The sequence below is a fragment of the Miniopterus natalensis genome, chromosome 15, assembly GCF_054644295.1.
Source record: "Miniopterus natalensis isolate mMinNat1 chromosome 15, mMinNat1.hap1, whole genome shotgun sequence".
NCBI classification, from domain to species: domain Eukaryota; kingdom Metazoa; phylum Chordata; class Mammalia; order Chiroptera; family Miniopteridae; genus Miniopterus; species Miniopterus natalensis.
The window spans coordinates 10,867,752-11,011,033 of record NC_142095.1 but is presented as its reverse complement, the minus strand read 5'-3'; the positions used below and the strand labels follow the sequence as shown (position 1 = coordinate 11,011,033).

The 143,282-nt window shown below is 46.8% G+C and overlaps 5 protein-coding genes across 5 annotated transcripts; 2 read left to right on the top strand and 3 right to left on the bottom strand.

The window, feature by feature from the left end:
- The first annotated feature begins 12,637 nt into the window (after positions 1-12,637).
- CCR4 (C-C motif chemokine receptor 4) lies at positions 12,638-16,001 on the top strand. Its single transcript, XM_016198879.2, has 2 exons — positions 12,638-12,731; positions 14,870-16,001. Exon 2 carries the CDS (start codon positions 14,919-14,921, stop codon positions 15,999-16,001), a length of 1,083 nt encoding a protein of 360 aa, XP_016054365.2. The 5' UTR covers positions 12,638-12,731; positions 14,870-14,918.
- Positions 16,002-32,254: 16,253 nt separating this feature from the next.
- Positions 32,255-91,521, bottom strand: GLB1 (galactosidase beta 1). Its single transcript, XM_087824894.1, has 16 exons — positions 91,427-91,521; positions 75,654-75,823; positions 73,543-73,693; positions 72,935-72,995; positions 71,729-71,823; positions 68,089-68,269; positions 65,900-65,958; positions 64,519-64,640; positions 64,393-64,433; positions 60,035-60,147; positions 54,095-54,169; positions 51,912-52,001; positions 48,960-49,073; positions 44,749-44,880; positions 42,351-42,602; positions 32,255-32,829 (listed from the first exon to the last, which is right to left on the bottom strand). Exons 1-16 carry the CDS (start codon positions 91,496-91,498, stop codon positions 32,575-32,577), a joined length of 1,983 nt encoding a protein of 660 aa, XP_087681020.1. The 5' UTR covers positions 91,499-91,521; the 3' UTR covers positions 32,255-32,574.
- TMPPE (transmembrane protein with metallophosphoesterase domain) lies at positions 87,307-91,514 on the bottom strand. The gene is made up of 2 exons (XM_087824893.1): positions 91,427-91,514; positions 87,307-89,401 (listed from the first exon to the last, which is right to left on the bottom strand). The coding sequence occupies exon 2, from the start codon at positions 89,290-89,292 to the stop codon at positions 87,943-87,945; it is 1,350 nt and encodes a 449-aa protein (XP_087681019.1). The 5' UTR covers positions 89,293-89,401; positions 91,427-91,514; the 3' UTR covers positions 87,307-87,942.
- A 4,836-nt stretch (positions 91,522-96,357) lies between the features above and the next one.
- Positions 96,358-108,817, top strand: CRTAP (cartilage associated protein). The gene is made up of 7 exons (XM_087824892.1): positions 96,358-96,828; positions 100,365-100,514; positions 101,981-102,152; positions 102,665-102,793; positions 104,263-104,408; positions 105,274-105,357; positions 106,772-108,817. The coding sequence occupies exons 1-7, from the start codon at positions 96,358-96,360 to the stop codon at positions 106,823-106,825; spliced, it is 1,206 nt and encodes a 401-aa protein (XP_087681018.1). The 3' UTR covers positions 106,826-108,817.
- Positions 108,818-111,911: 3,094 nt separating this feature from the next.
- SUSD5 (sushi domain containing 5) lies at positions 111,912-143,066 on the bottom strand. Its single transcript, XM_087824891.1, has 5 exons — positions 142,958-143,066; positions 139,781-139,958; positions 135,631-135,749; positions 129,150-129,338; positions 111,912-115,257 (listed from the first exon to the last, which is right to left on the bottom strand). Exons 1-5 carry the CDS (start codon positions 143,046-143,048, stop codon positions 113,957-113,959), a joined length of 1,878 nt encoding a protein of 625 aa, XP_087681017.1. The 5' UTR covers positions 143,049-143,066; the 3' UTR covers positions 111,912-113,956.
- Positions 143,067-143,282: the final 216 nt, after the last annotated feature.

Sequence of the window (143,282 nt, the reverse complement as noted above, 5' to 3'; positions counted from 1 at the left end):
TCATGTGTCCTGACTGGCCATCAAACCAGCAACTTTTTGGTGTCCAGGATGATGCCCAACCAACTGAGCCACACTGGCCAGGGCTAGAAGTAATTTTTTTTTTAAGTAAAAGGCAAAATATTCTAGAAGTAATTTTTTAAAAATATATTTTCTTGATTTAAAAGGACCATCAAGTAAAATTACCTTTCTTCAAGCTTCATTTTGTGTGTTCATTGAATTACTACTTCCCAGAGGCCGCCTCTGGGCAGCGTCCAGAAAGACCTCCTCAGTAGTTCTGCCTTATATAAAAAAATACTCTTGTCCTTTTGTATGTAAATTTATGTACTTTATTTTCTAATTATTATAGCCTGCAACCAGGCTATAATTTTCAATATTCTTTCATAGTGCCCTCTCAACACCTACACTTGATCCACTCAGAGTGAGGAGTGAATGTTAGTTGGTGTGGGAAGTGAACTATGTTCATGGATATCAGCAAAGTTATTTGGGGACTAAATTCATGGCTGACCTCACGCAATTCCACATGCAAACTGGGGCCATGTTCCCATCTGCGAATGGATTTGGGGTATGTTAGCTCATTCCTTCTAATAAATCATATTCGGGGAATGATTGTTTAGTTAGACATTTTCTAGGATGACTTAAAACCAATCATAGCCTTCTCAGTTAACTCATTTCCAGTGTTGATCTTCACCCTCCATGCCCAGCCTGCTGCCAGAACGTTGACAGTTCTGAAAGCAATGAGGAGGTTGGGAAGGTAGGTCTTTGGTGGGGAGGAAGGATATGTATGATGTTTGGAGTGGGGTTTGGGAGAGACTACTTCCTGCAACATCAACAGATGTGAATATGACCTTTTTAGTTCAGAGTCCTACACATGGTTTTGGCTGGACAGTCACACACTCTTGCCTGGGAGGTTCTGTGATATTAATGTATTTTCTGTTCAACCAAACTCTTTGGGATCTGCTAGGACAGGTTGCCAGACCACAACTTTGGTTTCTTGGGTGGGGTAATTTCTTGGTGTTTTATTCAAAAGATGACAACGTTGATTTTAGCAATTGAGGTTTATCTCCGCAAATTTTGCAGTCTATCATCCCAACATGTTTTAAAATGTATTTCTTGTCCGGCCAGCGTGGTTCAGTGGTTGAGCATCAACCTATGATCCAGGAGATTTGGTTTGATTCCCAGTCAGGGCACATGCCCGGGTTGTGGGCTCAACCCCCAGTGGGGGTCATGTGGGAGGCAGCCAATCATCACTGATGTTTCTCCCTCTCCCTCTCTCTACAATCAATAAAGATATATTTTTAAAATTTTTAAATAAAATAAAGGAGCTATTTTATATATAAGATCTAGTGTTCTATTTCTAGGAATATGTTCTATCCTTGCTACAAAAGGCCAAAGAGTATTTTCTCTGGACTAGCATTGAATCTGAACTTTTAACTTTTTACACTGGGTGGAGAGAGACCCTACAGCATGCAGAGATTTCAGCCTCAGCCTGGGTCACCCTCTGCCTGATGAATCTGTCACTGGTTATCTGAAGGGATGGCGGAGATGAGTGCTTAGTAAGAATGGGGTAGGGTGGGGCAGTGACTGGAATATGGCCTCTTAAGCCGCCCTGAGAGATTGTCTCATTACATTTGAGGGCTCAGGTTAGGAATGTGCCCACACTGTAAGGCCTGTGATGGAAATGAGAAGAGAAAGGGTGAGGGATCCACCCAGAACACACCGTCCCACGGCCTCATGCGAGGAGGGCTGGGCAGGTACCAGCACGTCGAGGTTCCCAGCCAATTCCAGCACAGCCTCAGAAACAGGCTCTGTCGTGATTCCAGCACCGCTCACTATTGCTACACCTTCCACGTAACAACATAACCTCTCCTGAGGAGATCTCCCTCCAGGACATTTTTTCCTAAATCAAGGCAGACCAAGAATCAGGCAGAAGCCCACCTCGGACGAGGAGGAGGTGGCGTTGGACGCAGACGGATGGCGCAGGGTGTGCCTTCTGTGGGTGGGGCGCAGCACCCTCCGCTTTTGGAGAGCCACTCCTTACTCATGTGGGTTCTTTTCTGCTTTAAATATTTTCATTCTTGATCACACCACGTCTGCGAGTATGTGTGTGCATGACTCTGAACGTGCAAGTTCATTTTTCATATTTGTCAGTTCTCCAGGAACCTCTGCCACCACCAGACTTAACCTGCTGGGAAACCGAATCCGTCTCCTCTCTCCCTCGCCGCCCGGCTTCCCTTAGCAGCCCCTTCCTCCTGCCGGCCTGGGCTACTTCCATTGTTACGCTCAGTCCAGAGGCTTTGGCGGTGCCATTTTATTTGTTCATTAGCTCATTCAATAGTCAAATATTTGTTGACTATTTCTCTCTTGTTTCCTTTCTCATTTTTATTTTATTTATTTTAATTATTTTAATCCTTAACCGAGGATATTTTTTCCATTGCTTTTCAGAGAGAGTAGAAGGGAGAGAGAGAGAGAAACATCGATGTGAGAGAGACACGTAGATTGGTTGCCTCCCGCTCTAGCCTCAACTGGGGCCGGGGATCGAGCCTGCAACTGAAGTACATGCCCTTGGCTGGAATCGAACCCAGACCCTTCAGTCCGAGGGTCGAGGCTCTAACCACTGAGCCAAACCGGACTGGGCCCTTTCTCATTTTTTATTAGCACTTCTCACTAGCTTAAGGTACCTTGTTTATTGATTAATTTGTTATTTTTATCGCCTCCCCCTCTGTTGAGCTCATTCACTGCTGTATTCCCAGTGTCTAAACAGTGTCCCACATGTCCCACACTCGAAACATAGTAGGAAAAAAATGAACAAATCTACGTAAGGTATTTAGACTTTTGTAAGCAATATAAATTTCAACTAATTATGCCTTTGGTTTAATCAGCCATCACTTCACTCTGCGTCGTCTGCCCTAGAGCGAGTATTTCTTGAAGGCCTAGATGAGCCGGGGCACTGGCCAAGATAACTGGGACCCCGCAGTGAACCACACGGACAAAACTCCCTGCCCTCATGGAGCCACATACTGTGGCCTCTGTTTCCAGGCTCGGACCAGGTCATGTGCTTTCTCGAAACGATCCTGCTCCCCATCTCCACTCTCACTGTGTGCTCCCCTTACGGGGCGATTGCCACACCTTCTTTGCTCTCTGCCGCCTCTGGTCCCCTGGCCTCACCTTCCCAGGCCCGTGGACTCCTGTGTTCCATCACCGCACTGCAGGCGTGGGCTCGAATCCCGGTTGTGTCGGTCACTAGCTGAGGGCATTCACTGGGCAAGTGACATGGAGCTGTCTGCTGCTTCCTCTGTGGAATCGGGATCTGTCCTGAGACCCCCTTCCATTTCCTGGCGTAGCTGGTGCATGTCACCTCCCAACAGCCCGCACCAGTGTCTCTTGTTTGGCGCTTCCTGAGCTTAGCCTTGTTGTTTGGTCACCTACTGTGCCCTGACCCTCTGCTGTCCCTGTATGCCCTTGTCCTCAGCAGCCTGCCAGGGCGATATCACAAGCCCGGAGCAGACCATGAATGAGAAATTCTCTGAAAGCGTTTAATCCGGAATTGTTCCCCCCAAATTGACAGGGGATTAGAGACACAGGAAGGGAAAGAGGCCAAGCAAGGGTGGGATATTAAGAAAAGTGCCACGATGTCCGGCCAGCATGGCTCAGCGGTTGAGCGTTGACCTAGGATCCAGGAGGTCACGGTTCGATTCCCCGTTAGGGCACAGGCCCGGGCTTCGGGCTCAGTCCCCAGCAGGGGGCGTGCAGGAGGCAGCGGATCAATGACTCTCTCATCATTGATGTTTCTCTCTCTTCCTCTCCCTCCCTCTCTCTAAAATCAATCAAAAATATATATTAAAAAAAAATACCACGGGATAATTTTGATTTAATCCCACCAAGGAGAGCCCTGAAGATAGTGTAGGACACACTCAGACTTGTCCTAAGTAGGAGAGAGGACACGGGTGTATTTATAGCCTGTGCTAGTCTGTCATTGGTTAAGGAAGCTGTAAATTCCAGGCACTCTGGTTCTCTGTGCTTCGTGACCAAGTGACTTCTTTCTCTACCAGTGAAGACCTGGTCATCATGAGACTTAAGGACCTTGCAAATATTTTCTTGTTTAAGTATCAAAACAACCAAAAAAGCAATAATGTGGTCATTTCCCAGGTGAGGAATCAGTAGTAAAGGAACCTGCTTAGGGACACCGAGTTAATAAGTGACAGAGCCAGAATTCTGCCTTAGCTCCCGCTGAAGCCAAACATTCTGAGGTTTCCATGTCACCAAACAAACCAAATTCCTACTTGGGGGTGGCAAGCAGTCCAGAGTACAGGAGAGAGGTGGGGTTATCTGGAAGTCATCTTTCAAGGAGGGAAAGTTTGCTGTTCTGTGAGTTTCTGGAAGAAGTTTATATAAGAGTAAATATCAATATGACACCTTAAATTGTATCATACCTTTTAAAAGGTAGCTTTTGTATAATTTTCTCATTTTTTAAAATGTTTTTATCTATGTCACAGAGAGGAAGGGAAAGGGAGAGAGAGATGGAAACATCAATGATGAGAGTCACTGATGTCCTGCCCCCTACATGCCCTCTACTGGGGATGGAGCCTAAAACCCGGGCATGTGCCCTCACTCAGAATCCACAGGGGACCTTGAATCGAACCGTGACCTCCTGGTTCATAGGTCGATGCTCAACCACTGGGCCACATGGGCTGGACTCATTTTTCTTTTTACACCCCCCTTTCAAGATAAGCTGCCATAGCTCACCAAAGGTAGAGAGAATCCAAGCCCAGGACCGTGACCCAAGGCTATGGCTGCAGAGATAGGGCTCTGGATTGCGTGAGATTCTGGAAGGGGTGGTGCAGTTTATGGAAAGAATGGTGTGTGATGAGCTCATTTCTGGGGCAGATGTAGGTGGAGAGGAACTCAGCTTCTTGTGGGCCAAATTCCTGCGGGACACATGGGTTCTGAGAGGGGAGCTCAGCTGGGTGGTTTGACTTCAGTGGGTGGGATGTTAGGGAGCAGGGATGGGTTGAGAGTTGGGAGACTGCTTCTATGGCAGGCGCAGAAGGCCCTGGAGGAAAAGCAGGAGAGAGGCCCAGAGGGGAGACTGGGAATAAGTGAGAAGAGCTCAAGGTACGACAGCCTGAGGGAAACAGCGGGGACCAGGTGGAATTGGGCTCACGTTTCTCATCTACTCCTTGCTCGGACACTGGACTAAGGAAGATATGCAGATGGCAAGTAAGCATACGACAATGTGCTCAACAGCATATATATTAGGGAAATGCAAATTAAAACAGCAATGAGATACTGCTACATACCTAGTAGAATGACTAAAATCCAAAACACTGACCATGTCAAATGCTGCCAAGGATGTGGAACAAAAGCCACCTTGGAAGACAGCTTCGCCGTTTCTTACAAAACTAAGCATCCTCTCACTATTCAATCCAGCAATCATGCTCCTTGATATTTACCCAGAGGAGTTAAAAACGTATGTCCACAGAGAAACCTGCATTCGAATGTTTGCAGCAGCCTTTTGGAAAACTGCCAAAACTTGGAAGCAACCAACATGTCCTTCTAATAGGTGAATAATTCACAAACTGGGGTACAAGGGCATATTACTCAGCAATAAAAAGAAATGAGCTATGGAGCTACAAAAACAGATGGAGAAGCCTTAAATGCATATATGTTGAGTGAAAGAAGCCAATCTGAGAAAGCTACATACTGTGTGATTCCAATTGGAAGTCAGTGTTGGACCTAGATTTGTGGTCTGAAGCTTACCAATTTGAGGATCTTTTCTAAGAAAGAAAATGCAAAATTACAAATACAAAATTAGGTTAAAAAGAAATATTTCTTTAGCATGAATTGAACTGCAGTCTCCTGGATCATAGGCTGATGCTCAACCCCTGAGCCATGCCAGCAGGGCTGCTATGCCATTCTTAATTTCCTTCATAATTTCCATATCTTTTCTCATGCTGTTGAGCATCCTTACAATCATTATTCTGAACTCTGTCTGGTAAATTTCTTATCTCCATTTCATTTAGCTCTTCTTCTGGAGAATTCTCTCGTTCTTTCACTTGGGGCTTCTTTTTTTGTCTCCCCATTTTGGCTGCCTGTTTGGGTTTGTTTCTATGTATTAGGTAGGTCAGCTACGACTCCCAGGCCCTTTGGAGAGGGTCTTTGGTGCAGAACAATGTCAGATGCTGTTTGTGATTGGCCTTGAGTACCCTGTTTGGAGCTATCTGAGAACCACAGCCTGTGGCTCCCTCTGCTGGGGCTGGGTGCATTTAGAAAGGACCAAGATGTGCTTTTCCTAGCCCCAGGTCCAGAAGTAGGTCAGACTCAAAGCATCCAGAGATCCACCTTTGCCTGCAGGCTGATTGTTATTCTCAGTCTTTTAATAGGACTTAGGCTGTAGACCACAGGGTGGGGTAAGAGGTTTTACAACAGGGTGGGGCAATTGCTTCTCTGCCTATGGGGGAAATGACTTAACACAGAAATCCCATCTCCCCAAATCCCGCAACCCTGGATTCTCCTCACCCAGTTCTGCCTTCCCTCTGCCGGAGCCTAAAGTGAGTGGCTGCACCCAAAATCTTGTGGGCACATTTCTCAGTTGTGTCGCTTTGGGCTGGGGAGCACAGCTTGGGGTTTAGACCCCAGAGTTCTCAGTAGGAAGCCCCCATGGCTGAGATGTCCCTGCGGACCTTCGCCTGCCGCCTGTGGGATCCTGGCCAGCCTGCTCTTGCCTCTGCACTTCCTACCGGTCTCTGTGTGGTCTCCATTTTACATCCTTGGTTATGAGGGTGCTCTCCAGCTGGTCTTCAGTTGATTATTCAGGATGGTTTTTCTATATTTTAGTTGTAATTTCCGTTTGGTCCTGGGAGAGTGTCAGTGTAGCTTCCACTTAATTCACCTCTGTCTTTGAATCTGTCTACAATATCTTTATAAAGAAGTTCCCCATGTTTTCTGCGATTCCTTCTTCATGTAACATTTTTAAAATGTTTTCTATAGAGAGAATTAAAATGGCAATTCAATCTTCCTCTAGCATGGTTGATCAAAACTTACTTTATTATGGAGCCATTCTTCATTCCAACAAACCAGAGCCAGGTGCGATTTCTGTTTTGATACAGAATTGTGCTCAAGTCTCACTTATTCGATATCATGCTTTATAAAATCTATTTTACTATGTAATTCTGTTCAAATCGGATTTTACATGTTATACTCTATTATAACTGTCTCCTCACATCTTTGTCTCCTCCACTGGACTATGCCCAGAAACATGGACGCTTCATCTTGAATCTCCATTGTCCAGTATATAAATGTTCTGGAAATCTTGTTGAATCATTGAATGAATTTTCACGTAGGAGAACAGGTCATAGCCTAAATTCCTTGGAAGAAATCTCTTGGTCAAAGGATATGAAGGATTTAAATTTGAAACATAGACTGTCAAATTGTCCTGCTGAAGCATTATTCCAATTTATGTTCCAAAACAGAACTTTTTGGGGGCTGCATAATGTCCCTAATTTAATTTACATTGTTGTGAACATAGAGTTATCCCTTGCATGCTTTTGTTACATTTGATATGTGACCATTTTTATTTACCACTACATAGTCTTCATAAACAATTTTCATGCCTATGTAAATTGTTCCCATAGTGTTTCAGTATGCTTAGCCGTTCCCATATTGTGGAATTACATTTGTTATCATTCTTTCTGCATTGCACATAAATGAACCAGTGATCACCTTTACATATAAAGGGGTTTTTGTGTGTATGTATGTGTGTGTGTTTTTTAGGAAGAACAAACCAAATGTGGCTATAGCTGATCAGTTTATGACTCTTGACACATGTCATTAGTGTGATTTTTTTAAATTGCCTCTTAAAATATTTGTGAATATAATGGGGTAAGATGGTATCTCAGGTTAGTTTTTGCTTTTTGTTGTTGTTGGTTATTAGAAAGATTAAACATTATTTCATTATCATTTGTTATTCACTATTTTCTATTCGGTGAAGTGTAATTTTCATACCTTTTACCCACTAATGAAGTCTTAAGTGTCTTTGTTATTTCATCTAAGTAATTTGTGTAAGAGATTCAGCAAATAATTCTGAGCATTTCCCGTGTGTGTGATGCTTTGGATGCTGAGATGTAGTAGTTAACAAAGAAACAAAAGTCCTTGCACTCCTGCAATTAAAATTCTAATGTTTGAGACAGAAAAAAAATATGAAATAGAACATTCAGTCTTCTAGGTAGTGACAACCACTTTTGAATTGAGATACTTTTTTTCTTTGTCTGATTTTCTTCTATTTAAAAATTATATTCTATCCTTTGAGTTTTCTCTTAAATTTTAAGCTACAAAATTAACTAATAATGTCTTCATATAAGACTTTAATGCGGAACACTTCAGTTCTGACCATGCTCCTGCTTGCTTTACATTTTATCATTGAACAGTATTTTAACTCTACCACATATTTTCTTGCTTTCCAAATTATACAGTCTTGTTTTATTTGGTTGGTTTTAGTTCAGAAATCCACGTTTACTAATATTTTGCTCCATTGTGGCATCTCATACCTTACAGAATCACTCATGATATTCATCATGAAAATGTGATGTTTTATAAATAAAATTCAAAACCTTTTCTCTGTGGGGAAAAAAATGCATTAACTGAGAAACTCTAAGACAATATACAGAAGCTGAGTTCCAATGGACGGGAATATTCCTTGTTGAGCTAGTCCTTCGTGCCCTGATAGACTTAATAAAGAAAAAGGAAAGAGTGACCTTTAACTTTTTTTAAAAAGTGAGCTTTATTAAACTTTAGACCTAATTCCTTATATATCATTTCAATGTTAAGTAATTGCAGTTTGCATAACATTTAAAGCTTGTTTGGTTTAATAACATAACAGGGTATCAGGGCTATTTACTGTTCTTGATATTCTGGGTGATAAAATGAGAGAAGGCCCAGAGCACTCCAAAATATGATGGTTATTTTAAGAAAAAGTTCTTGGCCCTGGCCGGTGACTCAGTTGCACGAGTGTCGTCCCGGTTCGCCAAGGTTGCGGGGTCGATCCCCGGTCAGGGCACGTACAAGAAGCAACCGGTGATGCATCAGCCAGTGGACAGCAAAATCGATGTTTCCCTCCCTCCTTCCTCTTGCTCTCTAAAATCAGTAAGTAAAAAAAAAAATTTTTAAAGAAAATTTTCATGTATAATTGTTTGAGTTGTGAGCTGGAATTCTCTTGTCCATTTTTAAATAAGAAATGTTATCATTGAGATGAATTTATCATGAAGCGACTAGCATTTCCCAGATCATGGCCAACGCAAATTGGAAAGTGCCGCTGTGCCTGCTGCCATCTGCTGGCAGGTTTCATTTCCTGAAGACAGAGATTCTCCAAGTTGGTCCTTGGACCCCTGGGGGTGAGAAAGAGGAGGTTCCCGTGACCCTTTCCCCGGATCACTTTGTCGGTCCACCTATTTATGCATTTATTGGTCGCTCCTAGTATGTGCCCTGACCGGGGATCGAACCCACAGCCTTGGTGGATCAGGACGACACTAACCAACTAAGCTATCCGACCAGGGCATTTATGTTCTTAATGTCTAAGGTTGTTTTTCTTTTTTTAAAACTTATTTTTAATTATAGTTGGCATACGATTTTATATTAGTTTCAGATGCACAACCTACTGATTACACATTTATGTACTTTATGAAGTGATCACCGAGGTAAGTCTAGTAACCGTCTTAATACAACATTATTGCTTTTCTTACTCGATGCTTTCGAGTGGCTTTTCTCTTTTATTCTGCTGTCATGATTTGCATGAATAGATTCTCTAAAAGTAAACCAACTGTGCATTTCTGAAATGATCTAACTTGGCCAGTATGTATTCTTTCAACTTTAGTGACTTTGGTTTGTTACTATTTTATATAGGATATTTGCATTAATATAGTCATGAGTGAAACTTAGTAATTTTATTTTTTCATTCTGTCTGGTTATCAAGATTATGTTAACTTCTTAAAATGAGTACAGGAGTGTTTTTATTTTTTTGTAATTCTGGGTAAAAAAATATGCATGAAATTAGAATTATATGCACCTTGAATGTTTTATAGAATTTGTCTGTAAAACCATCTGCCCTAAGGTTATTTTTTTTAACTTTGTTTTTGTGAAAAGCATTTAAACTATTAATTCAACTTTTAAAAATAGTATAGCCCAGAGGGCGTGGCTCAGCGGTTGAGCATCGACCTGGGATCCAGGGGATCAGGGTTCGATTCTGGTCAAGGCACATGCCTGGGTGGCAGGCTCGATCCCCAGTAGGGGGCGTGCAGGAGGCAGCCGATCAATGACTCTCTCATCATTGATGTTTCTATCTCTCTCTCCCTCCCTCTCCTTTCCTCTCTATGAAATCAATAAAGATACATATTTTTTAAAAAATACTACAAGTCAAGGTTTATATTTCCTTTTGAGCCAATTTTGATAAGATATATTTTCTAGGAATTTATCCATTTCATCAAAATTTTCAAATTTGTTGTGATAAAATCATTCTTAATAGTTCTTATTAGTTTTAAAAATATGTGCCCTTTATCTATATTTCCCTTCACATTTCTAACATTATATTTCCTGTCTTTTTCTTTACCTATTTATCAATTTTGTTAGTGTTTTCGAATACTTTAATGGGTCTGTTTACTTTCAACTGCTGTTTAATTTTTGCTCTTTTATTTCTTTTGTTCTGATACTTTTTAAGGGACTCCACTGTTGCTTTTTCCACAGCTTCTTTTTCTAGTTCAACAGTTCTCATTAACTTTTAGCCTTTTTTCTCTTCTGGTATAAACATTTAAGTTCTAAACGATCCTCTCAAGGTCACTTAAGCTGCCCAGCACAATTTTGGATAAGAGATACTTTATCATTCAGTTATAAGTTTTTTAATATTTTCCACTATGATATTTCTTTTGACATTTAGTTTACATGAAAATATGCTTTCTAATTTTCAGAAGTGCAGGGATTTTTAGTTGTCTTTAAAAAAATCAACTTGTAATTTGTTTGCAATCTTCTACTTTCTTACCCAAATTTTATCTGCTTATTTAGACCTCCCCTGTAATATAGTTTGCTTAAATGCTGTTGTGACTCAGTTTTGAAGAGATCGGTCAATTCTTCCACACACACCCCCAATTGATTTTTAGAGAGAGTGGAAGGGAAGGAGGGAGGAGAGAGAGAGAGAGAGATGTGAGATTGGTTGTCTCCCGCAAGTGAGCCCACTGGGCCCAGAATGAACCTGCAACCCAGGGTGCATGCCCTTAACTGGGAATCAAACCTGCAACCCTTCCGTGCGTGGGCCGACGCTCTACCACTGAGCCACACCGGCCAGGGCAGTTCCTCTCTTTGAGCAGCTAGGTCCACACCACAGTCACTTCCTATAATAGCTTCTCATTTTCTGGGGCATCTGTGCACCAGCCCCTCTGCTCCAAGCCCATAAAATTACTCACATTAGCCAATCAACAGAGAACCCACGAAAACTAACTAACCCCATCCTGCTCGCCATACATAAGCCGTTGTCTAGAGTGCCAGCTTGCTGTAACCCAGTGCTAGCCGGCCCCAGGGTACAACCCACTGTGGGCCCCCGCCTGGCAGCCTTCTCTCATTTTAAGCTGTGACAGGTCTGACACCACATCTTCGAAGCTTTCCCACCACTGCCATGGAGCTGAGTCCCTGAGCTCCTGAAGTTGATGGCTTGCAGTGTCAGGTCTATTCTGGTCGCTGCGGACTGGTCTGGTGACGTGCGGCCCGGGGGATGTGCTTTGATGTCTTCGGTGTTAACACAAGGCTTGGTAACACCAGGAGGTGCTGTAACCTCAGGTTGCTGCTTTCCCTCCGGGATGCTTGTGCTGTGCTGCCTGCCACCTTGGTTTGGGGGAGGGTTGCCCTGGGATATTTTTTGTTGGCCTGCTCCTGTTTAGTTAGATTTAAGAAACCCGGCCCAGTGGACCATGTTGTCCATGAAAATGTCAGGAGTGTAGGTGTTAGTCCTGACTGTGTCCCTGGCTGTGTTGCCTTGAGCACAGCACCTCCCCTCTCTAGGTTCTTACTTCCCCAGCTACGAAATAGGCATTTCTAAAAACTTGATTCTTTTTAGGGGGTGGGGGTGCAGGGTATTGTTTAGTTTTGAACAATACTGGAGATAAAACCTATTTAGTGTTTCTCCAGGACAGTAACTTTATTACTTTGCAAACCTGAACACTGACCTCGGCAACTCGGAAACCTGAGACCTGCTTTTAACCTGAACACTGACTCAGAAATCGAATGTGGCCCACTGAGTCCAAGTCCAGACATTTCCTGGACTCCTAGTTCTGGCTAAGGGAAACATGACAGGGAAATAACGAACAGCACCCTGATCCAGACTATAAAGATCATTTCTATGGCAGCCAGGCAGCTAAAAGGAAAGTTTTTACATTAGAAATGCAGCAAATAAATTATTTTTTACAAGTTTCTCTTTTTAAAAATTTACTTCATTTTTCTCCTTAATCTAGCAGAGAGTAAACCTTTCTAAGCTTTCAAGTTTTGGGAAATGAGTGACTAAGAGTCATTAAGAGTCATTTTGTGCTCCTTCTATAAAAAAGAAAAACCCCACTTGAACTCAGCACAGAGGGGTGAGACGTAGTTGGTGTTCACAGGAAGACACATGTCCCTCAAAGGCACCTGTCTGAGCACTGCTGCTTCAGCGAGCCTGGCACTGCTTCGCAGACCTTCCTGGGAGCCACCGTCAGAAGAGCAAGGTAAGAGGGGACGGTTGGGGCCTTGCAGGGCTTCAGGCCGTACGCTGATCTCTGCCCAGGCGCGGGGACTTGGAAGCCCTGGGGGCTGCCAGCCACTCGCCCAGTTCCGTCACTCGGGCATCTCAGTCAGTCTGGTGCTCACTCTTGGCCCGCGTCTTGGAGGTCACACATGATGCGCCTGGACCCACACCCCGAGCTCTCATCGGAGGAGCCCTCATTTACGCACGCATCTGGCCTACATCCCCGCGCTCGGGATGCATGGACAATTTCCATGAGACGTACAGACTTCCCTGCTGCTTGCTTCTGTGAAGACTCCCAGGTCAAGAAAGACCACACAAGTCAGACTCCAGAATAATTCCAGTTACCGGCTGCGCTGACTTTTGTATGTTCTCCTGATAATTTCCTAACTCCTCGCCTCTCTGCTCTCTTTAATTTTCACCTGTAACATGGTGCCGACTAGAAGTGCTCTTCGCTTAAATAGAGTTGCTATTCATTTAGTACGTTTTGTGTGTTTTTCTGAGACCCTGAGATGCACCAGGGCTCCAGTTTGCAGGAGTAAACTGAAATCTTTTTCTCTCGAAACACAGAGTTTAGGTGTTTGGGTGTGTGGTGGTGACGGTGACGGTGACGGTGGGAGGGAGTAGCTGTGAATTACTGAACAGTGTGAAGGGTTTTAACAAGGAACCTCAGGGTGCCATTAAGGAGGCCACCGATGGATGCGGCCCTCTCACATCAATGTTTCTCTCTCTCCCCTGTCCCCTCTTTCTAAAATCAATGGAAACATACCCTTGGGTGAAGATTACAAAAGAAAGTAAGAGGAATGTAGTCAATAATACTGTAAATTACTATGTATGGGGCCAGACGGGTGCTTGAAATATCGGGAACCACTCTGTAAAGCATGTGGTTGTCTAACCGCGATGCTGTGCAACTGAAACTGATTCATATAATGCTGAGTGGAAACTGTACTTGAAGGAAAAAAGGAAGGAATCCAGGGGACTTGACCGGCCTTGAGTCAGGAAGCCCTCAGCCCTGGAGTGCTCGGGTTTACATGTGAACATGTATGTAAAACTTTAAGAAGGTTTTAACCCTTCATCTGCCGATTTAGATAGGAAGTGAGGCTGGTTGTGGAGGTTTTATCTCTGGCTCTGATGTGCCTTTTCTAGATTTGTCAGACTGATTCCCACTCTGGTAGGATTCAGTGAGCAGGACTGATTTTCATACATGGTTTTTATCAAAAGACCAAAAATGTCCCTCAGTGTACCCAGAAATCTATAGAGGGCAAAGCATGCAGGAGGAATTAGGATTTTTATGTGGCCCTGGCCAGTGTGGCTCATTTGATTGGACTGTCATCCTGTACACCGAAGGGCTGCGGGTTTGATTCCTGGTCTGGGCACATACCTAGGTTGTGAGTTTGAACCCCGGTTGTGACTCTATCATCTATCTATCTGTCTATCTGTCTATCTATCTATCTATCTATCTATCTATCTATCTATCTATCTATCATCTATCTATCATCATCATCTCTCTGTCTCTCCCTCTTCCCCTCTCTGAAGACCAATCAATATGACCACAGGTAAGGATTACAAAAATGAATTTTTATATCAAGGCAAATGGCCAACCTAGTTTGTGTTTAGCTTAATGATCACCTAAGCAAATACTGAATTTGGGGAGTTACCATCTAAAGCAGTGACATGGGTGGGTTTTTAAATCTTTTTTTCCTTTCTGTTTTTCCATCGGAAAGGCCCTCAGTGCAGTGCTGTTGGGGATAGCAGCTGGTCTTTTCCTTCCTGCAGGAGATTTCCATAGCCCCAGACTATCTTTTAGAAATACATCCTTGAAAAATACCTCCTTGAAAAGGAGGTTGTGCTCTCCACACCTTACATATGCGAGAACTGAGGCTCCCAGCAGAGGGGTAAGAACAGCGGCAGAGCTGGCATCTGGAATCTGCCTGACCCCAAAGGGCAGGGTTATTTCATTGGGCTGCACTGCCCTCCGGGGAATGGAGCCCTTCAACTCGGGAAGGTTGGAAAGGAAGTAGCACGATCTGGGGCAAAATACTAGGCAGCTGTTCTCCGCGTTCAACACGGTTTCCATTTGGTTTTGTTCTTGCAGGAGCCCTGTTTGCTTTTCACATTCGCTTTTCCTGGCTGGCCCCAGACCTGCCCTGAGGAGCCCGTAGGTTTGAAAATGAACGCCACCGTCACAGCAGACACCACCGTGGATGAAAACATCTACAACAGTTACTATCAGGATGAAAACTTCCCCGCGCCTTGCAACAAACAAGGCGTCAAGGCATTTAAGGGGCTCGTCCTGCCTCCCCTCTACTTCTTGGTCTTTCTGTTTGGCCTGCTTGGAAACTCCGTGGTGGTTCTGGTCCTGTTCAAGTACAAGCGGCTCAGGTCCATGACCGACGTGTACCTGCTCAACCTTGCCATCTCGGACCTGCTCTTCGTGTTCTCCCTCCCTTTCTGGGCCTACTACTCGGCAGACCAGTGGGTTTTTGGACTAGGTCTCTGCAAGATTATCTCCTGGATATACCTGGTGGGCTTTTACAGCGGCATATTCTTCATCATGCTCATGAGCATAGATAGATACCTGGCGATCGTGCACGCGGTGCTTTCCTTGAGAGCGAGGACCGTGACTTACGGGGTCATCACCAGCGTGGTCACGTGGCTGGTGGCCGTCTTTGTCTCCCTCCCAGGCCTTATATTCAGCACTTGTTTCACAGAGGACAACCACATCTACTGCAAAACCAAGTACTCGTTGAACTTCAGACAGTGGAAGGTTCTGAGCTCCCTGGAGATCAACATCCTGGGCTTGGTGATCCCCTTGGGCATCATGCTGTTTTGCTACTCCATGATCATCAGGACCCTGCAGCACTGTAAAAACGAGAAGAAGAGCAAGGCAGTGAAGATGATCCTCGCCGTGGTGGTCCTCTTCCTGGGGTTCTGGACCCCGTACAACGTAGTGCTCTTCCTGGAGACCCTGGTGGAGCTGGAGGTCCTCCAGGACTGCACCTTTGAAAGACACCTGGACTATGCCATTCAGACCACAGAGGCCCTGGCTTTTGTTCACTGCTGCCTCAATCCAGTCATCTACTTCTTCCTGGGGGAGAAATTTCGCAAGTACATCATCCACCTCTTCAAAACCTGCAAAGTCTCTTTTGTGCTCTGCCAATACTGCAGGCTCCTCCAGATTTACTCCCCCGACACCCCCAGCTCATCTTACACGCAGTCCACAGTGGACCACGAGCTCCACGACGCTCTGTGAAAAACAGAAATGCAGAAAAGCCAGAGTTAATAAACTGCCCGAGTTAAGAGCTCCCCTAAAGTTGTATGATAGTAAGAGCTCCCCGAGCAAGTGTCAGGGAGATGGACGTCCACTGCAGAAGGTGGAGCTTCTCACCCTGTGGTCAGCTTTCCCCTCGCCACGTACAAGTTCAATGCCTGGTCTCCCGTCCTCGCACCAGGCTGGCCTGCGCCATAAGTAAGCCCGAGGAGGATTCTGAGCAGTGTTTCAGAGGTTAGAGGTCATGTTGGGAGACCATCCCCTTCTCACCTGAACAGACGGGGTTCTCCTGCGGGAACTGAAGGGAGCTGACTGGTGGAGAAATCGCTCTTTCCTGCGGTGGAAGATGGGCCCTTTAATTAACTTCTAGCTTTTGCGGGACAATATAGAAAACTTTGATGGGCTGTGCCAGTGTTTTCTCTGTATCTGAAGCCAGGTGTGTGCGGAAATGAACAGTGAAGTAATGATTCTTGGAATGTAAAGGATTATTTGTTAGTGGAAACCAAACTTTTTATGCTGATTGCAAGTAGAAGGACATTAAGGCATTAGCGTGGTCTGATTTCCAAACATGAGATTCAAGGCATTAAAAAATGCATACATACTTGGGGAAATTCAAATGCTTTGTTTTAATTGTAACAGATGAATATTCAGATTTAAAAAATAATACATAGTCCCTGATACATTTATTTGCGGTCTTTTATTTGTTAAAGAGTGCCTTCTAAACTAAACTAAACAACTAAACTAAACTAAACTAAAAACTAACCTAAACTAAACAGCGCTTACCACCAAAGGAGGCAAGAATAAGCAACTAAAAGTTACTGATGTGACCTAAAAATGACTGTCAAAAACTTATGAAATTGTCAAGTATCATCCCCTCTTTTAAAATAGTGGCCCTGGTCTTTAAATTTCACATGACTCAAAGGTTCAGTCTTTTCTTATGTCATTTTAATCATGTAATTAATCATTTCACACCATGGAGAGAAATCTCTGTTCTTATAATCTTAATTAACCGCAATTTTGTAAAGACTTGAAAGAAGCCTGTGCATCCCAGTCAGGGAGGGATATTCAGCCCCTCCAAAAACAAAAGCCTGTCTTGCAAACCACGAGTCCCAACTGCTTGCGTCAGTCTATACCTTATCGCACTCTCCACGTGTAGAAAGAACGCGTTTCCAGAAAACTGATTTTCCGAAAAGTGATTTGAAAATGGTACGTTGATGTTGCCTTAATAGAAAAAACAAAAATAAACGTGTATATAGTCCCACAGAGCCTTTTTTCCTGGTCATGTTCGTGTTTGATCTGATGCGAGGGGAGGCCGAGGTGCTGAGGTCCCCGTTGCCCCACATCAGCTACGTGCTGCAGATGACAGGGACGTACCCAAGGGGGGATCGAGGGGTGGCTGTGGAGCTCTCCACTTGGGGTGCGGAATGGAGTTGCCATGGTTCAGGGCACTTGGAGGCCAGAGTGGATAAGAAGCGAGGGATGGGACAGGCTCCCAGGCAGTGTCCTTAGGAAACCTCTGCGCGGCGCGCTAGGACCTGCCAGACCCCGGCCTTGCGTTCCCCGGGGAGCCTGAGCGCCGTCCTCTCCTCCCTTAGCCTCCGTTTCCCCTGATCTCCGCAGCAGAACACCGTCAGAAGGACTGAAAGACAGACAGAAGACGGTTAATGCGAAGCACCTGTGCTCCCAGGTCGTGGCTAAAGGTGGCCTTAGGTTAGCCCTGCCAGGGGCCGCCTCCCCTTTCCCGGTAGAGCTCGTGACTTTATCCATTTAATCGCAGAGATTTCAGGACGCCAAAAGGCAAAGACTGGACAAAGGGGTTTTACTGGCCCTTCACTCCCATCACACACAGCGCTAAGCAGGGGTCAGGTGCGGACCACGCAGTTCCTAGCCCTCCACCTGGGGTGGGGCCATGCATCACCTCAAGGCCCTCAGGGCTTCCCTTCTTCCAAAGCTGGGGGATATGTCCTCAGGATGGGACTGTAGGACCTCTAGTGACACCCGAACAGGACCCTCTCGGAACACTGAAAAGGAAGTTCCTTCCCATTCAGTAATGGAAACATGGGAAAGCCAGCCAGCGTGATTTCTACACAAAGGTGGGTTAAACTATTAATTTTTCGGAGGTTAGATCCATTCCTTTCTTGTTGCAACATACCTCGCTTCTGGAAGACCAGGTATAATTGGTTTAAGGACAATAGAAACAGGTTGGCTTTGGGGTGATGTAAATGTTTTGGAACTAGATAGAAGTGCTGGCTGCACAACATTGTGAATGTGCTAAATGCCACCAAATGGCACATTTTTATTTTTATTTATTTATTTATTTAAAATATATCTTTATTGATTTCAGAGAGAGGAAAGGAGAGGGAGAGAGAAAAGGAGAAACATCAATGATGAGAGAGTCACTGATCGGCTGCCTCCTGCACGCCCCCAACTGCAGATGGAGCCTGCAACCCGGGCCTGTGCCCTGACCGGGAATCGAACCCTGATTGCCTGGATCCTAGGTCGATGCTCAACCGCTGAGCCATGTCCAGCCGGGCTATTTTTTATTTTATTTTAATTTTTATTATTTTTAAAATATATCTTTATTGATTTCAGAGAGAGGAAAGGAGATGGAGAGAGAGAGATATAGAAACATCAATGATGAGAGTCATTGATCGGCTGCAGCCCGCAACCCGGGCATGTGCCCTGACCGGGAATAGAACCCCAATTGCCTGGATCCTAGGTCGACGCTCAGCCACTGAGCCACGCCTGGCCGGGCAAGGCTATTTTTATTTAAAAAAAAAAATGTTTTCATTGATTTTGGGGAGAGGAAGGGAGAGGGAGAGAGAAACATCAATGATGAGAGAGAATCATTGATCAGCTGTCTCCTGCACACCCCCCCCCCCACTGGGGATCGAGCCCACCACCCGAGTATTTGCTCTGACCGGGAATCGAACCATGACCTCCAGGTTTCTGGGTCAACGCTCAACCACCGAACCACACGGAAGGGCCTAATTGTACATTTTAAAATGATTAGTTTTATATTATGTGAATTTTTCCATAATAACACCACCAGTAACAACAATAACAGTAATAGGAAGTAGCCCTAGTAGTATCTGTCTCATTGTAAGCACCCAGATGATACCGAATAAATATAATGTTTCCCATGAGAAGGAAAAATACAGGGTGATGCCAAAGGGTATTCAGACCTTTAGGGAGATTTTTCCTAAGAAGCTCTCATAGCAGTTTGGAACATTTGCTATAATTCCTATTTGTTGAATGTCTGTTTTATGCCAAACAGAATATGAGGCTATGGAGAGAACCGGGTAAAGAAGCAAGTTCTGCACTCATTGGGTTTACGGTCTGATAAAGGAAAACTCCAACGCAAGGTCAGCTATAGTGCAAGCAGGGCAGATGCGGTAAAAGAATTAGGAACAACCACCCCAGAGGAAGGGAAAATGGATTGTTTCAACGTTTTATAATACAGTTGGCTTTCGAAGTAGGCCTTGTTAAAGGAGCTTGGTTTTGGTGAATGGAAGGGAAGAAGGACATTCTGGACCGATGAAACAGCATATGAAAAGGCAGGGTGGCCTCAGAGCACACTGTGTGTTCAGAGAGTGGTGAGTAGGTTTTTGTAGTTAAAGCGAATATGTTGGGGGTGGGGAGAAGCAAAGTAGGGAAAGATGAGAGAGACCACAGAAAAATCATAGAGCCAAGAGGCTGCAGTTCTGAGCTCCTGAGTCAGCTGCAGCCCATATTAGGCTTGAGAAGACGGTGAGTGGGTGCTGAGGTGCGCTGTCCATAGCCCGCTGTTAGGACCGGAGCACTCGTTCTGCAGCTACCGGGAGCACTGACACATGACAGCTCTCCCTCGTCTCCTTTTGGGACTGTCCTCCCTGGGCACAGCTCACATCCAGTGACTAGACAGTGACCGGAAACAAAACACTTAACCTTCTTGCTTTAGTCTGGGACAACTCTGAAGAGCCATTCAACTCCAGAGCTCCCCATAACATTAGGGGAGACCTCTGTTGTAACTGCCCTGCGGTTCAACTTTGCCTGCTGTCTGGTTCTGCCTCCTTCATGCCCTTATAGGTGCTGCTCCCAAGAGGGCTCCCCATCAAGTCTCCTGGATGCCGATCTCCGAGTCTCAGAGTCTGATTCCAGGAACCCCAACCTAAAATGGGATTTTTGGATCACATAGGGGACAATTGAACACCTAATATAAATGGAATGTGACCTCGATCTTTGCATCGGGGATGTCCTTCACTCATTGCCCTCTGGCCATCAACCCCAAATTGTCTCTTGGTTCGTATGCTTCTATTAGTCAGTCTCACCTTTGCTCCCATAATTTGCCTGCCTCAAGCCCTGAGGCATCATCCCTACTCCACTCTTTCTGTCCTGTCTACCTCTGGCTGAGCCTCAGTCACCTGACATCCTATGTCACTCACCCGTTAGTGACTTCCTCGCCTTAAGTGAACCAGACACAGCTCCAGCCATTTTTGGGGTCATATTACTATACTCCCTAAAAGTTTATAATGGGTCCAGATTTCCCTTTCAGACAATCAGAGAGTCACTATATTGAAACTCATATATTGAAACTAATTTCAGCCTCTTCTTAAAGTAGATTAATTTGGTTTTATTACCCCCAAGAAACAGGTCCAGGGGAAACACTATTCTAATCATAAATTAGATGAACTCCTAACTGCCTAGCACAAAGCAGTTCTTCAATTGTTCTCTTTACTGAATGAGTGAATTTCCTTATCTCTTAATCAAGTTCTCTACACCAGCAATTCAAGTTTCTATTTCACCACGAAAAGTTCACCAGTCCTCTCTCCAAAATCCCCATTATGTTTCTAATAAAACTTTATGTGACAGAGTTCAAAGATTGAACTGCCCCCTATTCCAGAAATTAGTGGGCGGTCTTTGGGTCAAAAATTACTTCATTAAGACTTTTGGTATGAACATAGCTGCAGAAGTCTGCATTTTCACCTCCTCTGGGAAACTGTAAAGTAACAGCAAATAAAATAATGAAATAAAATAAAATGGCACAAACTCCATTCCAATGAATGCATAGATAAGTGAAACACACATCAATGTTTCTCTCTCTCTCTCCATAAAATAACTTGTTTAAGAGTGTTCATAACATCATACTTAATGGTGAAAGACTGAATGCTTCTCCTTAAGATCAGGAACAAAACAAGAATGTCTGTTTTTGCTATGTCGATTTGTATGGTACTAAATGTTCTTGTCAGAAAAAAGAAGAAAAAAAAGGCAAGAAAAAAAATCACATCCAGATTGGAAAGGAAGAAGTAAAACTATGTCTGTTTGCCAACAACACAATCTTTTATGTAGAAAATTCTAAGGAATCCATAAAAAAACGATTAGAGCTGATAAACGAATTCAGCAGATTGCAGGATTCAAGATCAATATATAAAAATCAATTACATTTCTCTAGAGTAGCAATGAATAATCCAAACATGAGATTAAGAAAACAATTCTATTTGTGATAACATCAAAAATAAAATACTTAGAAATAAGTTTAACAAAAGAAATGTAAGACGTACACACTGAAAGCTAGAAAACACCACAGAAATAAGCTAAAAGAGACATGAAAAGACATTCTGTGCTCGTTGATTGGGAGATTTGATATTTTAAAGATGGAAATACCCTCTAAATTCACCTCTACATTCAATAAAATCCTTGTTACAATTCTAGCTGGCTTTTTAATTTTCATTTCTTCTTCCAGAAATTGACAAGCTGATTCTATAGGAAATGCCAGGGACACAGAAGAGCTAAAACAATCTTGAAAGAGAAGAACAAAGTTGGAGGAATCATGCCTCCCAAATTCAAAATTTACTACAAAACTATTGTAATTAAGACAATGCCGAATGGCGTAAGGATAGACACATAGGTCAAGGGAATAGAATCGAGAGTCCAGACATAAACCCTCATGTTTATGGCCAATAGATTTTTGACAAAGGTGCCAGGATAATTCAATGGGGGAAAGACTGGTCTTTTCAACAACTGCTGTTGGAACAACTGGGTATCCACATGCAGAAGAATGACGTTGGACACCTCACCCCAACACAAGAAATTAACATGGATTACAGAACTGAATGTAAGAGCTAAAGCTGTAAAGTTCTTAGAAGAATACATAGTTATAAATCTCATGATCTTGGGTTAGGCAAATTTATAAAGACAAAAAGTAGATAGTGGTTGCCTAGGCCTGGGAGAAGGAGATGGGGAGTGACTGCTAATGGATATGTGGTTTCTTTTGGGGATGATAAGAAGGTTCTCAACTTAGATTGTGGTGATGGTTGCACAACTCTGTGAATATACTTAAAGTCATTGAATTGTACACTTTCAGTGGGTATATTTTATGGTACATGAATGGTATCTCAATAAAAACGTTCAATGATGTTTGTAACAGTTTTATTCATAATAGCCAAAAAAGGGGAAATAATCCAATTGCCCGTTAGCAGGAGAATGGATAAGCAAACTTGGTCTATTCGTGCAGTGGAATGTTACTCAGCGACATAAATGAAGGGGTCACTCATGTACGCAACAACATTGATATACCTCAGAAACGTTTTGTTGACAAAAGAAGCCAGACACAAACTGGCACGTATTATATGATTTTATTTATCTGAATTCTAGAACAGGCCAAAACTAACCTAGGTAGAAAAAAATTATAACAGTGGTTGCCTCTGGTGTGTGGTAAATGTCAATTGTAAAGGCATACAGAGGAACAATCTGGAAAGTTCCTTTATCTTATTGGGTGTGGGTGACCTGGCTAGATATAGTTAACAAATTTTATTATATTATACACTTATAAGCCTGCTTGTTTTATGGAGTGCAGATTACACATCAATAAAACAATAATATTGCAGAAAAATAATAGGATTAAGCATCAGTGAGGAAGGGCCACAATTAGGAAATAAAAACAAAGGAGTGAGCAAAGCTGAGACCTCAGGTCTGTTGGGTCCTGGGGCCTGAAGCTGGCAGCAACTTCCAGCAGTTAAAATCCTGCGGGGTGACTGCTCCAGGCAACATGAGGGGGTTTGAAGCCAGTGGCGATGGCAGGGCAGGGCTACTCCACCTCTGAAAGGAGATGGAAAAACTGCTCTTTGGCAATTGTAAGCCTCATTAGGCTGGAAGATAAACACAACCTCACAACTAAGATTTGAACTGAGCCCAAGTCCCTGATACAGTGATCAGATACGTGATAGCTCCAAATCACTACAGGACTTGAGATCCGAACCACCAACATAAGCCCTGTTTACAGATGACTCCAAGTTGCTAACTGGAAGGACTTTTGGTTGGGTTCCCTAGAACAGAGATTCTAGTGCAAGTGATTTACTGGAGGCTGCTCCCTGAAGAAGTGGGGGAAGGGACGTTGGACAGGGAAGGGGAAGAAGGTAAGCAAAGATGTGTTCTGTAGAAGGGTTTTCCAGAGAAGCAGAACCAATGAGAGAGAGAGCTCTTTATAAACTAACAAAAGTCGCTCACTCAAAATGAGCATGTCAACCAAAATGCCATCATTGAAGGAAGAAATAGAATTCTAAATATAATTCTAGAACAATGAACAAGTTTAACAATCAAAACAAGAGCTCACTTGAGGTGAACTCAAAATAATAGTGTAGAAAATACTTTAAAATAAATATTCTGATCTATTTTAAAGAAATATATATCTTTATTAATTTCAGAGAGAGGAAGAGATAGGAGCATCAATGATGAGAGAGTCACTGATCGGCTGCCTCCTGCACACCCCAGCTGGGGATCAAGCCCGCAACCCGGGCATGTGCCCTGACTGGGAATCGAACCCCAATCTCCTGGACCCTAGGTCGATGCTCAACCGCTGAGCCACGCCCGGCCGGGCTCTGATCTATTTTGAGGAAGTAATAACACCCACTAATAAAGAACAAAATATTTACTGACACCAGGAAGGGCTGACCGTAACCAAAGGTGTTAGGAGTGATATACATGGATGTCAACAGTAAATTTCTTTCTAGAACAGAACTTAACTTTTTCTTAACTTAATTTGTATTTTGAGACCCTAGTTCTCCCAGGAATCAGAAATGGAATCGCAGTCAATTCAGTGTTTTACCCACTTCCCCTTCCCTCAGTAACGTTTGGTGTTACAATTTTGGGAGAGGACACTGGTCTTTGTCATCATTGATGGCAGCACCTGCTGACGTGTACCTCATCCTGTCTGGGCCTCAAGCGTCGGTCCATGAAGTGACCTGCTGAGCTCATCCACACTCACATTCAGGACTTCCACAAGGGTACCTCTCAGGTCCGATGGCACTCTTCAGGACACAGGACGCCCTGCGTTTTCTCCTGCTCTCCTCTGGTCCCAGAAGGCCTAGTGGGGCTGTCAAGAGCCTTTGCCGCTTCATGCTGCTCTAGCTGGTGTGAGAGACCATCTACTGCTCCCCACTCCATGGCTGCCTCATGGGAACCCTTGGTCCAGGCAAACACCCATGAGAGCTGCCTCCACACTTGCACCCTGATGGGGAACTCAGGGCTCTTGCTTCCTCCCCAAGCTTGACCTTGGGAATGGTGGCTCAAAAGTCCTATTTGCTTAGATCTCAAAACCTTAGTGGGGATTCTGTGGTGCTTCCCAATCCCGAGGGGTAGGCCATGGGAGGTGGCAGTGCCAGGACCCGTCTCAAGGATGCTCACTTGAATCTGAATTTTTGCTTTCCTCTGACTCCTCTCTCCCTCTATGTTAGCCCACGGAAGCCTCATGCCTCTCAGGATCACTTCTTAAGAAGCTGGACCTGGAAGACAAAGACAAGCGTGTGTCATTTCAGGAATATAGATAAGACACATTTAATTAAAAAATAATTAGAGCCCAGCCGGGCGTGGCTCAGCGGTTGAGCGTCGACCTAGGATCCAGGGGATCAGGGTTCGATTCCCGGTCAGGGCACATGCCCGGGTTGCGGGCTTGATCAATGACTCTCTCATCCTTGATATTTCTCTCTCTCTCCCCCTCTCCTTTCCTCTCTCTGAAGTCAATAAAGATATATTAAAAAAAAATAAAAATAAAATAAATAAATAATAATAATTAGAAATTCAGAGGTGGGAGTGGACAAAGAAGAGAAGTTAAGATAAGAGAATGGCCAAGTAATGTGGATGATGGTAGAATGTCTTGTAAAACCCAAGATATCTACTATTTAATATTATTAAGCTTATGCTGCTGTAGTGTAGACTGCCCCTCGCCCCAGTCTCTTCAAAGCTGCTCTAAAGTTCTAAAGATAAAAAGCTCAATGTGGGTGAAGTTTTTGTGAAACTCAAGGGACTCAGTTCCACATTTGAGTCAAGATACTGCAAAAGAATGTGTGGGATGGTGAGATCATTCATGAACTGAACTAGTTCAGTGGAAGCAGAGGCAGAATGTCTAGCCAGAGGAAACTGAGAAAGTAAGCCCCCCGGGGCTTCACAGAAATCTTGGGAAGGTCTTAAGACAGATCTTATCTAGATTTTTTAAAAAATATATCTTTTATTGATTTCAGAGAGAGGAATGGAGAGGGAGAGAGAGAGAGAGAAACATCAATGATGAGAGAGCCATTGATCGGCTGCCTCCTGCACGCCCCTGACTGGGCATTGAGCCTGCAACCCAGGCATGTGCCCTGACCGGGAATCAAACCCCGATCTCCTGGATCCTAGGTCGATGCTCAACGGCTGAGCCACCCCAGGCCGGGCTTATCTAGATTTTTAAAGAGAAGGACACCTCAGCTGAAATCTGTGTTACACACGTCTAAAGGAATGCAAGAAACACATAGGCCCACTCTCAGTGGAAACATTCTTTAATGCAGGAAGCATTGATTGAGGACCTACTATGGGCTAGATGTACTAATTCAAGGAAACGAGAATTAAAATCGTATGGGACTTGTCATGAATTCTCTCTTGGTCAGTGGTAAACAAACAACTACAATATTATGAGCCAAGTGCCATAGAGGGGGGTGTAACCTGAGAAAAAATAACAGCCCCTGCACTAATAAATATCAGGAGAACGTAGCTCCAGGAGGCCATGGAAGAGTTTACTGTCTGTCCTAATCTGTTCAGGCATGGTCCTAATCCACAAGTCTGAATTTCTGACACAGTGTTCTCTGCCTAATTAAAAAATGTAAGTTTCTCTTTTTTAAATTGTTATTATCACTAACTATTGCTTTGTGAGCACAGGACTACACTACAGAAGCTCCATGATCACCTTTTTATGATGCTGTAGTTAAGCTAATGGGACAGTAAAGGTAAAATATTAAGAACTGGTATCACAAAAACAGGAAGTTACCCATTATCTCAAAAACTTTTGGGTTAGATAACTGCCTTGTTTTGATTTGCATTTTCCATCTTTTAACTTTCAGCCTTTTGGTATCCTTATGTTTTCTTTTGCTTTCTTGAAGACAACATGTAATTAGGTTATAAAAGGCTCATTCTGGCGATTTTGATCCTTTAATTATTGTATTTAACTTATTTATATTGTGATTACTGATATATTTGTGTATATCTGATACATTCTATTTTTATTACCTATTACAGGTTTACTTTCCTCTAATTTCTTGCCTTTTTTGGGGGAGAGTATATTAAAAATTTCAAAGTTTAAAAGAAATCATTTACTTTTGCTCTCATTATAGGTATTACCCAAAAAAGCCTCCAGACCAATTACCACCACACACACACACACAAAATCCAACTAGAAGAATTTATTTATATTGTTCCTGTCTTATAATTCAATATTGTGGTTATTATCCTGTAATTCAATATTGTGAGATCCACTAATTATTATTGTATCATGAATTTAATATTTGTGTACATTTATGAATGGATTTATCACTCTTCTTTTCTCTTTGCTCTTTTTTACATTCTAGATGCTCCTTCTAGAGTCACTTTCTTCTTCCTAAGGTATATGCTTTAGTATATTTTTAAAGATAATGGTCTCTGTTTATGCTTTTCAAAAAATGTCTTAATTTTGCCAACATTCTTGAGAGATAACTTCATTGAGTACAGAATTCTAGGTTGGCAGTCGTTTTCTTTCAGTACATTGAAGATATCATTCAATTATCTTTGGTCTTTTATTTTTGCTTTTGAGAAATCCTCTTTCCATTTATTCACATAGGCCATTCTGCTCCTGTCATCCCCCACATCTCATGGGTCGTTCACCAACACCACAGCTCATACCTGGCAGGATGGAAGCCAGGCTGCATCACTGAAATATCAGCCCTCTGTGTTTTGAGTTTTCTCAAGTGGAATACAAAACTTTTTCCTTGCAGCCCAATCAATCAAGGTAACCTGCCTAGGGGAAGAGTGTGGGATTTGGAGGCAAGAGTCTCAATTTTGGCCCTCCTAATTTTGGATAAATCACAAACCTTCCTACCTCTCATTTTCCTAAACTGCACATCACCTGTCCTATTTCTTCGAAAGGTTCTAATAAAGACCCCAACTAGCTACTGTATGAAAAATTAAGCATTAAAAGTATTTTACAAAAATTTACTATTATTATTATTTTTTTTTTTTAGCATCATCACAGGAAAAGGACATGGAGATGCTTCAGTCGGCAGACCCAGTCTGAGCTCAGACTTCAAGTCAACCCAGCCTAAAAGTCAGACGTGTGTGAAGGAACCTCCAGATTCCAGTACCCAGCATAGGCCCCAGATATCTCAGAACAAAGACAAGCCACCCTGCTGTGCCTGTCAAATCCCCGTCCAGAGCCATAGAATCATGCCCATCACAAAACAGTTGTTTTATGTCACTAATGCAAATTTGTTGAAGTAGTTTGACGTGCAGCAACAGACAACAACCCAAACAACACATAATGGTGAGACGTGCCCTTTGGGCTAGGAAGTCAGTATGTTGGGACTGGAAAGTCCCTTAAATTTTGAGGACAAGTGAACAGAGGTATTGAGGAAGTGGAGCACTGAAGAAGTCCACGCTGAGGTTTCTGAAGTCCAAGCTTGATCTCCAGTGTTTCCCCGAGGCGTAGGCTGCCCCAGCAAGGTCAGGTTAGTGTCAGGGCCTTGACAGCTGATGCACCCCCCCTTTTCTGAGGAACCCCTTCATCTTCTAGTCTGTGCTCGTGTTTTATGGTGGACTGTCTCCTTCACTTCTGCACCCTTAACCCAGCACAGTGGATGGTCAGGAGAAGAGCCAAGCTGTTGAACAGGAAGGGATTCGGAAAAAGGATGTTGTGTCCTGGGTGGCATTTCTTCTCCCCTAGCCCCTCAGGTTCCCCCACAATCACTTACCTGCTTCTGTGGAGGAATGTGATGGGTAAGAATCACACTACCATTCAGGGAACACCTATTAGATAGCTGTGTGAGGTGCTTTCATGATTACTGTATTTGATTTAAAAACCCATGAGGTAGGAACCATACTTAGGAGATGAGGAAACTGAGGCTTATAACTGAGTCAGTTACTTGAGATCATGCCAATGGTAGGTAATGGAGCAGGAGTTTGAAACTGCTTCTGTCCCCGAGTCTGGCCTGTTTCATGAGGAGATACATGCTGCTGGCTTGGGAGTTCAGAGCGCTGAAGCTTGTGGGACGTTCCTTTGGAGTGTAAGTAGAGCAATTGTCTAGTGGGTAATCAGGGAAGAATTTTCTTTTTCTTTTTTTTAAAATATATTTTTATTGATTTTTTAGAGAGGAAGGGAAAGGGAGAGAGAGAGATAGAAACCTCAGTGATGAGAGAGTCATTGATCGGCTGCAGCTCACAATCTGGGCATGTGCCCTGACTGGGAATCGAACCCCTATCTCCTGGATCCTAGGTTGATGCTCAACCGCTGAGCCACGTCTTGCAGGGCCAGGGCAGAATTTTCACTGGGCATTTATAGACAACCAGCTGCTGGGATTGGGGAGAAAAAGGGACATCTGTAATATTTTGAACAAACAAATGAAAAAGACAGCTGCTGGGTGTTCAGTTAACAGACTTCGGGCCCAGAAGGCTGGAAGGCAAGGGACAGTCCAGAAAGGGACAGCTCAGTCAGACCAAGAGCAGTGGTTGGGCTTCAACCCAGAGCCACCTAATCCAATGATGTGCACACTGACCAGACTTTCCTCACAGCCCACGAGCTATTGGTCTCTGCTAGCTGTCTATTCTACCACAGACCAGACAAAATCCCTCACACTGACTAAGAGTGATTTCAGAAAATGACTTATTTTCTCACAAGGCAAGAAACAAAGACTATACAAGATCATTTCCTATTGGTGTCATCTGACAGATAAATATTGCTTGTTGGAAAACAATGAAAAAAACCCAAACTCAGATTAATAATGGTAAACAATTTCACTCTGAATAAACTGGACTTGCTGAGAGAAAAAAAGATTGACAGATAAACAGAGACAAAAAGAGAGAGACAATGAACAGCCTGAGGCAGGGCAGGGAAAAGGGGTAGGAATGGACTTGGCTCTGCTGGGTGCTACTCTGCCACTATTTCAGTCCTCGTTAGTCTTAGAAAAGATGTTCTGAAATTGTTTGGCAGTTTCTTCAAAAGTTAAACACTCATTTACAATGTGACTAAACAGTTCCACTGTGAGGTATCTACCGGAGGAAAATGAAAACATATGACCACACAGAGAATTGCACATGGATGTTCAGATCAGCATTTTTCACAATAGCTCAAAACTGGAAGCAATTCAAACGCTCACCAACTGACAAATGAACAGACACAATATTGGTATGTCCGTACAATGGGGTGCTCCTTGACAATACAAAGGAGCACATTTTTGAACGTGCTTCAATGTGGATAACCCTCAAACACACTGTGCTAAGTGAAAGAAGTCAGACACAGAAGACTACCTAGTGTGACCCGGTTATAGGACATTCCTAAAAGGTGAACCAGAGAGACAGAAAAGAGATTGGTGGCTTGCCTGGTGTGGGGGTGGAAATGAACAGTTCCTGCATGAGAAAACTTCCCGGGGTGAAGGAAGTGTTTTAAAACTGGACTGTGGAGATGGCTGCACCACTGTATAAATTTAGTATAACTCATCAAACTGTATCTTAATATGGGTGACTTTTATGGTATGGATACTATACTTTAATAAAGCTGTTTTAAAACAAGATGTTCTGCAGGTCATATAAATCTCAGATACATATAACCACCAGCATGAAGGAGAAGGCCATGACGTTCATCGCAAGGATGATTGAGAACATGGTAATATTCCAAGAGCCTCAGTGCTGTGATTGGGTTAGCACAAGCCTGCTCAGAAAGCCCTGGAATATTAAAATCACCTTAGAGATGAAGTTAATATAAAAGATTTGCATAGCAGGCAATAAAGATACTATCCTTATCATTTTCTTTTTAAAATATGTTTTTACTGCTTTTAGAGAGAGAGGAAGGGAGAGGGAGAGAGAAAGATAGAAACATCGATGATGAGAGAGTCATTGACCGGCTGCCTCCTGCACGCCCCTGACTGGGGATCGAGCCCGCAACCCTGGCATGTGCCCTGACCGGGAATCGAACCGCGATCTCCTGGTGCATGGGATGACACTTGACCAACAGAGCTGCACTGGCCAGGCTGCCCTTATTTTCCAAGGTAGCATCTGTACAAGAGTTCAGCCCGGCCGGGCGTGGCTCAGCCATTGAGCATTGACCTGTGATCCAGGAGATCGGGGTTCAATTCCCAGTCAGGGCACATGCCCGGGTTGCAGTCTCGATCCCCAGTCAGGGGCGTGCAGGAGGCAGCCGATCAATGACTCTCATCATTGATGTTTCTGTCTCTCTCTCCCTCTCTCTGAAATCAATAAAGATATATTAAAAACAAAAAAGAGTTCAGAAATTGGGAGAGACTAAAGGCACATCCCGTTTGGAGAATGACATTGTAGAAGATAAATGTATGCCCCTCAGAGGGAGTATAGATGATGGATTGGGAGCCGAGTCCAGGGTGGTGCCATTGGTACCCTGTTTTCCAGAACTTGACATCCTGGACAAGGGAAGTCATGTTGCTGTAGAAAGGCGAAAAAACCAAAAGTTTGCCTCACACTGACAGGACAAATCACTCTGGCTTTGGGTGGGGACAGGCCAGGTTAGAATCCAGCTTTGCCTCTCGCTGAAGCTTTAAACGGTTTCATCTGTAAAATGGGCTTACTGCTGCCTCCCTTACAGCGTGGTTCTTGGAGGTCAGCGAGAGAACGGAAGTGCACACCGGGCGAGGCGATCCCGCTCCCCTGCCCGGGCCTTCTGGAGACTCCACGCTGGCCTCCGAGACAGGGGAGGTGCGGTTCACCGACGTACTTAATGCTTTAAAAGGGAACATGTCACATATCTGGCCAAAGCTTGTCACTCGGTACAGCTCTTGAGCATCACTTCACACATTTTTGGTAACTTAGCAGTGGAAGGCAGAGTAATGCAAGAGGCCCGGGCCATGCAGCACCTCCTTCACCCCGAGGGCTGCAGAGCACGGAGAAAACACATCCTCTGGAAAATAGTCCTACAGCAAGTTCTAGTCTCAGCGTGTCTCAGCTCCTGAGCTGCGCAGTTTCCAAACTCCCCGTGATTCCCACATCTTCGTTACTGATGTCTATGAGACGGGGGAAATGTACTATCAGGAAAATACGTTGTGGATTAGCATCAACATCTTTTCTTTCTCCCTCCCTTAAAAAACACATCTCTGTAAAGGATTTAAAACACAGGTAAGCAAAAGAGAAAAAGTGGGCAATCTCTGGAGCAGCACCCAGGTAGGACCATGTTAACAGTTTCGTTTGTTGTTCCAATCCTTTGCTATGGGAACATAAGCGTGTATCGATATATTACGTATGCAATGCGTGCCTGGACACTAGAGCCAGACAACCTGGGTTCAAACCCTGTTTCTGCCACTTACAGCTGTGTGTCCTGGCAAATCGGGGAAGATGACAGTACATTCCTCAGAGTCCTTGAGAGGGACAAGCGAATAAAATATATAACATGCCCAGAACTGGGCCTGGTATAGGACAGTGCTCAACAACAGAGAGCTGCTGCCTGGGCAGGTCATGCATATCCGTGTATGTACATAGAACATGCACTCATGTGTATGATTGTCTATGGACATGTACAGGCCTGTGTTAGCATGTGGATGGGTGCAATTGCTACATCTAAACACACAAAGTAAGGCTGAACTTTACATGAGGATCAGAAAAGCAGCAGTCCACTAGATCAAACCAAGGCGATTTTCCAAGCCTTTGAACCTCAAGTGAGTGAAGTGGCTTCTTCAGCCCACTCAAGTCTGGTTATGATTTAAATCAGAACCTATCACTTAACATATGCCCAACGTCAAAAACGGTAACATCACAAGTGCAAATTTTATTTCACAAAAAGACAACATGATTCTTCCAAAATAGAAATCAGAAACACCTCGAAAGCTTCTGTTCCAACTGCAGATATACCCATGTACTGCTGGGCTGCCACCCCCATGACATGGCCATGGTGGCGCTTGGCAGGGGTGGGTCAGTCACTGCAAGGCTGCAGGGAGACCTCAGGTGAACATGCACAAGCTAAATCTATCTTTCAATTGAACTCTCCAATGAATGCTGCTGCTGCAAGGGGACATGTGAGGTATGTGAAAGGCTAGGTCCCAGGCTTTCATTGTCACACACGGTGCTGTCATGAGTCTTCATCAGGCAGGTCCTGAAGGAACTGGCTGTAGGTCACAGCTGCACTGATAACCGGCTTGTCCACGAACTCCACGGTGCACAGTTCTGGGGCGTCATCACTGCAGGGTGCACGCTCCAGTTCCAGCACCGTGATGGTGTTCGGGGCCGACGTCACCAGGATGTGCCGTGGCACAAACAAGGTCATCTGGGGGCCTCGTGCTGGCCAGTAGCGACCAAGGTTAAAGCCATTAATCCACACCTGACCCTGGAGAGAGAGAGGGGAAGAAACGATCAACCCCAGCTTCATGAATCCTGAGGCACAGGAGAGCCTTGGGCCAGCCGGTGGAGGGCAGGTGGAGGCGGGAAACGCCGCCATGAAGGCGCTGTCCCCCGACAGTCCAGGCCTGACAACCAGGCCCAGGCCAGTCTGTGCTCCAGCATCCTGCTCGGGTGACTGGTCAAGCAGGGCAGGGAAAACGTGTTTGATCCCTCTGACTGCCTTCAGCAGCCACATGTCAGTGCTGGATAACACTGTGGCTGTTTTGCCAAGTTTCTGCACTTTGTCCTGGGTTCTGGAGGACTGTCTGTCTACATACCAGCCTCTCCCTGACTCTTCGGTACACAGAGAGCTGCGGAATGGTCCCCCAAGGCCATCTGCTCCTAGAGGCAGGTCCTGACCATGCTGTCTTCATGCACTAGGTGAGCACAGGGCCTGCAGCCTGGGACACACAGGTCCCAGGAGCTGTCCCCGGTCCCCAAACAACCCCAGAAGGATGTGGGGGTGGGGGAGGGAGAGACAGGGGTCCACCCAGTTGGGTGTCTGTATTACTGCTGTGTTTTAATGGTTTTCACACCAGCATCAGAGTGAGAGTGGCACATCTGCTTTAAGGAGCAGAGGGGACACTACAAGCTGCAAAGGCAATTTCTGTGAGTAGGAGAAGCTGCTTCCGCTACAAAACTGAGAGCAGAGAACCTCCTAAAGATAGGGACGATGGTTGGGTGTGGCTGCACAGCCTCCCTGCAGGTGCTACATTCGCTCCTCGGGTAGGACTTCACTGTTGGCTGAACAGGTGGAGCATTCTATCACAAAGAAAGAGAGCAAAGGAGGGGAGATCACACGCAGGAGAGAGAGAAGGGGGGAGAGAATATGTGGGAGAGGAAAGGGGGAATAAAGGGCGAAGGAAGGGGGGGAGGGAGACGTAAAGAACTGTACCCCACAGTGACCCAAATACAGACAGTCCCCAACTCAGGATGGTTCAACTTATGATTTTTTGATTTCACAAATTGTGCAAAAGCGACATGTATAATAAATTACATAAGATATTATTATAAAATAGGCCTAGTGTGAGGTGACTTTGCCCAACTGTAGGCTAATGTAAGTGTTCTGAGCATTTAATGTAGGCTAGGCTAAGTAAGCTATGATGTTCGGTAGGTTAGGTGTATTAAATGCATTTTCAACTTAACGATATTTTCAACTTACGACAAGTTTATTGGGGTGTCAAGGAGCATCTGTATATTGAGGGAGAAACTCCGGAGGAGGCCCGATCATGACTGTCATGTGCTGAGCCCTGGTTCACAGCCACGGTCACTCATCTTAGAGCTACTCAGCTGCTCAGCTTTGGGTCTTTCTTCAGCCTCCAGGTGCCCCCTCTATTCCAGCTCCCTCTGAATTTCCCAGCTGGGTTCAAATCTTAGTCTCACCCCTTACTGGCTGTCTGACTTTGGGAGGTCCCTAACTCATATGGGCCACTGGGGACACTGAGGACAGGAGGACTCAGTGCATGTGGACACAGCGTCCAGCACCGGGGAAGCGCTCAGTGCGTGGCAGCCCTCCTCACACAACTGAAATGAAAAGATCCGGGCACCCACATGCCCACAGAAGGCCGGTGATTAAAGCCACCTGTTGGCTGGATTAAGTCATTTAGAAAAAGAATGACAGTTTCCCAGTACTCAGAACCATTTCACTCATTTTTTCACCACGGGATGTGCTATCTCGGTCCATCCTGAAAGGTATGTACCATGGCAGCTTCACCAGGTTTTTATCAGTTTAACATCTGTGGGTGCCTTGTTTTCACAGTATTAATGAACAACAACACTTCACTTTTGCGGTCAAGGGGGTAGGTAGGTTCAAGGGTAGATTAGCGAGAGGGCTCTGTGAGCGGCCCACAAGGAACAACAGCCCATGTGGTGCCCACTGTACACTTGGTTCCAGGCAAGAGCCAAGCCAACTCTTGACCAAAAAGTGAGGTGGACAACGTTGAGGTCTGGTCCCCTCTCATACCTCAAACTCCATTTCATAAGTATCCAAGAAATTGTCCCTCACATCCCTTGGGCTGAATCAAGCATGTCCCCTTGGAGAGCTGGGGACCATTTCTTTAATTCTCCGCCACTAGAGGGTTCTGGGTCACAGTGGCCAAAAGAGGACCTTGAGATTGGGAAGGCGGAAGGGAAGCAGCGGCCCTCACTCTTGGGGGCTGTCACAGCTAAAGTCAGGCCTGATGGGAGCAGGGGTGCCTGTGGGTCCAGCTCGTCCTTGGTCTCCTCTGCTCCTTGTCCAGTTCGTCTTCCTGAAGGCTGCCTTGCTGGCCAACAGTGCAGTAGCCTCACAAGGCAGCAGTCCCAAAGACCCCCCTGTGAGCTCCCCAAAGTGCTGCTTGGGTAGCTGGACTTACTCCTGAGATGCCCCTGAGGTGCCGACCTGACCAGCACAGGAGGGCTGATGAGTGTTTCCTCCTTCGATTCTCTGACCCCTCTTCCAACACCCGCCTTCCCAGCTGCTCCCACACTTGTGTGAGGGCTAACTCCTAGTGAATACTGCTACACTAAAGCCCCAGCCCCATCCTTTCTCCCTGGAACCACTTCTCCAGCAGAAAAGTGGGGTCATGAGGAGGAACAGGTCTGTATCAGGCTGAAGGTGCCTATAAGACCCCAGTGGTAGGCGCTTGGATGTGGTGCTCCGGGTCCTCAAAAGTGCTAGTTGGGTGTTACCAGCACACCTGTGGGGATGACATCCTTTGAAAGTGTAAGAAGGGGGCCCAGAATCAAGCCCTGAGACCTGAAACATAGAAACCAAAAGAGAAGCCTGAGAAGGAACAAATTGGGGGAAGAAAAACCAGGAGAAGTTTGGTCACAGAAGTCAGAGAAGAGTTTCAAGGAAGAGAGTGGTCACCCATGTCAGACGTCACATGCCAAGAGGCCCAAGAAATGTCCAGGTAACATTCCACCACATAGGCGCTGGTGGCCTTGGCAGGAACAGCCTCAGAGGCGTGTGGGAACAGAATAGTCCTTCCCACCCATCGCCTTCTACTCTGGGGTCAGTTCTACTGGTTGTGACCTTTTCCTAATAACTCCAGACGTGGGACAGGTTCCTCACCTCTGCAGTCCCATAACAAGCACTGAATATCTATCTTTAACTTACATTAAACCCACCTCTGGATTTATACAGACTTATAAAGACCGACAGGCTTTCCACAGGATGCTGAAAACATAAATGATCTTATTTCATTATACTGAACACAGCTTTATTTTTTTTGCTATGTTTCTAGATTTTATGGCCACCTCTTTGAGGCCAAGACTAGATAGCCTCTCTTGACTGATTAGTAAGTACTTGGGTCTGACTATGTCCAAAACAGAGCTCCTGATCCTTCACCTGCTCTCCCTGGTCTTCCTGCCTCAGACACTGACAGCTCCATCCCTCCAGTTGCTTGGCCCCAACTCTGGAGTCCTCCTTGACTTCTCTTTCTCCAACACCACACCTAATCTTCAGCAAATCTTGCCTTTTCTTTTCTATACAGATCTTATACTTCTCTCCATCTACCACCACTCAAGTCCACAATTTCTTACAGGGTTACTATAGTAACAATTAGGAAGAATATAAATGCGATGTTTCCCTACTAGCAATGCCCTTGCCTATCATGTTGACATGCTCAACAGCCAGTCATTAAGTACTTCTCTCTGACACATTCTACACACTGTTGCCACATCCATTCATAACTCTGATGCTTAAAACCTCCCCTAGTTCTACAAAGTTCTCAAGGTCATCTCCAAATTCCTTGATACACGAGGCCACAAAACCACCGTTTTAACTGTATTTTCCACCACTCTGCTCCTCACTCTTTCTGAGATATTTTCTTTGACTTTGACCAATTCTCCAATTCTTTGACTCCAACTGGGTATCCAACAACTCATTTCTGGAACCATCTACCTAGAGCTGAAGTCAGATACCACAAGTTAGAGAGCCCAGTCCCCTAAGACTGGCCCCACTCAGACACCAGTTGCAGGTCTCAAGCTACCTGTGCTTCTGAACAGCAAGCTATAAATTAACCTCCCCTCCTTAGGTTTAATAATTTGCTAGAATGGCTCAGAGCATTCAGGAAAATATTTTACTTGTATTTATGGGTTATTATAAAGGGTACAACTCAGGGAGGGGCAGATGGAAGGGATGCATAGGGCAAGGTATGGGGGTGGGGTGTACAGCTTCCAGCCCTCTTCAGGTGCACCTCCCAACATCTGGGCGTGCTCAGCGACCCAGATGTCCAAATTTCCTTGTTCTAGAGTTTCTATAGAGCTCCATCTCCAGACTCCCATCTCAACCTTACCCCAGAGGTTGGGGGGGTGGGGCTGAAAGTTCCAACCCTCTGATCATTTGGTCTTTTGGGTAACCAGTCCTTAGGACAGGACTGGTGACAAAAGGAATTTCTGGCTTTGTTATAAATTCTTTTATTTCGTGATTTTTTTTTCTTTTAACACCTTGAAAGAGGTAATGTTTGCCTTTAAAAAATAAAACTACATTTTTAGTCAGTATTCTATTTTGATTCTTAGCTTTTCAACGCCTAATTCTGGTTGAGGAAAAATGGGACATGCTCTGTTATACACCCAAGGCTACAACAAGGGGCTAAAAATGCAGGAAGGCTGCAGAGGACATTAATATGAGGTTTACCCACCCCCATCTGGAGGAGAGATAAACAGTACAAATGTCACTGCATTGGCAGAACCCAGCCAGAGCACGGCGTGTCTTAGGGAGCTTGTGGTCAGACAAGAATTCTGTGTTGACACTTGCTGGCCTGGGATAGAGCAAAACACGTCCAATCGTCTCCCACTGAAATCCCAGCTGATGTTCAGGCATTTACCCAGAAAGCCACATCCGACTCAAGCAAAGCCAAAGTGATCAGAAGTGATTTTTTATCTCATGAATCATTCTTACCAGTGGCTTCATTCACTAAATCAGGGTAGTTTCTTTACAGCCAGTAAACAGCATAATAAGCCAAGAGGCTGGAGGCAAGGGCCTTGACAGGGCCGCCCCGATGGAGGAGGGTTAGTGTGCCAGGAGACAGAGGCTTGGAAATGGTCATTCAGCCCATCCTCACCCCCACACCCCACACCCCACAGCCACCAAAGTGCCCATTCTTCCAAAAGTCCGACCTCAGTGCCCCGTGGGAGAGTGCAATCCATCTGTTCTGTGTGTGCTGTGATTCAGAGCCTCAGGAGCTGGCCAGGGGCAGTTCTCAGCACCAAGGACCACTGCTCGCCAGCAAATAACAGAATCCTCTGGATGGATGTGTGTGTGTGTGTGTGTGTGTGTGTAAAGCCTTACATACAATTCACTCATTTAAACTGTATAATTCAGTGGTTTTTAGTATACTACAGAGCTATGCAACTGTCACCACAATCAATTCTAGAATATTTCCATCACTCCAAAAAGAAACCCTGCACCCTTTAGCAGTGATGCCCCATCCTTCACCCCAACACTTCCCTTCTCCCCTTTACCTGCTCTAGGCAACCACTAACCATCCTGTGTCTAAAGATTTGCCAGCTCTGGGCATTTCATAAAAATGGAATCATATCATATGTAAGGTTTGTGACTGGCTTCTTTCATTGAGCATGTTTTCAAGGTTCATCCACGTTGTACCATATATTAGTACTTCGTTTCTTTTCACTGCCGAGTGACAGTCCCTTATAAAGATATACCACGTTGACTATTCACTCATCAGTTGATGAACATTTGGGTTTTTCCGCCTTTTGGCAACTTTGGATAATGCTGGTGTGGACGTCTGTGTACCAGTTTTTGAGTGGACATATGGATTAGACGAACTTCTGGGGGGCCTGAACCCTCTGACACATTCACAAACATTGTGTGTAATTGTACTTTTCAAGCATGAAGGTGCAGAGCATTCATCAGACTGATGAAATAAGTCAAGAGGCCCTGCCTGGATAATCAGAGAGCTCTTGGGTGGCTGTTGAGGCCTAGTTGGGTACCGCCTGCCTTTCTTTCTCTTCACATGGGCCTTCAACTCAGGCAGACCTGGGGCTCACCACCTACTTCCGTACCTCGTACCTCTCTGAGCCTCTATCTGCTCATCTGCAAACTGGAGATAATGATATGACATTCTACCACATGTGCCACTCTTGATTATGGAGATAGTATCTCTAACGTTCTGAGCAGACTGCAGGGTCTGTAACTCTTGGGTATGACATCCTTATGACCTGGCCAAGGTGAATCACCTCTGACCTCCAAAATGTCCCCTTGCTTTTCCATTTCTGCACCTTTGCTTCTACTATTCTCCCACCTGAAATTCCTTCCCTGACAAGTTCTGACAAAGGGCCTTCCATCGTTCCGGCCCATTTCAAGCTCTAGCTGAGCCACCCAGCCCTTCTGAGAATCCCTGTGAAGGACAGGTTCTCTTGCTGCTTTGCATCTCTGCAGAGGTCTTCCTCTTAAGGCACTAAGTCGACACACTTGGGGAGCGATGACTTGTGCTCGGGTCTTCTCCTCTGCCTTGGCCCTGCATGCACGGCACCCAGCAAAACCCCTCTTCCTCCCGTTTGCTTTCTTCCCAGGGTTCAGCAACACGGGCATTTGTGCACCTGTTTGCCCGAAAGCATTTACGGAGCTCCCGGGCGCAGGAGGAGGGCAGGCTGGAGAGTAAGCTGGGCGCTGCCAAAATGCCCCTCCCGAAGCTCATGACTCAGTGGACGAAACCGAGGTTCCGACCCGACCCGAGTGTGATGAAGCATCATGATGCTGAGTCCAGGTGGGGCACAGAGGGCCTCCAAAGAGGACGGGCCCATCCTTTCCTGGACTGAGGGTCTAGGGAGGTTTCAGGGGGGCCAGTGCCAGCCTTGACAATGACTGTGAGGGCTCGGTGGGCAGAATGAGGGAGTGAAAAGGTATGAACAAGGGGAAGACAAGGCACAGCCGAGCACCCAGAGGGAGGGGGGGAAGAAGGGGGTGAGGAAAAAAGGGAGCTGGCCAGGAGCTAGAATGGGAACCCCAGGGAGGGCTCTACTTTGGGTTCGGGTCCTAAAGACCCCAGACGCCACTTCTTAGCTGCAACACGGGAGGCGGCAGAGAAGACTGAAAGGCTGACAAATGTGGGAGGAGGGAGTATGAGAGCGGGATCTGGGCCTGGAGGGGGAAGGTGGGGAGGGGATTCAGAGCGGAGACTTCCTCCTAGAGGCCACGGGGCAGGAAGCGAGGGGGGAGGCAGAGAGGTGCCCGTGACAGGAAGCTGAGGAACAAAGGAGTTACACCTGACAGCAGGGTGAGTCCTCAGCGCGGGCCGGAGGCGGGAGGAAGAAGTGGCCCAAGGACAGTGAAGGTCAGAAAAGGCCAGCTGAGGGAGGGGCAGGAGACAGACCGGGGACTGCTGGGCAAGCTGAGGGCCTCAGGGGCTGCAGTGAGGGGACCGTGGCCCTGACGAGGGCGCCGGAGAGGTCCCCCAGCAGTCCCCAATTATGTATTTCCACAAACATTTAGAAAGCAAAAAGCATACCAAGGCATTGATTAAACACAATCCCTGTGCATCTTTTGCTCTCTTCTCTCCCAGATACTAATATATATTTTTCTTTTTCGGCCACACATTCCAAAAAGAATGTTTATATTCTAGTAGCCACACGTACGTTCATGGGTTCGTTCCCTTCCCCTGCACTCCTCAGGAGCATGCGATCTGGCTTCAGTGCCCTGCAGAGCACCCGGGGGAGTCCCAGGGGCCTCCCCATTGCTAAGCCAGCAGAAGGGCTTCTGTCTTCACTTCACATGTCCTCCCGGCAGCATAAATGCCCTTTTCCTCTTACTTCCTGGGTCTCCCCCCTCCGCCTCTGTCACGTTTGTATCTCTCAAAGACCAGCCACCCATATGCAAATGACCTGGTACGTATATTTCCAGCCCAGGTCCCTCCTCTCAATTCCCAACCCTTGGCTCCAGTGGCTCTCCTCCAGTATCTCCTCAGAGCTATTCTCAAAGGCTCCTCAAATTCACTCTGTCCAAACCCAAACTCATGCTCTCACCGTCCCAGCCCAAGTCCTCTTCTGAAGTTTCTTCTTTCGGTAAATGGTACCATCTGCCCAGCTGCAAGTCTGGAATCTAAGAGTCACCTGGGCTGTGATCTTTTCTTTAACCACCCCCCTATCCAATCGATCATTACATCTTATGGATTTAACTTCAAACATCTCTTGAATAGTTGATGTCATCTCCCACCCAACCCGTTCTGCAGACTAGGGTCAGAGAGGTCTGTCACATCACAATCATGTCATGTCACTCTCCTGCTTCAGTGGCTCTCAACATAAAGACAAAATTTGAATGCGACTAAATTGGCCTGTTCCAATCTGGCCTCTACCCACTTTCTAGCCTCTTCTCTGAACCAGGCTCCCCTTTCTGTGTTTCACACATTCGTGTCCTTCCTCACACTTGCCCTTTCCCCTCTAAGCACATGGCCTTTGCACATGTTATCTCCTCTGCCTGGAACATGTCCCTCTCTCATTTTGCCATGTTAATTCTTATTTATCTTTCATATCTCTCAAGCATCACCTCCCAGAGTAAGGCTTTCCCGACCTCCCTGACAAGGCCAAATGCTCCAATTATTATCAACTCCCAATATCTCTTCTTAGTTCCCACTGCAGCTACAGTTTTACCACTTAATTTGGGTTACTATATGATTCGGTCTTCTCCCAACTAGTCTGTAAGTTCCATGAGGGCAAGGACCACACCTGGTTTTCTATACAGGGTGGGGCATGGGAAATAATAGTATAATTCATAAATAATAATACAAAAATAAACTGTTCTTTGTACTCACGATTGTAAACCTATTCTTGTCCCACCCTGTATCATTATTCCTTAGTGCTCGGCACAAAGTCTGACATATAGTAGCCACTGAAAAAAGCTTTACTGAATGAATAACTGAGTGATCATGACAAGGTCATCTTAAGATGAAAATAGGACTTGAAATGGAGAAAATGACAGTGAAGGAAGACATCCTAATGTCTTCAAAGAACAAAGGAGAGTGACTGGGGGGTAGCATGGCCAAGAAAGAGTTGAGGATCATGTAGGCAGAGGTGGATGTCCCCGGGCCCGGGGCCGTGTGAAGGTGGGGGGTGTTATGGGAATAAGGAATTAGGCATGGACGAAAGAAAAACGGGCCCTCCCAGAGATTCACCCCTTTGCCTGGGCCAGGTTTTCTTCAGAGTAAAGAGGGAGCACCGCTCATAATCAGTATCCAAAGGGGCTACAAGTTTTCTTAGAGGAAGCAGAAAAGGTGCCATTTGCTAAAGGCAATTATCAGTCGACACAAATGGGGTAGATGGTGCCGCCTCCAAGCTGGCCATTGAATCCCTACAGATCTGCCATGGTCCCGCTCCTGAGGAATGGCTACACTAACAGAGAAAGTTCTCCACTCCCCAGACTGCCACGTGGCATCTCATGAGCAACTCTTTTTGATTCCTTCTCACTCAAACACTAAACACCAGATGCTTGAGGCTTTGAATTCAAACACTTCCTATGACGACACCTACCTTGGTCCATCCGGGAAACTGGATAAAGGTGTCCTGGGGCAAGTCTGGGATTCCACTGGGAATGGAGAAGTTCCCCACGTAAAAGGCCGGGAGTGTGTAGTTAGATGAGCTGTAGGCACAGGCTTCACCACGGCAGCTTCTGGCATTGCCGTACCAGCCTCCCAGGTGGCACACCGTGTTCTCAGTGTCCAGTGGGAAGATCATCCAGTCCGTGAGGATACTGGAGTTGAGGGTCAGGTTAGAAACCAGACCCTGCAAAGGAGAAACAGGGCAATGAGCTGGGGTGGGGAGGAAAAGGTGTTAAGTGTGTCTGTGTTCCAGTCCTGAATTTCTGGGAAAAGCAAAGTGGGATATGAAACACCACCAGTAAATGAGACTCAGTGTCGTACACCCAAGTGACACAGATCTGGCTTAGGAAGAGTCACACTGCCTTGGGAAGAGACGTGTTTCCCAAGCCGCAGCTTTCTCTCTCCTTTGCAGACAAGATGTCCCCATAAAAGGCCCAGCGTTCTGCTTCTACAGAAAGGGGGCTGAGCTAACTAGAGTGTTTAACCCCCACATCCCCAGTTTTCAGTGTTTGATTCAGAGCCATTGCTAGAATGGAAGAAAAGTTGGAATCTGAGGAATGCAAAGGAACATTCGGCTCACTGTAGAGGGAAGGAGGGGAGACTCTGCCCCTAACGTATAACCCAGAGCAAGCAAGTCTTGACCTTGTGCTACTCAGCCGTACTCACAAGGATGATCACACCTGAGGCCGCTTACCTGTTGGACTAAATGAGACAATATGCACGAGAATACTTTGATGCAATAGTCCTTCCTTATGCGTGGGGCATTTGTTCCAGGACCCCCACGGATGCCTGAAACCACGGGTAGTACCTAACCCTATACATACTGTGCTCTCCCCTATACATACAGACCTTTTCACTTAAAGGAAGCACTTTAGGGTTTCTCTTTGGTACATCTGAATTGCCAGCATCAATACTTTTGAGCTTTGGGGCCACTACTAAGTAAAATGAGGGTTACTTGAACACAAGCACTGCAATACTATGACAGCGATCTGATAACTGAGATGGCTACTACGTGACTAACAGACTGTAGGGTACACAGCGTAGGGGTGCTGGTGAGAGCCAGGTAGGACGGCCACTAATTAGAGCCTGTAACAGGGACATTTCTATTGGAGACAAAGGTAGCCCCGGCATGGCCATTCCCTAAGGCTATAATTGCCTTCACTCTGAGCTGCCACAAAGAGGGATGGGAAATAGCCCGACACTTGTCCTGTCCTAGACAGGGTGGTGCTCTAATTCCCTGGGTGCAGGCCTTCTCTCCTCTAGCAGATGGTGAGATAGCAGAGGATCAATCTCAACATCTCTGCATTCCCTGAAGCACCTGGCACAAAGTGTGAGCTTAAGAAATGTTTGTTGAGTAATGCTTTAAAAATATGTGTGAGAAAAACATATTTGGACTAGACACTTGGGCACAGAGGCGAGAGGCAGTGCACCAAGGCTTTGCACAACTCGAGTGTCATGGATCGTCCACACCCAGAAAACAGAGCAGACCCAATGCTAAGCTGGCTCTGCTGGCAAGGGAGTGCCTCTCAAGAGTTAGGTGCGTTTTATAAGCAAAGGAAAAGCACAGTGGAGTGGTTTCCTCCTGTTTATTTCTACAGGATGACTGAACTCAAAAGCAAGGGAAGGGCTCTGTCTGTAAAGCTCGACTGTCTCATCACCTGCAGAGGAAAACAGGTCTTCAAAATAACCCGACTTCTAGGTTGCAAAACAAATCAGGGTAGGTTCACTCATCCAAGTTGACAAAGTATGTATGCTTTTTTTAAAAAATATTTTAAAAATTTGATTTTTTTTTAAAGAGGTTCCTAGGAAGGGAGATTCAAAGTGAAAGTGAAACATTGATTGCTGCCTCCTTCATGCCTCCTACACAACTCGGGCATGTGCCCAGACCAGAAATCGAACCGGCAACCTTTCCGGGCACAGGACAACGCCCAACCAACTGAGCCACACCAGCCAGGGTCAAAGTGTGCTTTTAAGAATTGCTTCTATGTTAACAGGGCTGGAGGGAAAGATTATGAGTGAGCATTTTTATTTTTATTATTTTTTAAAAAATATATCTTTATTGATTTCAGAGAGAGGAAAGGCAAGGGAGAGAGAGAGATAGAAACATCAATGGTGAGAGAGTCATTGATCGAGCCCACAACCCGGGCATGTGCCCTGACCAGGAATTGAACCCTGATCACCTGGATCCTACGTCGACGCTCAACCGCTGAGCCACGCCCGGCCGGGCTGAGTGAGCATTTTTAAATAGATTTACAAAACCTTCCTCTGATGGCATAGGCACAGTCCTGACAACCTCTGAACCCCGCTCCTAACAGTGAGGCTGGTCGTACCTTATAATCATTGATGAAATGGCCATAGTTCACCCGTCCCATGTTCTCCACCAGAAGGTCCAGGGTGGCTCCAGCTCTCCCTGTTATGTTCAGAGTGGTCTCAAAGCTTCGGTCAAGGATTCCTTGGGGAACCTGTGGGTTCAATGCCAAGTGAGAATTACCTAAGGTGAGAAGGTCAGCAGAGAGGCAGCTGGCTCAGTTGATTCAGCACTCATTCCTGCCTTGAAGTGTCACCAGACTGGGGAGGAAATGTTTGATGGCCCCTTAGTCCAAGTCACTGGCCAGGTGGCCAACTTCCTCCAGTCACGGCTTTCTAAACAAGAAAGTTGCCAGACAGCTGTCAGCGAGGAAAGGTGTAGACTGGTTTCCCCTGCTCTGGAATGTTTAGCTTCATGTCTATTTTTAATAGAAAGGGAATGGAGGTAGAGAAACAAGATGGCGGCGTAGGTAGCAGCTGCACCTGCTGCCTCCTGCAACCAATTACAACTAAAATACAGAACAACCATCACTCAGAACCTCCTGACATCAGGCTGAACAGAAGCCCTACAACCAGGGAACTGAAAAAGCATTGAGACTGGTAGGAGAGGTGGAGACGCAGGTGGGTTGGGGCTGAACTGTGGAGACGCAGCAGCGGGCCCACACCCAGTGCCGCGGGGTCAACCCTGGAGGACATCTTGGTGGCAGAGGTTTCCTGGAGGAGGGAGGAGGGAGGGGTCCCAGCCCCACATTGGGCCTGCATCCCAGGGCTCCAGGGCCAGGAAGAGACGTCCCCACAGCTTTGGGTAAAGGGCCCGTGGATGGACTCACTCAGACGTGTTCCCTCTGAGCCCAGCGCCGGGCAGCAGCCTGAAAGGACCCGGGACACTCGGGGAGGAACTAACCTGCCTGGAATCCGGGCGAGAGCTGGAGGGGCGGCTTCCTCCCAGGCAGAAGGGCTGGCAGAGGTCATGGCTCCTTTGGCGAGTCCTCCCCGCACACAGCCGGCAGGCAGGCGCCATGTTTGAATCGCCAGCACCTGACTCACGCCTTTGGCCCCGCCCCCTGATTCCCGGAGGCCCTGCCCCCCCCACCTGCAGGCTCATCCAGGCCATTTCTAGGGGCTTTTCTGTGCAAGCGGCCACTTGAGCCTCATGCTTAGGACTTTCCTAAAATCTCTCAAACAAGCAGCAGCTTGCCCCATACAGCTTGATAAGTGGCCCCAGACTAGCACTAGTGGCAGCCTGCATTGGTTCATAGCTTGGCCTCTCCTGGGCACCTTCAAGCCCAGCACAAGTAGCAGCCAACTACCATTTGCTGTGTAGCTCATGCTGAGTGGCCCTGGGCAAGGCACTGGCAGAGGCTGACTTTGCATCTCCTGGGAGGTCCCAGAGACAGTGCACCTGGTGGTCAGACTCAACCACACTGGATTACAACCCTACTACATCCACCAGTGACACACTCAAGGGGCACACTTGGTGAACACCAAAGCTCCACTGAAGTAAATCCTGCTCCATAAGGGTGTCTCCAGCACAGCAGCTCTTTGGCTGTAGTTGCAGCTGGTCCTCACAGACGACTGGCCTGGGGGTCAATTCCTCCCAGCGATGCCAACAGCAACCAAGGCTTAACTACAACAGGACAGTGCACACAGCCCACACAGGGGAGCACCTGGAAGGCCCAGCTCAGGAGACTGGGGAGGCTGAGCCACTGGACCCTACAGGACACCTACTATACAAAGCCACTCTACAAATTCCAGGAGACATAGCAGCTCTACCTAATACATAGAAACAAACACCTGGAAGCAGCCAAAATGCGGAGGCAAAGAAACATGTCACAAAGGAAAGAACAGACGAAATCTCCAGAAAAGGAACTAAATGAAATAGAGCCAAGCAAGCTACTAGATACAGAGTTCAGAATTATGGTTATAAGGATGCTCCAGGATATTAGTAAGACTATTAAGAAAACAAGTGAGACCATCGATGACATCATAAAGTACCAATCAGAAATGAAGGCTACACAAACTGAAATGAAGTATAATTTACAGGGGATCAACAGTAGAGTAGAGGACGCTGAGAATCAAATCAGCAATTTGGAACACGAGGAAGCAAAAAATACCCAACCAAAAGAGCAAAAGGAAAAAAGAATCCAGAAATATGAAGACAGTATAAGGAGCCTCTGGGACAACTTCAAGCAGCCCAACATTCGTATTATTGGGGTGCCAGAAGGAGAAGAAAGAGCAAGAAATTGAAAACCTGTATGAAAAAATAATGACAGAAAACTTCGCCTACCCGGGGAAAGAAATAGACTTACAAGTCTAGGAAGCACAGAAGGTCCTAAACAAGAGGAACCCACAGAGGCCCACAGCAAGACACAGCATAATTAAAATGCCAAAGGTTAAAGACAAAGAGAGAATCTTAAAAGCAGCAAGAGAAAAGCAATTAGTTACCTACAAGGGAGCACCCATACGACTGTCAGCTGATTTCTCAACAGAAACCTTGCAGGCCAGAAGGGAGTAACAAGAAATATTCAAAGTGATGAAAAACAAGGACCTACAACCAAAATTGCTCTACCCAGCAAAGCTATCATTTAGAACTGAAGGTCAGATAAAGAGGTTCTCAGACAAGGAAAAGTTAAAAGAGTTCATCACCACCAAACCAGCACTAAAGGAAATGTTGAAGGGTCTTCTTTAAGAAGAAGCTAATGAACAAAAGAATCTGACAAACTAAATAGATCCAGAGACATTGACGCATGCAACAGACGATCATATTTCAGGGGAAAGAGGGAAGGGGATGGAGGGTGGGAAGAGATTAACCAAAGAAGTTATATGCATATATGCATAACCCATGGACACAGTCAATAACGGGGTGAAGGCCTGGGGAGGGGGTGGGAGTGAGGTGGAGGGGGTCAATTGGAGGGGAAAAATGGGACACCTGTAATACTTTCAACAATAAAGATAAATTTTAAAAAAAGAAGAAAAAAAAGAAAGGGAATGGAGGCGAAACATGCCAGGGGAGGATTCCTATCACAGGAACCTCCTTGTGTTCTTCTAGCACAAAAGGCAGTCATAAAAAAATAGCTTCTAAGCACCATGCTGAGCTGAGACAAAATCAGAAAAATGGGATAAAAATCAGAGAGTTAGGTGGAGTATTCTCACCTCAAACACCTGATATGATGCATTAACCACTAAAAATATATAATAGAATGAAAGAAAACAACAGGCATTTTAGCAGCAACATATTCCTAATTTTTTAAAAGATGAGATTTAAAAAGAAATTAATGTTCCTGACCATAATTCACTAACACAATTCCTAGATTGAAATCTAAGAAACAACTGTCATCATTCTACACATAATGTCTTAGAAACTTGCTCCCACTGAAAATAAAGCCGCCAATGACAACAGAATGGAAATATTTTCATTTAAAATTTTCTGAACCAATTTTCTTGGTTAGGAAAATCTCTTCATGTGTAGAAGAGATTTGCATGTGAACATTTCAGTGTGAGGAACGGAAATCCTAACACATATCAAAGAACCAAAGTTCTTTGTGGATTTTAGCTATAATTATCATGAACAATCCTTCAGAATATAAATTTTCATAAATGAGTCACTACCCACTCTGGTACATACAAAATGGACCCTGTCCTCAAGGAGCCAAGAAGACATGGGTGACATGCGGTGGTCAGTCAGAAAGGATGGCCTTGGACTGGGGAGATCAGAAAGGTCTCCAAGAAGGTAGGGCCTTGAGCAGGGCCCTCCAGGTTACAACAGGTGAGGGGGCCCTGGCTGGTGTTGCTCAGTGGTTAGAGCGTTGGCCTGTGCACCAAAGGGTCACAGGTTCGATTCCCAGTCAAGGGCACGTACCTGGGTTGCAGGCTCCATCCCTGGCCCTGGTCAGGGGGTGCAGGAGGCAACCAATCGATGTGTTTCTCTCTCTCTCTCTCTCTCTCCCCTCCTCCCTTCGTCCTGCCCTTCCACTCTCTCTGAAAATCAATGGAAAAAATATCCTTGGGTGAGAATTAATGCCCCCCACCCCCCAAAAAATGGGTGAGGGAGTGATTCCAGGCAGGTGGAGCGTGAGTGAGGCCATGTGGGCAAATGAGGGGCACAGCTAAGGGCCAACATGAGAAGGGGCAGAGCCTGAGGTTGAAAAAGTGGGCAAAGGTCTCAAATTCCATGTCACTGGGAGAACACACATCCCCTTGCGGGGCAGACACGCAGCTCAGAGACAATTCTTACCCCATCCACAGAGACATAGGCCCGGTCGTGGACGCCCCCGAAGGGTGCCGTGAGGGGGGTGGGGTCGACGCAGTCCTCAGGAAGCACCGTTCGGTACAGCACGAACCCAAAATACTGGTTAGAAAAAGGGTGAAAGGAAAACCAGTCACTTTCACTGTTCGTTTTAAGAGAACTCAGAGGCCCTCGATCTGCGTGGCAGTAACGTTTCTGAAACCATCAGGAATGAAACGCTTCCCCGGCCTCTGGGGAAGATTCAACCTGAAAGAAGGGAGCTGGCTTCGGTGTTTAGATCATGGAGTAACCAGCACAGAAGTAAACTTCCAGGAACCCTGAAGAGCATTTCACCCAGCATCCTGCGCCACACGAGAAAACGGGGTCCTGGAACGTGTCCAGTGATGCGCCCTGAATCGCTAACGGGGATCCTATCACAGATATCACAGGTTATGTATGTTCCCTAAAAAACCAAAACAGAGGAACAAAAGGAGACAGGTAGTAACGAAGCCCAGAATGTTCGGTAAAACATTCTCCCTGTTCTTGGGCTCGATCTGCTCTAACATACAAGAGTCAATCAGAAACTGTTGAAAGTGGAGGAGTGGGGGGAACGGAGATAGTGAGCAATAGGGGTGGAACCTGCTGCTAAGTCAGAAAAGACTTCGAGGCGCTGGTATCCCTGCTCTGAAGGGAGGAGCCAAACAGTCAGCCTCAGCAGGGACAGCACCCATGGCCTTGAGTGACCCTCCTGCTGTGGACATTAGGCGAGGGTGAGCTGGACCAAAACGTAAGTGGAAAGAATCCAAATCCAAATCCTTCATGGACCAGAGACAAAGTTCCTCATTTCTAGGGCCTGGAAAGCAGGGACGTGCACCTCAGGCAAGCGGAGAGGTCATCAGGAGGAGCCAAAAAAAAAAAAAAAAAATGTTAACCCATGTTCCTGTGTCGCAGGAAAGAACTGAACTCAAGAAATCCGCTGGTGTCCCCATGGAACCTTCAAGCCTGGGATGCCTCCCTCCCACACCCCAAGTCTCCATCTGTCTCCAGCTTTATTTTCCTTTCGAGAGTAACCAAAATGGTAAGTCTTAGCTCAGAGTCTGGGGAAAACCTTGGAAAAGGCTTCCTAGAGGGGAGCAGAAGCTGTGATGTTCCCTGAAAAGGTGTTGCTGAGGCCTCCGAGGGTGGGGGTGGGGTCGCACCCCACTCCCTGCAGCCGTGCCCTCCACGGGTTTCATTGGAAATCAACATTCTGTGGCCTTGCCCCAAACCTGAAACAGCTGGGGCTCAGGGAGCCCCACCCAATATGAGGGCACCGCCTTGGGCAAAGATTAGAAAGCTGAGGGCCTGAGGAGGAACAAAGACTGTCAGTGTCTGTACATTAACCCGGAGTTCACGCCCAGGCTCCTGTCTTCTCCGACGTGCTCCACGCCCTGCCAGGTGGAGAAGGCATTTCTGTTTTATAGATGGCGACAGGCACATCCAGCCAGTGCGTGCTTGAGTGAGAGAGAGAACTCTACCCAATGTGAGTGGAAAAGTAGGGGGTGGGGGAGCTTAATTATTCATTTTATTTATCACACATCAGAGTTGTTGGATCAAAACATTCTTGTAAGATTCTACAAGTGTAAACATAGTCACTTGTAAAACATTCTTGTAAAACTTGTGAAATGTTGCAAGTGTAGGAATAGTAACTGGAGGCAAAGCGCACCAAGCTGAGATACGCTGTTGTTCTATCACCTTACTGTTCAGACACGAGTGATCGAACTTAATAAGGCAACAAAGGGACAAGCAGACCTCATGGGTCCTCTGAGGACATGTCACCTTTGTCGTGTTTGTGCCAAAAATGTTTTACTGAGTCGAATCGGTGAGGGGCCGTCTACCAAACAACTGGTCTGAACTCTTCAGAAATGTTCATGTTACGAGAGAAAGAAAGACTTAGGAACAGCTTCAGATGAAAGAAGACTGAAGAGGCATTGTCACTAAATGTAATGCATGATCATGGATTGGAAACTGGATTGAAAACAGTTAAGCTATTGGACTATAAAGGACATTATTGGAATAACCAGGGATGCTTGACTATGGAATGTATATTAGATAACTGGATCACACCGATGTCAAATTTCTTAAGTGTAATCATTATATCGTAGGCATGTAGGATAATGTCCTTCTTCTTAAAAGATACATGCCATAATACCTAGGGGTGACATATCATGATGGTGACAACTAACTCAAATGATAAAAAACAAAACAAAACAAAAAACCTAATGAGCAGTTGATGAAACACACACACAGCAAGCTAAAGCCAGTGCAGCAAATGCTAACACTGGTGAGTCATGGTGGAAGCTATATGGCTGTTGGTTGTACTATTCCTGCAACTCTTTTACATTTGAAATTTTCCAAAATAAAAAGTTGGAAAAGCTCTTAAAGATGGGGCAGTGCCTGGAAATTATACACACACACAGACAAATAAACACACACACGATGTGCCTGTTTTCTGTTTTCTTCAAAAGCCAGAAAGAGAATCTCTAAGAACCTAATCGAGTAAGGACACAGTCCTCATGCCTTTGAGCTAACTAATAACTAAATCAGTGTTCTAATTTAGTTATAACACTAAATAATGAAATTGTTGTTTCTGAGTATTAAAATAGCATTTTTTCACTAGTACCTAGTCATGAAGATTAATTAGATCAGAAGTGCACTCAATGTACAGCTGGTACAGAATTATGTTGAAACAGGTTGAACTTATTTGTGCGAGAATAAGAAATGGGGAAATATAGGAAAGATCAGCTAATGTGCAACATTAAAGCTAAAGAGAGCCTGGAAATCCACCGCTAGATTACTTGGGATCTGATTTATCTGCTCACTATTTTCGTCCCTGTGCTCAGAACAGAACACTGCAAGGCAGGGCAGAAAGCACATTTTTGCAAGTAGAAAAAAGCTAAAGCATTACCTTTGAAGGCCTACCTGTTTCACCTGGATAAATGTCAGGGGATAAAGGCTTTTTATAGGCCCCGTGGGACACAGAATGTTCAGAGATTCCTCCACTGTCTGTAACTGAAAAGAAACAAAAGCAGCATTCACACACTGTCACCCCTCCCTGGTCATCCGAGTCCAGAACACCGTTTGCAAATTATCAAAGTTATTAGTGGATTTGACCAAACCCCTAAATAAACCTAAATGGCTCAAATTCCATTCAATACTACTCCCTAGTCACCTTCCATCAACTCTAGCAGTTCTCTAACTTTTAATGAAAAATAACTGATGGTAATCTTAAAAAAGGAGTTTCAAACATACCTACTTGCAAATACAACCTCCCGTATAGAAAAGGCCCTTGAAATAAATGAAAACCAAGTAACGGTGACTGCGCCCCCTAAGTCTGTCCAGAGCACATCTTCCACATCGATAGCACTGGCCAGTTGTGTCCCTTCGCCCGACTGTCAGCTCCGTAAGGGCTGGGTCTGCACTGTGCTCACCCCCAGTGCCCAGTCCATAAGAGCTACTCAACAAATACACACATTCAACCCAAATGATTGTGTATTCTTGCAACACAGGATGCTTCTTCTGGTGCAACAACCACAACAGCTACCCAATACCGGGTGCCTAGCAAACTCCAGGGGAGTCGGAGCTCCACACACACACATTATGGAATCCTCACAACTACCCAGTGAGGCAGGCATTACTGTCCCCAAGTCAGGGACTCAGAGAAGCTCACTTGAGCAGTGGCAGGGCCAGGATTGCAGTTAGGTTTGGCTCCAAACCCAGGACTTTCCATGACGTGATACTGGTTAGGAATTTTATAAGCACTTTCCATGGTTACCTTGCTGAAGTGCAGCATCGAGGAAAAAACATCTTAAGTACAAATTCTATTCATTCAGCTACTCACATGGTCGTTTTCCCACTTGGACAATTCAACTCACGGTAAAAGGTTTTAGCCTATGTAACTATGCTCCATATAAATTTAATTCAGTTAGATGCCGACTGCTTTCTTCAATCGTATTATAGTTAACAAGGAAAAGCCGTTTCTGCGCACACAATTTTCTTGCACAGTAAAGAGAATGTGCCTTTGGTACTGAGCTAGATTTGTTTCAGCGACGTTGTACTAAACATCTGCAGTCATTTTCTGTTGTATAAAAATAAAATCCTCACAGCTCTAAACCCAACAAACGAACTTTTCCTTAAGTAGCAATAACAGTGAAGGGGTAGAAGATGCCCCCTTTCCAAGTGTGATTCACGTTTGATTAATCTAAAGAAAGATGCCTATCAGGCAGAGAGACTGGCCACGTTCTTTGTAGAACATAACACAGATCTGAGAGCAGGTGGAAAAAGTTACAAGAACTCAACCAACCATAATATCAAAGGGCTTCGCGAATGGAAAAATCGTACCATCATGTTTAGCATTTTGCTTAAAGATAAAGACTTATGATGTTATTTTAGACTATCACGATTCTTAAGAAATATGCAATTGTTCATGTTTTCTTCTTCCTTGTGAGTTGACACACGTGGGAGTTAGGGATTATAAAAGGGGAAAACCTGAAGACAGAGTTGATCAAAACAGACTGGCTTTGGCTTGCGTCACTCCTGACTATCAAATGTAACCTCTTTTCTTTTTCTGGAATGAAATGTCCTTACCTCTTATTTATGACTGATTTCTAGCTTTTCTATCTCATCTCTCATTTACCAAAAAACAACACCACTGCAGACGGTAAAAATGAGGACATGATTTTGAGATGGGAATGTCTAATTTAGGGCAAAGACCTATCAAAATGCCCGTGGCTTTGGAGAACCCCCTAAAATAAAGGTGGATTATAAAATAGAATCTCATCAGCTATAACGACAGGTGGCATGTTGTTCCTACAAAGGCTCCTGGGCCTGCTCTGGACAACCAATAATTGAACCAAACGCACTGGTATGATCTAGCAAGTGTCCCTGCTCCTGCCCACGCCCCATTTGCTCACCCAGTCAACACCACACACAGCCTCTCACCTCCCAGGTCCCCTTCCCCAGAAACATCATCTTCCCAACCAGTCTCGCAGAAAACAAATTCACAGAAAAATAATAAGCCGACTCCCCAGCATAACACTTTCACTCACGACTTCTAAATTCCATTTCTGCACTTTCAATGTTTCTGTTAGTTTTTTCTTTCTTACCTTTTTCAGCGCAACTTTTCCATACGCAAACTTCGGCGTAGATGGAGGGATAAAACCTTCTGGTACTTTTTCAAACTATAAACCAGAGTGAAAAAAAGACAGAAAAGAAAGGCAGCTGTTAAACCCTCAGAAACATATCTATACAATTCGTTTTTCCAAAGGAGGGTCAAAGACGGAAACAGCAATGCCAGTGATGTTTCCGAAAGGCAAAGGGACAAAAGACTTCCTTCCAAGACAGGATCTGTTTAAGTTTTTTACTTCTAAGTGTGTGTCTGTCTGTGTTTTCAGCTCCAGGAATCATTCAAGTAATTATAGAACAAAGACTTCAAAACAGAGCAAAAACAAGTAGACAGCAGAAAGCTGGAGTGGGGGAAAAGGAATGAGGGAGCCTGGGGTAGGACAAATCTTATTTGTAGACTAAATCTTATTGGTAAGTTAAAGTTTTGTATTAATGTTAAAATTGCCATGGTTATATAGGGGCATATTCCTACCTACTCTTATGAAACATACACTGAAGTATTTAGGGGTAAAGGGTAGTGATAGATGCAATCCTTCAAAGGTTTAAAAACACAAGTGGGGGGCAGGGGGTAAATGATGAAGGAAATGGAGCAAAATGCTGACATGGGGGAGTCTGGGTAAGGAATACACAAGTGTTTGGTGTACAATTTTTATTCTTGAAACTTTTATGCAAGTTTTAAAATTTTTTATGAAACTATTTTTAAATAAAAAGTTAAAAAATAAAATAAAAATAAAACCCTATTAAATATGTGTACACACATATTAGCATCAGAAGATGTGGGTGTAAGTCCTAGGTCTTAGAAAGGTCTATGTCCATCTGGTATCTCCAAGCAGATTGCATTATGATCTTTCAGGATCCATACCCTTCCTCCTTCCCTCCCTTCCTCTCTTTCTTTTTACCTTTTTCAAAGTAATTTTTAAAAAAGAAGATAAAAGACTGGTATAAGGAAAAGCAACAGTCTCCTGACTCACTGTTTTCTTATAGTCTTCAGAGGAAACCATTCAAAACTCCTTCAATTGTACCTATTTTTGCTTCTTTTGGTCTCTAAATAATACACTTATCTGCCATTTCTTATTAGATCCATTTTAAAAAATTATCATTGGTTTCTTCAATACATGAGAATTTAGCTCAGCTGTACTATTCCAGATATCTCCCTTTTTTGCCAACACAGTTATATCACCATTTTCAGTTCCTCTAGTGGTTACTTTGCAGATTTAAATAACATCCTATACCTTTATTTCTTAGTTCCAGGATTTAAGATTATTCTTTGTGTCCACACTTTTTTAAGACAAGGCTATTTCCATTCCTCCCTGAGCTCTCCTCCCTACTCCTGCCTCCAAAACATCAGCTACACTACTTTAAAACTGGGCTTTTTCTTCCGAGACTTTGCAGATGATCAGTTAGCTGGTTTGGTAAGTGGTATTCAAAATATTTGCTTGCATCCAAAGAGATAAAGGGATTATAAATACCCCTCTCTACAGCTCTTCCTGCCTCTTTCATTCACCAAAGACTTACAAAATGGACTGTATCTCTTCTTTAATCCATTTCTGGCATTAGTTGGGTGGTGATGGACAATATCTTTCACTAACATGGACTCCCAGGGATGATAATTTCCCACCAGGTGGTACCAGCCTGGGCTCAGTGGTGAAAGCTCCAGGCAGCCTTTGCATGCATATAACTCCTGAAGGCATGACAAAGCTCATGACATTTGCATTTGCATTTTCTAAGGTAATCTCTTTGGTGTGGGTAAACTCAGCAAGATATGGTTAACACTTTGACCTCGAGGATGAACCATAAGGCTGTAGGGCAGCATCTTTCCTCTACCCTACCCATTCCTAAGAGGGACAGTGGTGAGTTTATTTTTGTATGCTTTTGAATGAATTTAAGACCCACTTTTTTAAGAGTTTTCCATCAAAGATAAGAATCCAGCTGGCTTTTTGGAGATGGGTTATTCTGCAGAAATTAATCACATTATAGTTGAGGGCCTTGATAACTGGAGTTGATCTTGGGATTTCCTTGAGGTGGTTATCGGGGCTGGGTGGGTTGGGGACTAGGGATGCAAGAATCCTGTAGTGAATTCTTCAAAAGCTTAATGAAGTTTGAAACGTGACTCAGGACCAGTCTGCACTGGCTAACTTTTTGTTTGTTTGTTTTTAGCTTTAATGACATTAGAGTTCAGTGGGTAGACACAAGCTGTCTCTTGCAATCCATGGTGCTGGTAGAAACACAGTGTTTTATGTCAGTATTTATTTATTTATTTATTTATTTATTTATTTATTTATTTGTTAATCCTTACTGGAGGATATTTTTTTCCACTGATTTTTTTAGAGAGAGTGGAAGGAAGGAGGAGAGACACAGAGAGAGAAACATTGATGTGAGAGAGACACATCAATTGGTTGCCTCCTGCTCATGCCAAGATTGGGGCTGGATTTGGAGCCTGCAACCAAGGCACATGCCCTTGACTGGAATCAACCCCTCAACCCCTCAGTCCCAGGGCCGACACTCTAACCACTGAGCAAACTGGCTAGGCACAAATGTCACTCTTTAAAGCATCACCTGTGTCTTTGTGGCCCTTGTCTTTTTGTTTCCTACAGACTTGGCTTTTCTAGTCTGTCTTCCAGAATGATTTCTCTAAAGGGCTCATCTGGTCAGGAAGCCACCTATGACTTGGCCTCCTGTTTCCCTCAAGCCTCATCTTTCCATTCTCCCCTTCTCGTATGTGACCCTCTGGCCTTAAATGGGACAGTGCTGTTTCTATCTCCTGGCTTTGCACATGCTGTTCCCTCTGCCTTTATCCATCTAGAAAACAAGGACACACTTCCACTGCTGACCCCAGAATCTGAGCCTGTCCTAATGACTTCTTTCTGGAGCTTCTCACTCTTAAGTGAGGTGCCTGCTGGAGAGATACTTGCACCTGGATGTCACCAGAGGCACCTTACGCTGAACAAGCCCAGATTGAATTTGCCTCCCTTCCCCATTCCCAGCCTGTGCTTTCTCTGCAGTCCTTTTAGTTGCTGACCCCGACACCCATCCCATTATCCAGTGAAGGTTGTAACCCGGACAAATCAACGACCCCTCATTCTTTCCATCTGCATTGTCAGTTGCCAAATGTGCCAATTTTCCTTTCTAAAAAAATATAATTCTAATCTTCACCTGAGGATATGTTTTTTACTGGTTTTTAGAGAGAGAGAAGCGGGGGAGAGAGAAAGAAACATCAATGTGAGAGAGAAACATTGATTGGTTGCCTCCCATACCCGTCCCAACTGGGGATCAAACCCAAAATCTAGGTATGTGCCCTAACTGGGGATTGAACCCACAACCTTTTTTGTGTATCTGAACAACCAGGCCACCTGGCTGGGGCCACACCAACATTTAAATGTAAAATATGAAATCAAAGATTTGAAGCGCCCCAAGAGAATTTATTTACCTACTAGAGTGGGGAGGTACCCATTAGCTAGTCTGAACACATCCAGTTCCCATTGCCTTCGCAGCCACAATCCCCTTCACCTAAATGGCTGCAAAACCTTCTCATTGGTTTTCCTTTTCTACTCTTGCTCTGCCTCCCAGAGTCTAGTCTCAACATTACAACCTGAGTAACCCTTAACTGCTCTGCTCAGCTCTATGACTTCCCATTTCATTCAGAGTAAAAGCCAAAGTCTCAGAATGGCCTGTAAGGCCCTACAGGGTCAGTTCCCCATTATCTCTCTGACTTCACCTCCTACAAAAAAGACTTTAGGGCAAAAAGCATTATTAGAGATAGAGGATTAACACATAAGGATGCTCTTTAGCATCCTTAAATTCTCAATTTGCATACCTAATAAGGTGACCTCAAAAAATGACAGGACTACAAGACTATAAAGAAAAATACATACACAAGTCAATAAATAATAGAATTGACAAAAAATTAGGAAAGATAACAAAAATATCAATAGCCCCATTGATAAGCTTAATCTAATGAACATGTATATAGATTATATCCAATAGGTATAAAACCTATGTTCTTTTCAAAAACACATGGAACTGATTAGTGTTTCTCTCTCTCCCCCTCCCTTCCTCTCTCTCCAAAAATCAATAAACTATATATATATAAAAAGAGAATATAGAATATTTGTTCACATTGGTACAGGGTGGGGCAAAATTAGGTTTACAGCTGTGTGTGTGAGAAACAGTTTATTCTTGTATTATTATTTATTAATTATTATATTATTTTTTTATACAAACAACTGTAAACCTACTTTTGCCCCACCCTGTATATGCCAGGACCTAAGATTAGGTTCAAAGAATTTTAAGGGATTGATATCATACAGACTACATTCTCTAAACAGATGCAAATATGTCAGAAACCAATAAACTAGACAAATACTTATGTTTAATAACTGAAAAACCCACTTCTGCACATTTCAACGGTCAAAGAGAAATCTAAGCATGTTTAGAAGCAGGCTCTAATACATATATTAGATATTAAAACTTATGAGATGGAGCTAAAGAAGTACTTGAAAGAAATGTATAACCTTGAGTATTTATATTAGAAAAAAGACTGGACTTAAACATCTAAGCTTCAAATAAAAGGAGGAAATACTAAAGATAGGAACAGAAAGCTCTGAAAGAGAACAGATGTGACAGAGAGCTTGGGAGTCATCACTACAAGTTCTGCAGTGATCAAATCCACAACAAAAAATGACATGGGGAAATTTTTAAAAAAGTATTTTAGTATGTCTTTATTGATTTCAGAGAGAGGAAGGGAGAGGGAGAGAGAGATAGAAACATCAATGATGAGAAAGTCACTGATTGGCTGCCTCCTGCACGCCTGCAACCCGGGCACGTGCCCTGACCAGGAATGAACCGCAATCTCCTGGATCATAGGTTGACGCTCAACCACTGAGCCATGCTGGCCGGGCAAGCAACTTTTAACAACACATTTGCAATTTTAGATGAAATACACAAATTCTTAGATAAGAACAGATCATATTTTTTGATATGTTTAATGCATTTCATAATATAGATTTTTAACACTTAGGCTTAAATGGAGACAGCGGCATACTGAAACAAACAAACAAAGTCCATACCATTTATAGGCAGAAAAACCTGTTTTTTAACTTCAAAACTCAGGTGACTGAGCAGAAAAACTGTGGTTTTTTTTAACCCACAGAAGAGACAGGAAACCCCACCTGGGTGCTTTAAATGCCTCAAAAGGTCACAGCATTAGCAGGACTAAGCAGTTCAGGTGCAGGCCAGAGCACGCACTGCCCCAGATAGAAAGAGGAGGCATTGCTGACAGCTCACATCTGCACCTTGCCCCACTGCCCTCGGATTTTCTCTCCTACACGTTTTAGCTACTTATATAGACACACATTTTCTTACCTTTTTTTTTTAAATCCTCACCTGAGGATATTTTTTCCATTGCTTTTCAGAGAGAGTGGAAGGGAGAGAGAGAGAGAGAAACATCAATGCGAGAGGGATGCATCAATTGGTTGGCTCCCCAACCCGCATTGGGGATCAAGCCTGCAACCAAGGTATCTGCTCTTGACCAGAATCGAACCCAGGACCCTACAATCTGCAGGCTGGCACTCTAACCACTGAGCGAAACCAGCTAGGGCACATTTTCTTACCTTTAGTATAAATAATAGTAATGGCTACTACTTACTGGACCACAGGAGCCTTACCGAGGTTCTTTTTCATCCTTACAACACAACCAGGTGCTAATGGTCCGGTTTTACCAATGAGTAGGCTAGTGGATTAACTGGTTCACAGAATCACTCTTCATCAGGTCGCCGCCAAGCCTCAAGGCCAAGTCTACCTGATGCCTCCCTTCATGTGTCCTTTGAAACCCAGAGGCTCTAGGAAGTCATCTACAGAGCACAGTGAGTCCAAGGCAGGCTCTGTCCAAGACCAGCCCACTGCAGTCCGTACAAAGCACCCACCTTCCGAATAACATCTCGCACAGCAAAGTACTTCTCCGTGAGGTCCCCTGCCTCAGTCAGTGGGGCGTCATAGTCATAGCTGGTGGGCTGTGCTTGGTAGGGCATGTTGGCCCCTAGAAGACAAAAAACGTGCCACTAGTTACTACTGGAGGCCCTTGCTTGGGACAAGTTCTTTGGGATTCATGGGCTCAGCAGTACGGAGGGAGGAAATAAAGGACACATTTGAATAGATTGTTAAGAGAGGTGCAGAGAAATTAGTTTCTTCCTGCCAAGCATCTTGGAGTCTACAGAGCACTCTCCTCATCTACTCTCAGCAGAGCTCACAGTTGTGACCCCAGCAGATCTCAGGGCCAAGGGACAAGCAGAAAATCTGGAACGCTCTACAAAACTTGCTCAGCACAACCAGGCATTGCAGGACTGATGGCATGACCTGCACCTCTGACTGCTCACCCTGCGATCTTTTTCATGACCTCGAACTGTGTGGTGGAGACTCAGGTGACTTGGCCAAGGACCAGTAGAAAACAACCGAAGGTTATCAGACCAAACAAAGTGGGCGATGGCTACACCCAATGAACCCTTAGAGATTTGAATGTAACCATAAGGCCTTTGCAAAGACTAGAGAGGATGCTGTGGTGTGCCTCTCCCATCCCCCTTCAGGACTAAGGCACTCACTTGTTCCCCCAGCTGCTGGGACTGTTGGCTGCTGCTGGCTCTCAGATATGTCCCTCTCTGGTCATTGGCCTCTGCTGGGCTGCCTTGCTTACAGTTACAACCCTCCCAGGATAGCCCATATCCAACAATCAGCCGACATGGGGATATAAAAGCTCAGTCCCTTTGCCTCAGAGGGCCATCCCAGCTCCATCCAGAGCTCCCCCTAGAAGCGGCGGAGCCACCTGTGAAACCGCATCACAGCCTAGCATTGCCCTCTGCTCAGTCCTGCCTCCTACACTCTCTCCTAGGTGTCTGCATGCTTCTGAAAGCGCAACCCAATCAAATTTCTGCTGGGTAATCTCGGAGTCTGTTTCCCTGGAAACATAACCCACAAGAGAGCAATAAATAATGCTGTGCATGCACAAAGACTAGAGAAGCAAAGGGTCTTGTAATTATTGCTGAGGGGGCAGAGTCTAGAACAGAGGCCCCCAACCTTGTCACACACGATGTCCACACGTAGGAGACTGTGTAACATTGGGCCATGACCACATGCCAGTGCTCAGAGAATTCACCCAAGCATGAGAGTCACACGGAGAGCTTGTTAAAACAGATTTCTAAACCCAGCCTGAGGTTCTGATTCGGAAGGTCTGCGGTGGGACCCGAGACTGGGCATTTCTGACAGGCTCCCAGGTGACAGGGATGCTGCTGCCCTCTGTGGGCCAGCCAGGGTCTGTGCCTCCCTTTTCTACTCCAGAGAGCATTTTGCAATGGAAGTGTGTGAGAATAAACTTATTTTAGAATAATCTTATATCCAACCTAAGCATTAAGTAAATGAGGCCCCAAATCTGAGAGTTCACGTATGATTTAGTAACAAATTCCTTCAAATGGTCCCACAGCTCACAAATGACGGATCCACCCTGGGTGATCCTACTGTGGTAGAGTTGACACAAGCCAGGCCAAAAGGTCTTCGTTAGCTCTCTGCACAGAATCTGCATTTGCAAATACCTAAGCCAGCTGAATCGATCCCATATTACTTTCCCCTCATTTCTCATGAACCAGAGACAGCTGCCTGCCAACGGGTCTGCCCACCTCTGGGGATACAAACGACAAAACACGTCCTTTGCCGTGAGAAGCAATGAAAAAGAAAAACCACATCCCTTTTCGCAAGGAGCTCACCTTCTCCCCCGTGGTCCCTTCTCTAGTTCTAAAGTGGCAGTGGCTGGGCTGCCCGCGTTTCTTGCGTATAGCTCTCGCTGCACAGCAGACAACGCGTGCACCCTTGAAGCAGGTGTGGCCTCATTGACCCGAGCGGCCCCCGCATCTCCCCCGGCCCCAGCCAGGTCGGAGGAGGAGCCCTATCAGCTGCCTGTCGAGCTGGGTTGAACAAGTGTGCCTTCTGGAAGAAGCTTTACAGGCCCAGGGAGCCCAGGCTGGGAAGCTGGCCAGTGGGTTAAAGGATGGACTGGCAAAGGAAGGCTTTCTCTATTTCTACCGGCGGAATCTTTCTCCAGATGTTTCCAGACCACCAGTGGGTCATAGAGAAACGGTGCTAACTCAAGCCTCTTCTCCATGTCAGGGAGTGTGAGGTGGGAAGGCAAAGGAACAGCAAGAGTTGCCAGTCTTCAGGTCTCCATGTGGCCTGAGACGTTATAGGACAGCCTGGAGCCCACAGGAGCCCCTCACACAGATGGGGACACGCAAGGGCACAGAGTGTGGTACACATACTTGATGTATTTTCTCACAGCTCTCCTCTCGGAAGCTGGCCTGAAGGACAGCCGCTGAGGAGCAGACTGGCTCTTCCTCACGTCCTCAAAGAGGCAGGCCACACGGCAGATCAGAGAGGCCTGGCATTCACAAGTAGGGCTGGTTTGGGGGCTGGCGCAGGGGCTTCAGGCTGCAAGGGGTTATTCCAAGGGCAGTGACTAGCTTTCCAAGACCTGAGTTTGAATCCAGGATCTACCCCCTGCAAGCTGAGTGGGAAACAGGTGGACTTGTTTCGTACCCTGCTTTTCTTATCTGTAAAGTGGGTTGGTAATCGTAGCCTAGATGACATGGCTATGAGGATTAAATTAGAAAACAGGTGGAAAAGAGGCTCTTATTAATTATGGCAGGGTAAGGAGCAAGGGAGAGGTAGTTTCCATATTATCTAATTTAAAAAACACACCTGTATTGTTTTAAGTAGAACAGTTCGATATTTAAAAATTCTATCATGAATAGCAAAATTCCCACATATGTCAGTCTTTATTCCTGGATTGGATGATTGGTCTGAATTCCATGAATAAAAGCTGGGTGGAATGCCTAGCTACTGAATGAAAAAGGCATCCCAAAGTCTTAATTGTTTCTAATGAGAAGATAGAGACACACAAAGATGGTCTAAAACTTCAATTACTAACCTTGGACATTATTATCTTTCAACCATTGACATTTGAGTTTTGCTGTATCTCCATTTCTTGGCTCTAACAATAGTAATAACATTAATAATACTTGGAAGCTAAGCCTTCTTCTAGCCCGCCCCACCCTGCACAAAAGACAGCAATTCTAAGAAGAAAGTTCGTTAAGAGCAGAGAGTATACAATCAGAGATCTTAGGAGATTTAGGTCCAAACTAACCCTTCCAAACTCAACAGCAGGGCATCCTTTACGTTTCAGAGAGAAAAATACAGCTATATGGAGAGGTGGGAAATGAGGCTTAGAGAAAGGCCAGCAGAGCATGGTATGTCTTTGTAAAAAATTAATGGCAATGAAGAGAATTTTGTCATAATTTTTTCTACAAAGAAAAAGGAACATATAGAAATGTAAAATGGTTCAGCCACTTGGAAAACACTATTGTAACTCAATATAGAGTGACAATGTGACCCGGCAATTCCGCTCTTAGGTATACACCCAAAAAACCCAAAATGGATTCAAACAAATACTTACACATTAATATTCATACACTGTTCAGAATAGCCAAAAAGTGGAAACAACCCAAATATCCATCAGTTGATGAGTGAATAAACAACATGTTGTACATCCATACACTGGAGTATTACTCAGCAGTAAAAAAGAATGAAGTACTGAAACGTGCTATCATAGGGATGAACCTTGAAAAGATTATGGTAAATGAAAGAAGTCAAACACAAAAGAGCATATATTGTATGATTCTACTTATATGAAATGTCCAGAATAAACAAAACCATATATAGAGAGTAAACCAGTGGTTGCCAGGAGCTGGGAGGAGGGAGAGTGGGGAATTTCTTGGGTATGGGTTTCTTTGTGAAGTGATAAAAGTGTTCTGGAATTAGATGGTAGTAATGGTTGCACAACTTTGTGATATACTAAATACCACTGAATTGTACACTTTAAAATCATGTATTTTATGGTATGTGAATTATACTTCCACAAAACAAAATGTTAAAAAAAGAAAAAAGAAAAAAGACCATAGCAGAACATAAATGCACAAGTGAGCTATAGCCAGAGACTATGTGAGGCCTGCCTAGCCAGCCTGATTTAAAACAATAAGGTTCCTAAACACACAATTTATGACCCTTAAATTTTTTAAAAAAGAAAAATAATTTCTTAAATTATATAGGCAATTCTTATATATTAGAAAATATAGGAGAAGACAAACAAAAATAAAAAATAAAAATTGTCTATAGCCCCCCCCAAATCAAGCACCAGAAAGATTTTAGCATAAGCGTCTACAAACAGATGTCAAATTGTTCTTACCATTCCAATAAGCAAAATTGGTCCCACCTATAAACATGTACCTACAAGAAAACAAGAGAACAGACAGTACTTCATGGGGAGCCACAGATGTGGAGGGATGCCTCCCCTCCAGGAATTAACACTCACAAGTTCACATTCGCCCCTTGGGCAAGTATATCCTGGAGGGAGGACACTACCGCTTCAGTCTTCACTGTTGAATGAGGTTGGCCCCAATGGTCTAACCAGCCGGTATAGAACTCAGAATTGATCTAAAAAGAGAAAGAGACGTGGGGCTTAGGATAGAGTTAGCTATGACTTTGAAGTGCTGGGGCTATCGCCCTGTAACTATCACCCTAGGTTCCCCAACGAGGGACAGGTGGAAAGGAGAGTTGACATAGGCTGCTTAACCCCAAGCTGGGAGGCCAATGAGGACTTCTGGTAACACCACTGCCCAGACTCAGTCTCAGGCACTGATAATATGGTATTCCTAAAAAGTTATACTGCATCAATTTTTTTTTAACCAATCTCCAATTTAAATATAGTAGGAAAGTTTGTTGGGCAAAGGATCAGATGGCAAAATATTGTTATAATAAAATCAACTCCAAATTGACCCTTTGGTTTTTAGATCTCAAGTTGACTTAGAGTGAGGTCAATTTGTGCAAGCATTCTGCAAAGCAGGCCCCAAGCCCATCATGTTTCTCTTGGGCATTACCCTGCCAAGCCCTTGGTCTAGAAAATGAAAAAGAAATCTGGAGTTGTTCTGGGGTCTCCTCATCTCAGGAAATAGCTCCACCCAAAGTCTTTGAGTACAGGTTCTGCACTGCTCACGAAGCAGAGGCCAGATTCAGAAAAGGTTGTTTGTACAAAGGTCTGTATGCAGGCGGAGCAGCCTGACCTGCTGCAGAGAAGGCACAGGACATAAGCCCTTAAACTTGGCCAAGTCCCAATAAATAGTGTGGAGAAGGAAAGAGCAGAGTGCTGGGCTGATGGAGTATATACACCGGCATCCCAATGCCACCTGGTTGCCTGTCAGAAATGCAGAATCTCTGGCCCTACCCCAGCCCCACTAGGTCAAAGTTTGCATCTTAACAAGATTCCTATGTGATGCATAAGCACGTTAAAGATGGAAACACAGACCTGAACTCAGATCCTGGCCCTGCAACTCTCCAGCTGTCCAACCCTGGGCAAGTGACATGTCCTCTGAGCCTTACTGAAAATGGGACAGTAATACTACTTATGAGAGTTGCCATGAGGATCAAATGAGATGAAGTAGGCAAGAACACGAGCCTGGTGCATGGCAGAACATTCACGTTAGTTCCCATTCTGTCCCACTCCAGGGCAGGGCCTCTGTTTCAAGCAGGAGCATTGCTGCTGCTGTCACTCGCGTCCAGAGGGCTATGTCCCCACAATCCCAGAGTCAGAAAAGCCATGGATTTGCTCCCACCCACCTACAGCATGTAACCTCTCTCCCAACAACTGTAATGAAGTTCGTACGAGCAGTCTCCCCACACTTACACCGGGTTCTTACCAAGGGTCCTCTGGGTTCATACTTCCTCTGGATTAGGAAAGCATTGGTGATGTTGGCACCTGAGCACGACCAGAGGGAGAAGAAAGATCAGTTGTGGGAATGACAAGACATTAAATAAAAAGAGCCCTTTGCAAGACTTGAACCTGAGGTCCCAGCACTTCCCCATGCTCCCGTGGGCCTGGAACACCTCCAAGATAGCTCCAGGCTGCACTCATACCCACGGATGTGTGGGGACCACAAAACGTTGCTTCCTCTATGAACAGGCCTCCATGGTCTTTCCTGACTCTATCACCTCAGGAGTTCACCTCACAGGCTTGTCTTCTCCACCTGTGTCTCCTCACAGCCTGGACATGTCTTGTGCGAGTCTCTTCACACGGACATCTGGTTGACCCAGATGCTCCCTACGGGATGGGCCTGCTCTGAAGATACTTCCTTGTAGCCTCCAGTGCCACACACAATAATAGTGCCACAAACATCTGCCAATTAATTAACGAGTCGAAGAGATGACTGTGCTCTAACTGTGTCTATCCCTAAATAATGGAGTCTCCTCTGAATTTTAATTGGTACATTATCAGCTACTTGCTCTCCATTTGTCCTTCTGAAATATTCCTTAGGATGCCTGTGTCTTGTCTTCCCTTGCCTTCTCTTCTCCCTTCTCCTCTAAAAAAGAGACTTTCTCCACAGAGAGGTCATGGCTACCTTACATCAGTGAACGAATGAGCATGGATAATGTCTCTCCAACAAGAGCAGAGGACACCCTGCTCCCAAACTTCATGCTCCAGTTCCCACAGCAGGTGTCCTGGAGTGGAAGGGGCACCAGCCAAGACCTCCACATTGCCCCTTGCTCTTGGATGGGCCTTGGCTCCTCTGTAAGGCCAGGTTTCAGGAGAGAAGGTGCTGATCAAGAAAGAGTATAATCTCATTTACCTTATGACTGTAAATTTCTCACTAGTAAGCATTAGGTGGCATTCAGACCTTTAGTTTCTCTTCTCATGAGCCTCCTTCCCTGATATGACCCTCAGGCAATGCCCCCACTCCCACATGAATGAAGCTGCCACCAGCCCATCTGCCCCAGGCACACCGGCCTTGCAGTGGTCTGTCATCCCACAGGTAGCAAACGTGCTGAGATCCCACCTACAAATAACGCTTACAACACACTCGTGATAATCTTCCATTTGTCCCTCCCAACAGAAAACACTGTGCTTTTTTCATCACCGTGTTGGGGGGTGTGACAGAGCGGGAGGAAACCAGCAGGCCACTTCCTGTGCAGCTCTCCGTAGATGAGTTATCTCATCACGAAGAGCCCCGAGCAGGGTAGCATGTTTCTAGAAACACTCAGTTCACTTAAAGCCCATTCTTCTTTTTTGATAATGTAGAAGAAGCTCTTTAAAAATGCAATTACCTCCTTCTCGGGAGAACCTAAGTGTTGAACGTGCATCGTGCGTGGACCTTGGACGTCACATTTAGCTGTCATGTCCGTTATAAAAGCTGCTCTCAACCTAAACAAAGACTCTCTCCATTCCTGCCAGAAGTTTATTATATTCAGAAACATTCTAGTCTGTTGTCCTCCCCACCAACCCCGGATTTTCATTTGTGGAACCTCTGCAGCTTACAGGGCACTCACGAGTCGGGCAAGTCGAGTTCTGTAGCATCTACCAAACCACCTCCGGCCCATGACCGTTCACAGTGTGAGGAGTTATGCAGAAAGGTAATGAGAGTGTAAGGTAAATTCCTGCATTCCAGGGCCGACAAGCCAACCCCCCCCCCCCCCCCCCAGCCAGTGGCTGACCTCAGAGCTCACTATGGCCACAATAGAGCCCCAAGCATTCAGCCACGAATGGGGGGGGGGGGGGAGAACACAGAGAACAGAGAAGAGCAGTGTGTCCCAGCCAGAGCCTGAAAGGCGACTGCCTCGGGGTAGAGCTTCTCACAGCTGGAATAGCTGCTGGAGAGAATAGTGCTCCAGGTTCCAGGCTATGTCTGCCAGCACTGAAAACAGAGCCCCCGTCCTAAAGACCAAATCAGCTGAAAAAACGTAATCTCAGCAACTCAATAAAGAAAAATGCGAGGAATCTCATTCAATAGGCCCATGCCACTTAGCACAGCAGCTGCCCAGAGCTATCGGCTGAGTCAAAAGCCCAAGCCCCCATGCACGGCCTTGGCTGTGTTTCCTGTTCCTACAAACCAACCTGGTCCAAAGTCCACGGTGGCATACAGCCCCTGCAGCACCCCGCAATCCATAAGTTTCTCCGCTTCGCCATCGGTGGTGAACAGAACCACGTCGTTACCCAGGTAGTAGTGGAAACGCTTCTGCAGGAAACGCAAGTAGTCATAGTCGCAGGCAAAGTAGCTGCCATATTCATTTTCAACCTGCAAATTATAAAAAGAGGAGGGTGGGCGAAAAACCTGAGATTCCATTGTAGTCATTCGAATGCCAAAAATATCCCCTACTCTAAGTCCTCAAAATTCATTTTCCAAAAAGGCAACTCAGTATAAAAATTTACCTCCCTGCTTAGAAATAAGAAAAAGAAAACAGAAATCACCATGCTAGTTTTCGGATTATAGTGATGTTCTACACTGTTTTTTTAAAAAAATGTGTCTTTATTAATTTCAGAGAGAGGAAGGAAGAGGGAGGGAGAGAGAGAGAAACATCAATGGTGAGAGAGGGTCACTGATCGGCTGCCTCCTGCACGCCCCCGACTGGGGACCGAGCCGGCAACTCAGGCATGTGCCCTGACCGGGAATCGAACCATGACCTCCTGGATCCTAGGTCAGTGCTCAACTGCTCAGCCTCGCCAGCCACGCTGATGTTCTACACTATTATAGAAAATACTCAACTGTTACTGTACTGCATTAGCAGCCATAGGCAATCAATGAGTGAATGGGCGTGGCTGTGTTCCAATGGGCCTTTATTTTCAAAAACAGGCAGCGGGCCAGTTGGCTCATGGGCCATCGTCTGGCCCTGGTTCGAGAGTAACTATCTCATCCTGCAAGCTGCTTAGTGAAGCAACAAAGCCCTGTGGACTTTTAAAGCAGTTGATCTTCCACAGCAACAGGTAGAAGCAGGGCTGTTACCTCATGATGAATATTCCATACACCAGATGAATCAAAGCTGTAGGTGGAAGGTCCTACTCCTAATAATTGTCACCTGGGATATTATTAACAGGTGTTCGTGGCTTTCCTTATTCTGGGTGTGGTCTTGGTATGAACTGAGATAAACGTCCCCGTGGGCAAACCTGTTCAGATGACGCTGGTTTAGCTAATTCCTCCGAGGAGGGTATTTACGTCTATGGCTGAATCATAAGGATGAATCAAGGTCCAGTTTGGGCTTCCTATAGCTGTCAGACAAGAGTGTCTGAGCCTTCTGGTATGAATCATGTCTGCCCTGCCTACAGACACAGCTCCTTGGTGGCCTTTTCAAACTCTCCGGGCACCCAGAGAAAGCACCAGCATCGCGAACTGAGTCAGCTCATCCCTACGCCCCCTTGGCCTGAATTAGGACAGAGATAGAAATCAGCTTTCAGAGAAACTTCCACAGTGAAACACTGGCTACCGATGCCAGGCTCTTTCTTATCTAACCCAGCCGCCTCTACTCAATACCAGAACCACTCCGTAGGCGGGCGACGTGTGCACAGGTGGGATGTGACCTCCTGGCTGCCAGGAAGAGGTGTGGGGAGCCGAAGAGACCAGAGATACACCTGGGCAGGGACGAAAGTCGATAAACTTCCTCAAATGCTTCACAAACGGAGGCGCTCACCAAGGCTCCTAAGAGCCAAGTGGACACCGATGAAGTCAACTGGGAAGGACGGCTTTCGAACAGAGGGGCCCCTATGGGGACTCTCAGAGGACAAGAGGGCAGCCAAGAATCTGGTGTGGAAAGAATTTTTAATGATATGAAATAATGCTTATGAAATAACAATGAAGTAAAAAAAAAATTCAGATAGGAAACTGTCCACACAGTATGAACTGAAGGTAAAAAGAAATTTTTAAAGGCATTGAAAAAAAATTTTAGGAAATCTCCCCCAAAATGTAAAGGGCTTTGCTTCTGGCTCCTGATGTTTAAGTGACAATTATGGGGGGTTGCTTTCTTATGTTTTCCTGTGTTGCCCAACATAATGTACTTGTTCATTCAGTGATAGAGGGAAGAAACGGATTAGGTGGGATTCAAGCAGGTGGAGATGTGAGAGGGAGAGGAGGGGAAGGAAGCCGAGTCCCCTGGTAGGACCCACATTCGAGTTCAAGTCACCTGAGGTTGCCAGAGATGGACCTTAAGAAAAGCACCCAAGCCAGTCAGCTTCGCTCCCCTCTGCGGAGTTCACATTTGATTACATCTTTCATGACATCTCAATAACCAAAAGGCACAGAAAAGTTGTGAGCAGAAATTGAAAGCGATTTAGGGAGAAGCAGGGACTTGCCCCGAAAACGAGGGAAACTAAAGTAAACCTGAGATCGATTAGAAAGGAAGACGACCCAGCCGAGCAAAGATACACCCGACTTTCAGACAAAAATCTTCATCCAGGAAAATGGGCTCCTAAAGGCTCAGCCAGCACAGACTCAGGGTGGATGGAGGGCAGCAGCCTGGCCTCTGTCCACTGGGCATCAGAGTGGACACGCTGGCCAGCTCAGACCCCTCACTGCTCGTTCAGCCTCCACCTGACGGGCGAGGGAATGGCCATGCTCCCCCACAACGGCCATCCCTGCAAACTGGCCACAGTTCAGAAGGAAATCTGGCCCATGCTGCCCAAGCAAGCGCCACACTGCGCCTGGGCGCTGTTTCAGGCCCAGCTACTTTGACATAACTGTCCGTTTCTTTTTATTTACTTTCTTTTTCCCCCCATCACCAAATATCTTCCCTATACCTACTTCGCCTCCACCCACCTCACTCGCCCCTGCAATCTGACATAACTATTCTTTTTATAAAGAGCATAACTATTCTTTTCAATATGACCAATGAACACGGTTTGACGTTTTAAGCAAGTTCACAAACATCTAAAATCCTTGCAGGTCAAGTCCTGATTTTTCACGTGGAAAATACTTGCCACACGATATACCCCACAAAATACCAGTCTTTGCAGAGTGAAAAACGGGTGGAAGGAGAGTAGGAGGCAGGAAGCGGGAGAGGAAACATAATGGTCCCAATGCCCCTCATCTTTTTATGCCAGCGTGACTGACCGCCCAAGCAGGGCAGACACAAAGCGGTTGGGTCCATGCCACATCCTTGCAGCCAGAAAGCAATATGGGACGAGAGAAAGAGACAGGCTACGGGATCAGCGGACCTAGGGGACTATGCTGATTCTAACACCTGCCAGCTCGGTGACCTTGGCCAAGTCACTTAATCTCTTTGAAATTCTTCATTTAAAAGAGAAAGTGGTTTGAATAATTGAATAGCATTGGCAAAGCATCCAGGGCAGAGTCTGGTACATGGCAGGCATTCAAAAATGGGAATACCTGCCTGGCCAGCATGGCTCAGCTGCTGAGCATCCACCTACGATCTAGGAGATCATCAAGGCTCGATTCCCGGTCAGGGCCCATGCCCGGGTTGCAGGCTCCATCCCCAGCAGGGGGCCTGCAGGAGGCAGCGGATCAATGACTCTCTCATCACTGATGTTTCTATCTCTCCCTCTCCCTTCCTCTCTCTGAAATCAATGAAAACATATTTTAAAAAAATGGGAATACCTCCCCAAAATGCAATTTAAATGAAAGCGCCATCGGTGGTATCGCCTCTTAGAGAAACAGCCTTAGGAAGCTCAGGTCTGCGTTCCTCCTATATACGCCGTGACTGGATGGAAGCCTTGCCCACCACCAGCCCATGCTCATCTCCATGGTTACCTGCACAGTGATAATCGGCCCTCCATTCTGATACAGGAGAGGCTTCATCTTGGGCAGAATGACTCCCAACCACTTGTCCACAGCTGCAAGGTAATCTGGAAAACAAGGCAGGGCTAGCACCGTCACACACCTTTTAGTACCAATAGACACAACACAGCCTTAATACCCTGGGGCCGCCAGCAGAGATCAGGATATACTGGATCCAACGACTACCTTCTGAAACGTGGCAGCTACGTGCACTAAGAGTCAGATACAAGTTGTCCTGCAAGGAGCCGTCTCCTCAGCTGAGCTCTCCCCCCACACAAGGACCACACCTGGTGTCTGTCCCTGCCGCTAGGACACACCGGAGGCATCCTGCCAGCGTGTGTTAAATGAAGCAAAGAGTGATTGAACGGTGTGTCTTCCTCTCCGTCACAGTACGGTTGTTTCCTTTTTACAAATAAGCTCCAATAAATTATGTATTTACATTGTCTGATGGGGATAATGGAATGCGTACTTGGTAAAGTTACTGTATGGGTTAAATGAGATAATACCTGTGAAGACACTAGTTATACATAAAAAGTGCAAAATGCGAGGGGATATGCTAAGAAGAAAAGGTACATAGAGCGTGACGCGCTAGCCCTTTACACAGGAAACTCAGTCGATGTTGGCTGCCCCTCTGACCACCTCCACCACCGCCACCACCACGAGAACCGAAGTCTCCAGGAGACAGAAATGCAGCGAGTCGGGGTTTACCGCTGAACTAATTTCTCATGGTTTAAAAAGACAAGAAAAAGGACCTGTCGTCTACATATCACTCTGCAAACGTAGCTCAAGGAATAGAAAGCATCGCAGCTACCGAGCAGCCCAGCGACCCCGCTCCAGAAACTCCGCCTGCCAGGCGGATGGGCTAGATGCTACCCGGGGCCTGCAGTCTTCTCAGAGTGGAGGAGAAGAAAGGATTCAAGTCAGCTGGTTGACCACAAACAGGGGCCGCAGCCAATGCAAAGAGCTATCAGTTTGTCAGCGAGAGCTGGTCAAGGTCAAGACAGCGTATTTCCTGCACACGCAGTGCCTGGTGTTCTGCAGTGGGCACTGGTGATCCCTTTCGCTAAACTTTCAGAAGCGTCTGCACAGAAGCACTCCGGTCTTCAAAATACCTGATTCTCTTGATATAAAGCTGTCTGAGCTTTCATAAATTCTCTCAAGACATCTGTAACAACTTGCCTGGATCAGAAGAACGAAGAACAATATTTTCCTTCTCTAGCAGCCAGGCAGGTAATCCTCCCTAGGAGAGGAAAGAAAAGAGCAAGCCGTCATACGGTCCATTTCGTGAAAGGTGCACCGGGGAGACAGAAATTACTACTCGCAGTGAGGGAAGGAAGGTTCCATGGGGAAGGGGTATTCGAGCTGGGCTCTGACTTGGAAACATTCAGGACAATCAGAAATTGTAAACATGGTAAAAGTAAGATCACTCTTGATGAATGCAATGCTTTGAGAATCAAAGCCTTTTCTATAGAGTAATTCCACTTAATTTCACAGCTAGCCTGTGAGGTAGACAGAGCCCACACCATTACCTGCTTTTTACAGGTGAGGCAACTGAGTTACGTGAGTGACCACCAAGAGGAGGGTCTACACCTCTGACCCTTACCTGTTCCTCTCTTTCTAGGCACCTCCTAAGGGAAAAGACACCTGGCTACAGTCACAGGCTCCATGTTATCTGGAATTAGAGACTTATTTAAACTGCTTTAACTCCCTTTCCCCCAGAGCCCCATCTGCCAGCCCACCCAGGTCATACACAGCGGGCAGGCAGAGCCCAGTCGAGCCACACTCACCATCTCCCACTCCGCACAGATGTAGGGTCCAGGCCTCAGGATCACTAGCAGCCCCAGCTCATGTGCCAGCTGAATGAAATGCTCCACATCACGCTCCTCGGAGAACTGGTACTGTCCTGGCTGGGGCTCATGGAAGTTCCAGGGCACGTATCTGCCAAGACACACACAGCACCTTCCTGGAAATAGCTCAGAAATCCAGAAGTCCTATGTGAATTTCTGAACTGTCTACAGAGCTATAAACCTGGGGATGCACAGACCTCTCCCTTAGGCAGCCTCGTGGGAAACAGGCCTTGTTTTAAGTTTTCACAGCAGCTACCCAAGTGAATCAAATCTGGGGGGGGGGGGCACTTTCAAGTTTATGACCCACAAAGAACGTCCATTCCTATTTACGGTTTGACTTTAGAAAATATACAGAATTGTATAAACACAAATTATTATCATGTAAAAATTATATATGCCTGTGTAAAGCTTAGGAAAAATATCTGTGCTCAAGTAATAAGAGGTATATTATATAGTCAGTGCCACTTAACGACGGGGATACATTCTGAGAAAGGCGACGTTGGGTGATTTTGTCGTCGTGTGAGCACCACAGAGTGCACGTATAAACCTGTATGGTCTAGCCTATGCTCCTATACGCAAAACCACATGTAATTAAATCAAGCAGGAGAGAAAACAATGCAATCAAGAGACGCGGTGAACACGAGACGGATGAGGCTGAGGCTGGGCTAACGCGGCTACTGTTTTACAGAAAACTTTTAAATAATAAGTAGAAAGCGTCCACTCTAAAATGACAATAAAAAGTACAGTATAGTAAATACATTAACCAGTAACAAGGTTACCTATTATCATTACCAAGCACTGTGTGCTGTACGAAATTGTTTGTCTGTGCTTCTGAGTGGCGGCTCAGCAGGTGTGTTTACACCAGCGTCATGTCACCACGAATGCGCTAGGAATGCGCGGTGCTCCAGTGGATCACTAGGATGTGCTACAATGTTACAATGGATCACCAGGTGATAGAAATTGTATAGTTCCATTATATCTTATGGGGTCTTTATCATACATGTGGTCTGTCGCTGACAGAAACATCGTCAGGGGGTGCATGACTGTACTTATTTTTTGAAAACTTTTTAATAAAAATGGAAAAAGCTTCAACCCTTGTGTCCTCCTAACAAAAGACTCTGCCAGGAACGCCATGCAGGAGGTAAAATGACAAAAGCCCTTACCAGCGTCTCTGACTGCCTAAAGCACGGAATATAAATTTAAATTCGAAGGCCCCCGCTGCTATCACAGTCTCTCTGAAGGCCTTGGCTGGGCCCTTTTTCCACGAGCCCTGGTTTCAGGGCTCCCTGGAACAGACAGTCTTGGTCCCCTTGAGCACAGGGTTGAAACTACAGACAGACCCCAGTGGCCTTAGCACCAGAACAACAAGTGGGGTTCCCCCTAAATTATCTGTCCTAGGAATCTGACTCTGGGTTTTCTCACTCTTTAGTTTTGTAAAGTTATCGGCAATTCACATCAGCAATACAAAAACGAGAGTGGCCAGCCACCCCAGGTCTTCCCGGTTAGTCACCACACGAGGAGAGATGAGGAGAGATAGCTGCTGGGGCAACTCTACAACCCCAGGCTGTAGAATGCACCTGGAAGAACCGCGAAGACAGACTGGGTTTTGGGAACCCACCTAACACGGAATATTCCCCTAAGAGCTGAGAGAGGCTATGACTCCTTACAAACACCCTTATCTTCAAATCCTAGCTGAATCTCTGGCCAAAAATATGTGCTTGGGCAAATTTCAATGTCACCAGCTGTAAATGGGAATGGGAGTATCTCAAAGAAATGGAATCATTCATGTCAAGTGCCCTGCACATGGTGAAGGCTCAATCATTGTGACTCCCTTTTGCCTTTTTAAGCTGATGTTCATTTCACGATTTCTGGCAATGAAGTTCCAGATCGGGAGAGGTGATGAATTATCTGAAGAAGGGCCGATCAGGCTCATAACAAGCCCCTCCCAGAACACCAGACAATGCTCTTTCCCATCCTGAGCAATGCGGCCGCACCCTCTCTCCGGGTGTGGGTGTCCGGGCCCAGGTGAGAGCCCAGGGCCCCCGACTTACATCTGGATGGCGTTCAGCCCAGCCATCTTCATCTTCAGCAGCCGGTCCTTCCAGTAGAAGCGGGGCACGCGAAAGTAGTGGATGCTGCCCGAGATGTAGCGGAATGGCCGGCCATCCTTAAGGAAGCAGTTGCGGTTGTAGTCGATCTCGAACGTTCTCTGGGACGCATTCTACGGAGCAAGGATGAGACCACCTGAGAACCGGCACCTTCAGGTTTTGGAAAGTAGACACTTTGACTGCGGCAAGCGACTCCCTGCCTGTTTAATTTGCATAATATGTCGATGGCGTTAATGTTTGGTTTCTGGGCTACAAAGCAAACCACGGCTAAGCCAGCCAGGTTCACCGGAGGTGCTCAGGTAACGGAATCACCAAGGAGGACCCAGGCGCAGGATTCCATAGGGCTTACCTTCCAGGGTCCAGCACCCATTTGACAACCAGTGGCTGAGATGCAGGAGTTTTATCCCCACAGAGAAAACCCTGCTGGCGGTGACTCTTCTCCTGGTGTAGCAAAGCCCAGTGTGTCGGGAATATAACACACACGTGTGCTTACCTCCCTCCTGTGGCTGTGACCTGCTGGAGCACCGGATGTACCTCAACAGTAATGTCAGTGGGCTGAAGGCCACAGATTAGAAGTCCGAGGCCCTGAAGCCTCATCTTAAAAGTTCCCCAGTGACCTAGGTAAGTCCCTCTCTACTGCATCCATAAATATGCAGGATGTCAGACTAAGTGAACTCTAAAGCAGTATTTTTCAGGTTGTGGGCTGAGGCCCAGTTCGTGAGTCATGAACTCAGTTTGGGTGATGATCGGCACCTTTTGCTAATAAAAGAGACTAGAAAGTTGAGTGCGTTGCACATAGTAAAGAGCATTACTTTATGAAACTTTTGTTTTATATACACGTATAGAATTGCATATGTATGTATGTCCCCACGGGGTTGCAATGTAAGATGTATTTCTAGTAGTCAAATCAAATTTTGAGAAACACTTTTTTTGGCATGACTAAACATGCTAGGATTTGAAAGGGGGAGGCCAATAGTTGGGCAGAGGGAAATACTGCCCCCTGGTGGGTGAAAAAGGCAGCAATGGGCCACATGTGCCAACAGGACCAGGGCTACAAGGAACCATTTCATCGTTGGTAAGATTCCTTGTGTACTTTTAGGCTTTCAAAGGTCACAATATGAACTTTTAAAACACCTTTTTTCGCAGCAGCAGCGGTCTGTGAGAGCCTTGGGGGATGTCTTGAAATCATATCTGAAGCAACGGTGAGAGAATGTGTCCTAGGTCACACATGGCCTGAAGTCCAACAAGGACCTCAAAGCACTGTGACTGTAAGTTAAAACACTCCAAGTAGATTGCTTTGGGACAAATGGAAAGCTTTACTGTATGTGAGTTATACCCCACTAAAGCTACTCCCCCCCCTCGTTAATCATAAAATAATCATTTTAATGTCAATTTATTCTTCTAGTAAACCAAGGCTTTAATTTCCATTCAAAGGCAAGATACTCCTCAAGAAACTCACAAAGTACAAAAATTATTTCATACAGCAGGTGCCCCAATTTTGAAAACGTTACACAGCATGTATATGACAAAATGTCAATAAGGGTTTCCCACAAATTCTGTGAGCTCAAGGGTGGCCTAAGAGTTGAGGACATTCTTTGAACAGGTCTGCAGGGAGTAAGCAACTTTGAGCAGAACTGGGCAAAGGAAAGGACTGTTTGCAGTCCATATGTCTAGGGGGAGGGGCTCAGAAAAGCTGGAGAGCAGTTGGCGGAAAAATTACGTTGGTGGACAATAAGGATCTGGCCTTTATCCCACACAGTAGGGTGCCATCCCTGTATTTTAAAACAACCTCAAAATCCAGCCCAAATATCTCCTTACCATCCACTGAAAAATATTACCAAGCACCTACTATGTGCTGAGTAAGCACAGACCACACAGATGTGGCCACAGCCCACATGAAGCTTCCGTCTAACATGGGAGAAACCCAAGAGCTAACCTAGCGAGGCCTAGATGATAAAGATCATCATGTTGTGCACCTTAAACTTACACAACGTTACCCATCAGTAATATCACAATAAAGCTGGGGATAAAAAAGGCTTTGAGCAGGATGCTACAGCGGTAATCAGTGACATGTACAGAGGTGTGTGCGGTGAGGGAAAGTTTCCCAGAGGAAGGGACACCCCACGCTGTGGTTTTCAACTTGGCCGCATGTCCAAATCACCTGTGAAAACTTTTAAAGATAGCAAAGTCAGGCCTCTCTCCAGACATTCAGATTGTAATTGATCTTGGGGGGAGCCCGGGCATTGGTATTTCTTAAAACTGCCCAGATGATATAATGTGCAGCAGGATTGAGAACTACTGGCCTAAGTGAAACCCCAGGACGAAAGGTGAGGTAGGCAGAGGAAACTGTGTGTGAGACTGGCGGAGAGAGGGCAGGCCGCAGGGAAGGGGCCGTAGATCTCACTTCAGATGGAGCTTGACAGCTGCTGAAGCAGAGACGAAAGAGCCTTGAAGTCCAAGTTCAAGGGCCTGGACTTTATGCCCAGAGCTATGGTGAGCAACTTAAACAGAAGACTAATAGGATCAAATGTGTGCTTTCAAATATTCAAGACTCTGGCTTTTTACTGAAGTGGCAGAAAAGGAAGCAGAGACATGGACCATGGTGGTGTCAGGGAGGTGGGCAGTGGACAGCAGGTAGAGCCCACAGGACCAGGGGCTTGGGGGGGATGCAGGACACAGGGGCTGAACTCTAGAGGCTCCACTGCCCCCAGGTGGAAAATTTTGAGCATTAGTTTTTGTTTGTTTTTTTAAAATATGTCTTTATTGATTTCAGAGGGAGGAAGGGAGAGGGAGAGAGAGGTAGAAACATCAATGATGAGAGAGTCATTGATCGGCTGCCTCCTGCACGCCCTCGACTGGGGATCAGGCCAGCAACCTGGGCGTGTGTCCTGACCAGGAATTGAACCACGATCTCCTGGATCCTAGGTCGATGCTCAACCGCTGAGCCACGCCTGGCCGGGCGAGCATTAGTTTTAAAAAAGAGAGAAAGAGACTTAAGAGACATATCAACAGAAAAACACCCAAACTAGATATTAACACCTATGAGTCTGTAACGATACATAGAAGGGGAAAATTCACTGGTCATCTTTGGAGATTGCTAGATTACTCATTACTCTGAAAAATTATCTTGGGAGAATCATGGCCATTGCCAAGTGAGAACCACAATACACATCCTCATATAGGCGTTTGCTTCTTTCCACCTGTCCCTCCTTTCTGCCCTCCTGAATCACTTCTCAGGCCACCTGCACCCAAGCTCCCGTTTCATGTGACTGTTCCAGAGGAACCCAGGTGGAGACAACAGGTACCAGGTTTGGCCTACACAGCAGACGCTCAGGATGTGAGTCTGCACCTGGATTTCTCATATGCGTCAAACAGCAGCAAGAACCCTGGGCTGGTGCTAAGTGGGTGGTGACACCCCATGGTACACAATACAAATACTAAGGCCCTCACCTGGGCTGGGCTGGGCTGGCAGGAGGTCCAGGCAGGAGGGCAGGAGTGGCATCTGCAGTAGCTCTGCCCCTGGAGTGGGGTGTGTTACTGGTCATCGTAAGGACTGTGAGGTTGTCTGGCTTTTGCAACAGACTTGAAAGCTTTAAAGAAAGAGGCTGGCTGACAGGCTCACGTAAGCCATTCACTCTGAGCATTGTGAACGCCAGAGGCTTCCATGGCAATGGTTAGAGACCCACATCTCCTTCCAGAAAAGGAAGGCTCAGGACTTGATCGTGGGGAACACTGGGAATGCATCTCGAGGGGTCAGAATATAAACTGGACAGAGGGAAACTGGCTGACATGGTGCACTCTCCCACACGTGTGAGTCAGCATCTCGTAAAGCACCTTAAGCCCGTCCCTGTGCTGCCGGGATGGCTCCCCGGAACCTGGCCGTGATGCAGGCCTGCAGGAAATGAGCTGGAGATGCCAGGACTGCGTTGGCCTCCTGAGGAAGGTGTGAGATGACTCACAACCAACCATCCGACTGTATTCCCCAGGACACTCCCTGCAGTGAGGAATGCGGGCGAGGAGGAGCCTGGCACCTCTGAGAAGCCTAATGAGGGTGTTGTCTTCTGTAGCAAAAGGGTGACAGAAGCTGTGTGGCCCTGGGCTCCCTAGTGTCAGTGATGATGAGATTCTGATAATCAAAGAGGGACCGTTGAGCATCAGGAGCGGGTGGATATAATGACCACAATGACCAGCAAGGCCAGAGTGGCAACCAGGTGTGCTGGGCAGCAGAGATCTCAAGCAACGGCGCATGAATCGTAGTGTTCTTAGAGGGTGGGACAGCTGGGGAGTTGCTTGACGTGTCCAACAAGAAAAAACAAACAAAGGCTGAGGTCAGCTCCTACAATGGAAAACTGATCCCTTCCTCCAGGTGCCAGCTCTGACAAACAGCCAACTGACTGAACAGAAGGCGGGACGGATCCCCTGGAGGGAGGGCCCTGCAAGGCCACCCCATGTACTGTACACACAATAGTCCCCCAGTCCTTCCCCAATGGGACTTAGAGTACCTGAGTCCTAAGGAAAGTGGCTCCCCCAGACCTTCTGAGGGTTGTGGGGTGTGGTCTGAGCTGATACATTTCAGGGGACCTAAAATGCTATCGCCCTCATCACCAGGGGAAAAAGGGAACCTTGGCCCGGGTCCTCCTCATCGTGGGTCGAACCAGTCGGACAACCCACCCGATGGTTATTTCACTGGTCCTGAGTGCACGTTGGGGTGGTTTCCCCTGACAACCCCCAGAGCCCTCACCACGCGTAAAAGCCATTCCGGAGGAAAGGGCAGTGGAAGGCCCGGGGCCAGACCCCACCTCTGCTCCAGATGAACCTGAAGGGAGACCACGATTCCTCCTGAAACGGCAGACAGAGCGCCCCCTCCACAAGGACAAACAGTACATCCCCATCACACCCCCATTCAAACGGCCTGTGAGCCCCAGAGAAAAATAGGTCATGGGGGATGACAGTGGCCACCTACTATGTAAACAAGTAGTAGCCCCAGCGCCAGCTGCCCGGTGGGTGTAGGTGGGGTTACGGGAATGGATCAACACCGCCTTTGGCATCTGGTTTGTGACTAATGTCCTAATCTTTTCAAAACTATCAATAAAAAGAATCAAAAGCAGTTTGTTTGCAAGTGGGCAGGACGGCAGGACACATTCTCCTTTGCCGCTGGGGCCTACCAACTGCCCCGCTTCCTCCCGAGAGCCGGTGACTGTGAGGACTTTCCACGGGCTGCCCCTCTGGCCTGGCAGCTAAAGGGCACCGCGCGGGCTGGGCCTGGGAGCAGTGACAAGTCTCTGGAACTGAAGTTCAGGCAAGCGGCACAGACAGGATGCACGTGGGCAGCCGCCAAGAGGCGGCCTCCAGCTGCTGACTGTCGGGGTCGAGGTTAACAGGCAAAATCCACCTCACGGCTCCAAAGCGGCCCTCTCAGCACTTACGGGTGTGAGAGGCTCCACCGCAAGGAGCAGCTTCCTCGGGAGGGGGGAAGGGGAGGGCTGCCTCCAGAGTCCCAGCCCCCCAAGGGAAAGAATGCGAAACGTGCCCCGTGGGCAAACTCCACCCCTTCTAAGTTCCTCAGCACTGGGACCGAGCGCTGAGGAGCCAGTTTTATTCCACACTTGCAGGGCTGTGGCAGCATCAGTACTTACATGCACGAGGTCACGGAACACACAGAAAATCAAGTCAGTTCCAAGCACGGCCCAGCCCACGCCTTCCCAGGTCCCCCACGGACATAACACATGTATTACTGGGGGGGACGACGACACAGCAGTGTAAACAAAGTACCCTCAGACCAAATACACATCAGGGACTTAGTCCTGGCCAACATTTTTAACTTATTTATTCAGTTTAGATTTTAAAAACCCATTAAACATAACACGGATATTTACACCATCAAGTCATGTGAACATTTCCCAAGTTTCCTAGCCCTCAGGAATAACAATTATATTTGCATCCCTTGTGCACATTTCTCCACGAGAATAAAGCAATGAAAGGAGCTCAGGGAGATCACAGATTATGGGTCACGCTGATTATGTGAAGATGCGTCTTCAAGCCCCTCCCTAGAACTCTGGAAAGCACTTATTCAACGGCTCTCCATCCCCTAAACCCTACATACCCTTTCAACTCACCCTACAGGCCCCACAGCCTGGAGAATTCCTGACATGAGCTGTTCAGCTCCAAGGTGGCCGAGACCTAAGGCTCCTCGGCTGCCAGGGCCCTAGGGCTGAGGAGAGAGGGGGTAAGGGAAGGGCGCAACACAGGGATGGGGGAGACTCCACACACCGTGGGCTTGCCAGGCCCCTTAGTTGACAGAAAAATGAGAAAGAGAAGGAGAATTTAGGATGACTCTAAAATTGAATTATGCCAAATCTGTGAATCAAACACGAAACGTCATGGAGACACCATCACATCAGACAGGCTAGAAAAGCAAAACCACCACAGGGAATGGTGAGAACCAGTGTGGATCTGGAAAAATGTGTGGATGGGCTGCTGGAGCTTATGCAGTCTATTTGTTAATTTTGTTTCTTTATTTATGCCTGTCTTATTCTGCAAAGATTTTTTTAAAAAATGTATCTTTATTGTTGAAAGTATTACAAATGCTCCCTTTCCCTCCCCATTAACCCCTTCCCCCTGCACCCCTCCCCCTAGGCCTTCACCATACTATCGTCTGTTATGCATATAATATTCTGCAAAGATTTCTGCTCAGCACTCCAAAAGACTGTGGATAAAGAGCGTACATTACAGTGGGAGAGGAGGGGAAATGACAGATGGAGGAGAAATGAGCCAGCTGGGACCAGTTCCCAACCCTCCAGGACACACAGACATTTACAGATTCAATTCTGCCCCTTCACCTCAGAGAAAAGTGCACAGCTCTTCTTTTTAAATAAGTTTTAAAAATATAAAATAGTTCTTAAAAGTTAAAAACAGACCTGACTTCACACACAGGAAAGAATTATTTCAAGTGAGTCTGAAATAGTATTTTGACTCAGGATAAAAGTACATTTTAAACTTCATTCAGATAAAACACACAGACAAACCAGCCAACCTGCAGCCAGTAGATTTCATCTGAGTAATAATATTCTATTACTATTTTGAATCTATAATGTATTTGGTAGCCTAAAGTAATTAAGTAATTGCATTGGGTTGTTAGGAACCAAAAATAAGAGAAACAAACAAAAATCAAAGTTAAGTAAAAACCTTGTAATCAGGGATATGTGGGAAATTTCTGTACCTTCCACTGAATTTTGCTGTGAACATAAAACTGCTCTAAAATATAAAGTCTATTGTTCTAAAAAGTCTGTAATCTTCCATCTGAATTGGAAATACTACTATAAACTTATTTTCTTTTTCTAAAATAAATTTATATTTCTTAGCAATATCCACTGAAACAACTTAGAATTGACACTAGACTGTAGCAATGAGCTCCTCTAGCACTTAAGTTATGGTCTCTAAATATTTCCCACTAAAAAGAACCAGACTCCTTCAGGAAAGTATTTAATCTAAGTTGGGGGGTAAAAGATCCATACACTGAGAACTGCAAAACATGGCTGAAAGAAATTAAAGAAGACACAAATAAATAGAAAGACATTCCATGTTCATGATTTGGAAGACCCAGTATTATGAAGATGTCCATACTACCCAGTGTGATCTACAGATTCAATGCAATCTGGATCAAAACCCCCATAGCATTTTTTGCAGAAATAGAAACGTTCATCCTAAAATTCATATGGAATTTCAAGAAACCCCACATAGCTAAAGTGATTTTGAAAAGAAAGAACACAGTCAGAAAACTCACTTCCTAATTTCAAAATATATTACAAAGCTACAGTAATCAAAACACTTTGGTATTGGCATAAAGACAGACAAACAGACCAATAGGATAGAATAAAAAAGCCAGAAACAGACCCTCACATATATGCTCAAATGATCTTTGACAGGGGTGCTAAGACCATTCGATGGGAAAACGACAGTCTCTTCAACAAATGGCGTTGGGAAAACTAGCACATGCAGAAGAATGAAGCTGGACCCTTACCTGACGTCATACATAAAAATGAACTCGAAATGGATCACCAGCTTCATGATATTGTGGCAATGATTTCTTGAGTATGACACCACAAACACAGGCAGCAAACGCAAAAACAGACAAAGAGAACATCCTTGAAAGCTTTGTCCACGAAGGGCAAGAGAGCGAAAAGTCAATGTTTGGGTGGGGAAAAAAACTTGCAAATCATATATCTTCCATATACAGAACACAAAAAGAACTCATACAACTCAACAACAGCAAAAAGTCAAATAACCTGATTTAAAAATGGGGAAAAGACTTAAACAGACATTTCTCCGAAGATGATACACAATGACCATCAAGCACATGAAAAGATTCTCAACACCACTCATCATCTGAACCGCAGACGAATCGCAAATCAGAGCCACAGTAAGTTACCACCTCACGCTACCCACAACACAAACGATAACAAGTTCTGTGAAAATGCAGAGAAATCGAAACCCTTGTGCACTGCTGCTGGGCTTGTAAAAGGGTTCGACGACTACGGAAAACTGTATGGAGGTTCCTCAAAAAAAATGAAAAAGAGAACTACTGGATAACCCAGCAGCCTGACTTCGGGGTATGGATCCGAAAGAACAGAAAGCAGGGTCTTGGAGAGAGATGTGCGCTCCCACGTTCATAGCAGCGCTACTCACGAGAGACAGAAAGAGGTGGCAGCAACCCAAATGTCACTGAGGGATGGATGGATGGATGGATGGATGGATGGATGGATGGATGGATGGATGAACAAAACGTGGTATATCCATACAATGAAATATCACGCAGCCTTAGAAAGGAAGTCCTGTCACATACACGGTGAACACAGAGGACCTTACACTAAGTATAATAAGCCATGTGTGATTCCACTTATATAAAGTACCCATAGAAGTCAAATCTCATGGAAACAGAATGTAAAATGGTGGTTATTAGGGGCTGAGGGGAGGGGAAGAGAGAAGTTATAGTTTCATGAATACAGAGTTTCAGGTTTACAAGATAAAAAAGTTCTGAAGATCTGTTTCGCAACAGTGTGAATAAGCACTACTGAACTGTACACCTAAAATTATTAAGATGATACATTTTATGCTATGTACTTTTTACTACAGTAAAGAGAGAGAAAAACAATTAACATAAGCAGGAAAAACTGAATACTAACTCTTTAGACAGTAAATTGCATTTGAATCCTGTTACTCACGTGTAACAGTGGGAAAAAAACACTTTCATTGAGAGGTAGATGGCCTGGCTTCTAGCCTCCAAACCTCCTAACCAGATACTAGATGATATTGTTAATTTCATTGGCTATAACAGCATAATGTAATACTTTTCTAGAAAGGGTTCATACTTTAGTATTTTGGGGTAAATTCATATTTTGTAAGATTTGCCTTAATACAGTCCAGCCAGAAAAGAAAAAAGAGAGATTGTGGAGCAGGGAGAAAGAGCAGAAGAATAGTCACAATCATGGAAGCTGGGTGATGAGTCCATGGCGATTCAGAACGTGATCCTCTCTACTTTGTGAAATTTTTATTTTTATTTTTTTTAAATATATCTCCATTGACCTCAGAGAGAGGAAAGGAGAGGGAGAGAGAGAGAGAAACATCAATGATGAGAGAGTCATTGATTGGCTGCCTCCTGCACGCCCCCGACTGGGGATTGAGCCCACAACCCGGGCATGTGCCCTGACCGGGAACCGAACCACAGTCTCCTGGATCCTAGGTCAACGCTCAACCGCTGAGCCACGCCCAGCTGGGCTTTGTGAACATTTTTAAATTTTCGCAATAAAAAGTTTAAAACAAAACAAACAAGAGAAAGAAAGATGGATGGATGTTTGGAATAGATGACAGTGGGATTAACGTATTGAAATTTTATAATAGGATCATACTACACAGGCTATTGTTAATTTTTAAAAAACATTTCCTTTTAATTTGCATTTACAGGGTTAAAGAAAGAAAGAAAGAAACTAAGATGAAATGGAAAGACTTTTCAAGCTCTAAGAAAATACTTCTCACCACCTCCTCCAGCCATAAACAAACAAAGACGGCAGATGGGTGAAGACCAGAGGTGCAGAGGGTGCCGTGGAGAGGGACCCTTCAGGGCCCTATCTGGACAGTGACGGAGAAGTTTCTGCCGGGAAACTCCCAGCACATCATGGAATACAAGCCAAGTATGAGAAGGTGCTGCTCACTATTCCTTGTGCACGTAAGATGGACCTGTTTTGTGTCTAACAGAGAAGAATTGGACACACTGGACTGAAAGGCCTGCTGTCAATACTTTGGAAATAAGAAGGGTGGTCTTCAGGACTCCCCAGGATTCAACTATCCACCAGGCAGAGCGTGCACAGGAGACGTTAACACAGACAGAGGAGAGCAAGGCCCTGCAAATCACTGTCCCCGGCCGCAGGTGGCATGGGACCCACTCACATCCCCCAGGATTGTCTGCTCTATAAATTCCCGGGACACCTGCACCCAACACAGTTCCTAAGCAAGCCCCACTGTGACTTTTACAAATTAACAACACTGAGTGCTTCCATCGTGACTGTGCCACATGCAACGAATGCGCCACGTGTCAGTACCCTCCCCACGAAACAGACTTGAGGTAGGCATGAAAATTATCCCCATTGTAGGGTGAGGGAAACCGAGGCTCAGTGAGGTCCAGTCATCTGCCCAACACTGCCTGACCGTGAGCAGCAGGGTAGCCTCTCCAGTCCGAGTGGTGTCTGTGTTTCCTGTTAGGGAAAGACTCACTGTCACAAAAATGTCAACGCTGAGCCCAGGTCCTCAGTCTTCTGAGAGGGGCCTTTCCTAACAGGACTGCTTATTGCTACCCCAGGGTCAAAGGGTCTCTTGAGTCTGGCACAAGGGCTGGACCAACAGAGGTGAAGTCATTGCAGACACAGTAACCTCTGCCTGTTTTTCTATGGGTCCAGCAGAGATGGCCCTATGAGCCTGTGGTCAGAGGCCTAGGGCAGTTCTAATGAGGTCAGGCCAAGGAACTGGAAGAACTGGAAGCCGTCTGGTAGGAAGGACAGTCCCAGCTCCCCACAGCCAGGTCCCAGCGGGAGGCAAGGCCTCCAGGCCCTGCCCGAGCCCAGAGGCCCATCGTTCCCCATGCAACTTCCTCACTGGTGCAGAGGGAGCCTTGGTTCCCCCCTGCAAAAACCAGACCCAAACCTGAGGTGGGGTTTCAGTTCCTGATTCTTTCTCAACCTAACAGACATCCTACACTGATCTGAAACTAGCCGACTCCGTCCCCGGCCCCGGCCCAGGTAGTTATGGGGGGAACTGAAAATAGTCTCAAGCAAACCACTCTGAGAGCACATCAGGTTCTGGGCCCTGGTTCTCGTAATTCTGGTAACTGAATCCTGAACCACCGGACAGTGGAAAGAACACTTTCACCGGGAGGTAGCAGAGCCCTCCTTACAGCTCTTTGCCTCAGTTTCCTCAACCCTAAGTAGAGAAAAGCAACCTGTCCTAATCATCTCACCCAACTGTATAAAAGGCGGCGAACACCCTCCCTCCGAGTCCCTGCGCAGCACCATTACCATCACCTACCACGTGCTCCCTTTCTCCCACCCCACCCCAACCTCTGCGGCCCAGGAGCGAGCAGCAAAACAGCATCACTCAAGGTCTGGAACAGGATGAGCTCTGTGTCCCAGCAGGTTTTGCCGATTCCCTCAATGAAGGGGACTCTGACAGAACAGTGTCGGGGGAGACTCTTCTCCAGCCCCCAGAGGGGCCTCGGGTTCGCCTGCTCTCCCAGTTTACCTGGCAACACGCCCCTTACCCAGGAGGCTCTGCATCAGCGATTCTGGAAACTGCCTAAGTCCTAGAGGGGGCCTACAAAGCCCTCAGAGCTCCTTCCCTGCTCGGCTTTATAGAGGCATCCCTTTCAAACCACCCCATGTTTCGGTTTATCCCTCGGAGCTCTGCAGAAGACGGTTTACTCCACATCATCTGGAGAATAGATGCCGGTCCTTACGCGTGTGACTTTAGTGGCCTCACGGATGCATATAAAAAAGCAACTGGCCGTCTACGGAGTTAACCTGCCAGGCAGCCCCACCACAAATCACTGTCCAAGCCAGGCTGTGACAAGGGCGTGTTGGCAGGGCTGGGCAGGAAAGGCTGGAGGGTGTAAAGCAGGCAACGCGCTCCGAGGAGGGGACAGAGAGAGGGCGGGGGCGATGGGGAGGCGTACAGGGCAGGGCCAGGTTCAGGGAGCCCGCTGCAGGATGAGCTGTGTAATCTCCGCCCTGCTACCCAACCTCATGGGGATCCCGTAGTAGGCCGTGCCGGGGCTGACATATACAAACGTGGCCTGGGCCACCTGGTAGAGACCAGCAAAGAAGGGGTTCAGGAGATAAGACGCCACGTTCAGGGGGAAGATCTGCCCGGCATGCGTGTGCCCAGAAAGGATCAGGTTAATATCTGGCCGAGCCTGAAGGGCTCTCTTGGCGGCCAGGGGCTGGTGAGCTAGCAAGACGGTGGTGTGGTCCGGGCTGCAGCCCCCCAGCGCCTTCTCGAGGTCCATGCCATGGCCAGAGTAGTGCAGGAGGTCTGCTTCGATGTCATCCACCCCAGCCAAGCAGATCCAGGCGTCACCCCCACCATCCCCACCTCCACGCTGGGCCCCGGTGGCGGAAATCTTCACATTCTCGTTGTGAAGGGGCCTGACGTTCAGGGACTCCAGCAGCGCGAACCAGTTGCTGACATCTGACGTGTAGTACTCGTGGTTCCCTGTGACGAAGTAGGTGCCCAGGCGCGAGCGAACCCGGCCCAAAGGAGCAACGGCTGTCCGCAGGACCGAGGCCTCCGCATCGCAGAGGTCCCCCACGATCACGGTGACATCTGGCTCCAGCGTGTTCACCATCCTCACGAACATCTCCATCTTGGTCCTGCCCACCGTGGGGCCCAAGTGAATGTCTGAGAGGAGCACGATCTTGAGGTTGTCCATCGACGGGGGCAGCTGACGGATGGGCACCTCCACGGTTTTCACCACCGGGGGCTGGGCAGCGTTCAGAAGCCCGGCTATGCTGAGCACGGCGGTCACCGCCACGGCCAGGGCCGGCCTCAGCGCCAGCTTCCTCGTCTTATCCAGGCTGCCCACCACCCTACCGCTGTGCCAGGCCAGGAGCTGGTAGGCCTGCTCCATGCCGCTGAGGGTGCAGAGGAAGAAGACCATGATGATGTACGCCCCGAGGCAGGAGTAGGCGGCCAGCGAAAAGACATAGGGCTCCTCGGCCACTAAGAAAAGCATGGTGAAGAAACTGGAGTGCGCCAGGGCCAGAAACGCCACAACGGCCATCTTCCAGAGCTGAAAACAGGCGGACTCCGTGGCTGGGGAATGGCTGAGGTTGCTGACGGCGCTACGCCAGATGTACAGGGAGCCGATAAGCATGAGCGAGTTGGCAAACAGGGCAAGCTGCAGGCGGAACAGCCAACGCCAGGCCCTGAGCTCGAGGCTCTCCGACAGGCAGGAGCGGGAGATGATCATGGACACGAAGACGGTGCCAGCAGCCAGGGCGGCCTTCGCACCCAGGGAGAGCTGCCTGAAGTTCACCATTCTCTCCGCTCCTAAGAGGGTCCCCTGGCAGGTCTGTGCAGGTGGGCTCTGGAAGGTGAGCTCCTTAGAAAGGACAGTGGCCAAGGAGAGGGTTCCAGGTCAGGTCCGCCTGCAACCAGGAACCGGCATCAGCGTTGTGGAATATTAGAGCTTTCCTGCCCCCATTCAAAACCTGAGGGCCACTTACATCTGCCCAATCTGCCTTGAATCGGAGCCACCAGTCAGTGGCGACACTTTATTATTAAAAGACAAACACAATGGGTTGGAACGTGATGGGCAGCTTTCATTTTCTTCTCTCCGGTTTCCTGAGTGCTTAAAGCTTTTCCACAATGCATATGGGATTTCTTGTAAGGAAAGCAATATTCTAAATCAGCGGTTCTCAAAGCGTGGTCTGGGAGACCCTTTCAGGGGGTCCATTTAGTTTAGATTGTTTTCATAACACTACTAAGCCACAGCCGCCTTTTCCTTTCTCATTCTCACGAGCGTACAGTGGAGTCTGTCAGGGGCTACGTGACGTGTGCTAGGGCAACGCAATGCAGAAGCGGTTATGAGAATCCGGCTGTCCTCTATTAAGACAGACATAAAAGAGATGCACAAAAAATGTGAAAACCAACACCACTCTTTTTGCCCTAAAATTCGGGGAGAAACACTGTTATTCCCAACCCCCCCAAAATCAGTTTCTTAACATGTAATAGATTTATTATTTCTGAAATAAATTAATAAATATTTTAAATTTTAGTTTTAATTTCTGGGGCAGTTAAAGTTTGAGAACCGCTGATCTAAATAAATGTAAACAAGGAAATCACAGAAAGCTCCACCGGTCTGGTAGCTTTCTTCAGCTCAAGGCCCAGGAGGGCCACCCAGCCACCCAAGAATTCCTGGGGTGAGGCCAGCCTCCCTGTGGGGGCCTTGGTGTGGCAATGGGAGGGCACCCGGCTGCTGGGTGATGCCCATGATGGGCAACCACTGCTCAGGGGACCGCCCTGCCCACCTGCTGCTCATCCATCAACCCACAGCCCGCCTAAATGTGAAGATCAGCCTTGCCCGCGCCCATCTGTGTCTGCCGCCTTCCCGGGGGGTTCTCGCAGCTGGCTAGCTCTCACCTGGGGGCTCCTCCAGGCCTCCAGGCCAAAAATCTGGGGCGGGGGAGCCACACACCCCAGTAGACAGGGGTTAGCAGATGAACCATCTGAGGTGACCTTCCCCCCACCCCCCCCCGAAAAGAACCCTAAATTAAAATACTTTCAAAAGGTATTTTCCAAAGACTTAAGACAATTAACCTCTAGCTCTTAGGTAAACGTACGGCTTCGCTGTAGGCAGGCTATTCCAAGCCTTTGATCTAGGGTGTCATTTACAGGTCGACCGGCCGAAATTTCACCGCCTCTACTTAACAGCGTGCCCCAGGCTCAGCCCACCCGGGCTCTGGGGGGTCCAAAGTGGGCTCGCTGACCGTGCAGAGGGGCCGGGGCCCGGGTCAAAGCCGCGCCCTTCTCCCGCCAAGCGTGCCCGCGCCCCTCACCCACCCCTCCCGCTGCCCCCTCCCGCAGCTCGGCCTCCAGGCCGCCCTCCGGCCTGCACCGCCCGTCCCTGCAGGCGTAGAAAACCCGGGCCCAACAAGGAGGCGGCGCGAGCGGGGAGAAGGGCATGAGAACGCCTGGAAAGACATTAACCCGAAGTTCCCCCGCTGGGGGCCTCGCCTGACCCCATTTTCTCCTTCCGGAGCGCCCCGCAGAGCTCACCCTGGACAAGGGAGGGCGCCCCAAACCAGCGCCCAAGGCTTCCTCCGGGAACGCGCGCTCCTTGGAATTCCCCTCCCTGCGGGAACTCGGCAAAGCCGAGAGGATGTGGGCGCACCTCCCTCCCCCCCGCGGTCCCCCGAGGGACGTGGGTCCAAGCGAAACCCGCGGCCGGAGCGGAACGCACGAGCGGCCGGCGACCGGGAAGGACGCGCGCCCCGCCCGGCGCGCCCCCGGCAGGAGGCCAGTCCACTGCCTGCGCCGCGCGGGCGGTCTCCCGGGGTCGCCCCCGGGCCCCGGGCCCGCCGCCCCCAGGCCCCTGCTGGCCGCAGCCCCGCCGGGCCGTCCGCCCGCGTGTCCCCAGCGACGCGGCCCCGCGCGGGGTCCTGTGCACTTACGCGCAAGCCGAGCGCCGCGCCCAGCAGCAGCGACACCAGCGGCACGGACAGGGTGGGAACGACCCCCGGCATGTCCCCCGCCAGCCTCTCGGCTCCCCCGCGGTCGGCGCCCGGGCCAGCCGCTCGGCGTCACTGGACCGAGGACCCGCGCCTGGCACCGCCCCCGCCGGGCCCCGCGCGCAGCCCGGAGCCCGCCGGGCCCCGAGCCCCGCCCCGAGCTCCGCCCCGACACTGCGGCCGGGGGCGGGGAGCCCGGCCGGACGGGCCCCAGGCCGCGTGCAGCCGCGTGACTCCAGGACAGCCTGTCCGCGCCCCGTCCGCGGCCGTCAGGCCCTCGGCAAGGCCCCCCGGAGGCCCCGCTGTCAGCAGCTCCATAGCGCGCCCGGGTCCCCCCCCCCCCAGAGGACAGAAGCGGGAAGCTGAGACCCGATAAACCTGAGTGGGCGACATAGAACCCTAGCCCTGCTACCGGATTCTCCGGGAAACTCTACACCAAACCAGGGGTCCGCAGATTGTAGTCCCTGGAACAACCATATACCTGGAACTTGTTAAGAATTCAAATTCCCGGGCCCCACTGCAGGAAATCTCGGTCAGAAACTCGAGGGATGAGATCCGGAAATCTGTATTTTTACAAACCCTGCACGTTTCTCGGTGCATGCTAGGGTACTAAGCAATGTGGAGGTATGGTTCAGCTGCGGTACAATCGTTCCAAATGCCAGCCTTCAAAGCACCGGGATCTGCAGAATTTCTGTTTCATTGCTGGGTTTTGAGAGAGAAGAGCAACGCTTCTCACCTTTCAATTTTGCATTTGGGCCTCTCAGCGGCCCTGTGATGCCAATGTAGGCAGATTTGTCCAATCGGTAAAATACACTCAGGTGCCCCTTAAAGAAGAGATAGTCTTAGAAATGCAACATGCGGTGATTTTGTCACTGTGCGAGCATCACACAGGCCTGGATGCGTGGCCTACGACACGCCCACACTATATGGTAGAGCCCACTGCCCCGAGACTACAAGTCCGTACAGCAGTTACTGTGCAAAAACCAGCATGAGGATAAACCAAGCCCAGAGAAAATAACGCAGTCCAGTGACGCGGTAAATGTACTATTTTAACGTAAACTCTTTTTAAAAAATAAGTAAAAGACTACGTTCTAAAACAACAGTAAAAGATATAGTAAATACAGAAACCAGTAACACGGCTGTTTAATTCTCATTTTCCAGTATAATGTACTGCACATAATTGCATGTGCTACACTTTTTATGCGACTGGCAGTGTGGTATGTTTGTTTACACCAGCATCACCTCGAACACACGCGGAGTGCGTTGTGCTAGGACATTATAACGGCTGCATCACTCGAGGAGGAATTTTCCAGCTCCATTATAATCTTGTGGACCCTGTCGTGGTTCATTGTTGGCTGGACAGTCATTAAGTGGTGTGTGACTGTAGGAGTATCTCTTTTTACACTTGGAAAGCCAAAGGCTCTGTGATGTGAGTTAGCTTGTCCAGGATCACCAGTCTCCAGGAACTCCGGGCCTGAAGTTTTGTTTCTTGAGCGGAGGATGTTTACAAGGGTATAAGCCATAATATAACTCATTAAGTTATTTGTGTTAGGTTGCTTTCTGTATGTTTTTAAAATAAGTTAAAATGTTATTACTTTGAAAAGTTATAAATTAACCTTAGCTGTGTTCCAAAAACACTTAAACTTTGTGTAACGAAATAGCTGCAATTCCATTTGCTCATTGCCTTCTCCTCTCCCACTGGACATTTCCTTGAGAGACCGAGAAAGAGTCACTGGCTTTCCCTTCACAGGTTCATTTCTTGCCTGGAACACACACTCCTTTATCTTGTACTTGGAAGTTCTTTCTAAATTCAGCTTTCCTAGTTAGCGAACGTCAAAACCCAATGTCATTTCTGACCTCATTTTGGTGTAAAAATTTAGCTAATTTTACATAGCTAATATTTTAAAAATTCCATTAAAATAATTTTAATTTGAAATAGGTTTTAGGAGTATTAAATGATATATGTTAAAGGCAAGGGAAAAAAAGAGCTCCCCTAAAAAGACACGAAGACAAATTGTGATATGTGATTGGATCTTGGACGAGCGGGGGGAACTGCAAGAGATATTATGGGGACACTGAAAGAAAGTTGAATATAGACTAAGGATTAGAAAATAATATTATATTAATTTAAATTTTCTAATTTTGATAATGATACTGTGCCTATGTTCTTAGGAAATATACTCTGAAGTATTTAGAGGTAAAGGGGCATAATGTCTTTAACTTAATCTCAAATGGTAATAATAATATGTAAATGTCTGTATGTTACATATAATGTTTATATGTTATATAAATACACATATATACTACATGTATATAATGACAGAGCAAATGATGGAATAAGGCAAAATGTTACCAATTGAATAGGTACAGGAATTCTTTTTCTTCTTCCTTTACAGGAATTCTTACATCAAAATAAAAAATTATTTAAAAAACTAAAAAAAATAGCCCTGGCCGGTGTGGCTCAGTTGGTTGAGTGTCGTCCTGTGCACCAAAAGTTCGTCGGTTCTATTCCAGGTCAGGGCACATAACCAGGTTTCGGGTTCGATCCCTGGTAAGGGTGCATTCAGGAGGCAGCCCATCGATGTTTCTCTCTTTCATTGATGTTTCTCTCTCTCTCCCTCTCCCTTCCTCTCTCTTTAAAATCAATAAAAAAAATATTTTTTAAAAAAAACTAAAACAATAGTCTCCGGCCTACAGATGTGGACAGTTTGGCGGTACAGCAATTCCTTATCTTTCTCATGTCTTTAAGTTTCTGACAAAAAATTCTGAGATCTGTGTCTAGGGGTTAAGTTGTGCAACCAACTGATAGGTATGGTTACGAAAGAATAAAAAGATAAAATTGTGAAATAATTCGCCAACGGTTTCCCCACAGCTCCAATAAAAGTTAGCAGCATGCCATATGACAGTCATGAGTCTTAGGATGTCCTTGCCCCTATACTTTCAAACTTCCTTTCAGTTTCTAAAAACAGGTATGTTTTTGAGATATCTAAAACTATAAAATGCCCTAAGTGAGGCCTGCTTTAGGGGAGAAAAAATGAGGACTTTGTTTTTGTTTCAATAATTTTTTAAAATCCTCACTTGAGGATATGTTTAATTGATTTTAGAGAAAGAGGAAGGGAGAAAGAGAAACATTGATGTGAACCAGCAACCTAAGTATGTGCCCTGACTGGGAATTGAAGCCACAACCTTTCTGTGTACCGGGAGGTGCTCCAAACAACTGAGCTCCTCTCTCTCTCCCTCCCTCCCTCTCTCTAAAGTCAATGAAACAAAAAACAACAACAAAATCCATTCTTTTGTTTACGGACAGGTTATTTCTGCTTTCTGCTATTAAGAACAGTGTTGCTATACACCAAAAACATTTACTAATTACAAAAGAAAACAATGAAGTGGAGAAACCACGACCTTAACAAAGTAATCAATATTAACCTCACTGTAAGGGGCAGATACTGTGTTTCTCCCATGTGACAACAGAGAGGGATGCAATATTGCTTCTGTGGAATTGTAGCCAAATGAGCTAATCTGAATCTAATCATGCAGAGAAACCCCAAATGAGGGAACTTTTTAAAGATAACAGGTCTGTATTCTTTTTTTAAATAGACTATTGTTAAGAGAAGTTTTATTTGCAGCAAAACTGAGCAGAAGGTATAGAGATTTCCCATATGCCCCGACACTATGTAGGCACAGCCTCCCTCGCTACCAGAATCCCACACCAAAGATTAACCTACACGTCACAACCACCCCAAGTCCATAGTTTACATAAGGGTTCCCTCTTGATGATGTACATTCTATAGTTTTTGACAAACGTATAATGATATTTATCTGCCATTATAGTCTCACACAGAATAGTTTCACTGCCCTAAAAATCCTCTATCTCTGCCTATTCATCCGTCCAACACCTGGCGACCACTAATGATTTTAGTCTTTATAGTTTTGCCTTTTCCAGAATGTCACATAGTTAGAATCATACAGGGTGCAGCCTTTTCAGATTGGCTTCTCTCCGTGTCTTTCCACAGCTCGATAGCCCATTTCTTTTTAGCACTGGATACTATTCCAGCGTCTGGATGTTCCACAGTTTATTTATCCACTCACTAAAGGACATTTTGATTGCTCCCGTTTTGGCAATTGTGAGTAAAACTGCTATCAACATTTGTGTGCGTGTTTTTGTGCGGACGTAGGTTTTCAACTAATTTTGGTAAATGCCAAGAAGTGCGATTGCTGGGTTTAGTAAGGGTGTGTTCAGTTTGGTAAGAAACTGTCAAACTGTAAGCACGGTGGCCCTGCCATTTTGCATTCCCGGCAGCAATGCATGTCAGCGCTTGTTGCTCCATGACCTCGTGGGCATTTGCTGTGGCCAGCGTTCTGGATTTCGGCCAGTGTAATGGGTGTGTGGTGGTATCTCGATGTTGTCTTGGACTGTGTTCTTCAAAAACGTCAATGGCACGACAGGAAAAGCTGAAAGGTCCAGATTAGAACACACTAGAAGCGACACTAGATGCAATACGTGGCCCTGGACTGCATCTGGCCCAGGGAAAAAGTGGATTAAAAGTCCTCTAAGTGATTATGAAGTTTAAGTGGCGCTAATCGATGATCCATTAGGACAGCGTCTGGCTGGCAGGCCGCGACCCCAAGCCAGTGGAGCCCCAGCACGCGCTGGGCAGTAGGGACCTGAGGGCAGCGCGCCCTTCGCAGGGCACCCTCCCCACGCGGGCAGCTCCCGGGACCCTCCGTCCGGGCGGGGAGGGGCGGGCGGACGGGGCGGGCCGGAGGCCGCGTCCCGCCTCCCGAGCCTTCCGTCGGCCGCGGCGCGCCGTCCCCCGTCCTTCCTTCCTTCCTTCCCTCCCAGCTCCTCTCCTTTCTTCCTTCCGCCCGGCGCGATGGGGCCGGGGCGCGGGGCGGCCGCGGCGCTGCTGGCGCTGCTGTGCGCGGGGTGCGCGCCGCGCCCGGGGCGCGCCCAGTACGAGCGCTACAGCTTCCGCAGCTTCCCGCGGGACGAGCTGATGCCGCTCGAGTCGGCCTACCGGCACGCCCTGGACCAGTACAGCGGCGAGCACTGGGCGGAAAGCGTGGGCTACCTGGAGATCAGCCTGCGGCTGCACCGCCTGCTGCGCGACAGCGAGGCCTTCTGCCACCGCAACTGCAGCGCGGCGCCGCAGCCCGAGCCCGCCGCCGGCCTCGCGCGCTACCCCGAGCTGCGCCTCTTCGGAGGCCTGCTGCGCCGAGCGCACTGCCTCAAGCGCTGCAAGCAGGGCCTGCCAGCCTTCCGCCAGTCGCAGCCCAGCCGCGAGGTGCTGGCCGAGTTCCAGCGCCGCGAGCCGTACAAGTTCCTGCAGTTCGCCTACTTCAAGGCAAGTGCGCCCCGCCCCGTCCCCGCCCACCCAGGCTCAGGCCCCGCCCTCGGCTCAGGCCCCGCCCTCGGCTCAGGCCCCGCCCTCGGCTCAGGCCCCTCCCAGACTCCGGCCCCGCCCTAGGCTCAGGCCCCGCCCCCGGCTCAGGCCCCGCCCCCTTCTGGACCCGGCTGTCTTCAAACCCAGCCCTGGCAAAGGACACCTCCAAATCCTGCCCCCCTCCTTCACCTTAGAGATGAAAATACTGCCCCTGGCGGCAGTGAATACGTGCATCGAGCATCCAGCGCCTGTTCCGGGAAGACAGGCTCCTCTTTTCGGCACATGCCGTTAAAATCCCTTTTTCTCAAGTGAGTGGTGACTTTCAGTCACCGAGCGGGAGGGGACCCGAGGAGCTGCCTCGCGCCTTCTAAGGGGAGGGGATGGAGGCCAGGAGAGGGCGGGCTCGTGGGGAGCACCCCCCCACCCCCCCACCCCCCCACGCCCGCCGGGAGGAGCGGAGCTCGGCGCCCTCGCTGCGCGTCTCTCCTCTGCAACGCGACCGAAGGCGGGCGTCTTCCTCCTTTCTGCGGCCGCGTTGATTCCGCCTGTGATTGCTGGATAAAAATAGCCACAAATTACGGTTCTCTGCCCTCGGAGTCCTTACTCCGCGGACCCGCAAGTTTTAAGAATGGGCTGAAGTCCCCGTTACTGGGTAAAGAGGCCTTAACTTGGCAGGTCTCCGCCGGGTGTTGCCAGGAGAGCCCTCCCTCTCCAGGCCCAGACTCCGCTTGATCTACTTGAAAACGATTTTTAAAACAGTACCTTGCATTTATTCTAAGGACTGCAAAGTCAGAGGCATGGCATTTGCCACACTCTGGAGGTAGAAGCTGGGTGTTTTGTTTTGTGTAACTTTGCTTTGAGCCTTTGGCCTGCCAGATCTGTTTTTCGTGTTTCCCCCGAAACAGCCACCAGTGTGTTTCATTCATATGAGCAATAAAATAGCACAAAACCCCAAATAGAAGAAAGGCTGGGTTATTTGATGGTTGGGCACAGTTTTATATAGCATATCAGTTTTGCGACTATTTGTCCTGGCAATAAAAAAAGTTTTAAAATGGAACCAGGGATAAGATTAATAAATTTCCAGGACACTGAAAAATGATGGCTGGCTCATACCAGCAGTTTTTTTAAGCTAAAAATGACTTGTTTAATTTTCTTTCTTCTTTGTATAGCTTTTGGCAGAACCAAAACTGAATCACATATTCAAGGGGGAAACACTTTATTTTTAAGACTTGAGAATAGTGAAAGCTCGGATTTCTTTAATATATACACGAATTATGTGATGTAGGGAGGAGGGAAGAACATTTTGCTCAATGTGACCCTAAGGCCTGGGTTTTCTCCTTCATGGCATCCTCAAAGGTTAGGAAGTTCATAGCTTCTCTTCAAAACCCCTTAGCAATCTTGTAACAGTCACTTACTTAAAAGTCGGTAAAATATCATCTGTCTTAGTATTTTGAGGTCTCTTATAGGGTAGAAAAACATTAAGAATTTTATTAATAATATTATGAATCTTCATTACTTCAGCTGAAAATCACAGAAAGTGATTTTAGGTGGTGATATTGTATGTTATTGTTTTTTTCTTAATGATGTTTATATTTTCAAATTTTGTTTCTGGGGAGAGAGAAAACAATTGGGGACAGGCACATACATTCCACCTGACGCCTAAAGGCTGGAGATAGATGGCACTGCCTGCTGTGGCAGGATTTGGGTAGGTGCTCCTGTGCCGTCTGATTTGCAGGCCTCTGTTTCAGTGATTAAGGACAAATGCCTGATCTGAACACATGGAGAGGGATGGTGAGTTCCGACTGTCAGAGAGAGGTGAGGAGGTGTGGATGTGTGATCTTGCAGAGAAGGGGCCTCCCTCCTGATGTGTAGCCCTCAAGCCCACTGTAGATTTCATGTCACCAGCCTGCCTTAGGTTCATGTCACTCGCTCTGGGTTTTCTCTGTGGCTGCCATCTCCTTGAAATGCTCATCTTTCCCACAGGCCAAGGAAAACGTGAGCTCCAGTGCTTTATCCAGTCCTTAATGACTTTGACCTCTGAGCAGAGAGAGCTGGCCACCTCGCAGGCCTGGACGGACGGACTCTGTTCTTGCCAGACTAATAGCCCTGCCACCAACACTGAGTTAGGAGTGGCTTGTTGGGCAGGTAGCTGGGGTCCTCTCATGCAGGAGGCTGTCTCTCACCCACCTTCTCCAAAACCTGGCTGGGGTCTGTCTGAGGTTTAGCTGTCCAGATGTGGCTTCAGGTTCTCACTGGCAGAACCTGAGCTAAAGTGAATAAAATAAATCACCCTTTTCAGGAAGGGGTTGCATTTTGTAAACTCAAGTCCTAAGAGAGAGGCCTTAAAAATCCCACTGTGCGCCCCTCTTTCTAAGCGCTCTTCTGAGACTGAGAGACTCTAGTTTCATTGGCACATGCTTTAAAAGGGCTGCATTCAAACCTCCTCCCTTCCTTCCAGCTGCCAGGCTGGCCTTTTCCAGCCAGGGCTGTCTAGCTTCCTGCGCAACTCTTTCCAGCGCAGTCCCACTACCAGCCACTGACTGGCATTCTCCAAACACCACCACCCACCACTTCTCTATTGCGGGCACCGCCATTGTCTCTGAGTGACTTGGCTCCAACTCTGAGGGAATTTCGTACAGATATGTGCTATACCCTTTGATTCTGAGATATCCAAGTGTACCAAATATCTCTATTTTCTCTTTCTAAACCTAATTCCCTAATCCCTGCCTCCAAGTGTCCCTGCAGATTGGCTGGAGGAGACTCTGTGCATGGGTATGGGGGCCTCCCCTTCTCCCAACAGGTTGTGCCATGATTCCAGGGGAGGCCAGAGTCAGGACATCAATGTGGGGGCCCCTCTGGTTGTTGGTCACATGTCCATACAGGGGGGTGTCCATATCCCTGTCTTCCTGCCGTCTTGAGCCCCCTCCCCCCCAACACATCATTCCTCTCTGAAGATTTCTGCCCTCCTGGGCTCTGCCCACACGGGTGCCACACTGCACCCCAGGGCCACAGATCTTGCTTCTCCCGCAGATACCAGGGGGAACTTTTTTCAAGCCTAGGGGATTCCCTCTTCCTCCATTCTTCTCTCAGGCCAGCCACCTTCTGCCCGTAGCTCCTTCTCTGAGTTTCCTTCTCACACTTGCCAAGTTCTCTCCAGGGCACAGGGCTTTTGTCACATGAGTGATTTCTGCGTTCTGACCAGAAATTACCTCCATGAAGGTGGTCACTGCCTAATTGTGGAGAAAAAGGGAAAAAGTGAGGAAAATATGGATTAATTTTATGAAAATATTATGTAGTTATGATGTCATGTCCGAATCACTGACCCTGTGTCCTGCCTTGTCCCAAGTCTTGATGGGCCATGGAAGGCCCTGGCCCTCAGCTGGAAGCATTGTGTAGAAGCACTAAGTTACGGAAGGACCCAGCAGTCCTTCTTGTTTTGCAAAAATCACTGCTCACCATCCACTGAGTAGCTTTTCCCTTTCTCCTTTGTACTTTAGGCGAATAACCTTCCGAAAGCCATCGCAGCTGCTCACACCTTTCTGCTGAAGCATCCTGATGATGAAATGATGAAGAAAAACATGGCCTATTACAAGAGCTTGCCCGACGCCGAGGACTACATTAAAGACTTGGAAACCAAGTCATACGAGGTAGACGTGGAGTTTTACACGGTGGTCAGTGGTGACCTTTGATGACATTTGATGAATATCAAGACTATCATGACTTTTTAGCACACATTTGATCCATTTAAGAACGAGACTACATTCCATGATGCTTTTAAAGCCACCTTTTGAAAAATGCTACACCTTAGAAATACGGTCGTTTGGTTGTTCAGTTTTACGATGGTAGAATAAAGACATGCCTTGGAAATCAACCAAAAAATGACCAAAAACACAGAAAACAGAAATTTAAGTTTCCATTTCTGATGAAACTAGGAGGTATATTTTTAAACACACACACACGCATGTACACACACAGCATATATACGCATTAAGGCGGAAAGGAAGTAGAGAGGCTAGGAGGATGGCCTGGACCGGCAAGAAGCTACTTAAATCTATGCATCTGCAAAGAGGAATTCTGATGCGAACTAATGAGGACAGTGAGAGGAGGGAGAACCTAACCCCTCTGAGCACTTACTATTGTCTGGGCCTGTTGAAACAGCTCAGGCGCTGGGGACATGGGTACCCATGAAGGGTAGGGCAGGATTGAAAACAGAGGGATATGTTGTTGAACATACCCACGGGGAGCCAGGAGAGCCCAAGTTCTGACTACAGGCTTTCCTGTAGTGACCAGCCCGCCACTCACTTTTTCAGTAGCGATGACCCTGAAACACAGTGTGTGAAGTCCCTTTCCTGGGGCCCTTTAGTTTTCCAGGGGAGAATTCTCCGAGGCTGTCCTGGCCTCTCCAGGTTAGCAGGTTTGTGCGTGTAGCCAAGATCTCTACATGCTTATTTCTCGTGAAACCAGGCTGCTTCCTTAGCCCTCACTATTGCTCTTTTTCCCGATCTGGTCCACAATTAGCAGAAATTCCTTGACGTTTCCTCTGTCTGGCACATGGTTGCCCTTCCCAGTAACTGGTGCTGCACTGTTAGGGGACAGATGTTCAACACCTGCTCTCAAGCTTATGTCTTTTCCTTGATGCAATTTTTAAGATGAGCTTCATTGGGATATAATTTATTAAAATTTTAATTACAGATTTTAAATGTACGATTCTATGAGTTTGGACAAATATGTGCAGTCCTGTAACTACCACCATAATCATGATAGAAAATATTTTCTTTTCCCCTAAAGTGTTCCCTTTTGCCTTTGTCTTGACCCCTGGGGGGGCGGGGCTGCTCTGATTTCTTTCACTATAGTTTCCCTTTTGTCCTTGATTTGACCTTGATTTTATTATTAAGCACCCGCTACTTTTTGAATGCAATGAAATAAGCGTACCATTGCACACATGCTAGAGAAACTAGACAGAAGTGAGTCACTCACTGGCTTCCTACTTAGTTAAGGGTCAGCGTGGTTTCTTCAGAGTTAGAGCGGAGCCCTGTGGTGCCCGGTTTCTCCGGGAGGACAGGCCCCCTCCCGGCGCGTGCGGGAGTGTCATTAGCGTCTCCCTGCTTTCCAGAGCCTGTTCATCCGAGCTGTGCGGGCGTACAACGGGGAGAACTGGAGGACGTCCATCACCGACATGGAGCTGGCCCTTCCCGACTTCTTCAAGGCCTTTTACGAGTGTCTCGCCGCCTGCGAGGGCTCCAGGGAGATCAAGGACTTCAAGGATTTCTATCTCTCCATAGCAGGTTGGTGGAGGCTGGGTCCTAGACGTAGATGGGACGGTGGCCGGTGGCCTCTGGGGAACTTTGGCGCCTCCATGGGTCAGACTGGACTGGGCTTGGGGAGGAGCAGTGAGTGTGACGTTGGGGCACAGCCTGCAGGGCAGGATGACCCATCAGCCCTGCCCAATCCCGATCCCACAGGCTGCTGGAAAATGAAAATGGGCCACAGGAGCTCGTGCCTCACGTTACTCTAAGAGTGGAAACTTTTCAGCACACATAAAGGTAGAAGGAAGAGAATAAGGAGCCTCTGAGCAGCTGTCACTGAAGTAACTTTTGGGGAAAAAGTTGTCTGATTATGAAACAAGGCATGTTAATTTTTGAGAAACTTTGCATATTAATGATTTTAGTCCTTTATCATAAGTGTTGTAAATGTGTTACCTTCATCACTGATTATTTTTTACCTTTGGGAGGTGGGGCAGAAGCAGTATTAAGAAAGTAATGAGCGCGCGGCTCTGAAAGTGTGTGTGTTCTTTCAGATCATTACGTGGAAGTCCTGGAATGCAAACTACAGTGTGAAGAGAACCTCACTCCAGTTATAGGAGGCTACCCAGTGGAGAAGTTCGTGGCTACCATGTATCATTATTTGCAGTTTGCTTACTATAAGTGTAAGTAATCCTCTTCTAGGGGATCTTAGGCAAGGGACTTAATCCTTCTAAGACTCGGCTTCCCCCTCTGTGCAAGAGAGGTAATGACCTTACGTAGGGCTTTGAGAGAATTTGTCAAGGTCACAGCATCAGCCCCAGTGCCATCTTGGGTTCACAGTTTAAATATTTCCAGTTGGATGAAAACATAAGCTAGTGTTTCTATTGCATTGTCATGAGAATCTGGGCTGAGTCTTCACTGAGCTGGCCCCCTGGTGGACTTGGAAACATGGGGAAGAGTGGTTGGGGTCTAGCCTCTGAGCAGGTCTTGGTTCTGCGTGCACGAAGCCAGAACACGAGGGGTTTAGACGTATTCCAGGCAATTCCAGCCTCTGGCAGCTCCCTGACCCTCTGAAACCCTCCCGTGCTCTGAAAATTGCTCAGTGTATCAGGAACTACGGCAAAGGCTTAGAAACACTGGTAACTAAAACTTCCAGCTTTCTTTCCTGCTCCCCAGGAAATCTTTGCTTTTGGGGGTTATAGGTACACAGTAAGAGCAAAATTTTACATCTTGATATTGGCTTCCTTAAAGCCTGCCCTGACTTGAACTCCTCCTGGAACACCTACCGCACTAATTTCTTGAGGGCTAAGTGTTGTTAATTACACTGGAACCCTTTCCCAGCCCAGGGCCTTGTGAATACGTGGCCCAAAAAACCCTGGTTAGAAACTTGTCATGACCAGAAACAGCCACGGGGTGGCATGATTTACTCATGTCCACGCCTCGGTTATTCTGGTCAACCAGAGCTTTAGCCAAGGTAGTGTTCCTGGCTTGAAATTTGGGGCGGAATCTGCCAGAATAAATACCCAGGGGCTGGTGTCTCATCGCTTCTCCATGTCCTCTGCCCCTAAGGCAAATCCCAACCTCTGCAAAACTCCTAGGCTAATAATAAAGGTGCTGTCGTAGGTGGGGCAACTCTAAGGGAGGCCCGAGGGAACCTCACTTCCCGGAGATGAAAAGACCAGTGATTTCAAATCTCTTCCAGCCCGGAGAGGCCGCGGTCCTTTTGGGTTTTTCTAGGTTGGGTTTAGCTATAGGAGGGCCTGCTTGGGTCTGGGGATTGTGGTGGTATCCAAATGGGACCTAGGCCCTGGGGGACCGCAGTGGGGAAGCTCATTTGCTGAGCCCACCCTCTCTAACTCCCTCAGCGCCCCCCAACAGTCTAGGCCTTGGGGACCCAGCCTTCTCCGGTTCCAGGGATGTGAGACCAGCTTAGACCACCAGAGCCTGGGGTGGAATAGGCATCTGCCTAACAAGGAACTAACATGTTTCAAAGCTCAGGGCTGCCATGGAGACCCTGGCTGGGCAGGTCCCTGTCGCGGCTGATTCTGGCTGGTTGCGGGCTTTCGGGAGGAGGGCTGCCAGGAGGGGCTCAGGCACCAGCCTGGGCGGTGAGAGTGGTTGACACCCTGTTCCCCTTTCTCCCTGACCCCAGTGAGCGACCTGAAGAACGCAGCCCCCTGTGCGGTCAGCTACCTGCTCTTTGACCCCAACGACAAGGTCATGCAGCAGAACCTGGTGTATTACCAGTACCACAGGGACAAGTGGGGCCTGTCGGACGAGCATTTCCAGCCCAGACCGGTAGGTGCCAGCGTGCCGGGCACCACGGTTCCCCTGCCCCGCTTCATTCTCACTTTCGGGAGACGCTTTGCACCGGAAGAGAAGGGGTTATTTTGGAAATGGAAGGAAACTCACTTTTTTTCTGTTTCTTGTGTTTTAACATTTTACTGCTTTATTCTGATTTTTAAACCAGTAAAAATTCTACAGGTTTCAAACATTCCGGAAACATTTTTACTTAGAATGTGAAATTCCCTCACGGCTCCCTACTTTCTGTTTTCCCCCTGCCTTATAGCTGTACATCTAGTCAGCTATACAACCCATATTTATTTATTTTTATAGGAACAGGCTCACATTTTACATTACTGTTCTGCAGCTTTCTTTGTCTCCCTACCAGTTCATTGTGAATATTTTCTATGTCCCACTCATACACCTACTTTGTTGTTATTTTTGACAGCTTCATGGTGGGCTCGTTTATGGATGGACCATCATTTAATTCCCACAGTGGACAAACAGCTTCACGTGTGTTAGGGAACTCTATGGATTATATATGACATCCAAAATGATCTAAATGACCATGTTCTTAACTTCTACTTTCATTGGGATTTCTGTATGTGGTCTTGGTTTGCCATTCATACATCTTCCTTCACTCACACACACACACACTCTCACTCACTGGGACATAATTTAAAGACAGGAAAATTCACGCTTTGAAAGGGCACCAGTCACCGTTCTAGTATATTCACAGAGTTGGGCAACCATGACCACTCCCGAATTTTCAATATTTTCATCATCCCCAAAAGAAACCCCAGGCCCTGTTCCTCCCACCTCCCAGCTCTAACATGACAAGGCGGGTCCTGTAAACTGTCCTCTGTCTGTGTCTGAACAGGAGGCAGTTCAGTTCTTTAACGTGACTACTCTCCAGAAAGAGCTGTATGACTTCGCAAAGGAAAATATAACAGATGACGATGAGGTAAGTTTTCATGTTTAACACACGTCTGGCTAAGAGAAAATCTTACTCACATCTCTGCTAAGATCACTGCAAGGCGAGTCATCCCTGAAATAAGAAACAGAAGGGGCCCTTGAGAGGCACCGTGTCTGTGGGCGTTTTAATGGGAGTCAGGCCCTGGCCTGGGCAAGACGGCTTTCTAGGAACCCAGGCTGCAATGCCATCCAACTTTCTTTTTTTTAGGGGAAATTGGTGAGTTCTTTTTTTAATTTTTAATTTATTGATTGTAGAGTGAGAAAGAAACATCATTTTGTTGTTCCACTTATTGATGTATTTCTGCGTTGATTCTTGTATGTGCTCTGACCAGGGATCGAACCTACAACCTTGGTGTATCAGGATGAAGCTCTAACCAGCTGAGCTACCCAGCCAGGGCAAATTTTGTTATTCTTGATGCTATCTAAATGGAATTGTTTTCTTATTTTTATTTTTCCATCGTTTGTTGCTAGTATATAGAAATACAGTTGACTTTTGTATATTGAGACTGTAATCCTGCAAGTCACTCCAGCTTTCTGAATTTGTTTCCTCCTCTGTGACATGAGAGAGCTTTACTGAATCTTTGTTATAAAAATACCTAACAAAGTAGGAATAGACTGGGAGCTTCCTCAACCTGACAAAGGACATTACACACACACACACACACACACACACACACGCACACACAGCCAACAACATACTAAATGCTGAAACAATGCTTTCCTTTTAAGATTGGGAACGAGACAATGATGTCTGCTCTGTCCGTTTCTATTTGACATTGTGCTAGAGGTTTTAGCCAGCGCAGTGAGCAAAGAAAAATAAATAAAAGACATCCAGATGGAAAAAGAAGAACTACCACTATATCCATAGGAAACGTGATCTCACAGTGCTCTTTGCCAGGTTGAGGAAGCTCCCCTTCTATTCTTACTTTGTTGCGTATTTTTATCATGAAGATTCTGTAAAACACTCTCATGTTACAGAGGAGGAAACAAATTCAGAAAAGTAACTCAGGTCCTGGTCCTTGAAAAGCCCATGGACTGGTGATCAAGGCAGACAAGGACAGATCGCAGGTGTTCCTGTGGGGTAACTGCTAGTGGGAGGGGGCAGGGGTGTGGGGAGGGAGGCACAGGAGGAGAGGCGCTGACAGGGTCTCTCGGAGGGCGGCTGGATGCCCACTTCACACAGGCCACAGTGGGGCTGCAGAGCACTGGGCTGCAAGTTCACAAGGAGTGGAGCCAGGTCCCCTCTGCGGGAGAAGTCAGGTCCTCTGGGCCCAAGGGCTTGGGAGAAAGGCTGCTACGGCCCCAGCAGGCAGCTGGCAATGGCCTCTTGGAAACGGTCGCTGCTCACCGCACTTTAAAGCCAGGTGGCCCACTTAACGGAGGTGTCCTGTTGTCTCTTGCAGGGAGAGGTTGTGGAATACGTGGATGACCTCCTGGAGCTGGAGGAGACCAGCTAGTCCACAGGAGCCAAGGACACGTCCCCTCGAAGTTCAGGAAACACAGATTCTTGGTCTTCCTTTTCCCAACAGCCCAAGTTGTTGATACCTCAAAGCCTTCTCTTTACTCCGTAAAGTGAAAGGGAAGCCCCATCTCTCACTACATATAACACGTGAAAGGGAAGCCCCATCTCTCACTACATATAACACGGGGCGAGCCTGCCTTCCCCGTGACCACACCTGCCTCCCAGCTTCACACCTGCTTTCTCTGTGTTGACACCTGTCTTCCCCAGCTTCACACCGGCCTTCTTCATGTTCATACCTTCCAACCACTTTGGCTGGAAGGACAGTCTTCTATTTTTGCCCCCAGAAAAATCTATATTATTTTTTAATAAGAAAAATACTCCTAAAAGATGGTAATTGTGAAAACCTACTTTGACCTTTCTGCTCTTCCAGATTTTAGTCTTTTTTTATCCCCATGCCCTGATCCAGGAAAGCTGTTGGAAGAAGAAGGCTAAACTTCCCCACCTCCCGTGATGGTCTGCACATAGTCTGACCTGCACCGTTCGTGGCACCCATTGAGAAAGAAGTTGGTAACAGTGTACAGTACAGAGATGTGGCTTTTGCCCAACACTTTTGCATCTCCAGAGTCTGACAGTGGCTTGTTGATTCCAGTTGAGGACAATTCTCAATTATCAGTCTCTGAGCTGGAAATGGAAGAAAGCAGAGGGAGTCTAGTTTCATTTGCTCTTTCAATAAATATTTATTGAGCACCTACTATGTGTTAGGTATTGACCTGGCACTGGAGATACTGCACAAGATAAGAGTGGGAGGAAAACTCCTGCTCTTGGAGCCTATGTTCTCCAAGGAGAGACAGGCAACAAATAAACAAGAGTAAATATATGCAAGGTATCAAGGGTGATAATTGCTATGGAGAAACATAAAGCAGGGAAGGAGTTGAGGAAGCCTGGAGATGAGGCTGCAGTTTTAAATAGGGTGGTCGGGGAAGGCTTCACCGAGAAGGTGACGGCAGAGCAGAGACCTTAGGGAAGCAGCTCTCGAGGGAAAGCATTCCAGGCAGAGGGAACAGCATGTGCGGTGCTTTACAGTGAGAACAGGCTGTGGTCAGGGAACAGCAAGGAGGCCAAGGAGAGGAGCGGGCCAGGGGAAGAAGGGAAGAAGAGGCTGGAGCGGTGTAAGTATAGGGGATGGGGGAGAGGACAGGTGGCTGAGGGCCTTGTTGGCTGTGTCAGGCCTTTGGCTTCTCTGCTACATGAGGTGGAAGCCCCTGGAAGGTTTGAGCAGAGGAGTGCCCTGACCTGGGTGATAGTCATGGAAATGATGCTAAGTGGTCGATTGTGGATTTGTTTTAAAAGCAGGGCCAATTAGATTTACCGACAGATTGGATGTAGAGTGTAAGACAAAGAGGGGCTGACGGTGACCTCCAGAGAGACTTTGGAAGTTAGTGGGGTAGAGGGTCATAGGGCAGGACTACAAAGTAAGGGGGACCAGTGAGTGGATGCCCCGGCCCAGGATTCCCGAGTCCTGGAGGTGGTGCACCCAGCAGCTGTTCAACTCCCCAGAGCTCCTGGCTGCAGTTGACCTTCCCAGTGAGTGAGGAAATGCGAGGAGACCACCACAGGCACAGGGCTGGGCTGGGCTGGGCTGGGCTGGGCTGGGCTGGGCTGGGCTGGGCTGGGCGTCTGACTCACGCCACCTCTGTGGCCTGCAGAGCTCCCATTTGGTTTTCTTCTGTTGGTTCTGAGCCTGGGCAGAGCTTTTTGTGGGTGACATTTTTCTGCACAGGGTTGAGTGGTGGTGGTGGTGGTAGGGCCCTTGTCCACTCTCTGAACTTGGCCTCTTTTCACGGGGGATCAAAGAGCTCCTCCACCCCCATCCTAGCACTGTCCTCTGAGGAAGAAATGCTGGGGACAGGATGATCAACATTGTCAGCGCCTCCCTTTGATTGAAAGCTGTAAAACTGAGTTATTAAATTTTTTATTTCAAAGGAAACCAATCTTTAAATTTTTTTTTTTTTTTTTTTAAGTGAGCAGATTCTTCCAAACCTACTGTGAAACTCCAGTGTGCAGGCTGCACTCAGTGACCTAACCCAGCGCCTCCCTGAACGGTTTCTTGGAAGAGTCTAGAAGATTCTTGGGTTGAACCTCATAGGTTCAGCATTAGTCTGGTCTGTCTTTTGAAAAAACAAACATATTTGTCAGCTTTGTGGGAGCTTCCAGACCCACCGAGGTTGCCTCACTTGCCCTCTGACCTACCAAACGGTCACTCTGTTTGGTGTCCTCAGGCTGGTCCCCCAGGGAGGCTGCCCACCCTGGGGGTGGGGGGATCTGTCCAGTCCCATTGCCACTCTGGTAACCCAGGCAGGGTGGGCACCCACCGGGCAGGGTCTAACAGCTAGCCCTGTGGCCCGTGAACGTTCAGATTTTAGCAGTGAACGGCTGCCGGTTTGTGTGTACACATAGGTTTCAAAGGGACTAATTGTCTGAAATGTCTCACATACCAACATATTCAACATACTAGTATCTTTCTGAGTCTGAAGACTGTCTATTTACTGCCACGAACCCGTTGTCCTCACCTCTGGGATCCCAGAGAACCACTGGGTCCATTGATGACAAAGGCCACCTAAGGAAATGTTACTTTTAGTTCTTACTAAGAGAATTTTAAGAACACAAAAATTTTATTGAACCAAACTCGGTAGCAAACAGAAAATGATTTGTTCGACTGTCCATGGGAAAGGGTTTATTATGACCGCTAGTGGGACAGACGGGCCGGTTTCTGCCAACATTTATGGAAATAACGTTTTTAAGTTTTAAATGTGAGCTGTAAACCTAAGCGCCTTCAGTTAAAAAAAAAAAAAAATTCAATACTGAAACTGTGGGGAGATGGTGGATGGGTGCCAGAGCAAACATTCTCATTTAATAGTGTTTGCACATGGAGCTACAACACAGTTTGTAGCGAGGCCCTGAGAAAAACCCACAGCTAATCCTTCATCGCAGCTGTCTGGACTCTTGATGATCTGCCATCCCCCAAACAGCGCCTTCTTTTTTCTGGCGACTCCAGGCTTGAATGACTTAGTGTGGAGAGTCTCAACTATATACAAGGTGGGGGGGAAAGGGAAAGGAACCGTAAATAAGCCTCAGCCAAAGGTTTTGTGCATTGGACTTCCTGTGCCTGCAGCCGGGGCAGGGCTGTTCCCCACCCAGTCCCCGTGCCATCTCCCTGCGAGGGAAGACCCCACGACAGGCCAGGCTCGCCTTGACTGACCCTCTCCTACCCCAGAAAGGAGTCAGGAGCGGCTGTGGTTTGGGTCACAGTGGGATGCTTCTCTCTTTAGGGCAGGCCTGTGAGGCCCACGCCTTAGCACCGAACATTGCTCCCCGCCACCCAATGATTGGTGGCTTGTTGAATAAATGAATTGGCTCACTGTCCCCTTGGAGCTAATAGGGTAAGATGCTGGTGCCTCACTTGACAAGAAGAGAATAGGAAAAAATTAAGAAATGTGGCCAAAAGATTCGAGATCAATCCCAGGATTTTTATTGCCCACTCGAGGGTGGTGAGCCGTAGGCCAAACTAGAAAGGCTGCTGATGTCTTTTCCACCCCTCCTCCCTGGGGTAGGGCGATTTATACAATCTCACTCTTGTGGGAAATTGGAACCTAGAAAATCATAGAAAACGTTTTTCAAAAAATATCACATCAAATGTGTTACTTTGCTTACTTCTACTGTTTTCTCTATCCGCTGGATGACTGTCTTCACCGCACCCAGTCATTCTGAGAAGCATGTTCTAATGAGCTCTGTTTTCCCAGGTCCATGAGATTTCTGACGCTGATCTAGCAAAGCAGAACCCTCACCCCAAGGACTGTCAGATCTCACGCAGCAAGTGCTCCTTGGTAGCCACGAGCAGGCCGAGCGCCCTTCAGGGGATAGCAGCTCATCCTCCGAGGCAGGTTCTCCTTCAGAGACCTGGGACCCCATTAGGAAAAACACTTCGAATCCAGGCCTTGCTCTGGACCGGATGAGCTGGTCCCTCACTGCCAAGGTCTGAGAGGTGACACAATATTCACGGTTTCACACAAGGACCAAAAACATCTTCAGGCCTGACCGCCAACAGCCACCACGTTCCATGCCTGTCACGAAAGGGCAAGCAAGGAGAAAGGAGAGAGCAGGAGGAGGCAGCCAGTGCAAAAACAGAGACCCCCCGGTAGCGTTAATTCAGTCATCAGCTTCTAGAAGAGGTGGCAGACGCAGATTTTGTTGATGTCAGCCCAAGAATTGTAGAAGACACAGTGGAAAAGTTTAGATTGAGGACTGGTGACATCAGGCGTAAGTGTTTGAGCATTGACAGATGTCTGAGGTCTGGATCCCTTGAAGCAGAGCCGTGTGAGTGATGCATCACCTCTGGTTGAGTGAGGCAGAGGAAGCAGGGGGTGGGGCAGGAGCTCTGCAGACTCCCCTGAAGTCCTGCTGCAGGGAGAGCTGACCTTAGACGGGGGGGTCTTAAACACAGCAAGTGTTAAGACATTATTTTCAAGAGTATTGGATGGTATTTTTAAAAATGTTTTTATTAATTTTTTAGAGAGAAAGGGAGGGGGAGGGGGAGAGAGAGGGAGAAAAACATTGATGTGAGAGAAACATTGATTGGTTGCCTCCCACATACTCACCCACTGGGGATGGAGCCAAAACCTGGGTATGTGCCCTGATCGGGAATTGAACCAGAGGCATTTTGGTGCATGAGACAATACTCAACCAATTGAGCCACACCGGCCAGGGCTAGACAATCTTTTTTTAAAAAGCCATTGTGATGTAGCTTAAATATAAAATACATTAAGCAACGTTTGGGGAAAATATTTATTTTAAATATCTCAGAAGCTTTGTGTTAATGGACCTCCCCGCCCCTCAGTTTTCATGAACATTAGAAACATTTACTAGTCTCAAAACATGCATAATGACAATGTTTGATGATTTGCTTTCTATATTCTTTTTAGATCTTATTAATTTAGATGACACCAAGTCAATGAAAACTTAAAAACTTATGTATTGGGCTTATTTCGCAGTTGTCTATGATATAATACACTTACATGTATTAATATATTTGTAATAAATTTATTAATACATCTGCATTAATATTACCTATTTGGGGGTTGGTATTAAGTGAATGTTCTTGGGTTATTTATTACATATAGTTGGATAACACAACCCCAATGTTGAGATGGAGGTTATTTGACATAGTTAAAAATAGAAAAGTTATCTTGTAATAGATTAGAAAAGAATCTAATTTATAAATATATACAGTCTCTGGATTTTATTCTGTTGTGTTTTGCTTTGGCTACATGCAGAAGGCATTTCATTCCTATTGTTCTAGATTTCATCTGACACATAGGTAGGTGTTCCATTTGGTGTCTTCAGGTCTTCGTTTTACCCAGCATGGAGACGAAGGTCCTTCATTTTGCTGTGCTATCTTTATAGATACTTAGACTATTATTTTTCCAAAGCTTGCACCGAAATGAGGTGGCAGGGTAGAAAACACATTGCAAGAATCTTTTTATCCTTAGGTAAAACACAACTTTTCACTTGTAAAGGAGTATGACACACCAAAACACTAAGACTCTTAGGGTCTCAAAATAAATGTATGCCTTCATCACTTTCTAGCAATGAAAACAATTTCTAAGAAAGTGATTCATATTAGAAAAGTGTGATGTGTTCTGTTTCTGTGCCAATACTAGGAAACCGAGGGAGGTGGTATTGCACAGCTTCGGATGCTGCCTCAGTGGCACACTGACTTCCGTGCAAGACAAACCACAGGCGTTACTCATCTTCGGGGCCTCTAGAGCTTCAGCGGGCCTCAAAGACCAACACTCAGCATAAACCAGGGGTTCTCAAACTTGACTGTGCATTGAAATCCTCCCGAGGCCTAGTGAAAACACAGCGCTAGGCCCCTCCCCAGGGTTTCTGCTTGATGTATCTGGGGTGGCATTAGAAAATTTGCAGCTCCAGCATGTTTCCAGGTGATACTGATGCCTCTGGTCTGAGGACCACGCTTTGAGAGCCACTGTCATAAACAATACTTGCTGAGCCACCATCGGATGATCTAGGGACTATGAAACGGGTTGCCTGACAGCCAGATGAGCCCATACTGGACTTGTGCTGTCTCCATAGAGCTCCCGGTTGCCACAACAGAGTGAAGAATAGTTGAGAACAGATCATTTCATATTTTCAGTTCCTGTGCTTCTCCATCGAGTAGGTACCCACACCTGATATCCTAGTCCTTGGCCTTCTTAAAAAAAATTTCCCCCCCTCTCATGTCATTCCCTTTTACTGGAATTCAGAGAAATGGTTAATCTGGAGAGAGGAAACCAAGGACTGAGTTCTGTTAGTCCTGGCAAACATTCTAAGACATTCCTAGGCACAGACTGGTCAAGGACAACTAGGCCACTTCTTCCGACAGGAAACGGTGCTTACCAGTACAAAGCTAACCTTGTTTTTTAAAAACCGATGGGCTGTCCCACAGAATGGAGGGAACAGATGTGGATGTGTGTCCGGCCACTCCTCACCTCCTCACCCCCATCCCCCCAAAAATGTCAATCTTAAATTCTCTCCAATTTCAACAGACAGTTAAAAAGAAGTCTCAAAGCTTCTAGGCTATGTCCTCGTTCTTAGCTCATCTGCCCTCAGCAACATCACATTAAAAGGAAATAACCCAATATTCTTCTATATCCCACTCCCAACAATTAAATATCTGTCTCCTAAATAACACTGCTCTCAAACACCTATTTCAAACATTTCAGGTCACGGACTCAGTCATTTTATTTCTTTAAAAAGGAAAAGTGTGATGAAGCAAGAGGTGAGTCTTGACCTCGTGGGGGAGTTAGGGCCCGAGCCCAGGTCTGGGGTTAGTGCAATTCGTTCCAGGGCAGATGGCTGAGGGATACTGACACGTGCGGTGATACCATCAAAGCCTTCCTGCCAGGTGCCTCCGGCGACACTCAGCCTGTAAAACAAAGACCTGAGAAGAAAAAGGCAAGCCCTATCCCACCTGTTTCATGCTCTAGTGAATTCTCAGTGTTTATCAATGTGATGTGTCACAGTTTATTTTCCTACCAAGTGGCTTTAGGAGAGCCCACTCCGAAGGTGGCTAGACCTTCTCCATCTCAATCTGCTGGTGGTAGTGCCGAGCCTGCCGCTGGCCGACGTTCAGCTTGTACACAGAGCTCTTGTGCTGGCACCTGCGGTAGCCCCACACTGCCCCCACGCCTGCCAGGAGCAGCAGCAGGCACAGGACGGTGACAACGGTGGCGATGATGGGACCTCTGCTGAGGCTGGGACACTCGTCTCCTACACATGGCTCCATGGTTGGAAGAAGCTCCTCACTGGCACCTGGGCCGGGGCCTTCCTGTCCCAAGAAGTCCTCCGACAGCAGGTATGGGAAGTGATCCTGGGCCTCAGGAGCAGCGGTTTCCATGGCAGTGTGGGTGGCCGTCATGATAGTTGAGGGAATGTGGTTAGGGGTCTTCTGGACAGCAGTTGTTACTGTCTCCAGGGGAGAGCTGGTGAGTTCATAGGCTAGGGTGGCCATGGGAGACTTCTCTGTGGCAAATCTCCAAGGAACAGTTGACTGGTACCTGCTCAAGTCGCCATCCTCCTTGCTGGGACCCTCAGTTTCAGACACACTCTTGGGTTTGAGAGCAAAAGCTTCTACACCTAGTGTTTGAGACGGGAGAGCTGAACCCTGGGTCATGTCCTCATTTGGTGTGAGGGTGGTACTCCTGGGCTTATTAACGTCCACAAGAACGGGCTGGTGGGATGTAAACAGGACACATTCCTCCAGCCCTACTGACCCATCCCCTTTGTCCCCAACTTCTTCCACCCCCTCCTCTTCTGCCTCTGTCTTCCTCCAGGCCCCATCCGTCACAGGGTAGCCGTCTAACCAGGACTCGTCGCTGCTGCTCACCATCGGGTCCCCTGCCTTGCTGTCATTCCTGCCCACATATGGCCCCGAGGGGCCATCGGTGCTGCTATACGTCACCTTGGTTTCAGGTTCACCCGGGGCCAGTGTTATGCCGCTGTGGTTGTCGCCCGTGGGGAGCTGCTTTTTGGTGTCGCCATCCATCTCCTTCTCCAACTCCAGCTTGTGAAAGGTCTCGGCTGGAAGCCAGAACAAGTACTTCCCTTTCAGGATCGACCCTGGCAGGCCCGTGGGGACACTGCTCCCAGCACTGGGCAAGCCTGTGCTTGGCACAAAGGCTGTGTCCTGGGCTATGCTTTCTCTCCCCGCAGAAACGGAGACCAGACGGTCCTGTTTCGGAGCCTCCTCAGAGGCCCCTCCCCGATCCCTGTCCTCCGCCTCTGTCCGGGAGTCCTCCATGAGCTCTCGGAATGACACAGATCTGTCATCGGGGAAATTATCTTCATAGTCAATATGTGCCTCAGCCTCATCTGGAACGAGAGGGGGGGAAATCCTACTTAGGTCCAAGGTCACAGACCCGTGTAGAACACGAGAAAGGGAAATAAAAAGCATAGAGACTGAAACAAAGGAAATAAAACTGTATTCCCAGATGAGAAGTCCACGGAGGACAGATGAACTCAAGTCATCTACATATAAAAGCTGCTATAATTAATATGTGAGTTTATCAAGAACACTAGGTCTACAGTCAACATAAAATATCAGTTGTATTTCTACATACCAGCCATAAACCGAAAACAAAAATGTAAAAAGATGCCATTTGCCATAGTGTTAAAAGGAATCAAACACCTGGGAATAAATCTAACAAAAGATGGGCACGACTTCTGCATGGAATGGCACAAAATACTGCTGAGCGAAATTACAAGAGATCTAAGTAAGTGAAGGGATTAGACCATGTCCACATAATAAATGGCTCGAAACTGTTGTCAATTCTGTCCAAGCTGATCTATCTAGATTTAATACAATCCTAATAAAAACCTGAGACACTGACAAGCTGATGCTCAAGTCTATGGAAATGCAAAGGGCCAACAATAGACAAGGCAGTCTTGAAAAAGAAGAAAAAAGCTGGGAGATGGACACTGCGAGGTTTACTATACAATGGGAGTACTTTTTAAGACCGTGGTATTGGCACAAGAATTGATAATAGGAGTACAGTAACGTTAGGAACTTCTGCTCATCAAAAGCCACCAGGAAGAGAGTCAAAATGGATGCAAGCCACAGCGTTGAAGATATCTGCAACACATAGAATCTCCAACGGGCTTGTATCCAGAATTTATAAAGAGCTCCTACAAGTGGATAATAAATAGGTGGAAAAACCTTCGCCAAAGTTGGCAAGGTACTTGAACTGGCACAAAAAAGAAATCTAAATAGATACTGAACGTGTAAAGATGCTCAACCTCAATAGCAACAGAGAAATGCTCATTACGGCCGTAACGCGATGCCATTACATAGCACCAGGATGGCTCAGATTAAGCAGACTGAAAATATCTAGTGTCCACGAGGATGTGACGCACCATTGGTGGGAATGTGAATTGGAACAACTGTTAATGGAAAACTGTCTGGGTATCGCTACTGAAACTGAACATATGCATCCTTTATGGCACAGCAATTCCACTACTAAATACACAGGGTGTCCCCAAAATGTACACACACTTTGAATAATTATAAAGCAGTGTTTATTAAAATAAATTTCATTTTCAAAACTGAGCTTCCAGCTGTTAAAGCGTGCATACATTTTGGGGGGACACACGCTGTATGTGTAGTCTTAGCCCCTGGTTCCTGGCATAGAGCTCCTAAAACCTTTGGAATTTCCTCAGGGATTAGGGTGATAGGAACATCTTTGTTACCCATCACTTCACGATACGTGAGTTTACGTTAATGAGGTGACTCGGTGCACCCCTAGATAGCTTCAGGATGGTGGGGGTTCTGGTTGCCAGAGGAACCAAGCCTGTGATTAGAGGGTTGGAACTACCAGCCCCGTTCCCCGACCTCGGGGGAGAAGGGAGGAGCTGGAGATTGAGTTCATTCCCGATGGCCGTGATTTCATCCATCATGCCTATGTAATGAAACTTCCAGAAACCTATAAACTACAGGCCTGGGAGAGCTCCACGTTGGTCAATCGTCCGTGTGCCAGGAGGGTGACTCACCCCAACTTCACAGGGACAGGAGCTCCTGTGCTCAGGATCCTTCCAGGCCTCCCCCTAAGCACCTCTTCATCTGTATCCCTTATAATAATCTGGTCACTGTAAGGAAAGTGATTTCCTGAGTTCTGTGAGCCATTCCAGAGAATTATGGAGCCTGAGGAGGGGGTGGTGAGAAACCGCAGTTTATAATCAGTCAGTTGGAAATACGGGAGGACTTGGGTTTGTGGTTGATGTCTGAAGTGGGGGGCAGTTTTGTGGGACTGAGCCCTTCACCTGTGGGGTTGGCACTCTAGGTAGTTAATGTTAGAATTCAATTGAGTTGATACCCAGCTATGGTCCGGAGACGTGGAGAATTCGTTGCTGGTGTGAGATCCTGCCCTTCCCCCCGCTTACCCAGACACACCTATTTGGTGTGAGAAGTGTTCTGTGGGCAGAAACAGATCTTAGTTTTTCCCCCACTTCACTTTGCACCTTGGAAAGCGCAGAATGTAAACAGCTCCAGAACCAAGGTCGGGAGGGAATGCTCAGGTGTCGTGTGGCACATTCCCGGGCTCGGAGACTGGGTGAGTGGACATTTGGCTTATTTCAAATGTCAACGAAAGAATGTCCGAACCTATAGAAAAGCTTTATAAGGGTCTATCTGAGCCAAAGTTTAGAGGACATGCCTGGAAGCAAGATCTCAACTGATTGAGAAAAAGTCCCAGAGAATGGCAATTCTGCAGCTTATTTTACTCGTTAGAATCAAAGAAGACAGAGAGGGTTACATGAGATCCATCGTGGTAGACTAAGGAGGCTGGAGAAAGCAAAGCGGGGAAATCTCAAGAACTGGATAAAAAGTAAAACGGAGAAACACATACGTGGTTAATAGTTAACATTTACAGCCCAGGGATGGTATGTGGGGGACAAGGTAACAGCGAGGGGTTCTGTGCTCTCCTGCTCCAGTGCCTGCTGTTGTGCCCTGAGGGGTCTAGAAGAGAAAACTATGCTGACATTTCAAAGGTATGCTATCCTAGACGCATAAGAACAACGGACAGGGCTCACGGAAGGTAAAGATTGACCTTTGCTAAGGAAACTGTAGCCCTGGGACATGACTACCTGCCATGCCTGCCCAGTTAGGGATTTATGATCAGGCCATCCTATGTGGTTACTTTTCTGTCTCTGAGCTTGTTAGGCCTGCCACGTACCCCCCCCCCCCCCGAGCTTGTCAGGTTATTACACGTTTTTGTTCACACGAATAAGACTCCAGATTGCTTACTGAATGATTTGCAGAGTTATAAACAAATTTTAAAATCCTTTCCGATCTGCTCCTAAAATGTAAGCCCATTCACTTGACTCGTGTCCTCGAGTCAAAAACACAAAACAGTGGATAAAGAGCACACATCTCTGATAAATGTAAAATGCATGTATGTTTTTTGCTCAAAAAAATCCCAGTCATCATTTCAGGAAATCCTCCTACCCCATGATGTCCTGTTCAGAGTCCCCAGAGAAAAGCCACATCAGATGGCTAGGCCATTCTTAGGCCTCACAGAATTCAAAAGTGGCTCCCAGGGCTCAGGCAGGCCACCCCCTGCACACTCGCTGGTAGGGCACTGCCACGTTCTCTGTGCCACCGACATTCCAAGCACTGCATTCCTCCACTCCCTCACCCAACAGACTTCGCCGAGTGCCCACTGTGTGTCTGGCCCTGGTGGCGCTGGGGCTCACCGGTGAACAGGACAAACAGTCCCTGTCCTCGTGGAGCATATGGTACAGAATCCATGGTCTTGAGACTGTCAGGTTGAACTGCAAAGCTTTGGTGTGCACAGATTCTCACCCACCATGCTGAGTAAACATTAGGTTTTGCATTTAAGTTCCACCCTTTCTTAAAAGCACCACCACAACAAAAATAAAACAAAAGCCACTATGACAAAAGTGTTGTCTAAGATTTACTAGAATATAGAGACAGGTCATACTGAATCCAGCCGGAGATTCAAAGCCAGGACTTACATCTCTGACGTTAAGATAATGTGGTTAGGCTGTTCTCTGCGGTTTGGTTGTAGTAGACTGATTTTTAAATGGCCACAAATCTCCCCTCTCCCCTACATTAAGTCCTTTTGTAATGTGATCATGTAGCTCCTCCCTTCAAGAAGTGGGACCTATTTTTCCATCTCTAATGTAGAGTGGCCTTGGCACTGGCTTTGACCTACAGAATACAGTGAAAGCCTTCTCTCTCTCTCTCAATCTCTCTCTCCCCCCCTCTCCCTCCCTCAACCCTGCCAGCTACCATGTGAACAAGCCCAGGAGAGCCTACTGAAGGATGAGAGACCGTGTGGAAAAAAGGTGAACTGCCCCAATTAAGGCCGTCCTAAACCAGCCAGCTCCTGGCCACATGTGGGCTGACAGCACTCACCCGCGTAAGCCCAGCCAAGATCTGAAGAATGGTCTAGCCGAGCCCAGCCCAAACGGCTAGCACAAAGAATGGACGCCAAATGAGTGATTTTGGTTTTATGACATTACATTTTTGGGAGGCAGTTTATGCAGAAAAAGCTAATGACTACACCAGTGATGAGTTGCTCGGGCAGGGACTAAGGCACTTCGTCCCGAGGGTGGAACAGTGCCTGTGGCCCATCGCAGGTGCTGTTGCATGACTGCAGGGATTTTGCACAGGGAGGAAAAGGAGGGGAAATCTGCAATAACTCAGACTCAAGTCTCCTCATCCCTGCCTCAGCGTCACTCAGAGCTAAGATGCTTTTCCAGGAGCGCAGCGCCCCAACGCACAAGAGGACTATGGGCTCATTTCCAAATTATGAGGAATGAATTACTTATTACAATAAGCACACCCTGAAGACCCCTGTAATGATGCCATCATGGAAAGATTACTTGACTACACAGACATACACATGGCGCGCACCCCCCACGCGCACGCACGCACACACACACACACACACACGCTGGTGAGATGAGTCCCACCCTCCCCTTGGTGCCCTCACCCCTAACAACTTGCTTCCTAGCAAATTCACCGTAATGAAGCTGGGAAGTGACCCCTCTCCATCCAAATTTAGTCCTAATTCAAAGCAATTTCACATCCCACACATCTGACAGATCCTTTGTGCCCCAGATCTGTCATATCCAATTTTTTAATGAAAAAAAGATTGCATTCTATGGCATTGCAGAAGAAATTATTATTTTTGCAAAACAATATCTATTTGCCAGTTGTCTCCCAGAGGTTCTGCTCTTCAGGATGAATCCGCCTGTGTTCTCAGCAAGAACACAGCTCCCTTTCACGATGCCGGGAGGCAGGAAGCAGGTCTCTCCAGGCCCATTTATCCTCAAGGAGCTTTCACCCACCGGACTTGCAGGCCACTGCCTCATGACCTGCAGCGGAAGGCCCCTGACCACATGTTACTTCACCGGGGAGTGCTTCTCTGTTGCCTCATTGCAGCAGCAAGACACCAAACCATCAAGAGTCCGCCTATGGTTCTGTCTCATTCCATGGCACTTTTGTCATTTCTGGTTAGGTTCTGACACTGCATTCGTTTTCTCTCGGGCCATCAACTGTAGCTCATTGACCTTTGGCTGTAAATAAGCTAAAGGAACCAACATTTGCAGGGTTTTGCCAAAGGGAAAGCTGGCAGGGAGCCCAGGTCAAGGTGGGCAGTGGAGTAGGAGCGGCCCCATCGCTATTCTCACAGACCTTCCTCTTATAACCCCAAGCAGATGCCAAGACTGATCCAGCCCATGCGGCAACAGAATTCTACCCAGATAACCCACAGCTAGAGAGAAGTGCGAGGGCGGGGTGCTCGAAATCTTCCGGAGCACCTGTTGCCTTGACGTGTCCCTGTAACCTCTGCTGTTTCTCCCCCGTCTCCTCTCCCCACACCCCACTTTCCATGTCTATCAGCTACAGTTCTACTCGCTTCTGTTCTTGCTGCTTCCGTCTGCCCCCTCTCTGTTCTGCTGCTTCTTTCTTCTAGCCCATCACCTCCATTCCACACCACTTGACTATGTTATTGGAGGCAGGAGCAAAAGTCACCTCATCATCATCTGGGTAGGTGACATGCCGCACTTGAAAATACTGAGTGTTCCAGTTGACACCAAACCACACATGTTCTTTCCTTATACCTATAAAAATAAGGAAACTCCACCATGAATTAAAAGTTCTGGTATCGAGAATAACATAAAGGACTCCTGCAAATCAATATGAAATAAATGGGCAACCCAGCAGAAAGATGGGGAAGAGAATTATTAGCCGCAGGTGATGTCCTACTTCTTGACGTGGGTGATGATGACATGGATGTGTTTATGAGATGACAATTCACTGAGCTCTACAACCTTTGGTTTTCGAAACATCCTGTATTTATGTTACTCTTAAATAAAAATTTAAACAAAAGATCAAAAGCACACACTATGTTCCAGAAAAAACTGACAGAGAATTTGGCTACTGAATGCCAAGCTTAATTCAACTGATAACCAGGCAGAAAAGGCAAATTATGAGCAAGAACAAAAATTAAATCAGGCCTGCCTACAATTTCTCCTCAGCATCCAATAGAAGACAAAAGAGCAATGCCTATAATCTTTGAGGGAAAGAAAGTGTAATTCCACAATATTATACCTTGTTAAGGTGTCATTCGATTATAAAGACAGTAGGCATTCATTTTTTTTAGGATGTTTGTACTTTGAAATGTTTCAAGAATACACTGTGTGATACTGTGTGTGTTACTTCCATTAAGCTGTAACCAGTTGCTGCTGGCATTCCAAAGAACTCACAGTTGAGGAGTGGACAGTTGGCATTCTCACCAGGAAACTCATCCTCTAGGTGTGGCTGCTACAAGTACTTCTATGATCTGCATCTTGATCAAAACTAGTTTTGCTAATTAGCACCCTGAATATCTAACATGGTTTCCTATTGGTGACCATAGTGACCTGTTAACTGCCATGATAACCACTAGAAATGAACTGTCATTTGGTAAAATGAAAGGTATTTATGATACCTTGGGATTGGCTAAGAATATTTTAGAGTCACTTCTCACCTTTACATGGACAGGGTAAAACCGAACTAGATCTTGATGCTTGAGACATAGACCTTAGATAGTTTCATTTGGGAGGAATGTGTTCCTCACTGGAACTATGGGCACAGTACCCATCTGTGCTGGCAGGGATGCTGCACTGGGTGTGCCACCAGCTCTCACTGCACAACCTGCCCAGCTTCCGCAGCCCGGGGGACCCTGAGAACACGGACATGTACCCTCTGCCTTGTTTTCCCAGCACACAGCATGGTGCTTGGCACATAGCAGACACTCCATGCATGTCCGTTGAATGAATAAATGGGTGAATGAGTTTTGATAAAGCTTGATTCAGTCTGGAAGTCCATCGTTATTTGCTTCATGACAGTAGCAAGTAGTCAAGGACCTCTTAGTTCTAGTTCTGAACATAACCCATGCCCATGAAATTCCTTCTCCCATGCAACCCACCCCAAGAGCTTAAATATGTCACAGAGTCCAAAGGTACGTGGAATATGGGCAGGACATGTGCCATGTTTTCCTCCCCTGTGCAGGAAACACTGACCTAGAGCATAAAGTTAGAGTTGAGGATTTTGGAAAGGCAGACTCACTGGCTATGGAGAGGCCTGCCTTGACCTGGACCCTTATGCTCAGCCTGAGCTCCTTGAGCCAAGAGCATCTTTGGACGGGAGCCCAGGGCCCTGAGCTGAGCTTTTCTGGTCTCCCCAGGTTCGCAAGTCAAGGTTCTGGCTCAGAAACAGGTTCTCACTAAGTCACAGTTTTCCCCTTGAAGACAAGGACACCAAGTGTTTCTAAATAGTCTGCTCATGAAAATGTCTCCCAAGCCTGTTTTTCTCCTCATGAGTGACAGTAAAGTTTGCTACTCACTGAATTTCAACCAAAAATTAAATTCCGCCCAACAGATGGAAGAGCCCAGCTACGGCCCGCGGAGGTGCTAACTCTCTTGCCTCCCCTCTGCTTCCCTGAGTCCCCACGCTCCTTAACCATCCAGCGATCCTTCCAGCCCTCTCCCCTCCCCCAAGCCCTCCCTGAAACCTGTGCTCACACAACACCCGGCCTTGTGAGCTAGACCAACAGGTCCAGGAAATGTAAACTTCATGGGTTTTCTTGGCAAAAACCAGGTCGTTCCCTGTGTGTTTACACTAACTGTTACTTTAGGAAAACAGGGGCCCACAGAGAGAGAGAACCCAGGAGTGAGAGCAGAGGGCTCGCATGGCACTGCTTGTGTTTACCGGTGTGACAGGGTCAGGGCGAAGTACCAGGCCGGAGCCAGGGGCCTGGCGAGCCCTGCGCCGCTCATCTTCCTCATGCTGTTACATTTCTGGAAGCCCACATCAACTTTATTTTTTTCCTCTGGTCTTGGCTACACAGCCTTTAAAAATAGTAATTTTGAAAAAGACAACCAGACAAGCCAGAAATAACCACTGGCTAGATGAAGCTCTGAACAAATATGGCAATATTGACAAGGGAAGCCCGAATTCGGCTCCAGTCTCATGTTTTATGCTGGGCAGGAAGTCGAGTCCAGGAGATGAAGAAAAATAGAAACTGGAGGTAATTTAAGGAAACAAAAGGAAAGCTGTAGAAATGAGAGGAAAAGGCAGAGGAGCTTACTGAGGGAACAGCCCGTTTGCAAGGCGAGCCTGGCGCGGCCCTGACGCTCCGCTCGCCCCGAGGTGTAGACGCCCCTGGGAGGCACAGACACGACACAGATGTTGGACTGAGACCTGCTTGGTTTTCTATCTTGACTCTGCTTCTCTCTGGCTGTGTGATGCAGGCAAGTCACTGAGCCTTCCCGTGCCTCAGTTTCCCCATCTGTAAACTGGAACAAGCCATTTCTACTTGTGAAGACTACACGAGAAGTAAAGTGTGTAAGGCTCCTCTCCCAGAAAGGGGCACGAGGAGGCTGGGGGCGGGGGTTGGAAATGGTCTAAGTGTTGGTTGTGGTGGTGGTTTCATGGGTATCCGTCTGGGACAGCTCAGAGACTTTTATACTTGAAATGGGTACAGTTTACTGGATGCCACTTATACCTCAATAGACCTGTTAAAAAACAGAGCGACAACGACAAAAAAGTCCCAGGGCAGAGACAGCATGGAGCAAGTTCGGCCTGGTTACAACAGCGCTTTGCTCAGTGTCTCACTGGGGAATGTGTCCTGTTTCTACAGCCGCGACAGACCAGGGAAAGGAAAAGGCCACAGACATGTTGCTGGGCTCAGAGGCGGTGGGGCTGGTAGGGTCAAGCTTGGTGTCACTCACTTCCTGATACTACAGACCAGAAAGCGCAACCAGAAGCCATGGAGCTTGGGGTGGAAAATCTTACAGGCCTTTTGGAGCCTTTGTCAGGGCCAGTTTTAAAGAAGGAACAGGGGAAATCATAGAGGAAGAACCTATGCATCTCTCACACCCTGCCTGGGCTGTCTGTCTCATGCTTCTGTTCTCTCCCACGCAGCCACAAAGACGGGATAAAAGGAGGGGCGGAGGCCACAGGACCACTGAGTGCAAGAGTCAGGAGGGAGCAGCGGTGCTGAAGCCACCGTGAGGCCAGGAGCGCGGTTACGGGAGTAGTCAGGATGCCAAGGGAACCATGAGGGCTCCTTAGGAAGGCACAAGTGAGACTCCTGTGGGCACTGACACTGAGGTTACGTGGACAAGGCTGGCCACGTGGGATGCTGGGAGGTCAGAGGCTGATCTTAGGGTGCAAGCAGCAAGAGAGAAAACGTGATCTTGAAGATGGATACGGGATTTGGCATAGCAAGAAGCCCAAAGAAATCCAAACACAGCGTGGAAGTCTGCTGCATACATGCTTAAGGATCAGATTTTTCTTTAATTAGGGCAATAACCAATTATAGTCAGATACTGAGAACATTGGAGAGGTATGACAGACATTCTGTGCTGCCCAACTGGGAATGGAAACCAAGAAGATGTGTGGATTTGGACAGGAGAATGGAAAACTAAATGGCCAGAATCAGACTCAGACTCTAGGAACCAAAACTGGAGAAATCCTAACCCACGGAGGGGAGAAAATCGCAGCTAAATAAGTTCTCACCCACTTAGGTTAATGGTCAAAGCTACAAAGGCCCCACTCGAGGCTGAACCTTCACGTTGAGGTGAACGTACAGCCCGGGCTGTGTGGTGAGGCCCCTTCCTCCATGACCCCCTCATTCACCCACCCAGGGGTGCTTGCCCCAGGAGTTCATTCTGGCTCATCATTACACATTTTAAATTTCAGCAAGCTCACTCGCAAGCGCATTCAGACAGTGTCCACCTTACTAAGGGATTTTTTTTAAAGTCAAGCTCCACTGAATTAATGGAGCAACTCGGTTCTCCATTGTAGTGGATGCTTTTGGTGTCCTGCCCATGTCCTATTTTCCAGGCCAGTGCACCCATCTCCCAGCTGCTGTGAGTGTGACCAGCTAATGGTTCCCAGCTACCTCTAGTTTTCTAGTTTTCTCTAGAAAACTGCGTTCGTGGAATGGGAGCCTCGCTTGGGAGGTTACATGCCATCTGCACTCCCTGCCCGGCAGCCTGCCGCCTGCAGCCAATGACAGACTGATACGGAGGAACTCAAGGCTAGTCTCCCTGCTTCCATGGAGAGCCAGCCCTGTGGTGCAGTTCATGCTCCACAGCTCCCTGTGGGACCAGGCAAAACCCGAGTCCAGCCGAGGCCACACCCTTAACGCCTCCTCTCCACCTACCCTGCTTCCCTAACCCCCTTCTCTATGGACAAAATATGTACATCTGAATAGAGAATCTGACCCCAGCGAGTCAGCCAGTATTTAAATGCCCCAACAATGACAAATTTGAATGAAGCAGTCTTCATAGTAGCCCTGAGTCCTCCCCCTCCCCCCAGGCCCTAGAATCTCTGAGACCACAGTTGTCTAAGCACCGAGTTATTTTAAGTCTTGACCTCCAAGATACCCGAGCCTTGAGGCTCTCTGGGTCTGAAGAGGTTGTGAAAGGAGTAAGGGGCAAGGCACTCTACCGACACCTCAACAGAGGAGCTCCTGGGGCAGCCTATAGGGGCAGGTTCCACCAGAGGGCTTGGCGTGGGCTCCAGCAGCTCACAAGGAAATACAAGGAAATGTCCTGGGGTGGGAGAGGGGAGTCCTTGACAGGCACACCATGTGTGGGGAGGGTCAGGGGCTGGGCCCAGTACAGAGACAAGTGCTCCCTGGAGAACTGAGGCAGCGGGGCCACAAGTACAAGATGCCCGGGAGGCACACATTAGAAAGCTACCAGCTGCTTGCCCATGGGGTCCCCATCAAGGCCTGAAGCCTCGGGGGCCATGCCTTTCTGGTTAGGACCAGCTGCTGGTGTCCAGAACCTGAGATGCCTGCTCGCAAAGACCAACTTCTCACTCATGTCTGATGGTTGAAGTCACAGACTGCCTTTAGTTATGTGGCATATTAGGAGCTAGAGTCAACAACACAAGGAACTGAGGTGCCAGTGTCACGCACAGATCCCCTAAGTGAGAGGGCGAAATACCCTCCATGGTGAGCATGAGCGTGACAGGGAGAGAATGAACATTCACTGAGCCCAGGCCAGTTCCCAGGTCCCGTTCCAAGTGCTGTGCCTGCAGCAACCCCATTGGGGGAGCTCTACGTGATAAACAGCATCCATTTTTTCATATGAGCAAATTAAGGCTCAGGGAAGTCAAGAAAATTGTTCAGTGTCCCCTCCCCTTCCAAGCTTTTCCTTTGTCATCTAAATAAGCTTCAGTCTCTCTCGTCTTATAAACCGAGCAAGCGAACAAAACGAAACAAACTCCCACTGCCTCCTTGGCCCCTGGCCCCCTTTGCGGGGTGTGTGCCCTTTGTCTCTCCCGAGCTCTCTTCACGGGCAGCAGACAGGCCAGATGGGCGGTCTGCCCTCGGCCCTCGTGCCCACTCTGCCGCATGCCCGTGCCCACAGCCGTGCGGCCCAGGTGCGCCCCGCTCCCCATAAAGGACAAGGACACTGTGCTGTGAACCCAGAGCTCATTGCGCACTTCTTCTGGAAACACACTTGCGTTAAAACGTCGCCTTCTGGGACACCTCGTTCCCAGCTTTCCCTTCTCGTCTGCTGCTTTTCTGTCTCCTCTGAGGCCCCCTAGGCTTACTGGAGTTGGGGCACTTTTGCTGAACTTTGTATGCACAGCACCCAGGACGCTGCCAAGTGAAGGGGCGTGGAGGGAGGGAGTGAAGGAGCGGCTAATGGGCCGGTGCCGGGAATGGTGCTACCCAAGCCCTGGGGAGTCCAACTCCAGAACCCGTGTTTGACCCGCTCTCCCAAGATGACTTTTCTCCGATTTCAAACAGTTCCCTAATCAAAAGAGTCGATGTTCACTGGACAGATAAATGCAACAGGGAGTGAAATACCTGGTGATGATGTTCTTGTAACACACACATACATACACTTATAATGACACAAAGACTTTAAATATTAAACCTACAGAGCACTGCAAACTGTAACAGTCTGTGTGCTCAGCCAAGTGTAGAAACCGAAATTCCTGCCCGGCAGCTGAAAGCTCTAACAGCTCCGCTCTGCAGTGAGAAAATAAACACCATTTCAGACACACAAAACCTGCATTTAGTTCTGGCTCTGCTGGGGCCAGTAAACAACCCGCTGGGCTGGTGGGTGTGGCTCAGGGGATGGGGCGGCTTCAGCGCTTGAGCAGAAATGAAGCCAGCTCGTTGACCATCTCAGGCTGAGTATGGGTCCCCTTCGAGGTGACACCGTCAACAAACAGGGACTCAGGCTTGCTGCCTGGCTTTCTGAGACAGGTGAACGATCAGAACTGACATGGAGCTCTGGCCTGCCACAAAGGAACGTGCTAGAAGATAGCTCGAATTATGCTTCCAGAACTCGTCCCAGTCTGTATCCTTTCGTAACCAGTACCCAACAAGGCAAGTTGGTACACCGAGAGGAAGTTTCTAGAAGCTTTTTTTTAAACAACATGACAGGCAAATTTTATGTCTATTTAATTTAACAAAAAATTGTACTCATATTTGGAATATCTTTGTTTAATTTTGTTTTAGGTCAATTCATTTTTTAAAATCCTCACCTGAGAATTGCTTTTCAGAGAGAGTAGAAGGGAGGGAGGAGAGGGGGGAGAAAGAGAGAGAGAGATCGATTGGTTGGCCTCCTGCATGTGTCCCTAGAAGGGCCAGGGATTGAACCTGCAACCAAGGTACATGCCCTTAACCTGGAATCGAACCCGAGACCCTTTGGTCTGCAGGCCAAGGCTCCAATCACTGAGCAAAACCGGCCAGGGCACATTAATTCATTTTTATTGCATTTTACTGAAGTATTAGTCTGCCAATGACTAGAAAAAATAATGGTCCACAGAAAATATGAGAAGTAGCAAAACATATGATAATAAAAAACCTATTCATTAAAAGACACTCCAAGAGGGAAAAGCCACAGAATGGGAGAAGACATTGGCAGCACATTCATTAGGAATGTTTTATGTAAAAAAGAAATCCTGCATTATGTAAACAATGCATTCAAATCAATCTGATCAGGTTTGGAAGCTCCATGCCCATCAGGAATCTTTTCAGTCTCAACGAAATATTTCAGACTCACATGGCTGCCAGAGCCTTCAGGCCATCGGCAGGCAAGTCCTGTCACGGGGGGCCATCGGCACAGCTGTCCTGGAGTTATTTTCCGGACAACCCCTGTGATCACTGAAGTGCGAGGGGATAGGACCTGCCTGCGGGGCAGTGGACCCACCCTGCGTAACAAGCCCCATTCCCCACACAGCCAACAGCTCTCGTCAGAGTCCCCGCAAGGGTCACGCCCAGTCGCAACCACCACCACACTCAGGGAAGCCCACAGCTGCGGTTCCTCTCCTGTGTTCATGACAGTCCTCCCAGCCCCGTCCGCCGATCAGGGGTCACTTTACCATAAGACCGTTGCTTGGAACCACAGCTGGCATCCCATGTTGACTGGGTTTCCAGGGAAATAAGCCAGAAAGTCAACCCAAGGTCAACTCTGCCCTTATGGAAGAAGAGAGGGTCCTGTTCCCCTATTAACCCCAGCACAGAAGACGGAGAGCTCAGGCGTGGATACCCTGCATTTGAAATGCTGCAGGACCACCCAGGTGGCAATGTCCCCAGGTCCAGAACTCAGGCTAAGGGTCTGACAGCCTTGTTTCAAAAAGACCTTGGTGGAGGCAGCCCAGCACGATGCTCTGCTAACAGCGTGAAGGCAGGCGGAGGTGGCCCAGCCCCGCGCCGGCTTACCTTTCCCGCAGGCCTGCACCAGGCCGTACCACTCCCCGCAGCTGTTGCACAGCAAGGTGAAGGCGCTTTCGCGGTGGCCGGTGACGTGGCCCGGGGCGCACACGTACAGCAGCTCATCCCCCATCTCCAGGCCGGTGCGTCCCTGCAGGATGGTGTGTGGGAACGAAGGCGGGTCTCCGCACGGCTTCTCTAAGGAGAAGAAATCACAATTAGCTTTCCCAAACGATGCACACCTTTTGCAGTCCAGGGGAAAGAACAAACTTAAAAACAACTCTCCCCTCCGTGAGTGCTGTTTGCACCCCAAGCTGGGACCACAGGGGCTGTTTCTCCTTCACTCTGGCATCCCAAGGGCCTGGCAGAATGCCTGGCACAGATGAGGCACTCAAAAAATATTTGTTGAATGAATAAATGTGCTTTTAAAATACAACTTCGTATTTTAAAATTCCAGGCAACATTACCCTTTAATGTCCCCTTGAAAGGAGGACCCAGAGAGATATGCTCTCCCTTTTTTGACCTTATTTACATTAGTGAATAGGTATTTGTCAAGATCTAAAATGTTACAGACTACAGAGTAAGCAGAGGGTGCTGTCCCCTCCTCCAACCTCAACCCTGATGGTAACACTGCGACCAGTTGGTATATACAAATAAATCCAGCTACAGATACAGACATATACAAACACACATACACACACAGGTGGATATAGATGGATACAGTTGTGTGCGTGTAGTTTTTAACATAAATGGGATCATATTACATGTATTACTGAGAACCTACATTAAAAAACACACACTATTTTTAGAGCAGTTTTTGGTTCACGGCAAATTGAGCAGAAAGTAAGGATAGTCCCGATATCTCTACCTCTACATATGCACAGCCTCACCATGACCAACATCTCATACCAGAGTGGTACAGCTGATGAACTTACACTGACACACTATTATGACCCAATATCCAGTTTACGCTTAGGTTCACTCTGTTGGGGAGCCTCACGCTTGGATCTGAAGATGGAGAACAGCCCCTACCTGGCCCTGGAGCTTCTTCCTGGGCCTGCCCTCAAGCTGGCCCCAGAGTCAGTCTTGAGAGATGCAGCCCAGGTCTCCTTTTTAACTCCCTGGGATAAATCCCACTTGGTTATGGTCTGTGCGTCTTTTTTTTTATATTGTTGGATTCAAGTTGATAATACTGTTTTGAGGATTTTTGCATCTATGTTCATTGGTCTTGGTAGTTTTCTCGTAATGTCTTTCTCTCATTTTGGTATTAGAGTCATGCTGGCCTCATAGGATGAGCTAGAAAGTATTCCCTCTGCGTCTGACTTCTGGAAGGGATTGCAGAGAATGGGTGTGATTTCTTCCTTATATATTTGGTAGAATTCGCCAGTGAACTCATTCTGTTTTGGAAGGCTATTAATTATTGATTCAATTTCTTTCCTTAACATGTTAGACCAGAAGCTCCAAGTCATTTTCCCTCTAATATTTGAGAGGTCTTTCCACATGAGAACTATAAACTACCTCAGTCTTTTGAAAGGCTACATTATAGCACACATTATTTAATCGTCACACTGACATTTGTGTTGGTTCCAAGTTTTCACTGTTATAAACAATGCCATGAGGAACAGCTCAGATGGACATTTTTGTACATGTCTTATTTCATTAGGAAAAACCTCTGGAAGTGGAATTGCTGCACCAAAGTGGTGCAGTGAGACCTTTTTTAAAAGAGGAAATAATTTTAAATTCAGATTTCCTCTTCTAATTTTTCAGGTTGGAAAGGAAAGGCTTTGGTCCTTCTGCAGTCCGATGACCTAAGCAGCGCATTGCTTACAGGAAGATATGCTAAGAAAAGATGAAAATAGAAACACGACTGGTGCCTCATGCCCCCTTGATTGGCCTCACAGCTTGTGGTCCGGTGGCACTTTCTCCGAGAGCGGTTGCTATGCATGTTCTTTAACAGGAGAGATTTTGAATGAAAAAGGGTGTGGTTGTACTTTAGGACGTCAGCACAGAATGCTGCATTTTAACCAAAACTGACTTGACTGTAGCCCAGGAGATCAACTATGTGTTTCCTTTATGTGGCAGTGGGAACAGGCAGCCATCTGACAGTTGCCACACATCCAGGGACATCCACCTGAGCAGAGAGGCCTCGTCGTTGGGTTTGCTTGGTCTGAGCAGGGCATCCCGAGAAGAAAGGACCAAAGTCATGAGCCTCAGTCAAATAAGGTTGAGCCAAATACCAGGGCAAAAGGCTCTCTCTCTGTCTCCACCACCCTCAGCCACCTACATCTCACCCTGGACGTCCTAGTCTTTTCTCCTCGGACCAGATCTAGTTTCAGGAAACTGGAGGCTCTTCATCAAACACTCGCTATCAAAGGACTAGGAAATACTTCCATCCGCACACAGCTCTATCTGTGGAACACAACACCGGCTCTTTGGAAGGAAAAGCCAGGAGCAGGGTAACTGTTTTTGAGAGTGAAGGGGGAACTTCAGGGCAAATCCACACCCTACTGGACTCCTGGGACCTTCTCCCTCAGATGACATTTCCAGATGGCACAGGCTAGATTCTGGCTCAGGAAAACCACAATAAGGCTCCCGAGAATCTGGGCAAACGTACCCTATGTTTCTGGATTTCCCACAAATGTTCGAGACAGGAAACAAACTGCTTCTTAGGTGGTGTGACTTCAGAAGCTCCAAGACACCAATTCCACGCCTTAGCACAACCAGATGTGTGCCAGGGACACCACCCATGTCCAGGTGCAACCTGAATTAGTTCCTTTCACTAACCTCCCCATCTTTCATTTTTATTTTTAAAAAATATATCTTTATTGATTTCAGAGACAGAAAGGGAAAGGGAGAGACAGAAACATCAATGATGAGAGAGTCATTGATCAGCTGCCTCCTGCACCCCCCCCACTGGGGATCGAGCCCACAACTTGGGCAAGTGCCCTGACAGAGAATCGAACCACGATCTCCTGGATCCTGGGCTGATGCTCAACCGCTGAGCCACGCCAGCCAGGCTAACCTCCCCATCTTTAACCTCAGGAGGGAGCTACGAAAAACAGCTGTTTATACATCTGACCCGTCTTCTAGTCTTTAGGGGAACTTACATCTGGGCCATCTTCACTGCTTTCCCAATTATTCCACAGATAGGGATTGGGGTTCGGGGATTTCTCAAGAGCTAGGTCTCAGCAGTTTCAATAGAAAGAGCAATCTCTACTATTTTCCCTTCCAAGGAAGAGGTTGCATGAGAGATCTTGTCTTTCGAACAAATAGTATTCATGAACAATGACTCGTTCTCAGTTTAAAAGGGTGCACGCACTTGCCATTCGGAGCTTCTGCTAACCAGTTTCCAGAGCTCAGAACTCATATAAAAGCCTGTGCTTTTATTTTGAGAAGTGTTCCAACTTTCCTCATGACTTTCAACGTTCTGGAGAAGAGCCCACAAACCCGTTATTATCCCACAAACTGAGGATGCAGAAGTTCTGGCACAAGCGCCTGACCTCTCCTCCTTGCTTTTGGTGCCGCCTGAGCTGTGTGAAGACGCTGTCTTCTGTGCCCACCTGCCCAGGCCCACTGCTCCCCCCAAGCACACGCTGGCTGCACAGGAATTGAGGGAGGAAGGGCAAAACAAAATGCTTCGCAAGATCCATCAGAACATGGGCCCACTGGCGCCATTTCTCCGGCTGCTCGGACACTTTGTGTTCCTGGGAACTGACTGTGTGTCAGGACTGACCTAGCCCAGGTGTTTGGAATGGAAAACACCTCAGTCCTGGGAAAGCGGCACCTGACGCTGTCCAGACCCGGGGGTGTGGGAGGCAGAGGAGGGGGCCTCACTGCTCACTGTGGCGGGGACGATTCGGGCTGCCCTCTGAACCCACCTCAGACCTGGATGTTCTGAATCCAACTCACTCTCCTGACACATAAGTACCACGGCTGGCCCAGCACTAGTCTCCCCAAACCACTGTCCTCTCTGTCTGCAATGTCCTCTCCTCCCTTTCCCAACAGCTATTTCCAGAAACAAAATCTTCAAATTCCACCTCAACTGCCATTGACTTAGGAAGTTTCTCTAATTACTCTCCTCTTTTGTGTCATGGAAACACATTCATCTCTACTTATCCTCAAACATAGTCAGTTCCCTGAGGGTGGGATCAGACCTCTATATCCAGCTGTCTGTCTGTCTGTCTGTCTGTCTACCTAGCTGTCTGTCTATCTATCATCTATCTATCTATCTATCTATCTATCTATCTATCTATCTATCTATCTATCTATCTATCTATCTATCATCTATCTATCTATCTATCTATCATCAATCGTCTATCATCTATCTATCATCATCTATCGGTCTATCCATCCACTGAATCATCCACAAGTCTGGGCACTGGACTTTGCATTACTCTGGACAAATAAACAAATGGCCAACATCAGGTCAACGGCAATGAGCTCAGAATCTTCCACATTCCCTTGGGGGACCCTGAACTAAATAAGTTCTATCAGGTGTTCAAATGACTGCAATTGGTTCCCATCATCTAATGGCAGCCAAATGATTTCCCCAAAGCCAATCCTGAGGCATGGGGCCTCCTCCAGGGAGACCTGGGAATTAGCTGCTCTCAAAATTTCCTGATCGCTCTCAACATGAGCATTCGGCTCTCTCCTTGATGACATAAAGGAAGGGAATGATTCCATTTCTGTTTTTAAGGGAAGTGGGGAATAGTTAAGCATGCAAAGGGGGTGGAATGGGGTGCTGAGGAGGTGGGGTGGGGGAGGTAGGCTGGAGGGGGGGAGAGCAGCCCAGCCAGCCCTGGCTTGGGGGGTGGGGGGACAGAAACCCATGTGGAGCGGAACCTAGTGGGTGCCCTCCAGACCCCACGCGTCGACCCCAAACAAGCTGCCAAGAGCAGCAGAGCCAGAGAACCCAACCGGAGGCAGCTTATTTCATCTGTGTCCAGTTGGTTAAAAATAACTTCACTTATTAGTTTAAGTGAGATCACCGCAGGACTGGAAATTCACTCTCAGTGAGACAGAGTACTGGAAGGAGAATGAGAGAAGTCCACATTCATGATGGACTTTATTTCAAAAAAGAAACACAGGAGGAAGCTGTCTGAATGTTCCCCGGGCTCTGTTTTGCTTCTGGGCTCTTTATAAGGCACCCGCCTGCCGTTCTGGGAGTTGGCAGGCACAGGGCTAAGCGGCTGAGGAAGCATCATGGGGAAAAAGCAACCTTCGGAGACGGTCCTGCGCGGGTGGGACGCTGGACCAGACTCCCGCACGCTCCCGCGGGGACCCCAAGGAACCACCTGTCTCAGCGCCTGCTGGGCCCACACCTTCCTGCACACACAGCTTTCCCTGTTGACTGCGCTGTCAACAGAGGCTCCACCGAGCAAGGTGGGGGACCATGTGGGAGCAGTTTACATGCTCTTTCTAGTGGATGAAAGGCGGAGGAACAGGGACAGAGCTCTCCCCGAGTGCCCGAGGGCAGCCCTCTGGGCCTAACCCCACCTCAGCTTGCACTCCTGGGTCCCCTTCCCGGCCCCACAATCCAGGCCCATGGGACCAAGGCTCCGGTCCCCACACAGCCCTCCCGGTTGACCTGGAGGTGAGGGAGGCTGGACCAGGCTCAGGCAAACTGCGCCGGGATGCAGGGCTCTGGGGCTCTTTGACTCGGATGACCCACACACCGTGCAGGCGTCACGAAGATGGCATCAGTCTTCACATACATTGACGGGCAACGTGAATCTGCTTCATGTGTTGGTTCCCCGTGACCCGGGGTGGGGGGGTTCTGTCATTATTGTGGTTCTGGGTTTTTTGGAGGAGTATGTAGATCGTTTCATTTTTTTGAAGATTCTTATTTTTATACAATTTCAAAGTTACAGAAAAAGTGTAAGAATAAGAAACTCCCATTAAACCCTTTAGCCAGATTCACCAACGTGTTTTCATTTGGCCCCGTTTGCTTTATCAGTGTCTCTAGACAGATAGATCTGAACGTGTGTGTGTGTGTATCCATCCCTGCAATTCTTTTCTGAACCACTTGAGAGTAAGTGGTAGATATGACAGATGTCCCTTTGTCCCTAAAAACCTTGGAATGGATTTCCAAGAACAAGGCTATTCTCCTACATAACTGCAATACAGTTACCAAAATCCAGAAAGGTTAAGCACTGATACAACACTATTATCTAATTCATAATCCATGTTCAGATTTCAATTATAGCTATTTTCTCCTGGCCCGGGGTACAATCCAGGATCGCAAGTTTCATTTCGTCCACAAGTCTTTTTAGTGTAATTTAATCTAGAACAGTTGCTTAGTCTTTCTCATCCTTACACATTTTTTTTTTTTTTTTTTAAAGAGTACAGGCCAGTCATTCTACAGGATGTTTCTCCCTGATCCGCCGCATTCAGTGAATTCTCATTTCCAGTCGGCTCCTAGAGAACACAACTAAGACAGCAGCCCCCCGAGTGTACCTTCCAGCACCTTCTCAAAGGCTCTGGCACTGACCTTCGTCCTTAATGCAAAGGGCGTTGTGTGTGCCGCCAGGAGCCGGGCTCCTCTCAATTCTCACGTCGACAGCTCTCATGATCTGCTGTTCACCACTCCCCTTGCTACACACGGTTGTCCTGAAACAGACAAGACACTGGGTTAAGAGAACTGACTGAAAATGGGGAAAAACATTCTTTTCTGCTGTCAGCTTGGAATCAGCAGAGATTTTTCTGATTCAGGCTGAAAAGCATCGAAAACGCTTTGGCTGAAAGCGTCGAAAATGCTTCTCAAACGAAGGTCTAAAATCAGGGAGACATAGCTGATGCTTAGGTTGAGGTCATACGTGTGAATTCAAGCCTCAGGGGCAACAAATACATTATTGATCTCTTCTAGTATATGTTTGTTTTTTTATTTCATAAAATCCTGCTCTTCTCCTTTTGAGGGGGTTTGTTTTGCTCTTCTTTTTCATGTTTCTTAAGATGAATCATTAGTTCATGAACCTTAAGCTTTTTCCATCTTCTAACACAAGCATTTAATGCTTTACCTTTCCCTCCAGGTACAGCTTTAGTAGCATCCCATGGATTTGAGTATGTAATTTTTAATATCATTCAGTTGTACGTACATGCTAATTTCCATTATAACTTATTTTTGTCCCATGATTTATTTAGGGATATCTTTTGTCAACAGCAAGTAGTAGAATTTTTAAAAATCCAAACAATAATCTTTGCTTTCTAATCGGAGCATCTCATCTAGTTAACTTAATCACAGATCTCTTTGAATTTAAATCTGCCATCATTCTATCGATCCTGCCCATTCTTTCTTCCTCTCTTTTCTTTCCCCTATTTTGATTGTTTAAATTCTTTGCTCGGCTGTCTCTTTCCCTCTGTATTGGTTTGGAAGTTATATAACCTTTTAGTATTCTTTCGGTGGCTACCCCAGAAGTTTAACGTGTTTCCTCGACTTACTAAAATTTAATATTACTTTTACCTACTTCCCCAATGACACAACTTAAAATACTCTGTATTAACATACTTGAAATACTTCCTGACTTAGATACCATTTTTTAGTGTTTAGCATTATTGTTACTGCTTGATAGAATTATGTAATTTCAGTTTACACCCCACCCCCCATTTACTCTTTCCATTCATCTTTTTTTGCATCTGCAGCCTTCTTTCCACCTGCAATTCTTTTCCTCCCACATTTAGTGTTTCTTTTAGAGCAGGTCTGACATAATGAATTTTCTCACCTCTTGTCTGTCTGAAATGTCTTTATTTTATCTTTATTCTTGGAAAATATCCTCACTGGGTACAGAATTCTAGAGTGGCAGTCACGTTCTCTGAGCACCTTGAAGGTATCATTCAGTTGTCTTTGGGCTTTTATTGTCACTCTTTGAGGTACTTTTTCTTATTATTACTTTTAATATTTTTCCTTCCTATTTGACCCTGATTGGTTTTGCCATGATGTGCCAAGTCATAAATTTCTTTGTGCCACATTGTGATTTTCTTTTTGTTTGTCTTACTTGGGCTTTGTAGGGCTTCTTGAATCTGTGTCTGGATGCTCTTCTTCAGTTGTGGGTAAGTCTCATATTGCTTTTGCTCTGTTTTCCTTCTCTTCTCCTTTTGGGATTCCAATCACATGCATCTTCTTTGCCTTCTACCCTTTCTTCTAAAAGCGTCATCCTTTTTTCTTCTGTTCTTTATTCTGAATATCTTCCTCTGAAATACCTTCCAGTTCACTAATTTTCTCTTTGGCTCTTTTTAATCAGCTGTGAGATCCATCTCTTAAGCTCTTGATTTCAGTTACTGTATTTTTCATCTGTAGAGTTTCCCTTTGGTGATTTTTATAGTTTTCAGTCTTCTGCCAAAATTCTCTTTCTTGCCTCTCTATCTCTGAACATTTTGAAGAGTTATTTTAAAGACTTCATCTGCCAATGCTAATATTTAGAGAGTCTATTGGCTATTTTTGTTCTTGTTGCCTTAGTTCTTCATATAACTGGTTATTTAATATTGTGTGACAAATACTAAACTTGCTAAAATTATCTGTGGAAATCAACTGCCTATGATAATGTTATCTCCCCCTAGAGATGATTTTAAAAATCAGTTCTGCTAGCTACCTGGAACACTGGAACTACAGTATCATCTTAATCCAAATTCATGGGTTAAGCTATGAGGATTTGAAAGTGTGCTGCAGCTCCTCTGAGGGCCTGTGTACTTCTTGCAGTTTACTCTTACAGCCTTGCAATGTCCCAACCCAAAGCAAAAGGACACCCTAGGCCCCCACCTACACAAAACCTGAATTCAAATCTCTGTCCTCCTAGACCTACAAGGCTAACACAATTGCTAATCAGCTTCTCAGTCACCCTTTATGGAATATGCTAAGTCTCCTAGGAAACAAGTGGCCCAAATTCTATATTCACCACTCCAGACCCCTATCTTCCTCTGGATTTATGTACATACTCAAAATAAATTCATGGGGATACAGATCATATCTACTATATATCTACTATTCCATCAATTGCAAGATGCACTGTGCACTGAACAATTGGTTTTTGGGGAGGGAGGATGGCTGTGATGGAAAAACCCACAGTGAAATGTACATACTAATGGCTAGATACTTCTTGGTTCCAGTAACATTAAAATGGAAAACCTATTTGTAATATGTTGTGTAGTAAATATATCAAGTATGTTTGCTTTATAAAGAATTATCATCGTAGCAATGTAAAGATCCACTAAGATGTCTTAACACTTTACAGCAAGCCCAGAGAGAATGGACCTTTCCAACGACTCAGTCCTGAACTGTAATGCCTGGGAGAACTAAGCCTGGTTCCAAGCTGGCTCTTCAGAATCGCTAAATACTCTGATTATCAGATGCAACGATGGTAGTAGACTTATGAAAAATATCCATACTTAACTACATGATGGAAACATGCATGCAAGGGACATATGTCTATTTAGGCATCTAGATGTAAACATATGAGGCAGAGAGACCCAGAGCTCCAGGTCCACTGACAAGTTTTGGATGAAGCCTCAGTTGTCTTCCTTGCTCAGTTGCTGCTTCATGTGTGGCACACTGGAGACCTGCGTCAGCATGGCTGTGTGTGTTTTCTATGGCCATCTGCCAGCCAGACACCTTCAGGGTCATTATCTACCAAAGTAGTTCTTGGAGCCCATTCCTTTCTCAGTGGAATGGCTCCTGCCGTCTCTGAATTTGAGTAAAGAAGCAGTTAGCAGCACTAGCGGGAAGTTTTCCCCTAGCTGGCCACAGGAATTACTTCTCCAGAAGGATTCCATGTGTCAGGAACTCAGGGCACAATGAAATGGCTTGTCTCTGCTCTCTAATGTCTAAGGACCTGCACTGGGAAGACTCATACGCTGGCGGCCACTCAACAGTTGAGGGCTAGAGTCACCTGGAGGCATCTTCACTCACATTTCTGACAGTTAATGAATGATAGCTTTTGGCCAGGACATTGGTTGGGGCAATTGGTGAAAAGACCTATTTGGGGCATCTCCATTTGGTCTGGGCTTCCTCACAGCATCTCAGGATAGTCCAATTCCTTACATGGCATCTTAAAAGTGAGTGTCCACAGAAACCTAGGCATACATTTTTCTGATTTAATCTCAGGAGCCACATAGTATTACTCCTGCTGTATTCTATTGGTTGAGGCAATACTACACCGTGCCTGATTCAGAGGGAGAGGACACAGACCCCACTTCTCAGTGGAAGCAACGTGAAAGAGCTTGTGGCTGTATTTGAAACCTCCATACCATCTTCCCATTCATACATATGCAGATGCATATCCACAGAGAAAAAATATAAAGACTATATAGCAAACAGTTAAGAGTTACTCCTCTGAGGTGGGACAGAATAGACAAACTCACTTTGTAACTTTATACAAATTTGTATTATCTGAAATTTTTACAACTGTCTATTACTTTTGTGACTTAATAAGGAAATTCAAAATAACCAAGTCAGGGGATATAAACTGTACAAAACTCCAGAAAAAATGTTTTTATATGAGAATTCAAAACAAAAATGCAACTGGAAGCACTGCCCACTGCATTGTGCCTATCCTGGCACCTCAATAAAACAGTTATTTAGTCCCCACATAAGCCCTGGTGAGGCAGCCGGGTGAGCTGGAAGGACAGCTAGCCCCGCTTGCCTGACTTACCCCAGGGAGCCGTCCGCCAGCCAGCCCGTGGTGCACACTGCGAAGGTGCAATCCTGGACCACCCTCTGCAGCTCCTCCGCAGACGCCAGGTGAGCACCCCTGCTCTTGCAGGAAAGCAGAGCCGCCTCCAGCTCCAGCCCCTGAGAGCCATTCTGAGACTCTAGCACAAAGAGCTTCCCTGTGTGGGAATAAGCACAAACACAGGCTGACTCTGGGATCCATGGGAATGCAATCTGGGCACACTTACTCTCCGAGACACCTGTCAGAACTGTAGTTTTCTACTTGCTGGAAGACCCAAGTGCAGCAACTACCCCATGGCACTCATCCCTGGAACTAGGTGTTGACAATCACACTGGCGTTTTAACCCACTCGTTGCTCTTGTCTTCTTTTTTAAAAAAAGAGCGGAGGGAGGTCAAGGGGGTGGAAATGGGGGACATCTGTAATACTGTCAACACTAAAAATTTTAAAAAAAGAATTAACCATCTGCCCTGGCAGGTTTATCTGGATACCCCCTTCCTATATTCCTTTTAAAAAGGTGTTTTACAAACCCCACATGGCAAAGCTCAGTGTCCTAAGTTTCCCTGAGTTGGGTCGCTTGGTGTGCAAGGCACTGATTCAGGCTTCAGCTTTGCCTTCTTCTGCCTGCCCCAGCCCTGGGGTGACTGCTTACATAACAGGTCGCTTCCTTTCTCTCTGCCCCATGGTCTCTTATCACATGTCCCCTTTCCTCTGCCACTCACGGTTTCTTTGCACGAGCCGTCCTCCACTCAGACACTCTTTCTTCCCCCTCTCTGCCTAGTTATCTTTACTCGTCTTTCAGATTCTCCTACACCAAGTCAAAATCTCCCAGTACACACTCTTGTAGTACCTCTGTCCTTTCCTCTTATCATGTATCAACACTGCAACGTCACATTTCATTCATATAATTATTTGCTCAATGACTCTCTCTTCCACTGGCTTTTAAGTCCCCTGATAGCAAGGACCTGCTTTTCTTCACCATTCTGTCCCCAACAGCAAGGACAGTACCTAGCATATAGTAGATACTCAATAAATTACCTGCTGAATTAATGAACCTTTTCCTGTAATCATTACCCAAATACAGTTAATTCACATTCGGTTCGTATGAAGATTTTTCAGTTTCAAAAGTATTTAAAAAGCGCAGTGGCAGGTCTCTTCTGTGTATGAGATGCATACCTGACCCGTCGAACGTAAGCTAAATGTTTTTCATTTGAATTTATCTCACTGACTTATTTTTTAAACGGTCCATGTTTTAATAAGTCCATGGAGTTTTTAATAACATTTCTTCTTCTTCCTTCCATTACTGCCGAACACACCTCAATGTGGAACGTGGTGGTGGTTGAGCGTGTATTTAGTAAAGAAAAGAATCCTTTCATAATATAGGTTGTAATTTTTCAATGGCTCGACTATAAAAGCTCAGCAAATGGGGTTTCTTGAAGGCAAGTGTACCTATAATCTTCCATTGGCGAGGAGGGGAAGGGAAGATAGGAGAAGAGAGAAACAGAGGCATTTCTCGCCCGTGGTCACAGGGAAACATGCTTGGCGTTGTTCTTACTGTCTCCTTCGCCAATGGTATTTCTGCCTTCAGTTTTCTGTGACTCGCATCCAGCCAGATAGGCACAAAATATTGACCCATATCCATCTGGCATTGCACCCAAGCAGTTATAATGGGGTGACACTCTAAAGCCTTGTGGGTTGCAGGGATATTTCTTTAAAAGGTATTAAAACTGGTACAATAGTATACATTGTTCAAAAGTTAATACTAGCTCCGACTTATCCTACTTGCATTCTTATAAAATGAGCTTAATTTTCAGGACTCAACGTCAGGCAAAAACAACAACACAACAAGAAGAATCAACAGCAGACTGACTGCTACTAGGTATGGGATTTCTTTTTGGGTGATAATAATTTTTAGGAATTAGATAGTGGCGATGGCTGCACCACATAGTAAATATACTAAACCCCACTGAAATGTACCTTTTAAAAGGATACGTTTCACATGAATTATATCTCAATTAAAAATTGACAGTGATCACTAGGAGCCTTTGAAGTTAAAAATGATTTCTAACCCTTTTTCTGGGGCCATGGAGAAATGAGACATTTATTCTTCATTATGAGCAAAGAGTTCTCCAAGTTAGTGTGGAAGACCAGGAGCACCAAAAATTCTAAGATAATATCCGGAGCTTTTCCTTTCTCCCCTCTTCCTTCACCACCCTACTTCTTTCTGTCATCTAGTTTCACCCAGCGTGGTTTGCTAAACAGCAACCCATTTAAAAACATACAGCACATCCCAAATAAGCCACGGATCTTTCTCCTTCAGTTTAATTTGTCTCCAGCTTGGGTTTACTAGAAACCCCTCATGGCCTCTTTTCTTTCCCATCCTTCTGCACCAAATGAACTGGGGTTTTGTTCCAAAATCACAAGACAGCTGAATTAGCTTTTCTGAAACTGAGCTGATATAAAGCTGCGATCCTGCTAATAATCTAAGGGAAGTATCGAAAGCTGAATTCAGTTCAGAAAACAAAAAACCAAACAAACAAAACAAGGCTGGCCAATTTCAGAACCTGCAGTTATCTGGTCCTTACCTGTATCTATCTATCAACAGCCTAACGTCGAAAAACATGCTCGCCTTGCGCTCTGGGTCCAGCCACTCTGTCATGCATCCCGTCTCCCCTGCCACTCACAGCACAGGGCCTTTGCACGTGCGCTTCCCTCTACTCCAGGGCACGCTCCTCTCCCCTTTGCCTAGCCGATTCCCGTTCATCTTCCTGGGCCGAGCCAAAACACCGACAGAGTCCTCTCATCACTGGCCTTGCCGTCAGGAGCACATTTAATAGTCGTGGACAATTTCCCCTCTGCAGAGGAGGTTCTCGGGCACTCCAGACGTGATTTCATTTTAAAGACCCTTCCTGGAGACCCTGGGCAAGCTAATGGCGGGACTGCGGGACCGACGCTCTGGCTTTCTCCGGTGCGTGAAGGAAGGGTTCAGGGGTACAGCGGGGTGGGCGTTTGGGGGCGCCGAGGCTCGGTGACGCAAGGTCGCAGGGCCGCCGCTCGGCCCCTTCCCTCCCAGGCTGGTCCGCAGGAGCATCCCGGCGAGCCTCGCTCTCCCCGCCCCGACCGCACGCGCCCCGGGCGCGCCGCCTCCCCGACACTCACCGTCCGCCCGCACGCAGAGGCGCGGCAGGCCGAGCAGGAGCAGCGCCGCCGTCCAGAGCCGGGCGCGGGGCCCGGGCCCCGGGGCAGCCATGGTCCGCGCGTCCGTGGGCGGGCGCGCTCGGGCGCGGGCTCGGGCGGCGAGGCCGGCTGCGGGGGCCAGGGCGCGGCGGGCGCCACTCGGCTCTGCGCGCGGCGCTCTGCGCTCTGCTCGCGCGGCGCAGGCTGCGCGCCCGGCGCGCGGGGAGGGAGGAGCGCGCACCGCCCGGCGCGCTGGGGCCGCCGCAGCCTCGGCGCTGCGGCCGCGAGCTCCCGGGGGTCTTGTCGG

Coding starts and splice junctions, on each gene's coding strand:
- GLB1 (XM_087824894.1), bottom strand. CDS start 91,498: ATGCCGGGGGTCGTTCCCACCCTGTCCGTGCCGCTGGTGTCGCTGCTG. Junction 54,170..60,034: donor TGCGAGATGTTATTCGGAAG/GTGGGTGCTTTG, acceptor TCTGGTTTATAG/TTTGAAAAAGTACCAGAAGG. Junction 44,881..48,959: donor CCTATGTCTCTGTGGATGGG/GTAAGAATTGTC, acceptor TTGAACCCACAG/GTTCCCCAAGGAATCCTTGA.
- CRTAP (XM_087824892.1), top strand. CDS start 96,358: ATGGGGCCGGGGCGCGGGGCGGCCGCGGCGCTGCTGGCGCTGCTGTGC. Junction 96,829..100,364: donor TGCAGTTCGCCTACTTCAAG/GCAAGTGCGCCC, acceptor TTTGTACTTTAG/GCGAATAACCTTCCGAAAGC. Junction 102,153..102,664: donor TTTCTATCTCTCCATAGCAG/GTTGGTGGAGGC, acceptor GTGTTCTTTCAG/ATCATTACGTGGAAGTCCTG.
- TMPPE (XM_087824893.1), bottom strand. CDS start 89,292: ATGGTGAACTTCAGGCAGCTCTCCCTGGGTGCGAAGGCCGCCCTGGCT.
- CCR4 (XM_016198879.2), top strand. CDS start 14,919: ATGAACGCCACCGTCACAGCAGACACCACCGTGGATGAAAACATCTAC.
- SUSD5 (XM_087824891.1), bottom strand. CDS start 143,048: ATGGCTGCCCCGGGGCCCGGGCCCCGCGCCCGGCTCTGGACGGCGGCG. Junction 135,750..139,780: donor CTGGCGGACGGCTCCCTGGG/GTAAGTCAGGCA, acceptor TGTCTGTTTCAG/GACAACCGTGTGTAGCAAGG. Junction 115,258..129,149: donor GGTGCAGGCCTGCGGGAAAG/GTAAGCCGGCGC, acceptor CTCTCGTTCCAG/ATGAGGCTGAGGCACATATT.